We start from the raw sequence: 144,179 nt of genomic DNA, 5'->3' as shown, positions 1-144,179 counted from the left end.
GAGAAAGATTAAAAATTGGCTTCTAACATCTATGAATCAAGATAGATTTATCTATCAATGACATTTGTCATTCATTTATTTAGAACAAGATTTATCAAATGTATTATCCAACGAAAAAATATTAGATACATTTGTAATTTCTAACCGAAGTTCCCAATTATAATAACATATTTAATAAATAAATATAATATATTACATTTATTTACCTAAATGTTGTTATTTTTTTCATACAAATATTTTTAGTTTTATTAATAGATGCATTATAATACCTATATTAAATGTAGGAAAGTAGGAGAGAAAATATGATATCGCCATATCGGTTCTTCAATGGTTCTTCCACGAGCCTGTTTCGTTTAAATATGTTAGCCCCTCCAAGTTAAAAACTGAAATTGCGCCTATGGATGCAACCAAATAATCACCTAGTGTATATTTATCAGAAGTAAAAATTAAATTACGGGATTAACAGAATTATTGTGCGAATTTTATTATATATCCATATTTAAAGATATATTTTAATTAATTTATAATTTGTAATAATATAGGTACTTAATAATTTATTATGATCATATCTTTATATCATTAAATAATCTGTAAACATTTAAAATTAAATTGATTTTAAAGTTGTGTATTTGTCTACATTTAACCAAGTAATACAACTAACGTAAATTTAGTTATTAGTATTTATACCTATTTCAAGTAGCTACATAATAATTCATTTAAATTTTAAAAGAAATCAAATTTGACTATTATTACTATTATTACTATTATTATTCTGATAGGTTAACATAATGTTTATAAGACTTGTCATTTATAATTACTAGTTTTTGGCAATTTTTCTTTTCATAATTCAACTGTAAATAGATTAAATAAAATATATAAATACCTAACAATATTGTAATCACATTTTTCCTTTACTAATTGCCCAAAGATGAAAAATTGTATAACTCAGTGGAACGTTTGATTTAGTTTTATGGTGTGGAGGAAATTAAAAAACTTCCCCCACAGGACATTAACTTTATTTATGAGTATTTTGAAATTTTATTTCTTATAAAGCAGGGATGATTATTCACCTGAATTATAGAACTACAGATCCCCATTTATATCTCATCTACTCAATTGAACAATTTATTCAATGCAGGACTACATTTAGAATTTGTCTATAGGAACATTTTAACATTTTAATAAATAATTTAAATACACATAAATAATAAACTTAGTGATAAAGTGTAGGAATGAATCTAACACAACAAATAAATAAAATATATACTAATTAAGTTAAATTATAAATGTATAACTTATTAAGTTAAATTAAATCAGTTATGGGCATGAGATACCGTACTAATAAAAAAAATTAGTTAGGATTTTGAATACAATATTATGATTATTTATATGAGAATATAATACATTTTATTAAACTAATGGGTATGAGATACCATGCTAATAAAAAAAATTTAGTTGAGATAATAAGTATAATATAATAAATGATATGAAAATATAATACATTTATAACTATACCAGTTAGAGTTAACTGAGAGTCCTAAATATCTAAAAATGGGAAGGAAAACGTATTAGTCTATATAAATTTTGATAAATATATATTTATGACTCGGGGGTCCGTGTAAATTTCGCCCAAATGATATGCATAAATTCGCCCAAATTAAAGTCCCCCATTTTAACTGTGACAAAACTGGTAACATGCAAGTAATTTCTGTATTTTTAATAAGCATTTTAAATTTAAATTAACTAATAATATAATAGTAATATGTCAACAAAAATCACCTGTTTATTGCGGTTTTTACTCAACCGATAGTTACATACAAATACGTTTTGCTATTATGTTAGTGTGCCACTGTGTCACTGAGTTAGCGTGACGTACTATCATTGGTATATAAAACAACTAGATAGTCGACTTGATGAGCTGAGTACATTGAAGTCGGGCAACCAGGTGGTCTGTGGCCAGGGGTGGACTGGGCCGGCGGCATACCAGAAACTTTCACGGTGGGCCGCTGCTCAAAAACAATTTGGTATTATTATAATATCACTCTATATATAAAAATAGATCCCTGTTTCCCTTGGTCATCGTATCACGCATGATCGGCTACACCGATTTCACTAATTCTCTTTTTGTTGTGTTCGTAATTTTCAGGAGAAGGTTCTTATGTAATACAATTTTAGGAAAACCCACCGGAAAAGTAGAAAATTTGGATGTCAATAAAACAGTGGCGCCATCTTTCCAGAAAAAAATTAATTAAATAATGAAAAAAAAAAAGTTACAGATTAAAAAAACGATAGTGTATTGTATATTGCTTGCTATTGGTTACGGGCATGTTTGTTGATTTGTCTATTATTTTTTGTCAATATATATATATATATCTTCTAACTATATAAATGTGAAATGAAAATTTTTGTACGTGGTGAACTCTGGAACTACTTATCAGATCTTCTTAATTTTTTTTTTAAAACGAATAAATATATCACGGAGAAGGTTTCTATGAAAGAAAATTTTAGAAAAATCCACCGGAAAAGTAGGAAATCTGGATGTCAAAAATACAACAGTGACGCAACAGGTTAGGTTAGGATTTTGTACTAATTGATTATATTAATCCACCATAGGTAGAATATACGACAAACTTTGTATAACTTTGATACTTCAGAGTTAAATCATACTCTTACGTACAAACAGCACGGGGACCGCGATATACCGCAGTCTACCGCAGCCTACCTGATAATATACAGCTGCGAATCAGAATTTTTATTCCGGGCAACGGAAAAGTTAAGATTAATTTTGAACACCATATACCGAATATTAAATAACGAATTGAACAAAGTTTGAGTCATATAGAGTTGGTACATTTAACGGGCAACGAAGTGCACGGGTTCAACTAGTTTATAATAAAATCGGTATAAGTTATAAATATTTTCGTATTTGCGTGTCATAACGCTTGAGTGTGAAAAATTGTTTATATTAGGTGTTTAAGATTTTGGATTGTGGTTCGGCTGATTGTCCACTCCCCTCGGCATCAATGCATCATCAAAAATTATTATTCATAGCTGGGTCGTGAAGTTAAATATAAATTGCGTTTTTGGGTTCTCGTTTCAAGTTTCCGCTGTGTAGATGTTGGTGTTGGGAGGAAGAGAAGATTTATGATTTTCATTTCCTGTGATTGCCGCAAAACCCAATAAAACTTTTATTTAGCATATTTTCAAAACTTTGATTTTCAGACTTTTTTGTGTGGTTTTTGAACATTTTTATGGTTTTGAGGCATTTTTAGTAAACGTTATAAAAAACATTTTAAATTCCTTTAAAAAAAATTATATATAATGAAATATAGGTACCTATATTTATGTTTACTAATATTTCTATTTTTATTACGTATTATGTTCGCTCCTATGACTTCAGTTGTACAAAACATCACTTGCCTATTACTATCAAAATGTTTCATTTGAAAATATTAAATAGCATCTGATTGACAAGTATAATAATGAAACACAAAATTGAAAATATAACGAATATACCTATCTAAATTTTATTTTATATTTATTTAAATTGGCTTTTAATTTTTCTGTTTATTAAGCTTGTAATATTATAATATTACACTACAGTGTATTAAATCGTATTTTTTAAGGCATTTTTCTTGTGTTCTATTGCATTTAAATCCACGCCTAATTTATAACTTAATCGTCTTAATCTGACATTTATTATACCAATCGATTAATATATAAACTTCTAGCCAGCGAGTATAGGTATTTACTTTATATTATCTAATATATATTTTATATAATAGAAAAACATAATATTATTATATTATACACAATAATAAAATATAATAGAGGAGTCTCGACTGTGTCATGCGTTGTCGATATTATAATATATTGTGTAACCAATTAATTATATTCTAAAAAATAATAATTTGATTATTCAAATACATAAAAATAGTTTAATTATTTTATTGGATTTCTTCATTGATTAAAGTATAATTTTATACAAATATAAGTACCTACAGTAACTAATTTTATTACAAACATTTATTTAATAATTGTATGACGTTTATTGAATTATTATGTTATTTCTTAGCTTTAAAAAAATATAGGTAGGTAGGTATAATTATTAATTTTATATTTTAAAGAAACTTATTTTTAACTAAGTTAAGTTACTTTTATTTTATAATTTTACAAGTTAAAAAAATAAAATACTACGAGCTGTTTACGGACAATTTCAATTTTCAATTTTTTCATAAATATTAATAAAATGTTATTTATCGGGTAAAAAAGCATGACAATTTAATGCAAGGCTCCTGATATAATGTTACAACAGCAGTTGAAAAATATTAAAAATACATAGGCACAATCTTTATTTATAAGCATTTAATGTTCGATTTTGACAAAATTTATCAATTTCAAAATTTAATAAATATAGTGTAGTTAAAAATGTATAAGATGTTCAACTTTTATCATGGCTTAAAACTGAAAATATATTTCCTGATTTCGATTTCCGTTTCGGATATTGGTATTTATTTTTTCCGATTTTGATTTCGGTTTCGGATATTGGTATTTATTTTTTATGATTTCGTTTTTGGTTTAGAATACCGGTTTTGAATTTTTCCGATTTTGATTTCGGTTTTTAATGGTTATAACCGATATTCAAAATTGGTATAGAATATCAGTTTCAAGCCCTAACTTTTATAGCTAACAATATAACAAGAGCTTCGTGCCTTCGTGTGACAGTTGTAAGTTAACGACGTCTAACGCGCATTTTTCACACCGGTTTAGTCTAGCGAATTTCTAACATAATTACATCATTAAATAAAACTTAAATCATACTACCATAGAGTTGTAATATACTTATGTACCTAATGAACAGACGACGGTGAAGAGCTTAAGATATTAAACAATAAGATAATATTACTTTACACATTTCATTATAATATCATTATGTCATTATATAGCATGTAATGAAGACAGTCGACAGGACAGGAAGATGTATAATTATTAAAAAATTACAATACACATGATCACGTATAGTTTTCTACTATATATTATTACGAATTTACGATGCTGCACAAGTGTTGTTAAAATGTAATTATAGTATTTCAAAGAATAATTAAAATATTCGGATCAACGAATAATCTTAGTGTTTAGAAAATATACAATTTAACTTGTTTATTTTCCAAGTCCAAAGTATTGCTGATTGACATATTCTAAGTCCAAATAATTATTTTAAAGATCGTTTGGTGGCGTCGTCCGAAATTTATTATTCATAAACAAATTTTACGAACAACGCAACACTATATAGTTTAAACTATACAGTATACATTCAACGATAAGGTACACACTATTCTGTATAGATTCCCCTGTTTTTAAGTATACATTTTGAGTTTTGATTCACATTAAATTAATCTTACCTTTCCGTTACAAGATACAAATTGTGCATGGAACGTTCTAGAAATACCGGTGCATATTCCGTCTCCCGATACAATATTTGAGACCGTACCGTCATTTTATCACAGCAGTGTGCAATCGCCTGTTTAATCCCGTGATGGGGACAGTTGGGGGCGTATATCGATTGCGCCGAAATTACCTTTTTACCTGTGAAAAATCTATTGATTCCGCCGGCTATTGACTCCGCCGAAGTTTTTTATTAATTGATTCCGCCGGTTAATATTTGTAAATTATTTATTTTAATAAAAACAAAATATAAAAGACTTAAATTAATATACAATTAATTGTATGCATTACAATTGGAGCATTACATGAACATAAAACGTGAACTTTGAAACGTCTTAATCTCCTAACATATTCTATAATATACTTATATAGCTATCGCATATTATCGTGTCAGTTTTCATACACCTTAATCAATATAATCTATAAAATTGTATCGAAAAGAGACATATTTTATTACACGTAGGTACATCGGTATTATTAGAAATAAAGAAAATATTGTACAATATGTTTTGTGTCCAAATAATCAACATTTAGTGACAGTTGTAGTCTTGTTCGCGTCTTGCATTGTGCATATACCAGATACCTCGTGTTAAAAATGAATTTTGAAATCGTTATTAGTGAAAGAAAAAATCAATTAATATTATATAAAAGTTTTAATATTTCAATCCAACAACACTTATTGCTGACTTTGAAGAAGCTATACATGTAGGAGCAAAATTTGTATGGCCTCAAATTAAAATAATTGGATGCAGATTTCATCTGACTCAAAGTTGGTGGTGACATATACAAAACTTTGGTAATTACTTATATTATTTTTTTATTTTTTTTTTGCATATATATTATATATTATATACATTAACTATATTATAGGTTTATCAATTGAATACAAGAATTCCAACAGCGAAATTGGACAGTGGTTGAAATGGATATTCGGTTTGCCATTATTAAATGCAGAAGAAGTAAGTGAAAGCTTTATTGAAGATTTTATGTCAGTCGTTCCTGATGACCCAAGGTTAAAAAAATTCTGCGATTATATATGTGATAATTATATTGATGAAACATCAAAATTTAATCCGAAAATGTGGGCTTCTTCTTCAATTTCTTCCGAACGAACAACAAACAGTTGCGAATCGTTTCATTCGAAACTTAATACCCAATTCAATAAAGCACATCCTAATATATTTTTGTTTTCGCATGTATTAAATTTAAAAATTCAAACTGATACATATATAATAATAAGAGGGCTCGATAATACTAAAATAAGTAAAAATAAAATGTATAAAAAAAAAAATATATATATAGAAACAATTTTTGAAGACTATTTAAATAAAAAAATTGATAGATTTAAATATATAAAACTGGCATCTAAGCACTATTCTGAAAAATAAATCAATTAATATTATTATTACATTTTAACTATTATTACTATTATTTATTTTATTTTTTCTAAATAATTTTTGCTGTATTATTCATATATTATTATTACTATTATTTATTTTATTTTTTCTAAATAATTTTTGCTGTATTATTCATATATTATTATTTACTATTATTTATTTTATTTGTACTACAATATGGGTCCGGGGATAGGAAATTATAGCTGATAATTTTAATCAAGAGTTCAAATTCTAACTTAAAATAAAAAAATTTCCATTTTTATACCAACCATCAGGCATTGTGAATAGTTAAGTACGATTTTTGGGTATATGAAATTCTCACCCTGGTCTTAGACCAGATACATTATTTATCCGTCAAAAATGACAGTTATTTAATAATTAACAGTAAACGGTTACTCATTTTACATTTACCACTGCTAGGGCTGGTTGTACATTGGTGCTTGGTTCAGCAATTAGCATGTTAAATTGTTAACGTAAGTAAAACTTGTATTTTTTATTTTTTACCTTAATAATAATTTTGTAGATGAATTGTTTGTAATGTGCCTATATGAATGTTCATATTTATTCATTGCAGGTTTACTCCAAATTAATAATTATTCCATTAGTAAGTAGGTGCTACAATCGAGTAAATTGACGAAAATATTTTATTTTGTTATTAAAAAACAAAAAATAAAATAAAATTAACTTGTATCAATTTTTCTTTCTTAATCTTTCTACTTTTTTGCACTTTGCCACCAACATTTTAATAATAAATGCAAATTGTTTTTATGATTTATACCTAATTAATGTATTACCTATTAAACTGTTCAGTGGCGTAACTAGAACTTCGATTTCCCGTGGCAAAATAAACCAGTGGGCCCTTGGTCTTATAATTTTGTAATATGAAGAGTATGCACTAACTCACACAATTTATATATAGAAACACCACTGCTATAATAGGTAACAAAAAATTAAAAACTTATTTATTATACAATTATGAATAATATGGTCACTTTTTATGACACATTTTAATATGTATCTCATTTTTTTAAAGTAATATAGGTAAGTAAGGTAATAATAAAATAATTAAAATATTTTATTTTCAAGAGGAACATTACTAAAAAAAAACAACAACTTATTTTAGGCAGTTTTGATAGTTTTACTTGTTCTTCCTTTTTTAGATTCTGAGCGAATCGATGAATGTATTGATTCTACAATGATGTGTGTTTTTTTTTTATTTTTTATTTTTTTTTTTTATTTTTGTGTCTGTCATCACCTTTTAGGACAGTAAAAGTGCTTGGATTTTCTTTAATAGTAACTTTTCTGATAGGAAAGTGAATCTAGTTGGTACTTTGGGGGGTCAAAAGTAAATTTCTCAGTAGTTTTCACAAGCGATGTGAAAAACAAAAGAAAAATTAAGGAAAAACGGGAATTTTTACGCAAAATCTGTTTTCGAGAAAATCGATTTTGGTTTTTGGTGTAACTCTAAAACAAATGACCGTAGGGACATGAAATTTTGACTGAATGTTTATATTAGCATTTTCTATACACCATAAAATTTACAAAATATTTTGACTCTTTTTGAGCTGTTTACGGCCATTGTCAGTTTTCAATTTTTTTAGTTTTTTTTTTCTATAAATATCAATAAAATTTTATCTGTTGATTAAAAAAGCTTGAAAATTTAATAGAAGGCTCCTAGGTTATTGTTTCAAAGGCAGATGAAAAAAATTAAAAATCCTTAGTCACAGTTTTTAATTATAAGCATTTAAAGTTCAAATTTTGACAAAATACGGAAAAATCACGAAAAATAGCAAATTATTTTGATGAGAATTCATAAAAATTTTTCTTTTTAAATTTAAGATTTGAAAATGTAATATAAGATTACTCATAAGTTTGTCTACCTTTATCAAAAAAAAAATGTCTAGAAGAAACTTAAATTAAATTTTTATGAGCGTCTGAAATTTATATTTTTACAACATTTGATATTTACTCGATTTCTCATGTAACAATTTTCTTATTTTATTGTAATTAAAAAACGAATGACTGTAGATACTTGAAAATTTCACTGAATGTTCATATTAGCATTTTCTATACACCATAAAATGTTGAAAATATTTTGACTCTTTTTGAGCTGTTTACGGACATTGTCAGTTTTCAATTTTTTTGGTTTTTTTTTCTATAAATATCAATTAATTTTTATTTGTTGGGTAAAAAAGCGTGAAAATTTAATATAAGGCTCCTGATATATCGTTCTAATAGCAGTTAAAAAATATTAAAAATACATAGGCACAATTTTTTTTTATAAGCATTTAAAGTTCATATTTTGACAACATTTATCAAATTTATAATTTATTAATTATTTCGTGGTTAAAAATGTATAAAATGTTTAACTTTTATGGCTAAAGATTGAAAATTTAAAACAAGGCTCCGAGTAAATAGGTTATATATAAATTACTTTATTCACAATAATATCATCAAATAAACTTGGTAAAATCATAGGCTGACTGACCGTTTTCGCTCAGAATCGTTTTTCTTATACAATGATATTATATCATTGAATTCAAATTTAACACCATCCATTATAGTGACCCACTTGTAACCTACTGTACAGCAGAGCGACATCCACTTATCCACCTTTTTTTTTTACGCTTTTCATAGCTACTAGGTACTTTTTTCGACATGATCACAATATTTATTTCGATCAACAGGTTCGACTGACAACAGAATAACTAATGACAAAATAACATCGAAAAACGACGGCTGTTTCAGCCCGGGCTGTATAATATACCGTATAGCTGATCCCGCTGGCACTTCGTTGCCCATTAAATGTACCGATTTTATATGACTCAAACTTTGTTCAATCCATTATTTAATATTCGGTGTACGATGTTCTAGACTTATCTTAACTTTTCTGTTGCCCGAAATAAAAATTCTGATTCGCAGCAGTATATTATCAGGTAGGCTGCAATCTACCTGCGGTAGATCGTGGACCCCGTGCTGTTTGTACATAAGTGTATGATTTAACTCTAAAGTATCAAAATTGTACCAAGTTTGTAATTTTTACTTAATTCCACCCACGGAGGATTAATATAATCAATTAATACAAAAGCCTAACGCAACCATACTAAAATCCGATGAATAAAAAAAACAAACAAATTTAACACTTTTTAAATTAGCCTATCTTCTTCCCAAAGGTCTAATCTACACACAAACATTCATTTTTATCTATATCTATATCTATATCTATATCTATATCTATATATATATATATATATATATCTATATCTATCTATACTAATATATTATAAAATGATAGCGTTTGTTTGTATGTTCGGTATAAACTCCGAAACTACTGAACCGATTTCGAAAATTCTTTCACCAATACAAAGCCATATTATTTGTGAGTGTCATAGGCTAATTTAAAAAGGGTAGTGATCACCCCGGGTAGATGCTCAAACATGAATTTTGTGATTTACGATAGAAATATTTGTTTTTTAATGGTTGCTATGGGTTGTATATATAGATAAAAATAATTGTTTAGACGTTAATGTTGTTTTCGGCCATGTCACCAGGTGTGCACTTAAGAGGCCATAACTTCGGAACCACTCATCCCACAGCGTACAAACTTCACAAAAACCATCTACATATCAATCTCAATATGCCCTGAAATTTTCGGTTTGGTTGTTCTTGAGTTATAAAATTTATTCAAAATGTACACTTATTTATATATATATATAGATATTAGTATAACGGATAAGGATTAACGAATCGAGTAATTGACAGACTTCAATACGGGTTCCTAGACTTGAGGTTATACAGCTCTTTATAGAGTGCGTTTCCTTGTTATTTCTGTTCCAGAATAATTATTATATTTATATATTATCTACATATAATACTATTATCGCAGACGCCGTGCGCATACGGCTAAACGCTGCACTTAAAATAATCTATAATCTACCTATAACCGTGTTGCGTGTATCAGTCATTTTTCTAGTAATTAAATTTATTTTATTTCAAAGTGATTTAATTTTACTAGAACTTAATTTTATCAAAAACTAAAATTATTTAATAATGGTGAACTGTTTTTTGATTCACCACATTTTTTGAAGGGCTCTCCCTCCCTCTGGGCCCGTGGCACTTGCCCGCTGTGCCACCCTATCGGTTCGCCACTGAAACTGTTACACAAATGGGCAATACATTGTGTGACTAAAACGTTTCGAATATTTTCAAATGTAAATTAGCGACGATTGTCAAACAAAGCCCTCCTACCTGACGTCTATCTAAAAATTATTTCCTTCCTCAGAACAAAATCATAACTATTCCACTGCCCAATGGCTATGGCAAACATCAATTATTTACATATTTCACCAAGATACGAAATTCTACGGGAGACTACCCTTCCACTTGCCTTGAAATTTTTTAAAAACTGCTACAGGTTATAGTCTGAATACGCCTATACCGTATGCCACCGAAAAATAATTATACGTGGAACATTTAGTTTAAGACCGTACATAATATTATGTCGGGGAATAAACTATATATTTACCGTATATTTATGGACTGTAGAAGTGTAGAATCCTGAAATTTAAAGATATTCAAATCGTAATTTAGTGGAGCGTGTAAATTTAAAATTCAAATCGTGCGTGACAATAGCGACTTCAGTAATTCTATTATGGTCGTCATATAAATTGTTTTTAAGGAGTTCAGTATATGCATTATATTCTACATTTCTAGTATTAATACCTACTATAATAATTATTAATCAAATCTTAATACTGTATAGATTCACATTGGTTAAGTCGGAAAAGAAAGTCAGGAAAAGTTGTAGACAGTTTTCGAAGGAAATGCATGTATTATATTATAATATGCTTAAAAGAGATTTTCAAAACATTTTATTTTTATTTTTATTTTCATTAATTGTATTTTATAGAAAATGTATAAACACAAATAATACTGTCTATGGTTTCAAATGTTTTTTAACTATAAATTTCACTAGATAAACCTATTAATCCTAGAGTAAAATATTTCCCTGTGTTAGGTTAGGTATCATTCACTTTATTATTACGTCACTGTATAGTCATACTGTATAATATTGTATATAAGTATTATATTTTGTTTTAGCCATTTTGGTAGCGATCATTTAATGAAGAATTGTTTATTTTATGAAATGGAAACGGCTATTTCACACTTTGCGAAATACAAACCATCAATTTTTTATGAAATTGTCACTCCTGCAATTTTACATCGTGTTACATTTTTTTGCACAGTGTAGTCATTCACTATTTACCACACACATTTACTATTATCATAATTATTAAGTATTAAAAATATATTTCCCAAAATGAATTATGTTTACATAAGAAGCATCATTATAATAATTGTTATCGTCAACAAATTCAACGATTAGAAACTTAATGATGTCTAGATTCTATAATATGTTACAAACAATTCAAAATCGGTACGTTTCAAGTGTATCGTGGTGAATGTTGTTTCGTATCCTAGTCGGACAGACGGCGTCGTATATTATAAAGTATTTAGTATACATATTATTATATTATACATAAATTATAATTTGATAATTTTTTTTTAACTATGTCTATACTTATTTGATATATTGTATTTTATACACTGAGTTCGGCGGAGTGTTTTTGTTGGGTAAATATTATTGTGTATTACTTAATGCGTGTCTATATATGAATACAATTTTAATTTATATATTATGCAAAAGTTTGTTCGGTAGTCAAATTGACATAGAATTAAATTAATTCTGTATGGTAATTGTTTTATTTCACAAAGTAAATGAACCAGTTGTAAAAAAAAATGTACACGATATCGAATTGGCGTGTCCATTTCATGAAAAATTTACTGTTTCATGAAATTTTTCATATTTTACGATGTGTAAAAGAGTCAAAAGAGACGTTTCTATTTCATAAAAAGATGGACTTCACAAAGCGTTTAAAACATAAATACATATATAGTTATAGTAAATACATTCAATGGCCTGTTGAATTTGTTGAGTTTATTCAAAAACTTTGCCGTTAAACTAAAAACTAGTTAAGTAAAACGATATTTTAAAAGAAACTTTTCAATTTAACTTTAACCTCCTAACTAGTTATAATTCTTACTGCTTAGCTCTGGAAAAAATGGTATTAATCTCAAAAGAGGGTGGATAGAAATTAGTGAGGGATTATTGAAATAAAAATATTAATTTAAAAAAAAAATCACAGAAAAATATTAGCAAATAATTGCAGACGAGGTTTGTAAATGCATATAACATGAAGATCAAATATTGCCACAATATAGTCAAATATATATTCTAGTAATTACCTACGTCCTAGAACAACCAATAAAACAAAATATCTATATGGGGGACGGAGTGGCGGTTGCGACCGCACCAAACGTCGGTTTGATCCCGGCCACAGGTTGCATTTTTCTTCGGGCAGTCACGGTGTCCGGAGAGAGAGGCCGCCATCCCTCCCCTAGCATGGCAGATACCTACAGGTGCCCACTAGACAATTCTCCCAAACACAAAAACGTGTTTCTCCAACCGTTCCTCACCGTACCAAAAAAAAAAACCCAACAGTACCATCCTACCTAACCTAACCTACAGCTAATGGCCTCAGTTGCCGGGCTTAAGACCAATGAAAAAGAAAAAAATATATCTATAAGTACATCGAACGATAATTCTACGCCACCTGACCCAACATATCCTAACGCACCAGTTAATATTTAATACACACGCATCTACTAGACCTTTCAGAATAAGGCAATTCCCTAATCTTTTTTTTTTTAATTGTATTAAAAATTATTTACAATCTATTCAATACAATTAGTAGATACAATAAGTAAATTTGATAAATGGTTATTTAAGGGAGGTTACGTTTTTGGGCAGGCACTTAGTAGTGCCACCCGACATTAATTAGTTAATACAATTAAATAGTTAAAATACACTTTTCTTACATAGGTAACTAATAAATTATCAATATAAATAAATATATATTTTTTTATATTTTTATATAATGTACTGTTATGTAAAAAATTGAGTACCTAGTTAATAATACAACATAGAGCTATACAATTAAAACTATCAATATCTATTGACGTAATATACAACCGTCAGAGTTCTGATGATCATTTTCATGGTACATCCTATTATAAGCTATTATTTTAACCAACTAATTTCCGTACACAACCGGGGTGAAATAATAATTTTGGCCTCCGTTATATCAATTCGGGAAGGCATCCCCCCCCCCCGGCCTAACTCCGATGGCTCTGCAACTATGCTGTCCCGCCATACCTATACGCAACGTTCGTCACGTGCTTCGCACAGTCGCACGATCATCATTTTGTACCTACCTACATCATATGTTTTTAATAATAAACACTTAGGAATCATTCTTATAATTGTACGTTTAAATTTTAATTTACACTAATTAACGACAAAACATGATATTTTAATTTATGACCTCAATACAAAACTCACCATTAGAGATTTATAAGAGGTATATAATATATAATATGTTATTTATTTCGATGTTGTTTAATGTTTTATTTGATAAATTAATAAAATACAAAAACATATTTAACATGGACGTACTTATAGTATATGATCTATATAATATAATATATTATTAACATTTATCATTATTGTTTAATCATTTATCACGGTTCATGACATGTATCACAAACGGTTCTAATTTACATGCTAGGTACCTACTTATTATCATTATACAACACGCGGGTTTCACGAAGTCATCATCTTTTTTTTGTGGAAATATTATATTTTTTTTACAGATTTGGACATTGCATTCTGAAATTTCTCCGATAAGAACGTAAGTACTGGCTAATAACTAACAAGTATATCAACTATGACCTAATTTGTAATACATTGGTCATCGACCTGAATTAATAACCTACTAATTAAAATTGTAAATTATAATAATAGTACATTATAGAAGATAATAAACACACTACTACACTAGTACACAACTGATATTATATAATATTATTATGGGCAAGAAAAATGTTGTTCCTAATAATTCCTTATTTCCTATAATTTATTTTTAAGCAATTACGCGTTATTTGTATTGGTCATATAATATTTGAGTACGGATATTAATTTTAAAAGTTTATACTTTGAATTTAGAAATAACTTCTATTTTTAGCTGCTGTGCAATATTTCTTTATTTATATAGTTAATTAATCTTAAATAGTAAAAATTAAATAAAAAGCAATAAGTATTTTTATTATGTCTAAACATGTGCAGACCATTTTAGTAAAAGTATTTTTACAGATAATAAACAAATACATTATAGGTATTTTGTGTAGGTAATTTGTTAATTTAATTAAATTTAACCACCCCTGTAATTATAAATACAACCATAACTGTATATTTTTATGAAAAATTACAAAAAAATCTCAACATTTTGATTACATTTTTTTAAGTTATAAGAATTTATAAAATATTACCTATAAGCTATAGATAACTATGTTTATGAATGGACTATTATGTATTTTTAATTTGTTAAATTTGCTTATACATTTAGATTGAAAAATGTATGGGTACAATTTAAAATGTAGTTACAATATTTAAATATTATTCAAATAGACCAACTTTTTGATTTGGTGAAAAGGGGAAAGGTACACTTTTGATGGAAATCAGTCATGCCTGAGAATACAAACCTAGGAAAAGCAGAAGAAGATAATTGAAGTAGGGACTTACTTAATTATAAATCCAACTATCTACAAAAATCTTTTCCATTTTGAAGTAATTTTTTTTTTAAATATTCCAAGTGTAAACACGTTCCAAATTGTCTAATGGCACTGGGATAGTATAATCCGTAGTTGCAAAAATACAAAAATATCATAAAACTCTCACCCCCCCCCCCACCATCGACATAATCATGCTCAATATACCTACTAATAAGATGATTAATTTTGAAGGTAAGCACTAATTTTTACGAAAATAAGTATCTGTTTTGCATGTATTTTTTTCGATAACTTGAAGTTATTACAAAACAATATTTTATATCATTAGCATTTTTTGAGTTTTTATTTTTCTTAATAACATTTTTAATTTCATATTCTAAAGCAGACTATTTTTCTGAGAATTTCAACATACTAAAATCAAATTTTGAATTAGTAATTAATATATTTACATTTCACTTATCAGTTATCAATAACTAGTAATAACTAATGAGTTTTGTGGAGTATCAGTGGTGTGAAGTGACAAGAGGTACAAGCAAAATGTTGATCAACTACTCAGCTCATTTCAACACTAAAATCACAGTCGTATATATGTCCGTAATTAAAATATACTTATATAACTAATCCACTAATGAATTTTAATATATTCTGCTTACAATCGAATAAAAGCATGATTATATTTAAAATTTAATTTAATTTAAATAAAAAAACTTATTTTGTAAATATTATATCCAATATCCATATACAATTTAATACAAATGATAAAAAAAATAATTATAATTAAAAACAAGATTTGATGATACCTACTAGAATATTGTAGGTACGGATAACCTTGTATTAATATGTCAAGTTTTTGAAACTTAAATTGTAATTTTTATCAAAATCTGAAAATTATAAAATACATGGTAAACTATTTTCATGATATGAATACTTTTAAACAACAGTATTTAAGATAAAAGATTTCTTGAATACCATAATTTAAGAACAAAGTACCTACTTATAATCAGGGCTTACATTAGAAAATTGTAAATACAATACAATTAATACATACTACAATATTACACAATTTTTGCGTTTATCGTTATTTAGAATTAAAACGTTATACAAGTTTTGCGTTTATCGTTATTTAAAATATTGTTTATACCTATTAAATTTAAAAATAATAACTAATGCGGGTAGGTAATGTCCCGGATATGGAATATAATATAATCAATTCTTAGATTCTTAGATTGTTTGCATGAAATAAATGTTTCTACGAAACCAATAGACCTTTTAGACAAATATATTTTAAATACTTCGTTTCGCGTTATTTTTCGTTCAATGATATCCTAAAAATTACGTTTTGCGTTATTTTTCGTTTAATGATATTCTATTAATTACGTTTAGCGTTATGTTTTGTTTAATGATACATAATATATTTTGTTAATCGTTATGTTTTTTTTTGTGGTATTTAATTATTTTTTATTATCGCTTTCCGTTATAATAACGTTTATAAATTTCAATCGTTTTTTGTCAAATATAACGTTGTAATAATAACGTTATTATAACTTTGCAAGCCCTGCTTATAATATATCTATACATAATATTATGAATCATGGTTTATCCAGTATTAAAATATTATCTATGCCAAATCTCAAATCTGATAACTACCAGAGATTTTAAGGGTAAAAAATCTAATACAAATTTTTATAAAATATAATAATAAAAACTTAACGTTGAAATGCAAAGTTTGATTCAAATGCTATACTTAAAATTAAAATCCCTATAAGTACCTAAATGATTTTATATTAGCTACCGTACAGTAGATCGAACTATTTTTTTACAAAAACAAATCGTATATTCCTGATAATATTCAATAAACTATAGTATACTAATATTATTTTATATAATTTACTAGCTGCTATATTAACGTATAAGTCATATAACGGAGCGAATAGATTTGTGGTGTGACGTCTCTTCTCCACCGGCCGCTTCGTGTGCTGCTTAGGTATCGTTCTGATTATATTTACGAGGTCTCGGGGACTCGACCTCTAAGTGTGATATTATTTTCTAGGGATCAGGGTTACCTTATGTGAAAAAAGTACTCAACGTATGTATTTGTTATTACATTATTACTATAACATATTATTATAATCTTATAATATAAACGAGGGTTACCGATCGGGCCGTAGTGTGTCGTGGGTGCTGACATCCATTGTCGGTTGAGCCGGTCGTCCGCGGGTTCTCTTCAGGTCTCTGTCACACCCATCGACTGCCACTATCGATCATTCACTATCAACTATAATTGACTCTCCACTATAAAACTATCGACTCCCAGTAGTCCCGACGCGTGATAACCCTAGTCAGCATAATATATATTGTGCGACCACATTTGCCATTAGTAACACTCAGTATATTAGCGAATTAGCCGTGTTCAACGTAGGGAGTAATGTACGATGTATATGGCGACAATCAATACAGTGGTATAATTAAGTGTATGTACAAAATATTGAACCATTATTACTGCTCCAAAAGTCTATGATTCATGACTTAACACAAGATAAATACAACAAGGTAAATAATAAAAAACAAGCACAAATCATCGCTGAAAATGTAAAATAGTAAATAATAAAGTAGAATATTTCCCTATAAACATATAGTCAGGTTTTTATTACTTAAATGTATTCTTGAAAATTAATTAAAATGTTATTTAGTTAGACATTTAGCGATAAAGTTTATGCAATGAATGATTTTACGATGTTTGTGTTTTTTGAAATGGAAGTTTAAGTATTCCATGTATAGGCTTCCAGCTGCAATAAATGTGATGGAAGTCAACCATGAGAAATATATAATATAATAGGACTAAAGTTTCAAGAACGTAAAAAATAATATAAACGATCAATAATTAATAAATGGTCAGAAACATAATAATCAATGTCTTAATGATGAAAATGTATTGAAAAATATCTGTAAACCCAAAAACAAAAATACTAGGGTAAAGTGGGGTAATTGTAAATTGGGGCAGTTGAAAAAAAAAATGGCATAATTTTTTTTACATTTTATCACAACCGTATGAGGGTATAAATGGTTTTGATATTGTGTATTGGTTTAAACACGAAAATTTGAGATTACGTGATAATAATATTCATCATTTGATAACACACCTATTTTTTCCGATTGTCGAATGGTACTATCCAACATCAATCAACTGCTAATCATTCAAAAATTTAAGTCTTAAGTTCAACTGTGTTTTTTTGTCTTTCTTATTGTTTTTATAATGCAATATTATGCACGGGAGTTTTGAAATACGTTCATTTAAATTTATATGATAATATTTACATTTTCCCCTAATACATTTATGATGCAATAAATGAAAATTTAAATTCGGGGCAATTGTAAAAATTATTTTACTATCATTTTTACAGTTAAAACATTTTTTAATTGGATATTATTTATATTTAGGGTTTGTAATTATATAAAGAAAAGGTCCTAAATACACCGTAGAAGATGTTGAAAGGGCAGTAAATTGTGACGGAACAACTTTGCCACACACAACACGAAAACGGTTCTTTTCAGGACCAACAACCAAGATAAAACAGTTTCGACCAATCACAGGCTGAGATTGGTCAAACGAAGAAAAGACACTTAAAATCATGGCATACGGCAACAAGGGTGGTATAAATGGATAGGGGAGGAGAAAACCTATCCAGAGATACCACCAAACCCACCTGGGAAAGTAGAGGCGACGCCCAATCGAGAGGGTAAGGGAGTCAGTACAGCCGAAAAGAAAAGAGAGGAAGAACGAAAGGAAGACATGGTCCAACAGGGTCGGGGTTGGCAACATTGGATAGGGGAGATAAATAAGTAGATAGTATAGATAGTAAGTGTAGGGGAGATAAATACCTATCCATAGGCACCGCCCGCGATTCGGATCGGAACAGGAGAAGGGGAGATATCACTGGATATAAGAACACAAACGGACGCAGACCGAGCCAATCAAAACAGGAGGTTTACTAGTCGGTACGGTGACGTGATTATATACCGGTGTCCCGCCACCGATAAGTCATCTCTCATATCGTTATCATCACTCATCATCATCAGTTCACGTTCAGTTCACATCCGAGCAAGACGTCCTCTGCCAACTACTCTACAGCCAGCCGTTCTCAACGCTTCAACAGGGCAACAGCGCCCACGGTTCACACCACGAACATTCAACCACAAAACAGCCGTTCTTACTGCTTCAACAAGGCTCCAGCGCCCACGGTTCACACCACAAACCTTCAACTCAAAACAGCCGTTTTCACCGCTACTCCGACAGGGCACCAGCGCCCAAGGTAAGCCGTCGCGAAAGCGACGGGTATCCACCTCCCACCGTTTATCTGTCGAGGGGCCGCGCCCTCTCATTGCCGCAGAATCCCATCCCTGACCAAACCAAACCCCCCTAAAACCCACCCGTCACACCACCAGAAAATCGCTCTTTTCAGAGCTACAGTGTTAAACCCTGAGTTTGTTACGGTCTTGCCATGGGCAAGACAGCTAACAAGCGGAAGGGCCCCGCGCAAACACCCGGGAGTTCCAAGAAGGGACGTCCACGTGCCTCGCCATCCCCACCGTCCACCTTCCTAAAAGGTCCACAGAGGGATTCCCCACCCTCTCCAACTCCGTCGACCGACTCATCAATATCAATGTCGTCAAACTGCTCCACTTCCGACACCGAGTCAAACAAATCCGCCCAACACTCCGCCCCGACTACGAAACCTCCACCAGCCAAGACATCCGAACAACAAACCCCGACATCAGCCAAACCCAAGCAAATCAGGCCACCCCCCTTAATCTTAAACTCTGCGTCCTGGCGAAAAATCGCACCAACCATTTACAAACTTCCGAACTTCACTCCATCGGCAATTACAGCCAAAACCACATCCAATGGACAAATAACTGTCCAAACTACCGACCCCACCCACTTCCGACAAATTCAGAAAGTCCTAGTTGACAGCAAAACTGAATTCCATACCTTCAGCCTCCCTGAAGATCGTTCCCTTAAGGTCGTTCTAAAGGGCATACCGATCGACATCACCACTGACGATCTAAAATCCGAACTAGAAACCCTAAACTTCCAAACAAAATACATCCGCCGTTTCGGTACTCCCGAAAAACCGATGCCCATGTGCCTCGTACACATTGCGGCAACCCCGAACGCCAAGGATATCTTCCTTCTCAACTCCCTATTTTATCTTACGATTTCGGTAGAAGCCCTTAAACCTTCCGGCCCGGCACAATGTTTTTCGTGCCAACGTTTTGGACACGGTTCCCGTAACTGTGGCCACCCACCCAGATGCGTCAAGTGCGCAGGAAATCACTTGGCATCTGAATGCCAAAAAACTCCCGACCAAACCCCGACATGCTGCAATTGCGGCGGGCCTCATACGGCTAATTTCCGCGGATGCCCACATCTCTTGACGATAAAACCCAAAATCGCACCACCAACAACCAAACCTCAAACCCTGCCACCGACAACTCAAACTTTTACACCACCCCCGCCCCCACCAACAACTACAATAAAACCCCAAACCCGCTCGTACGCTGCAGCCACCACCGGCCAAGCGCCCCCACCACCACCACCACCAAAACCGACCAGTCCCGAAGCCCCACAAATTAACCTGTCCCTCATTTTAAACCTCCTGACCAACCTCTTAACAGCCATAGTAAACAACCAGGACCCCAAAACCCTGATACAAACAGCAATACAATCATTCTTAACCATACTATCCCCCCAAAATGGATAACTTAAAAATTCTATTTTGGAACTCAAACGGCATTAACCACAAACTTGACGAACTGCGCTCTTTAGCACTAAAACTGAAAACCGACATAATCCTACTTAACGAAACCCACCTAAAACCCTCGGCCAGACTTCACATTCCTAACTTTTTTACGTACAGGAACGACCTGCCGCCCGTGCGGGGCTCGCCCGCCCACGGAGGCACGGCCGTTCTCGTCAACCGACGTATCGTTCACCAACCAGTTACCCTAAACACAACCATCCAAACCTCTTCCATCCTCGTACAACTCAACGGCCACGAAGTACTTATTTCAGCCGTATACAAACCACCCGGAACCCTACTAACGACTAACGACCTCGACCTTTTGACAAAGAGTGCCGAATGGCAAATTTCGGCAGGCGACTTCAACGCCAAACATCCGCTGTGGTATAGCCACACGACTAACGCTGCCGGCCGTGTCCTCTTTGACCACGCACAACAATCGGACTACTCTGTAACTGCTCCCTCTTCTCCCACACATTTCCCGACATGCACACGATACAGACCTGACATACTCGACATCGCCCTCGTACGACTACCCTATCAAACCCAAATCACTAACCTCAACGAACTATCTTCCGACCACAACCCCATTCTTCTAGATACACTCTGCACTCCGATCTCTTCTTCTCCACCGGTTACGAATCGGTTTATTAACTGGAAAAAATACACGACAACTCTCGCGAACTTACCGAACTCAACCACTCAACCGACCAACGACCGCGAGTCTATCGACCTGGCAATCGAAAACCTCACAAAACATATCCAACAAGCGGTTGAATCCAGCGTATACGTACCGACACGCAAACACCCGTCCACTGTAGTACCAGACTACATTAAACTGGAAATACAAGACAAAAACCGTATACGCCGCGAATGGCAAATAAACCGCGACCCGACAATTAAACGACAACTAAACGCCAAAATATCTCTCATACGTACCTTACTCGCAACGCACAATACTGACCAATGGGACATCTTTCTTAACTCACTAGACCACCAAGACGGTTCAATATACAAACTCAACAAATGTCTCTTACACAAACGTCCAGCATCTCACCCACTAACCGGCCCCGACGGCCTAGTTTTTCCGGCCAACGAACGAGCAGAGCTGATAGCCGACTCGCTCGAACGTCAATTTCAAACAAACCCCGGCCCCGACTTACCAGACGTAACCGCTCACTCCCAGTACCTACAAGGCCTTGACATCACCCGATCTAACCTCTTTACCACTCCCGGCCAGATACAAGACATAATTCGCAACCTTCGCAAAAAGAAAGCCCCAGGTGACGACCTCATCACCAACACGGCTCTTAAATTCCTACCGAACAACGTTATACTGTCCCTTACTCGGATCATCAACAGCGCCTTCAGAATCTGCTACTTTCCCCTTGCCTGGAAAAAAGCAGTCATCATCTCCATTCCCAAACCTGGCAAAGACCATAAACAACCCGAAAACTATAGACCAATCGCCCTCCTCTCCTCCCTGTCCAAAATTTACGAACGACTCATCCTCACCCACCTACAAGACAAACTCAAAAACAAAATCCGTCCCGAACAGTTCGCCTTCAGACCCGAACACTCGACCACACTACAACTGACCAAACTCACCCACCAACTGAGCGAAAACTTTAACAACGACTTAAACACTGCTTCCGTCTTCCTCGACGTGGAGAAAGCCTTCGACCGCGTCTGGCACGAAGGCCTACTCTACAAACTCTCCAAACTCAACATCTCGTTAGAAATCGTAAAAATCATCCAATCCTTTCTCACCGACCGTACTTTTACCACTAAAATCGAACACTCCTTCTCTACTACCAGACACGTACTCGCAGGAGTCCCTCAGGGCTCCTGTCTCTCACCGACGCTATACTTGACGTACATTAACGACATTCCAACGACTCCTAAAGCCAACCTCTCACTCTTCGCTGACGACACGATGTTCTTCACTAGTAACAAAAACCCCAAACGTGCAACCATACAACTACAACACCAACTCAACCTCGCGTCCAACTGGTTCCACAGGTGGCGAATCAAAATAAACCCGACCAAAACAGTAGGAGTCCTCTTCGGGCGTTCTAATACAACCCACATTCCACCTCTAACCATCGATAACCAACCCGTTAACTGGTCAAAACAGGCCAAATACTTAGGCGTCACGATTGGACGTAAACTTACATTCAACCAACACATTCAAGACGTAACCAAAAAAGCTACCCGCGTCCGTGGTATGCTTTACCCCTTACTTAACCGTACCAGTCCCGTTCCGCTGAAAACAAAACTTAACATACTTAAACTCTACGTGACCCCTATACTTACATATGCTGGCTCTTCCTGGGCACCCTTTATCGGCCCCTCCCATTGGAGACGTATTGAATCCGTCCAAAACATCGGCATACGCACGATAACCGGTATGCCCACTATCGTTAGAAACTCGGCCCTTTTAAAATCAGCCAACTTCAAATCTATTCAAAATTCCATTTGCTCTCAATCAAAAACAATGTTCTACAAAAACTCTTTTTCCGAATACGATCATATCCGCCTCTTAGGTAAAACCCACTCCCCTCCAACCACCAAACGTTTACTCAAACCATACCCATTAAATTGGACTGACTAACATAACTGAACCTACCAATCAACCCCAAAATCCATCCACTAGTAGAGGCACAAGCCTGGAATAGTAAACGGCATAGCAACCCCTCCCAAAGCAAAGCAAAGCAAAGCGATAAGTCAACCTTTTTCTCCTCAACACTTTCACACTCATTCAGACTTCAACCATCCATACCTAACGGACCGAATTGAAAGATGAAAAGGAAGAAACCTGAAGAAATAGCAGGCAACGACAATCGACGAAGCGACGCAGAACAGCCAGCCGAAGGATATTATACGGCGACGCCGCCGGAGCCCAGTATATCGCCGCCGTTACGATTACAGCTACCAGCAGCACCGAAGACCATACATCGCTCTCTTCTGAGTCTTCGGTGACTTACGTCTATATGGCGCGACACCTGCAGTTCCCGACCAACGAATCACCCCTGATTGGACGCCCGGAAACCAGCGAACGACAGACCGCGGAAGCGCAGCCACCGATGACCGAAGCCCCGACAAAGCGACCGATCGTCTGTCCGGCGTGACACGGGTCATCAACGACCGGCGAAACTCCCCCGCGACCAACTCACCCATCAACCGCTCGGACTAACAGACTCAAGGACTCAATTCTGACGACAGCAGGCCGAACCCCGAGAACGATAATCATACCGACGCTTGACCGGACGCTGCCGTCATTCTAGATTACCTTTTTTCGCGATCTCACTATACATACCCACGGCACTTATTCAAGTTGACCGTCCCGGATTCGACTCGCCGCCGGAGTACCGCTTAATTAAGCTTGTACCGGCGACGGTCAATCTCTGATCCCTCAATTGTACGCATCGTCTATATTATGCCCCACAACTTGTAATTAGAGTCCGGCCCGACTACACTTAAGCATCACCGACTGTTCCGGTCCACTTACTTAAGTCTGATCGGAACAACTCGACGCTTTACTTAGCCCTATTCATGTAAATATATTAAAGTTAAATAAGAATACAGGAACGTAATTAGTAATTACCATGAAACACACGTGCGTTCAAATTATTTCACGACACGGGACGTTTTACTGACGCCCTGTAACAAAATGCCGTTAATGGACGACGTTATACATATGCTCAAGCATCTGATGAGTATAAAGTGCCAATATCAGTTATATTTCAGAGGGTTTAAGGACGAAAAACTGTTATTTTTAAACTGCATTTGATTTTAATAACAAAATAATTTATTATAATAATTAGGTATATAGTATAAAAAACAGCTTTTTACTAAAAAAAACTATTGAGTAACGGTGTATGTAACCTGATGACGTCATTTAAATTGGTAACAACTATTCAAAATTCTTTATACACCAGTAGAATAGTAGATTGATATTAAATCATATCCAAGTTATACTTCCACAAATAGGTATTACATAATATATGTTTACCTTTTCCACATGTCATAATTCTCAAGGCCAAACTCAAATTAATTTGCCATTAATATATGAATTTATGTCAGGACGTTAAAAGGATAGGGTTTTACTTTTATCAAATAGGTCTACCTATATCTATATTAATTATAATATTATAACTATGAATTACTCATTACTATACACGAATCGATAAATGCGACATAATAAAATAAATATGTAGGTATTGATTTTACGATGATATTATGTGTTATTTTGGTATGTTTTCACCTTTTGAGTATTGGAGCCCAGTGAAAACATTGAGCATGATTTTTAGTAGTAAGTTGGAAGTAATGTACTATGGGGTGGTAAAAAATTCACCGTATTTTTTTTTTATATTTTAGCAACACATAAAATATATTAGGTACTGATAAACTGGAATGGCAACGCAACATCAACATTTTGACAAAATCAATTCCGTTATTTTTTTGTTATTCAAAATCAATAACTCTAGAGACATGATTTTTTAATACTAACGTCTTCTAGTCAAAATAGTTTGGCTATTTTTGCTAGTTTTCTTCTTTTGTAATATTTATTGATATTTTTAATTTTTTACTTTTTTCAATTTATGTATGAATACACTTTTTGTTTCCGAGTAAAAAGGTCCTTTTTTAAACAATCTATTAATAATAATATACACAATAAAAACTAAAAAATCACACATAATCGACTTTTCACTTGATTAATTTTATTTTTTTTTAAAATTTTTAATTTATTTTATTATAGGATTAAATATAATTTTTTATAACAGGTCACAACACCACTTCCTTTTTAAACTGCGCCGAAGATTTCCTGGTAGTTTTAGGATAGAAAGGTCATTTATAAGGGGATTGTCATGAATTTGAAGTCGCTTATGAAGTCACGTAAAAAAAGATGCATGCATCTTCATCAATCGTTTTCATATTGAAATATTGTTCAGAGTTTATGTTGGAAATATATGGTAGAGGATTAGAAAAGTTATCGAAGTGCAATATTTAAGAACGCTTGGAAAGTTAAAAAGCTCAAAAATGTAATACTAGGTTTCTCATAAGTATTGTTTTTACTTACAAAAACCAATTTTCGTTGCCCATATTCAGTTTAAAATTTCAACCCACTGTATTAATAACAGAAAAATAAAATTTCCAGTAGTAATATCAATAATATACATAATAAAATATCTTTAAAAATATATAGGAAGACAGGAAGCCTCCGCTCAGAATCGTTTTCCACGTGCAATAATTATTTATCATTCAATTCAAATTTAACATAATATCCATTACGATGACCTACATAATGAAGGGGTTTAGATGTACATTCAACACTTACTATGTACAGTAAAACGACTTCCCTAGAATTTTTAAAAAATGTATTAGCCGTGGAATAAGACTATCCATAAATGATCAACAAAAATAAAAACATATTAATGTATAATATTATTATTGTATCGGTTTTATGTTACCTATGTTTACAGTAGACTCTACTGAGTAGTAGAGTATTCGTTCACGGAACAATAAAATTATCATCCCAAAATGATTTTGAAAGATTCGTTAAAATAGAAAAGGGTTTGAAAAACCAATACCTTTGTCGATTTGGCTTTGTAAATACAAACATATTTTCATTACACAATATTAATTATGAACTTCACGAATAGTATTATGTAATATCCGTAGTTTTGGTATTTATTACATAAAACTGTGGTATTTTTTTTTTGTAATATATGTCTTATATAACTTATAACTTATAAGCCATGCTAAAGTAGATATAATGTGATGATAACTTATAATTCACAAGCTATTCATTTTGAGTAAATTTTGTTGATGACTATACCTTATACTGTATAATTAATAATCAAGAAGTAACAACAGATTGGAGAACTAAAAAATAATGCGCATTTTATTAGTAAAACTATAATTATTTTCAAAAGGCATGAATATACTGTCGTAAATTTATTATGTTTAGAAATCGTTGATACAGTTAACCTTGGCTAAAATAACCATTTAAATAAAAATAATATTATATAAATGTGTATTTTATGTTATTGACATTTTATTGTAAACAATTTGAAATTTTAATTATAAACAAGTAATAACAGACTCTACCTATGAATAATAAGTTAAACTAGGTGCAAACCAAACAGTGTTTGTGAGGGAATAACGCATAAATAATTATATTTTTTACAGGCGTCGGACCGAACGCGTATTATTTTCTACTTAAAGTTAGTTCTAGATAATATCGGAAACTATTAAGCCGCGTACACACTTGTAACATTTGCACGTAACATCCTTTGATGCGGCCAAATTTACCGACAACTGGTGGAACGGTGTTACGGCGTAACAGAAAATGTTACAAGTGTGTACGCGACTTTACCATTCCACCGTAGCTATACTAAAAACGTAATAACAATCGACATAAGTCACAGTCACAGTCAGTACAGTGGTATACCCGTGGTTTATTATTAATACTATAATACATTGTAGGCGTTATTTTTGGACCGTGGTACCAAATAAACTGTTTTTTTATAGTTTATTTTTTTACCATAGCGATTTATTCATACTATAGGCAATACATTTAAAAGAACGATTTCTTATCCATACAAATATTTTTAAATGTTATAGATATATTTTATAATTTTTAAAATTATCAATTCTATAAAAAAAAAAAATACTAGCTATGGATATACTTTCCGTTTAGATTTCAATGACTATTTTCTAGAAAGGTAGCTGTAAGCTTTGAGTTTAAAATATTTGAGGAACTTGCTAATTTATATCTCGACATAAATGTTGATCAGAAGTTTTTAATTCATGTGTAAGGGTAATTTCAGAGTTAAAAATCTGGCAATCAAGATTGAATATAATTAATGAACAATGAATATTCTACGACACTACTGCAGCTATAGAGTACTGAGATTATGTAATTCCACATTATTTCCAAAATGTGTTCATCAATACCTATGCTTAAAATATTATATAACATTATTAAGTACTAGTTACATCCGCATCGACATACGGCAACACCCGAAATTATGTTTTCATACCTAAAAAGGTTAAAAACATATTTAATATACCTATTATTGAAGTATAATACATATTATACTCAAGGTTGGGCATTAGAAGTTAAAATAAAGTTAAAGCGTTAAGTTGATTTTAATTAATTAACTCGTTAATTTTTTTTTCAAATTAACTTTAAACTTAATAAGTTACTTTTTTTCAAGATTAACGTCTCAACTTCAAGTTAATTTTATTTCAAAAATATCTAAATTAAGTAAATTGTTGTCCGAAGAATAATTCAAATTTTTGAATGTGTTTTTACTTTGATGTATCATTTTGAATTTCACCAGTAATTTTCTTGAATGTAAAGAAAAACTATCCAATAAACCATATTATAATGTGACTGGAATTTTTTATTTTTGCATATTAGCAAATTTTAACTTTACACTAACTTAAGTTACTTTTTTTTCAAAGTTAACGAAAAAAATACAAGTAACTTTTAACTTTACCTAACTTAATTATTTAAAAATAACTTAACTTAACGAGTTACAAAAAATCGTTAACTTGCCCAGCCTTGATTATACTGATAATAAATTATCATAATTTGTTATTTGTTTTAATATAACGATGGAAAATTTACGTATAACATATAAATGGCAGTTATATTGTAGGGGATGTGGCCGTGTGGTGGTAATACCTGTGTCTTATTTTTCAAATAAAAAATATTCATACCTGTCTTTATGAATTCCCGAGAATGCTACTGGAAACGTCAACTTATTAAACCGACAAAAGGTAGGTAAAAATATGAAGTAGGTATTTATTATGAAATTTGATTTGTAACCGAATACCGATTTCGAGTTTTCATTGCAATACCTATACATGTTTTATAAATTGATTTATCGTATAGGTTACCTACTCAAATATGTACCTAATTACCTTATATATAATAATGAATTCTAACAAAAATTATACATTATATTTAATAAACTATATTTCATATTTCATCATTATTCACAACAAATCATCATAAAATTGAGTTTAATAAAAAAAAAAATAATTTATGATTTAGCAATCATTTATATAAACCTTGTAATCATTTTTATTTCTATTAATTAATGGTAATTATGTTTGAAATAAAATTAGTTGCAAAATGAAGATTTACGATAGCTTAATTATATGTTACTATTGTCGCATTTAAATCATCTAAACACCTTTATAAAAAAAAAATTATAAGCCAGATAATAAACTGTTTAATACAGGGGAGTAAGTCTTACTAGAATAATTAGGTACAGGTACTAAGTAAGAAACTTTCAAACGATTACAAGTAATACATTTAATGGATAAATTATTTTACAAGAAGAATATTACAAAACATTACCTTTAAAGCGACACCACAATTGTTCATAACAATACCTAACATACGATCGGAATAACAACATTTCTGGTGTTATCGTCTATATAGATTATAGATATACACCTAAATACCTAATACTAGTATACTACTTTTAATACATTGAATAAAACATACAATTTGTGTTTTTAACTCAAGTAGGATAATGCGTTATAATAAAAAGTAAATATAATATTATGTACTTAAAGGTAATTATTATGTTTACAGGTTGTCGAGTATAGGCAATTTATTTAACTCAAGATAGTTCACAATATCTCTCTACCTATTATTGTTCCATTCCATTTATCTATTAATCATAATATATTAACACGTCAAGCTTTAAAAAACAGTCGTGTGGTGTTTTTTTTTTTTATAATCTGTTATTACAACAATATAATGTACACCGAGGAAATGTATTTAATAAAATAACCAGTTTACAAATTGAATTACTTGCAGAAGATGAGGACAAAATAGATTAACACTCATTAGCGGTATTCGAGCTGTATTCCCGCATTAAGTTTTGATCAATTAAAAATTAAACGCGTGGAGGTTATGGAGATAGTTTTATGTATAGCAACAAACAAACAAAAGGTAAACTGAAAAAATATAAAAAAGCAAACTGGATACGCGGTCGCTTTACTCTGCACCTCCGCAAAAGATAATAATATTATTATTACTCTGTCTGTAGATTTTCTTCGCTTTTCTTTTCTTCAATTTTCTCACGCGTGCTTACAGAGGCACTATCTATACTGATAAATCCGATAATGTTATCAAATTATATTTGTTTGTAATTTGTATGATTTTAATAGTGATGGAAATTACAAGACTGGGTAAATTCTAAATAATTGTGCAATTATGTTTGAATTTAACCTACCTATAGCCTATAGGAAATATACAAAATTACCATTCATCATGCTCAATGCACATTTAAATCTGTATAACAATAATTATTAATTGTTATAAAATATGGTATAATATTATTTTTACTTTGCCCGTTTCAATAATAATCAGTTAAACAATATTTTTCAAAATGAAATAACAACCTGCAGTGATAGTCGATAGATGATGTAAGGCAGCAACATATCAATCTAAAGCTGTACCATAGTGTATTGAACTAAACTCATGTTTTCCGAGCAGTATATAGGTATAATATTATAACATATTATTATAAATCAATAATTATATATTGTAGTATTGTATCATACTTATAGTAGTTACTTGTTAGTACATTCGTCAAAACTTTTTTATGTATTTTTTACACATGTTGTTCGATGTATATTTTATGAAACTTTACTTTACGAAAATTAGAGATGGGTAGAGTAATTATTTGTATAAATTAGAACACTGTTATTATTAATACATAGGACGTAATAAGATTATAAGACTATAGAAGACCTACTGTTATAATATAAAATTCTGAATACTTATGATTTTCAAAGTAATATGAACCTAGGTTTTTTATAAATTTAGATTTTTAGCAATCTTTTGGTTTTACAATGATATGAGTGTGTTTTTTGTATTTGTAATTACGTTCTGGAGCAGTCAAAATTCCCATTATTTGTCAATTTCATCGAAAAAAAAAACAATTAAGGAAATTGAGGAACTTGTAACAAGTTTATGACAAAATCATTTTTATTGTTTTGTTGTGATTCAAGAATGTATAATTTTAAGCACTTTGTTTTTCACCAGATATTTATATATAAGTAAGCATTTTGTAGAAATAATGATATCGTTTTTAAAACATTTTTGGTTCATTTGTGCTTTGTATAGACATGGCATTTTTGACTTGAATGAGTTTTTTTCAATTAATGTATGATAAAATGTATATTTATAAGTAAAATTCTACGAACCATCAACCAGTAATAATAGTAATTAATAATAATAATCGATCATATACAATCCATGGTACCTTTTTTGACTGGATTACTTGGTTACACCAATAACACGAAGAGTCGTAAATCATATAGGTGGATACTTCAAACTGGTCTATTGTGGTTTCCAGGTTTCTGCAGTTTTTTACTTTTAGAGTTCAAACGATTATTTTTTTAATGGAAATGACGTGACGTAAGTATGGCATAAATTTGAAAATTGGGCATAAGATTAACTTATATCAGATGATTTTATTTTTACAAGAATTTATACCTTCAAATTGTAATTACATAGGTTTTAATAATTTTTAACGATTTAATTTGTAAATATAGTTTCGAGTTTTGAGAATAAGTAATTAAAATGTTTACTAAAATTTTAAATTTTAACTCAAAGTTTCCTACGTCCTATGTCCTACCCATAGTCCATATTATATCCAAAAAATGTTTAAAAAAAGTAAGTCACTAATTAGCTTAAAATAGTTATTAACTATTTGACTTAACACCTTGCAATTATTTTAAAGATATGATACAATGACATATAACATTTTAAACAAATAAAAATGTATAGCTTTGCTGCAGTGAACCGGAAGACCGTTATGTTTTCAAATGGTGTATAATCTAAGTAAGCTAGGTTATGTACCGAATGGTATTAAATTCAAAATATTCCAAGATGCCTGTGCATCTTGCCCGAAAGGAGATAACTAGACAACTATAAGGACTATAGAGCGTATAGGCATCAGACATTCAGACTATATCATATTATAATAATGCCTTAGCTTTAGTTGTTTTTCGTATGTAAATATACTTTTTTGGGATCCAATAAGAGCCAATCAATATGAACTGGTCAAATAGGTATAGGTATACTTTAATTGTTCATGCCATTATATTTAAGGAGTCTATTTTGCTGATTTGGATTATTTTTTACCAAATGAGAAACACCTCATTCTCTGTATTGTTAAGTAGATGGTTTTTTTATGTTGATGTCTATACATCAACATTTTAAACATTAGTTTCTGAATTATTAAACTTTATGTATTAAGAATATAACAGTTCATGATGGTAGGTTTATATATATACGGGGAATTATGATTTGAAAATTATATAGTGCTACCTATTGATAATTATAGGTATATTAGCATTTAACATTTGATAAATAGACGCTTATACCACCAAAATATACCTACTCTTTAATTGGCACTAAAATCTAAGTATCCGAAAATGATATGGTTTAAGTATACCTACCCAAATAAGTTCCAAAAATCAAAATGTTAATAAATGTGTTATTAATCGATAAAAGAGGAGTGACAATGATTGATGAATCACTCTGTATGGTGTTTTGTAAAATCAGAATATCAACGCCATTGAGATCAAATAGACTCACCCCTAGATTATGGAGAAATAGTATATTGTGTGATGGTAAGGGCGGGAAGTGAGCTATTTCAGTCGCATTCATAGACTATCAAGCGGGGACTGGAAACTTTTGAATTTATCGGTATCGGTTCCGGTACCGGTTCTCCAAAAATAAAATAACGATTCCGGTTCGGTTCTGGTTTTTTGATGAAAAAAAAATGAAGGTACCGTTTTCAAATAATTTCGGTTAGGTTAACGTTCGAGAGTCGAGTAATGGCTGTAATCCATAGGTATACATCTGTGTTTATTAATTGTATACTGCGGTTGCGTTGTGGTAGAATTGGTTGTTTGGAATTTATCATTTACATAATATTATATACTTACATTCAAGTTCCTCCGATGCTGTTGTAGTTTCCAGTTTCTTCTGTTTAAATTATAAATGTTAAATCATATACAACTATTGATTATGATAGTGTTTATGTTTTTGGACCCCTGCCCCCCCTCGCACACACACACACATACACACACACACACACACACACACACACACACACACACACACACACACACACACACACACACACACACACACACACACACACACACACACACACACACACACACTTATATATTTACAGGGAGTAGGGACACCGAGTTTTTGCAAGTTTATATGTATGCGCCACTGTACGTCCGAATATTATCTTGAACACCTTGACTACAAATTTTGTTTTTACGATTGTTTAAAATTATAACTGCAGTAAAATCGATCAATTTTATGATTTAAAACTCGATATAAGTATAATTTTAGACTACCCATCTATTTTAATTTTAATAGGTAGGTGAGTATATAATTTTGCTTATCGACTCTAAAATTAATATTATATTATACGAGAGTTAATATTTTAACACAAAATAATCAACGTATTATAAAATAATATAATATAGGTACCCTACTTGGCGTGATGAAAAAAACTATTTACTCGTATCTAAACGATTTAACAAAACAAAAAAAATTTCTCATAATAGCATTGCTTATAAATACGCAATAGGCGTTATCATACAGTTGATTAGCAAGCACCGCTCGAGATCTTTTTTCAAATGCGTTGAGTGTAAAATGTGTAGATTAATCTTCATTAATTATAATTTTACGGCAGTTTAGATATACTTACCACGATCGACACGAGTGCCAAACTATTTAATTACCTGTCAATTGGTTTTTTCTTCTTTTATGAATCCGCGATAAAATGTAGTACCTTATCTAGAGCTTGAACTCGAATTTCTATGTGATTGTTTATTTTTATAAATACAATATCAATATATAAATAGCAAACGTTATTATTGCATTTTATTACAATAATTGGCACTGTCTGATGGTCGATGACTACTACTATTGTTACCTTCAAATCTGAAATCTCGTTAGTCGTTACTTGTTAGTCATGAAAGTAAAAAGTAAACACTTGAACGCTATTATATTATATGGTTTGTAAATGTTTAACTTTAAAAATATTAAAATTCAATAATAAATAAATTCAAAAGTTAGTTTTTACCATTTTTTTTTTTTTTTTTGAACTTGTGGAAACTACAGTGTTAATTAATTTAGTAGAATGCAAAAATAGTTCCATATGACCATATCTCAATGTCGCTATATTTTTAAAAATAAATCTTGCCGCAAATATTTGATTACATATCTGATCATTTTTGGCATTTAAAACAAAGCGATATACCTACTTACCAGTAACATTGTAATAATAAATTATTTCTCAACAAACCTAGGTAGGGATCGCTGTCCGGCGATTACATCTAAACAATGATTTATGTTGAACTAAAAATTGATATAATAATAACAATGTCGTCGGAATCCGAAACTACGTTATCGAGTCACGGACAAACAACAAATCAAACGATAAGAACGTGTTCGTGATTTCGTTGACCCTATATATTATAATATGTACGCGTAGCCCCCTACGTGTGATTGTATATTGGCTCCCGAGCAACGGTCCAAGTATATAAATATGATAAAATGGCATATTAATATGTACGTACATACCTAAGTATGCATACTACTGTTAACAGTTAGCTAAATAACATAAACTATTAAATTATTTAACACCATATAACTATTATGTACATGTTGGGTATATCGAGCCATATGTGAACTAAACGTATAGTTTTATATGCTTCGATGGTCGGGTACTATAGTTTTAAACTCCGCAGCCGCGCAGTGGTCTGAAACGTGCATTTACGCGGCAAAAACCCTAAATTTTAAATTTAACTTTTTTCTTGTTTTTTAATTACGATGTTTAAATATGCATCCCAAGAAACCTTAATAAATAATTCTAAGTTCCTACATACAAGTTAACGTGACTTATACAGCGTTGTTCGCATATTGTTCGCGATATAAAAAATAAAATAAAATCACTCATATTATGGTGATTAAAATATTACAATTATCATACAAATCGCTCTTAATTTTTTTTTTTTTACAACGTATGTGAAAAAATTACATAATGTACGAATGCCGCACAACACTTTTTAGGCCCCACAGATCGGCCACTGTACTTATATATAATGTCCGAGAGCGTTCAACCTTTCCTGTGATGAAGCACACAATACGGACAAATAGTAACCATAGCGTTTATAGTTCATTGAAATATTAAAACACGTGTTGTTATTGTTTGGAAGTATGTAGTAGTATGTAACATGTTGTATTGATTTAATAATGGACAGCAAATTAAAAACTATATTAATATTGTCCAAGATCAAGGTTTACTAGAACTGTTAGCCATAGTTTGTCATACTCGTTCACTCAGTAGTCAGTAGATACCTTAAGAAATCATCTGGATCAAAATATAAATAATATAATATAATATGTTCAGATGGTTTTGAAATCAATTAGAACCAGTTAAATGATGTGCTGTTGTACTAGAAAAACAATCATAATTCATATTATGCGTCTATGTATACATAGTTACAATCTAATTTTTTAATCTTTAATTTCCTTAAGTCCTGATATTATAGTTGGTTAGTGACCTTACCTATACTTTTATAACAACTATGATTTTAAAAATTCGCCATCGGTGTTTTATCTGAATAAAAAGTAAGGTATATATTATCTATTATTAATTATTTTGTTTTATTATAATATACGATTTTTACTATAAGTAATTTCAACAGGGTAGGCACAATTTCCAGTAAAAAAAAAAAATATAAATTGTAGATTACTAGTTACAACACAAGTCCACAACTGTGTCTATATTATTACTTATAAATTATTGACATTGATCATTGAACTTTGATATATTTTAGACGATATATCTTTTGACCATGTAAAATAATAACTATAGGTGCTAATCATAGTGACTTTACAGAAAGGAAATTAGAAAAATAATTAGGTATTTAACCGATAAGTTCAATAATATTTTATTTTAATTTACCACATGCCCGTTAAATGCAAGAGCAAATTATATTATTTAATATGACTTTCATCGTAAATGTATCGTTATTTTAACGGTTATTACTTTATTATATATTATAATAAAATATACTATTTATCCTATCGTTTATTTTATTATAATGTATTTACAGTGTTCAATCATTAACAATATAAAGTAGATACCTAATTAATTAAATTTTAAATATTTTTAACAGAGAGCAAAACAATCAATGAAATGTTTAAAATGAAAAATTATACTTAATATTATCTGTATTCTTAAAGAAGTGATCAGCTATACCGTTCAACGAATTTATCTGATTTTATATAATATATATTATAAAATTAGAGGCGAATATTAAAATATAGTAATGTAATATATTTCAGAAATTAAAAATGTAATTACATTATTATACATTATACTCTATCCATGTATACAATATGTATCACATAATATCATATTATACCTACCTAGTACCTACGCTCAAACTAATAATTGTTCTTATAATATCAATTTGTCAGGCTCCAAAATATATCGTTCGCCCCGGGCTCCCAAAGTCTTAATCCGGCCCTGGCTGTAGATATGTGATACCTACTTATTATTATTTATTACCTATAGGTATATATACATATTACCATATCTATGTAATTAAAATAGACAGTTTTTCGTAGGTACCTGGTACATATATGGCTACATAATTGATATTGCATATTTGTGTGTTAATATTATACTTATGCGTATCGGTCACACGATATATTATATACAGTCGACCGCAAAATGAGCATTAAATTATGTTAAAATCGTCTAGAGCGTACGATATTTTATAAACTGCACGTGTTATCGATAAAACCGTACCTATGACTATACGCGTTTTCTTCCACTTCCTAAATTTTTCACTCTTTCAAACGCATTCGATGGACGACTATAATACGACGTGTTGGTTACGTTTAGCTGTGTCAGTAGTTTTCATTGCAGTTGTATAGATTACGATAGGGTAAAATTTTTCTACACATCGGACCGTCCTCAATCAATTTGATAGTACCTACCTATTAAGATATATTCAAATATTATGTCATGAATGGTGACGGTATATTATATAGGTACTCTAAACCTACGTGACCGTTGATATAATAATAATAATATTATTCTGAATCGTCAAAATATATAATAATGTTATTATGATAGATGTCCGTACCTACCGCGCGTCCACATTATCACATATAAACAATAATAATTACAAAGTCACACTGCTGTCAAAATATAAAATAAAAGAAATTCCTGAGAATCATTAGCAACACAGTTGTGTACAGCCGTCATTAGAATATAGTATACAAGCGTCGATTATAAATAGCGTTAATTAGCATCAACAAGTAGCCGTGCGTATATTATTAATAATTATTAGGTGCACCATGGCGTCCGCGCCATATACAATAAGACTTATGCATTATGCCATAAGGTATAATATAATAATAATACTTACTTACCTATATAGTCGTGTACGCAGTGAGAAGGATAACAGTAGCATTTTCGTAGTGTTTTACTCGAGGCTTATAGAACTCTTCACGTATTGGAATATTACGTAAAATACTTTATAATATTATTATTTTTTTTTTTATAACTTATAAATGTATAATAAATATTATGATATGTATAGAGATTATACCTACCTACACATTTTATCCGTGTGCAGTGACTATAATTATATACATTCAACGGGTAGGTATGCAACAATATATCTATCGGCTAATTCGTAGAGATATTTGAATATTTCCTTGGTTGATTGAAAGCACGCGCATGTACGTGAGGACAATAGTTATTATTACAAGGAATCGTAATAATATTATACCTGTACGTACCTCCTATACCTATGACTGCGAGTGTATAACAACTGCAGGAGGTACCGACCTTTACCAGCAGCTATTTAATAATCAGATTGTTCACAAAATATACATTATATTATATAATATATTAATATATATATTATATACCAGCACCTACAATATGATATTATATACTTGAATCACGAAACGTACCAATATATAAAATAACCTTGCAGTCGTCGGCTGGATCGTTGCGGTGCGTCGACGAAGATTTTTCGATTCAAAAGTGAGATTCATAATAATTATATTATTATAATATAGGCGATACTATATTTTATATTTTGTACGGTTGACGTTTCAATTTGTCCATCTCGTTTTAGCGACACTGCCAAATTTCGTACCTATTGCATAAATGAATAGTAAACCACACGCTTCTTTGTTTATTTTGCTACAATAATTATTATATTAGCGAATTCGACGTGAGCTCAAGAAACCGCGTTGGATGAAACCTGTCGGCGTCACGACGTAGGTCGGTGGGATGTATATTATATTCCGCAAAAAGAGACCTTCGACACGATTCGAGTGAATATAATTGAATAATGTCAAATCGGATTATATACACGTAGGAATATTCCGTTAGTGTGTAAAACCAGATTTAACGTAATTCAATGCAATCAACAATAACAATATAGCACACTGATGCAAAAGTGCGTACGAGACTTTGAACGCTTTTTCGACTCGACCGGGACACAATATTACCTATATATTGTTTTCCGTTGGCTGAAAGATATTATAAGTCTAAGCGTGAGTCCGGTGGGTGGAGTTGATGTCAGACCGCAGCTAGGTCAACTATACCGTGTTATTATATAATAAGTATAGTAATTCATAACCACGAGGCCTAAAAACAATTTGCACGAAAACTGTATGATAATATTATTTAACCTCCTCCGTGTAGGTCCTCCGCACTGGAGTAGACCTAGCACCCCCTCCTCCCCCTCCCCCCAAGAAATAACTGCGTACTACATGGTACTACGATTAATTATAAAATAATATACTATAAATACTGCATTTGTAATCAATATTTTGTATAATTTGTGTTGTAATACAGCAGATTTGCAATGTTCTGGATCCGTGCCTGCATCCACGCCAGTAAAATGATCACACGGAAAAATAAAGTGTTTATTATATTGATACGAGTATTTACGAAACGACATCAAAACACGTTTAACCTACCTACATCAACAACATAGTAAACACCAAGCAGACATGACGTGATGTGCGTGCACAACAGTGATATTGGTATAGGTAGGTAGGTATCTACTATAATAATATTTATTTATTATAAATACGCGCCGTATTATTTTTTTTCGTTATTCTTGTCCAATTTTATGATCGACGCATTATATATCTCACGTACTTACCAGCTAATCATCACCACGCGTGAATTGGATCGATTTTTCGTTTGTTACACAAGTTTTGAAATCATATGGTACGTGGCGTTTGAATATACATAATATATATATATATATATATTACATAATTTGTATATACTCATCAAAGCGATTTTCGAGAAGAATAAGTTCCGAGCCAAACAGCGGCCTACCAAGGACGTTCAGAAAAATATCCATCGGTTCTCATCGGACTCACGTCCGAGTAACCTCCCCTAGGTCGTATCCGGTTGCACGCGGTTTGATTGTGAAACGCTCGCGCTGGCGGCGGCGGCGGTCTGGTTTTCTGCCACGATCGTGGTCGCGACCTCCGATGTCCAAGACCTTCGTGAAATTGAACAGAAAAAAAACATACACACGCGCGCGCACACTTGTTACATCTCTTCTGTGCGTGGTTTTTAAATTTTTTTATCGTATTTTTTCGAGTAGGGGTTCCCAGACGACCGGATAATAGTGGGAGTTTGCTCGGTCCGGTGAGTCGTCAATTCCTGCTGGCCTACTGCCGTTAACATTGTTATTAATCATACGCGCGTTTATGATATGATATGTTCTCTACGCGCCATCCACCGACGGTTATTGATGTAATATAAATTATAATATATTATCAGTTATCACCTATAATATAACAACGGATCGTGTAATATATTATTATACATTTTCTATAATATAACCATCCTGTCTTCGATCGAGATTTCGGTGGACAGTATTCGCTGCAGTGCGTCGGGCCACACTCAAAACGGTTACCCGTAAACATAATTGTGATTATTATTATTATTGTATAATATAGATATCTCTTGTGCGCCGATGATCTATCTTCCCGAGTTATATAATATCGATCGTTATCGATCGCTATCATCGTCACCGCCGTATACCGTCGTAGTACCCTGCGAATCCTGTCTCGTTCGGTGAAGACGAGGTGCAGCAGATTACGTCGAACGACCGACGAAAAAAAATAGATTCACGGAGACTTTAACGCACGTGAGTCGTCACCATGAAGAACTTGTTCAGCATGATTGGTTTGTCGTACGCGTCTTCCAAAGGCGACGGCCGGCGATCCAGCTACAACGACGCCCGGCGGGCCAGCTATAGCGCCGTGCCCGCTGACCACAGGAGGCGTTCGTCGGCGGCCCGGCGTCAGAGTTATGGGGCCAACAGACGAAAGAGCTTGGACCCGGCTGCGGTGCTTGGCCGGCACCTGTTCGACGGCCGCCTCACCGATCCTCGGACAAGACTTACATGTAAGTACAAAGCATTCGACTTGTTGCTGTAGTTGTTGCATATATTATATACCTACCAATTATGGGCGTATCGCAGGGATGCTAAACTTCGTTAAATAAATTGCGTCATGCTATAATGGTATATTATTATATTATAATATATGAATCGTCAAAGCACTCGCTTGGATTGTCGGTGGAAATGTTTATTGCAATGTTTCAGATACCTATCTGACGACTGAAATCAATAGTCGGAGTTTTAGTCGAATTTTTTTTTTTTTGTGTGGGGGAGGGTGAGGGGGCTTACATTTTGTTCAACTTAAATTTAATTTTCCAAATCGGTCTGATATTAAATTCATAAAAATACTCGTCAAATTCATAGATTTTTTTTTTTGGTTGGGGGGGGGGGGGCTAAGCCACCGATTTAGGACCACTTCCTACACAACTTGAACAACGATGGCTGCGATCTTTGAAATGTTTTCGCTGCCGTAAGCCATTCTGTTTAGTCTTTAAAGATCCCAAACGAAAACAACACTACCGTACTGTAGTTCTAGTTGTTACATGCACAAATTATTAAAATAGTTATTAGTACTTATACGTGAGCTCGTGGCTGCATCTTTGCGATACGCCCTGCTGCCCTGCTTGCTTCTTGTTTTGCTTCTTTTTGTTTTGGTGCTCAGAAACTTGAAAAACGTTACCAAGGTTTATAACACAGTATAAATCCATGGAGATTATGATCTATCTTTACGGTGGCGACAAAACTCTACGTCTATAGATCGCCATCACGTTGTGTTATTTGTGTTTTTATATTCCTATAACTATTATTATTATGTTTCGAATCCACACCTATTTGAATTCGATTTCATATCACGTCGTAGTAAAAATAAATCGCTTTTTGGTTCCTGACGATCGCTGTGACTATGATATATAATGTAAGATAGATCATACAATATAGATAAAATATATTACACTAATATAATGTCGCAAAAACGACCGTATAAAAATTTGATCGCGCTGTTTGGATTTCCGATAAAACCATAAAATAAGTAATAACCATGTACGCATAACATTATCATTATCTTATAAAATTATATGTGTCACCGAGCATAGTGTATTCATGATAAAATGGTTCGTAAAATGTACAGCTGGTTTACCGGAAGCTCAATATGTGACGGAGCAGGTTTCTTACAAAAAACATCTAATATGGCATTACGCTCAACTGTATTATTAAGTATATAAATATGGTAGATATATGTAGGTACAATATAAATTAACATAAACACTAAACACGTATACTATTTTTTTTAGTCCTTGTTGGCGGTTTATGTTTTCACTGTGCGTACCTACTTACGTGGCGTGGCCTTATAACATTAAGATTGAACTGTTTTCGTCAACTAAAAAAAAAATTCAAAATGTGAACGAGAATTAGTTATTATATTTATAACTTCGATGTTCTAATTAATTGTATGAATGTAAAATACGTTCCGCATACATGCATAATAATACTATGTTGTGTGATGTATATAAACCATGATAAGGTATAAATCACATAATATTATACATATATTATTATATAGGTACTATAGGTTCCATATGTATATGGTAGGTATTGTATATGTGTACTATATTACCACATACTAAAACTCGAATACCTACGCACGAAATCAATGAAAGATTATTGATATTATCATTGATATCTTTGATAAGATTAAATTTAGAAAAATGTTTCCAAAAACTATAATAGTAAATCACCTGAAAGTTCTACCCGAGACGAACCAGACGCAAAATTTTGAATTGTAGTAGCAGAAAAATTGAATACCTATACTATATTATATACCTAACAAGTGATCAAAATATATCAGTGGTGGTTATTGTAAGTATTATTTTGGTAACGCAACTTCCAAATTCCAAATTCTCGTTCATTGGTGGGGGGAGGGCAGCGGGACGCATAAGGCTCAAATGTTAATAGCTTCTTCGCCGTCAACTCACATAAATTAATTCTCGTTCGTATATTATGTAAGAAGTATCAATATCAATTCTGTCGTAAATTATGATTCTATTATGGAATAGTATTAACGTGAATTACATTCTGGCAAAATTTAAAACGAACGTTTATATTACTTTATTATTCGCTGAATGTTCGCCAAACGTTACCAGCAGTTGCAGAGTATCTCATCTCTAGGCGGACGTGCTTGTTTTCTCCCAAAGCCACAAAATCAAAAAATTATCTGCAGGGCGATTCTTTAAAAGTTTTGTTCGTAAATTTAGTCATAGTCTTGACTAAAACAGTTAATTTAGTCATGAGTTTAGCCATAGAAGATTTTTGCGATTCTCTAAGCTAGTTTTCACCCATAGAGATGTTATTCATACCTATTATAAACGAAAACACATTTTGGTTACCACTGTTTGCGAAATGCAGTTTATAAAATTCATATGACTGCACAGCTTTGATAAACAATAATATTATGTAGGTATTAAAAATATTCTATAAATAAATTATTATAGGCATATGTTATGTTTGAATTTTCTGAATATATTCATTTTAATTTAATTGCATTGCATTTATTAGTAATAACTAATAATAATTATATGGTTTACACTTATATATTGGCATTAATTTCTTATAAAAACTACAAATGTAAATAATATCTTCAATAAAAATAAAATACAGTGGTGACCAAAATGTCTTTTTAGTTTATAATGAATAATATTTCTATGCGCGAAAACCAAATCCCTCTTTTTGAGTTTGGAGAAAAAAGAATATTTGGGCAAAAACAGGTCCACCAAATAACATAACATATCAATTTATGATCATATCTTAAAATTTGAAAGATTTCCTAAATTGATAATTGTAGTTTGTAGGTATAGACTATAATATTTTCATCGCGTAAAAACTGATAAGATATCTTTGTATTAGAAAAATTGGTACATTCATAGATTTTATGTAATCTAGAGCTCAAAATATGCATATAATGAAATAAAATTAAAAAGTCCAATGACATGGTGAAATATTTTTTTATAGTTCCGACTCATATCAGTGATTGGTTACGTATTTATTAAAAAATGATAATGTTGACAATCGAAATATTGTATGAATTATTTAGATTTTATATTATTTTGGAATAATATGTGTATGATATAATATTGTTACGCAATGGTCTATGAAAAACTATTATGAAATTAAATGTTAAGAGCGTATACATAACAATAGTCTATTGTCTATGGTCGAGGGCTTAAAATTGAATTTGATACATATTACACGCATATAGTAATGTAGTATACAAGCAATAAAGTCTGAGCATAAACGAGTTAAATAGCTGATAAAGTTAAATAATTTTCACTTTTTAATTAACTTTTTCAAATTTAATTTTCATTAACTTAATTGTTAACTTAACTGATTTCTATTGATATGGACTAAAAACATAACGAGTTACTTTTAATCAAACCCAAGTTACGTTGATTTAAAAATGAACATATAATACAATTCATTATTATAACTGATGGTGCTAATTACATATACGTTTACTTTTTATTAATTTAAACTATATTATTAAAAAAAATAATAATTATTATAATAAAAACAACTTTACTGAAGTTCATAAGTTAATTGTAAGATAACAATTAACTTTAAACTTTTTAAAAATTTTTCTATCAACTTAACTCAATTTGCCCAGACTTGCAACTTGCAAGCAATGTTAAAATCATGAATTTCTATAGAAATGTTTAGTCTAATCATAACTAAAAATGTATAGTCAAAAGAAAACCATACTAATTTTTATACAATATTGTGGCTTAGCAAACTCTGATTGTTGGTCGCAAACTCAAAATACTAACAGACCAATAAGATTATAGGTTATATGTAACCAGATAGAGGAGTGCAAAGTAGGCTTTACCACAAAAGTTGGCTAGCCAAATTTTTGATTTTTAACTTTTTTTTTTTATCAGTAATCCAAATATTCTAATAATATATGGTACCTAATAACCAACTCGGTAAACAACATTATTTAAAATAATATTAAATATTTACCTACGTTAAATTTGCCGATGTTTAAAATCTTTAAATTAAAAATAACTGCACTACGCAGTCTTATGTAATAATAATTAATATATTACGTTTGAATCGATAAAAGCGAAAACTATAAGTAGGTCGATGCCCTTTTGATCTAGAGTTGAGAAAAATAATCGAAATGTCTAAGACGATATCGCCTCACAAGCATATATTATTTTCTCACGTTTTTGTTGTTGTTGTGATCAGTGTGAAAAAAACAACCAGCGATAACACTATACACAAACATACACCATACACATACACACACACACACATACACACACACGCGTGTGTTACTGTGCTGTTCATTGGTGCTTATGATAATATGGCCTACATTACATCGTAGAACTGCATTTTAATGATATTATAACATTAAGCACAAATTGTTACAATTTGGTTCAGTCCCACGTATAACGCGTGATTGGAAATTTTCCTACCTTATTTACACTGTATTTAATTAATAATAAATGATGATACAAATCATGTAATAACATTATTATTAATTCTCTCGTGGAAAATCTGACCGAATAGTTTTGAATTTTAGAGCTGCCTACTTATATTATTATCGTCATTATTATTACTATTACTATTATCATACTATTCGACGATGTCGTATTATACGATCGTCGTCGGCTATCGCGCACTTCGATCTGTACCTAAGCTTAGGTCACCGGCATTCCGTAATATTATAATGGTATATTATGAGATACAATCACATATCGAGCCGGAAACCGCGAGACCATAATATAGGTATAATATTATTATTATTATTACTACTGTGCCGTGTGTATACATGTTATGTGCACGCGGGTAATTTAAAACGCACAGAAAAATTGTAAAATATCGATATGGTACAATTATTACTAGAGGTAGCCAGGTAGGTATATAAACAATTTCTGTCGGGAAGTAGTTATCAAACGATGTATAGCCAAGACCGGAACATCGAGCAAGGATAGCTTGTCCCGTAGACACATTCAAGGCAGGCCACCGTATTTGTATATTATGTGCGCCGGCCGAACAACAGGGGGACACTGTGATTAGTATCACTCCAACTCTATATAATAATATGCAACATATTGTACCTTAGAACGTTATATATTAGGTATAGTCGTTAATATTTTAATTTTTTTTTTCTCAGAAAAATGTGTATAACCTTTTCTCTCCAATATATTATAATATACTGGGCCCGTCAATAACGTAGTATATATTATAAAACTATGTTGGAAAATATGTACAGAGTGATTTTTTTTTTTTACTGTTAACACTAATTTTCTCGAAAGTATTTTTAATACTTTAAATTCATTACGAAAAATCATTTTTTACTATTATTGTATCGTTACCTATAACTTAAGATTTTGAGTGGAGTGGTAAATTTATTGATTTTACAATGATAAGTGTTTTTTTAAATATCTGTGTCTGTATAGTGTATAATATCTATTGATAATATTATGTAAATTGTATATATTTATATACACGAAAATTAGTAGAAAAAAATCTTCGATTTTGAGGCTGGTTTCTGATAGTAAATCGGACCTATAGTAAGTTGGCCTTGGCACTTTTTCGAGTTCATAGTTGAAAATTACCAGTATTTTTCAAAACAATCAGGAAAAATAAAAAATTAATAATGAAAAACTGGAACTTTTACCTAAAACCAGTTTTTGACAAAATCGATTTTGTTTTTTATAACGAATAACCGTAGAAATTTATAGTATTTATCGTTTTGATGAGTGGTGTAGAAGACTAACGTTTTGCGGGGAACCCATATTAAGGCACTCAACTCCGATCATCGACATTTTAAATATAATGAATATTATAATAATGTATAATACTATAGTTCGAAAATTCCAGTTTTATTTTATACCAAAATAATAGCTCTCATAAAAACATATTTTTTTTTTCAAAATGTTGTTCCGTAACTAATAAATTAAAATCGAGGTAAAAAAATAAAACGGTTTTAAAAACGTCGAGGTAATGAATATTTATATACTGTTAAAATATACACCCAGTATGCAGAGTTTTCGATACTTTTACTTGTATAATTTCTGTACTATTTATAATACCACATTATATAATACACCAATACTATACTGCGCAGTCCTTGCCGTCCGAAATGTTATTGCTAATTATAAATACAGTAGCTAATACATTATACGTCAATGAATATTAAATCTCTTAAAATATTCATCTACATATAGGTATATAATATATTATATTACAGCTGGTATAGAGGTATACCATATTATTATAATTGGTCTACAACAATATTTCCTCGGTGGATATTAATTATATCCGTACACACGCGAATAGTAATTATTATACAGATACACGAGCGTCGCATAATCAGTGTGACCTAATTTTTTTCTCGATTATTATGTTAATGTTATAGGTATAATATATTATATACTGTTTCCGATCGACCGATGTACCTACATATTATCATTGAGTTTACATATTATACTCAATGATTTTATATACAAACGGTGTAAGACGTGTTATAATATTATGCACGTATAGATATTATAATATACGAACCCACCTCCCAATATGCGTAACCTAACTTACCTGTATATGAGCGATGTGTATTTATTATAGTGTAATATTTTGTTCACTCTCGATTAGTTTTACTTTTTAATAGTTTTTGTTGTCCGTTGTGTACGAGAAACCGAAAGGTGTACTTGGCGCACGTGCACAATCGATTTCAATGAATTTAACATCTAATAATTTGTTTATTTCTTACAAACGACAAAATATTTATTCGACGAAAACAACTTAATAACCAATATTACCCATATTCTTGTAGATGATATTGTAAAACAATTTAATACGATGTATTATTATATGATGTAGACTTCCAATAGTGAAATAAAATACCAACGTACACTCTCAATGCAGAAAAAAACAAAAGAATAACTAATTTGTTTTAAATGGATACCCTATGGCATTTTATAATAATATATTATATTGTATTTACAAGTAGGTACCATTTGACTTTCAAATCGATTAACTTTAAGAGTTCTTATATTATTTTCATTCAAAAAAACTTTGATCTTACAACTAGCGATTTAATACCTTTATACAGATGTCTTCAACGTTTTTGGGAAGCGGGCAAACTATTATTTTTTTTAAATCTCAAGGGCCATTCGTAGTCGAAACATATTGTATTAAACAAATGCGAATGGAATTAGTTTTGTTACAAAATTCCAAAGTAGAGCTTTAAAAATGTGCTATGCTCAAGGCTAGGCGTTAACGAGTTAAAAAGTTAAAGTTAAGTTAAAAAGTTAATTTAATTTTAACTTTTTAACTTAACTAGTTACTTTTGGCTTTTCATTAACTTAACTGATAACTTACTAAATTTCTTAATTAATTAACGAGTTAATTTTTCATTTTAAGAAGTAAGTTAAGTTAATTTTATAATATTTCACTATTTCAGTCTATTTCGTTTTCATGTCAAAAAATATGTATCGTAAATTCTTTAAAGTTAAAAATTTATATCATTCGAATCTAATGTATATGAAAATACTGTATGAAGTATTAACACTATATCCTATAATTTAGTTTTGGGTGGAAAAAGTACACTAGCGTTCTATAAAAAAATTAACTTTTTTTTAACTTAAAAAGTTAACAAAAAGTGTGTATTAACTTTTAACTTAACTGAGTTAACCTAGAGTTATATTAAATTTTTGTTATTAGTGCATATTAACTTAACTGAGTTAAAAAAAATCATTAACTTGCACAGCCTTGGCTATGCTTATATTATAATGCAGTGTTCCTGAGCCTCAAATAATAATAAGTCTGGTTGAAGACTCCTGATTTAATAGTTACCAGCCATATTAAGTTGTTATAGGAACTTCTATAAATCATAGTATATATCAATATTCTCGTATAAAGTTATTGCATATATGTGTTACTAATTTTCATCAGAGAAGATTACATTACGAAACAATTGTCCACTAGACATTTATACCATTCGCAATGATTATTACCTACTACAAAATCAATATAAATAATTCAATTTTATATAATTAAATAAATATGCGTATAAATGAATTGAATTTATTTTTTATAGATTAGCCATATCTTAGTAATACAGCTCGTAATATCAATATAACTGGTAATGGCTTAATAATTAATATACCTAATCAAATTAGGACGAATAAAATGGCACGTAGACCGGATAATCTTACGCTTAGGTAACTACTCTCACGTTCCCTCAATAAATACATATTTTATCGATACTCACAATAATTCAATGAATACTATAATGTATACCTATTGTATTGTCACGTTAATCTAAAACTTAAAATCACATATTATAATGTATTTAGGTACCTAAAATACTAATATGTAATGATGTGCCTATAGTATGTTATACGATGTAGGTACACAGTGCACAATTCGATACGACTTTAGGAGTAACGCTATAGACAATATATAGTACGTCGTTCCCTGGCACCCCAACGTTCAAATTTTTTACGTAAAATATCGCTCATGATAACTGAATAATTGTGTGAAATACGAATTATAAATGTATAACCTGTAATAATAATATATGACGTGTGCTACGTGAATATGTGGGCACGGGCTATACAATTATAGTTTGTTTCGGTTTATTAAACGAATGAAAAATTATACGCGTGATATTAAAACTATCGACATAGGTATAAAGGTAATTTACAATATAATGAAAATATAAATTGCATGCAACTTATAGTTGCTTGGTATATTGTGTGTTTTATTGTTGTGTTGCGCAATTGATTATGCATGAAAAAAATAACAAATTTTTTTTTTTAACGCGTATCTACTATGTGTATAATAATGATATTACCTGAACATTTTTTGCTGTTATAATGCGTGAAATACGCGTATACGGTCGATGTACAATACATTTAATTGGTGTTATAAATATTGAACGTAGATATAGTTACCTACATTATTACAATTTATAATTTATTGATATCATCGTTATGATAGAGGGTGATTATACATCTGTACACATCTATATTGATTATAGGAACGTGCTGATGATTGAGAGCCCTGTCTGAAGTATAATATACCAATAATATAATAATTGCGACGAAATAATAAATTATTAACAAACGTCTACTAGGTAGTGATATAGATACATAATATTATAGTGTATTATTTTGTAAATTTTATTCGAAAATAAATAAATTTAAAGTTGAAGACACAAGGTCAGGTTAAAAAAAATAAAGCTATCATTTTTTGATACAATATAGTGATAAAAAAAAAATATTTGATGATAAAAAAAAATCACATTTTTAAACATAAAAATAATAGTCATTAAAATACAACTTTTATTTTAATTTTGTCCAGTCTGTATTAATTTCATACGATTAGCCTTCCTTTGAATTTTAGATTTTGAACGGAGTGATGAATGTATTGATTTAATAAATAATGATTTGTGGTTTTTATTTAATTTGTTTTTTGTTTCTCCAATATTTCACCTATAAGGACAAGTAAAAAATTAAAATGCTTCGATTTTTATACATCAGCGTCTTTTCTGGAGATAAAGTAATATTTAGGGGAAGGAGGGTCAAATGTAAGAAATTCTCAGTAGTTTTTTTTTTAAAAAAGTGTTGGGAGAAACAAAAAAATTAAGTGAAAATAGGAATTATTATTATGGAAAACTAGTTTTTGACAAAATCGATTTTGTTTTTGGTTTGGTTAGCTAAAAATTAAAAACTAGGCATAATATAACCGTAGATATTTGAATGTTTCACCAAATGTTTATTAGCATTTTCTATATAATATTATTCAATTTATAAAAAGTTTGACTGTTTTTGACCATTTTATGGGCATGAGGAATTCTCTATTCGAGTGCTTATAAATATAATAATGTAATAACGTTATTGTTTTTTCGCATCAACGGATTGCGCGTCTGGGATTCACACGGGCGAAAATACGCCCTTACGCCCAAAATTACCTTCCTCTCTTCGCTCATTGTTAAGGACGTTGGTAGATAACTATGTTGTTTTGTTACTATTATATGTTTTTTTATCGTAAATATGATGTGGTAGGTACTCCACGGGAACGTCGAGACCACTGATGTGAATAACCACTGACTTAAATAATAATTGTCTACAAAACTATAGCTAAGAGTCGAGGACTCGGTGAGGATTATAATTTGTAAATTTATAATACGCGTTATTAACTTATTACACCTATAATATTATGTTACTTAGCTATGTAAGTATATAGGTACCCATACTTATTACTGGTTGTACAGCCAACGATGATTGCGCGCCGTTAGATTATATTATATAATATTATCTACCTAGGTACCGATTACAAATTTTCACGCGTCTTAAAACGATAGATACCTAGGTACTATAGCCGGGATTATCCATGACGAACGTGCGGTCTGGTTAAAATTAAAATCATAAAATACAATTAGACATTCCGACATCCGTACAGAGGATCATGATAATTAAAATAATAATAATTGCATGCGTAAACAATTCGGCCCCGTATTTAATTTCGAAAATTACCTATATAATTTTCGTCTGCGTTCTGACGTAGGTCTATTATATTAAATGTGGGTACAGCGAAATTCGTATGTACAGCGTAAGGTGGGCAGTAGAAATGCAAACGGTTTCAAAAAAATATCTTACACGTTACACCACTTTGACCTGTATCGTGTTTAATCTGAAACGCGTAGATCCCCGCAGGTGGTCATCCTCTGTGGTAAAAATAAATCGCATACTGCACATATATGCACCTATAGGTACTGAGCCATTTCCAGGAAGCTGTCTTCATGTATCGTGGCCGTCCAGGTCTCCACAGACCTAAGAACTTGAGATATATTTCCATGTAGGTATCCATGAAGTCTAAAAGCGTTTGGACTTAGACCCATATCGTGAATATCATATCATATCATATCATATCATCATCGAGAATGCACCGAGTTTCTTGTCCCCCCGGACCCGAGGAGCGGTCACCGGACGGACGACTATTTTCCATGATGCTAAATTCCAAAAATAAATATTATTAATTTTTAAAATCAAATTTAACATATAACATGCTTTCTTGTGCGTGATTTTCATTTCTTATAGTGTAATGAATTAAAGAAAAAATTGGTTTTGTTCTTTTATTGCTGTACTCTAATAATTTAATCGTAATAGGTTACTCTCAAAATAGTATTTTTGACGAGACGACAATATCTTATCATAAAGTACATCATACAATAATGTAAAAATAGTTGGCGCAGAAGTCGCATATCTACCTATAATAATATATATATATTTTATTACCATATGTAAAACGCGACCTCGCGGGCCCCGTTGTTCAGAATCGATTTAGCAGTCGCGCTGTGCACTGGTAAACCGCACGGCAATATAATATAATAATAAATAATACTAATAATACGCTTATTGAATACAAAACGCTATCGCATCTCGCAGTGTGCAGATAACGAGTAGTAGCTATATAATATAAAATACCTATGGGTACAAACGTTATGGGCCGTTCTTATAATATTTAATATTTATATTACATAGTAGAAGTCGCTTATTGGGAACATGGATAATTGATACAATCGAGTTATTGAAACAAAATATCTAGGGTCGGCCTAAGAACAAACCGATTGGTTAATTGACACATTTCACCTTGGTCCAAAAGAGTTCCTAATAAGCGGCTTCTATACTGCAATATTATTACCTATCTGTATTTTATTGTCATTATATTATTATATTTTATTATATAAAGACGTAAAGTCGTATTATACTCGGACGTATGCTCGAGGTAATCTCAAAAACTACTTGACCGATTTTCATGAAATTTGCGTCAATCGATTCAGCGAGATCTGTAATAGAGTGTCATATTATGGTCCACTTTCAATATATTACAAAGTATGTTTGTTTTTTTCAATTCAAATGAGCTTTATATCTATATTCTATATGTATGTTACCTTTAGGCGGGCAAACGAATGCACTATTTTCAATCTAAGTTATATCACGCGAAGTCCTTATGTACACTCAAACCGAAATACACCGAGCGAAGGGTGCCATATTTTATAATAGATCAATTTTTTCCCCAGGTGAAGTTAGCGAAACTATAGTATATATTTTATATTATATTATGTATTATGTGTGCCTAGTATACGGGGTGATTCATTAGTAACGTATAAGACACTCACGTATATTGCAGTAAATAATCATGGTTGTTAAGTTAAAAATACAATGTTTTAAAAAACTTGTTTAAAACATGAGTTTGAAAGTATTCAATAATTATATCTATATAAATCTACCATCCTTTATTTTAATTTTTTTAATTTTTTTTTAATGTATAGAATAAATTACCAATTTTAACATTTTTTTACATAATATTATAATGTCCACATAAAATATTTAAAATACATTTCAAATACTTTCAAGATTTAAAATAAATAATCAATAAACAGTAAAACATATTATACTAGTGCACGGCATATTGGCATATAAATAAATTACATATTATTAAATTTAAATTAAATTTTTTTTAATATACTGTTTAAAACTCAAACAATTTATTTTGAAACAGAAAAAACAGTTTGAAACAAAAAATACAGTTTTTTTTTCCAAGAATGAAAAAATACACCAACTGTAAATATTACATGTCTACGTTCTTTTTTTCAAAGGATACCTACTGACAACGACAAGACGCGACGTGTACTAGTCATGTAGGTTTGTTTGCAGGTCTGTGGTGAGGACATAGTTACTGGTAATATTATTATAATAATATATCTAATTGGAGTATATATTACTTATGTAAATTGTATACGTTAACATAGAACAAGAGATATGAACAAATCCTACGTTTCTTGCGGCGTGGTACTTTGCGCGTTTTCGTTTTATGAAATGTTCCCAGCACCCAAGATTATTATATTATTTATTTGGTGATGGGGCTTACCCGAGTTTACCCGTTTCCCGCGTTGATTTTTCGTAAGTTTCCCGAAATGGGACCTCTTCAAAGTGCCGGGGACCAATGTCAAATTCCCAATATTCACATATTATTAAGATCGTATAATACGTTTATCGTATAAACAGCCAATGAGGAGGGGATAGTGGCGTGACTGCAGTCGGAGGGCAATCTTGAGGTTGTCTATCCCCCACCGTTGACTTACTTAAATCTAACGCCAGATAATCGAAAACACGTATACCACCTTATTATATCATTTGTCGGTATCTTATTGTTAATTTCATCTATTGATCTATCGTCAGTTATTTCAAGTGTCACCAATTATTTTCTAAATTTTAACTTTTACTTGATACATTACTCTATTGGTTATTATGACTCAAAAACTATTGTTTATCGTTTAACACATTACTATAGTTTAAAATGTCTATGCATTTCGCAGGAAATTAAGTCTGTAGGAACCGGAAAGTCGATATAAAATACCTAGTTATACTCGTTTTTTTTAACAAATATCTCGACCCTGACGATTGACATTAATGAGCAATTGATATTTTAAACAAATAAAACAATAAAAACGTTAACGTATTTTTAATATACCTATTTATGGTACCTAACTATGCTTAGGTTTTTAAAGTATCTGCCCTAGAAGGCTAAAAAGTCTTACGGTTTACACAAATTCGGAATGTCGTAGCCTCCTTATAGAATTACAGATAACGCCGCCATAGGGGTACAATGTACCTGGTACATATTACCTACATAATATTATTATGTATATCCGTATAGGTATAGTGTTATACCGTCTTGTTCACACAAATATTATTTATTTGAAATTCAAAAATTTGTGTTTCTTAAATATATTCAAATTTTGAATATATTTAAGAAACACGTTATTATAATATTATGCATTGTTGGTGATACGAATGAAAAGAAACCACACAGCGCTCCGAACATTCGTAATTAAATAAATAAATTGTGCACAAATTACAAACCATAGACAATGATATTATTATTATATTTTACATTGATGTCAGCAAACGAAGCACATTTTGATGGACAAACCGGCGACAACAACATCACTTGAAAGAAAACCGATTACGATCTTGATAATAATAATAATATTACTATAAGCTATTGTCTGACAATGCTTTTTGGACGGTTAAACACGCGTTCATTTCCTGAGAACAGCGAGAAAATAAATTAAGGTAATTAAAATCAAATGTCACAATGAAATAATATACCTAAGCGCCATTTTGTTTTATTTTTTAACAATGTTTTCACATGTTGTATACTTGCCCTCGGATATAATTTTTATCATATTGGAAAAACTACACGATTTACGTCACACCGAGTTATATTATTATGTACCTATCTAATAACTATTAACTACTAAATGTGATAAATCAAATTTTTGGCACGCGTTGTATGATGAAATTCACGTGAATCAGATGTTTACTGAAAACGATGTGTTTATCAAGGTTTGTTTGTACCGACAGTAGGCGTATAAGTACATGTTTTGTTTTATTATAACCACAGTTCTATGATGAGGTCCATTCGTACGTCTGACCGAGAGGAAACATTTTCAAAGGTCATGGGGGACATTATACTTGGACTGATTTGCATATACAGTCAGTATCATCTATAACGATGACGGTCAGGGGACCGTAAAAAATACGTCGCTGTCACCTGATGTCGTTATGACTAAATTTGATTTTGTACATAGAATTTTGCCGAGACTTTGAAAATAACGTCGTTATAACCCATAATATGTCGTTACAACCGGCGTCGTTATAGATGATACTGACTGTATATTATAATAATATTGTGTGCCTGTTTTAATCCAATCAACACTATGTGTGGTAATTACTGTATGATGACTGCAGTTGCTGTGGCATCGCAAGCTGGACAATTACTTATTTATTTATTCGTATGGTTTAAAGACAAATCGACTTTACAGAGCAAGTATAATATTATAGTTTGTATGAGTAGAATTAAATTACCGGAAAATATCTAGCAGGGACACGAATCGCTGAAATATATGAAAGTAAAACGCATCGTCTTACCAGAAAATTAAATTACATATTTGATGATTATAAAACAAACAAATAATAAATATATACGATAGCGAGTTGCCTATCTTGCTGCAGGGGTCACAGTTTGGTCTCCGGACTTTGTCTCGTGAAATTGTCAACCAACGACGATTAATTATTCTGAGCCGGACTCGCTTTATATAACATGAAATCAATCATAGAAAAAAATAAAACACCTTGACACACGTCGTTGTGTTTAGTAAAGAATTGTGTTTTGTTACGAGTTTGAATGTATTTTCAATTATGTAATAGTATACCACATCATATTTTTATTGGTAATAACAGCATAAACACTATTTTTCAATTGAAAGTCGTAAATATTGCAATAATTATCCGTATCATTCGATTTTCCGAAATATGCTTCGATTCGAATCCGGTTTCTTTGATTTTGTCAACAATAATCGTTAAGTCCATCTAAAACTATATCCGCACCGATATGTTTCTCACCGACAAAGGTCGAAGATTCGTCAAAGGTATTTACCAAAGTATGTTGACATGTCGTATTGTCTCGTTCTTTGTCGAAAACCGAACGTCATTTCCACGTTAACGTAACTTAAGTAGGTAATGGAATGATTGTTCTTCGCTACACATTTTAACGCTTGGACGATTACAACAATTATTGTATTTATATAGCAGGCAGTTTCCTAAACAGTAAGTTATGTTTTTAGGTGCACATTAAAACAGGTAGGTATTGCATAACAATTTTATGCAAAACTATTAGTGAGGGTCAACAGATAACTAATTCCGTAATTTCCATGTATACTAACCACTAATAATGCTAATAATATCAAAGCCATAGGTGCGGTATATTTAATTATTAATATTACAATAAAATATTTGAATACATAAATTGATTTTTAAAACAGAAGATTATATACATAATAGTTACAATTTTGGTTTCAAAACCAGTAAGTAAACAATATTTGTTTCTAATATAAAAATACGTGTTTAATATGAATCGATGTAAAATTTGTATATGATGCACAACGATTTACTTTTTAAACACATTTTTTGATAAATATATATTAAACTGATTAATTTTGTATTAAAAACTACTTTTTTACCTCAAGTTCATAATAAAATACAAACAATATAATATTATATACCTACACTGCGGTGGCTTGTCGTGTTGGTGTCTTGAAATATAGTCAGTAGTGTAAACGCACTAAATAGTTACTAGATAAGTAACAATACACTATAATATTACATCACTGCATTAATTATTTCACCATTTATCAGCAGAAATATGCCGTAATAATCAAGTAATAAAATTATTTATTTTAAAGAAGAGACATATTATTATAAAGGACACGTTCAAAATTTTTTTAAATACTATACTTAAGTAGGTATAAATGGTATAATCAAACAAATTTTGATTTATTTTAGTAGATTCTGAGCGTGGCGATAAATGTATTGATTCTACAATGATGTGTGCATTTTTTATTTTTTTGTTTTTTGTGTCTTTGTACACGAGAATTAGTCGAAATAATGGTTCGATTTTCAACTGCAGTTTCTTGTTTGATGGGAAAGTGATTCTAGTTGGTGTATTGAGGAGGTCCAAATATGGTCCAATATTCCCATTAGTGTTTAAAAACGCCGAAAAAAACAAAAAAAAAAATTAAGGAAAACCGTACATTTTTACGCTAAATCGGTTTTTGACAAAATCGATTTTAGTTTTTGGTGTAACTTTAAAAAAACTAACGTATTTACATGAAGTTTTCACTTGTTGTTAATATTTGCATTTTCTATACTCGATAAAATTTTCAAAATATTTGGGTTTGTTTTGAACTGTTTACGGACATTTTCAGTTTTCAATTTTTTTAGTTTTTTTTTCTTTGAATGTCCTTAAATATTTATTTGTTGGGTCAAAAAGTGTCAAAAGTCATACAAGACTCCTTGCTATATATTGCTTAATTAGCAGTTGAAAAATATTAAAAATACATAGGCACAATTTTTTTTATAGGCATTTAAAGTTTGATTTTTGACAACATATTTTATCAAATTTAAAATCGACGTAAGTAGGTTATTCTGTAACCAAAAAATCTCAAAAATAGTTATTTTATGTTTACATTTGGAGAAAATTACATATTAAATAACCAAGAATAACGATTTTAGTTATTTTGTTGTAATTGTATAATATTAATTCAACTTACCGCCTAACGTATTAATTATTAGTAATAACAATATAAATATAATACAAAATATCCACACTGAAAAACCGTCACCGCTCAGAATCGTTTTTAAACAATTTAATATTTAGAGTAGCATAAAAGCTTTTATTTTCTTATTTATGTTTTATTTATATTATAATTAAAAATTTAATTTGACTTTCTTGTAGACATTTTTTTTTTTATGACGGTTATACAAACTTATGTGGAACATTGTATTACTTATTATTAATTTTTTATAAATTTCTAACTAAAAATAATTTACATATTTTCGTAATTTTTACGTATCTTGTCAAGATTTGAACTTTAAATGCTTATTGTGACCAACAATTACAATTGGGACTCCTAGGTTATTGTTTCAAAGGCAGATGAAAAAAATTAAAAATCCTTAGTCACAGTTTTATTTATAAGCATTTAAAGTTCAAATTTTGACAAAATACGAAAAAATCACGAAAATTAGCAAATTATTTTGAGTTGAGAAATTATAAAAATTTTTCTTTTTAAATCTCAGATTTTAAAATGTAATACAAGATTATCCATAAGTATGTCTACTTTTATCAAAAAAAAAATGTCTACAAGAAAAAATAAAATAAAATATTTATGAGCGATTGAAATTCATATTTTTACAACATTTGATATTTACTCGATATCTCATGTAACGATTTTCTTATTTTGTTGTAATTAAAAAACGTATGACTGTAGATACTTGAAAATTTCACAGAATGATTGTATTAGTATTTTCTATACACGATAAAATTTTGAAAATAATTTGACTCTTTTTGAGCTGTTTACGGACATTGTCGGTTCTCAATTTTTTAGTTTTTTTTTCTATAAATATCAATAAAATTTGTTGGGTAGAAAAGCGTGGAAATTTTATGCAAGGCTCCTGATATATTGTTACAATATAGCAGTTGAAAAATATTGAAAATACATAGGCACAATTTTTTTTTATAAGCATTAAAAGTTAAAATTTTGGCAAAATTTATGAAATTTATAATTTAATAATTATTTTGTAGTTAAATATTTATAAAATGTTCAACTTTTATAGCTAAGGATTGAAAATTGAAAACAAGGCTCCACGTAAATAGGTTATATATAAATTACTTTATTCACAATAATATCGTCAAATATACTTGGTAATATCATAGGCTAACTGACCGTTTTCGCTCAGAATCGTTTTTCTTATACAATGATATTATATCATTGAATTCAAATTTAACACCATCCATTACAGTGACCCACTTGTAACTTACTGTACAGCAGAGCGACATCCACTAACCCACCTTTTTTTGTTGTTTAATTTAGACAAACTTAATAATATGAAGAATCTTATATATCATTTTCAAATGTTTGATACAAAAAGAACAATTTTTATTATAATTCTGACTCAAAATAATAGTCAAATTTTTCTTTAAAATTCGTTTTAGACTTTTCGTTTTTTTAAACTACACTAATAACAATAAACGAGGAACTTTGTATTACTTTCTTAAGTTTTTTGTTCCGACAAGGTTAAACAATAATTTTAGTAAAAAATTAATAATAATCGAATATTTCTTATGCTTAGTATTTGTTTAAAATCAAATTGTACTACGTACCTATAGAAAATGCTAGTACAAACATTTGGTGAAAATTGCATGTACTGGTTATTCATTTTTGATTCACGTCAAAAAAAAAATTGATTTAGTCAGAAACTGGGTTTGCGTAAAAATTCGATTTTCCCTTAGTTTTTTTTTTTTTTTGTTTATCGTTATCCCAATGTTTTTAAAAACAACTAGGAATTTTCAATTTTGACCTTTCAGAAGTATCAATTAAATTCATTTTCCCACCGAAAAAGATACTGAATTTGGAAACCAAAACATTATTTTAAATACTTATTATCGTGTATACAGACACAAAAGAAAAAAACACATATAATTATTATAAAATCAAAACATTCATCGCTTCGCTCAGAAACTACAAAATATGTCAATCTATGAAAAAGATTGAAAATTTGCAAATTATTTTATATTTGAAAATGTATAAAATGTATAATTTGTATAGCTAAGACTTAATACAAGGGTTCCTCATAGTTATGTAATTAATATTGGAACAAAAAATCTAAAAAATATATAAAACTAATTTTTTAGATTACACAATTATTTTTTTTTTAAATTTCGATACAATTTATACTATTACACATTTATAGGTAGCACGACCGTCGAACTTATTCACACGGTTCTACAATAAGTTCTACGTATAGTAAAATAATTAATGCAATGTTTTAGGAAAAAATTAAAATTTAACCTACCACACCTAATAATAATGTCTACCTAGTAAAATTAATTACTATAATAGTATAATATCAATATTAATATATGATATAGATAGTAATATGGGTGACCGTCTTCGCTCAGAATCGTTTTTCTATGCAATGATTTATCATTTATAATTGAATTCAATTTTAACACGTATATGACAGTGACTTACTCAATGACGATAGGAACACTTGACATTTACTTAACATGATGTTTTATTATTATTTATTATATTCAACTCTTGTCTGTTGCTCTACAAGAGCGGTTGATTTAATAATCCAAACCTCGGTAAAGTGGTTATAAATGTGTCATCATTTATTTTAACACAAGTTAATTTTAATATAATACCAAGGAAAATATCACATAATGTAACGCAATAATTCTGTAAATCATTATTTTGTTAAGGGCAACAGCCAATAATAGCTTTATTAAATACCAGAATAACTTTTTTTACTCACGCATATGTTTAGGAAAAAAGCAAATTATTTTGTCTAATTCTACCTTCTGCATACAATTTAAGGTTAGGTTTTGAGCATAATCGTATATAATATATTGGGTAGGTAATATTTATATATTTTTTAAATATTCTTTGAAAAAAGTTCTTCTTATATTCTTATTATACAAGTATATTTTTCGAATATTAATATGTTTTTTTAATTTTTTGTGGATAATCTTGTATTAGCTTTTATCTTAAGTTTTATTTTTAGTAAACAGAATAACTTGACTTTTATTTACGACGGATAATAATACTGATATACAATGCTGCCTGATTATGACTGTCATTTTTAAACACAGAACAATATACTTTAAATAATACAAATAACAAACATAATATTTCCAAAGATTTATTTGAGATTTATTTGAATTCATGTTTTCTAATTTTGTTTACAAAAAATTAATTTCATATTTTTGTTTATTTTTATATGATAATAATTCACTGTTATCTCTAACCAAGATTATACAATACTAAAAATAAAAAAATGACATTTAAATTTTTTCATTAAGTGTAAATTAATACTATTTTATGATATTTACTTATAGCTACTGATTTTCGTTCATACAAAAAAAGTCTTTGAAACCTGCTCGATCGTTTTAGAATCCCTTCAGGAGTATGCATGTTTGCCTTATATCGTAGCCAAAGTTCCTAAAACCTAAGTATAATACCTATAGACTGCCTTCCCTAGATTTGGAACGACATGGTATCATGGGCACGATTAATGGGTGTTTACCGAATTGACGTCATTCATAATTAAACGTAATCACACAAGTATTCGAGTGTTTTCACGATTGCAGCGTGCCAGCATAATATTATGTTATTCGCAATATTTCAAGACGTTTTTTTTATTTAAAATAGTTTAGTGTTCGACACTTGGCGATTAAATCATCATATACGTACCTAATTATTTATGTATATAATGTGCGTGCTACTTTTTCAGTACCTATATAATTATATCGACTTACAAGGTCACGGTAGTGGTACAGGGTTAAATACTTAGTATTTGTTTTTAGAGAATGACGAATATTTACACATTTCAGAAGTACTACTAACCTAAGTACCAAATATAGTTTTTATTCTCTTCAAAAGAGATAACAACCATTGATCAATACCCAATGTCTATGTTTGAACGAGCGTGAAGTGGGCCCGACCATGTCATGATAACTACACCAAACTTTTATCAATATCTTGGCATTTTGCAACTATAATTTGCAACTTTTTGCGACCAACATAAAAAAATTTGCAACCTTATGTATATTCTCGGTAATCGCCTTAATCTATGTACCAAAATTGGGGGAATCAAATATCCACGTGCCCTACCACATCATCGTATCAACCTCAGATTTTTTTTCATAATTTATAACCTTGGCGGGGCCAACTTCACACACGTCGTGTTTGTGGTGATCTATGAGCTCCCCAAAATGATTTTCTACGCTCTATGGCACGGTCTTAGAGTTATGCTAAATAAGTAATAGATCCATAAAATACAGGTTCTGACTTCTATGATATGTGATCTCTAAAAACCCAAAATGTAAGGAGTTTTTTATATTTTCCTCAAAAAATATAATTTTTACCGCTAAAATGTATGAACGATGACTTTTAGAAAGCATATAAATGGCCATATTTTTATAAACTCTATGGATGCCTATTTTACAAATTAGAAAATTGATTAGCTATGATATTAAATTTTCTTAAATTGTATTGCTAAAAATATCATGTTTATAACTATACATCTATACCAGAAATTAAACAGATAACCTATAACCTAAAACTAGGTATATAATATCTTCATTAAACTCAACAATATGTAAAATATTAATCTGTCTAGGACAATCATAAATATATTTTATTTTGTCCTAAAACATTTATAACAAACCAAGGTAAAATTGGTGGGCAAGTGGATACCACTCTGTTATACAGTAGGTGTCGAGTGAGTCACTGTAATCGATGTGTTAAATTAAAATTAATTGTATACGAAACGATCCTGAGCGGTATGTTGGCCTTTATCAAGTATGTTTCATGAAATATTATTTTGATATTGATAATATTTCAGTATAGTTTTGTTAACTATTAGTATTATAGTAGGTTATTAATTTAATTTTGGCCTAAAACATTGCATTTAATATATTATTTATATTTAATTATTATAACACTATACCTATATATATTATTAGTAAATTGTATCAAGTTATATTATTGTTATTATTGTTATTAACATTTGAGTCTATACGACTATAATACCACCTTGCCGTGTAATATCATAGTTAATTTACGCACAACTTTTTTTTTCATCACACTAAACAATTGTTTTTAGATAGCATGTATTTAATTTACTGAATGACTGCACAAAAAATATTAACAGTACCTAATTGAAAAATAAAACTATAATAAATCTAGAATGTCCCATGCCTATAAAATATAGTTTAAAAAAGAGACAAACTATTTTCAAATTTTATCATATATATAAAATAGTAATATAAATATTTGATGAAAATGTAAAGTATCTACAGTTATTTGTATTTAAGTACACCAACTGATTCAACGCTAAATAAAAAAAAAATAATAATAATTTTGCCTTAAAGATCCAGTTTTTTTCTAAATTTGTATATTATTTTTACTAACGCTTACTTTGAATTTTTTTAATTTTGAACTCTCTAAGAACCAAATATTATATTTAATATCCTACTAAAAAAAAAATGCTAATGTTGAAAGTCAATGCATTTTTTCTACGATAAAAAGTGTCTCTAGACACAACAAATTACACATCATTGTAAATCGAGAATCGCTCCACTCGGAATCTAAAATCATTAAATTGCTTTAGAGTTATTCATAAGAAAGGAAGTATAACGGGTTTTAAAAAAATGCTCTATAAAATTATAATTCAAAAATATAATTATATTATGTAATATGCAGCACGTATTTTTCTTATTTTTAAATTCATGATTAGTAGTTAATTTGGATCTTTCCTTCTATTTATTTCAAACGACATATTTTTTATATTACAATCAATTGACTATCTAATTCATTTATTTTAAAAGTTAAAATAGATGCCAAATAAAGGGTAATTAATATTTTTGTAAATATTTGTTTGTAGGTAGTTAGTATGGAATTTTTCTAATGGAGACTATTTTTTATATATTAAACATGGCTATGAATTAAAGCTAAGCTTATATTGATTACTCTGAAATACCTCATAAGTAATATTATTAATTAATTTGCCAATTGAATTTGACTTCTATGGTTAGTATCAATAAATATCTTCATACCTATACCTTTATTATTCTTATATTATAATGTACTAACCGGACCTTATTATAAAGAATAGCTTAGTTAAATTTAATTAAAACCTTAATTGTATTCACTATTCCTACATTATCAATAGTATCTTATATTTTATTATGTTGTATAACTACACATTTAAAACACAAAATTTCCAAATAATTTTTACATAAGAATTTTTTGGATATTCAGCACCATTTGCTTTATATAATTTCCATAAATATCATCACTGCATCTTTAGCAAACGATAAAAACCATACATTTTTAGTTTTATTCACCAAATTAAGATTTATTCAAACAGTAGGGTAATATTATATTGTATTTTGTGATCGAACAATACAATCATCAAAATTTTTTTAAATGTGTGAAAACGCTTATAAGAAAAAAGCGTATGAAACTTCAGTTTAAGCAGGGATTGGAACCTTGATGATTTTTACGGTTCCGGTTCCGGTTTGGTTCCCGGAAATCTAAAATTTAGGTTTCGGTTCTCAAAAAATAAAAATGTGTTACCTGTTTTGGTTTTATTCATATGTAAAAAAATTTGTTAAGTAAAAGTATCGGTTCCGGTAAGGTTCCAGTTTTTAAATTAAGTTAAATAATGGTTTCGGTAAGGTTCCATTAAGGTTCCAGTCCCTGTTTGTAAGTTCTAACATAAATAATATTATAATATTTTTGTATAAAATTTGTATAATCAAATACGATGAGTATTATATATAAAACAAATAACAAAGCATGACGGCTCAAGTGAGCCACTATGTATAATGTATAATATATTAATAACTAATAATTTTTTTTAAATTTGGTCAATCGTTTTAAAAATTGAATGAATTTTAAATGTATGATAAAAAAAACACCAGATAGATACTCAGCAATTTAAATTGGATACCTATTATCAAAAGTATTTCAACTTTCAAGAAGTATAAGTTGAAAATAAATATGAAGACGGTTCTAATCCGGAAGAATAATCATAATTTTTTACATGGTCACTGGTCATGTACCACCTACGGAAAATAACAATGTGCATAGTAAACTGGTTGAGTGTCTAGTGGGCCCACTAAACAATTGCAATATTATACCTACTGTTATATTTAAAATAGTCTAAAAATGCACATACCTATTCTTTTTTATTATTAACTATAATTTGAACATCAATTTTGGATGAAAAAAGTTCAAAATTTAAGTTTATTATATAGGTACCTACTAATATATGAAAAACGAAACATGCAAGCTATGATAAATAACACAAGCGCGATATGAGTATATGACATGAAAGTCAACACAATGATAACCGAATTACTGAAATGAAACGAAATTGTACTTTATACCTTCATGTCGTGTCTCTTAAATCTTAATTAAGGATCGGGTTTTGATCGATGGGTATCGATACTACACCTACACGTGTACACATAAAATAGTGATATTTACTAAAGTCATGCTAAATCAAATCCATAGATAAAACTTAAGTACATTTTTATATTTATTAAAAGTGTAGAGTTTAACCCATAAAATGTGTGATATTGTCATTAAAAAATATATACAACGTGTGGATTACGTCCACAATGATTTGGTTATGATATGATTATATTATACATAACCGTGGTATCTCAGATTCATAAACTGTGACGATTTATTTATTTATATACTATTGTAGGTAATAATAAATATAGGTAGTAAGAACTATAATTTATAATATAATATTGTATGTATATTATGCTTTTTACTCACACTTTAATTATGACGATAAGGTATGGGGCTTGGGGCTTGGATTTTTAAAATTCATCAATATGTTACTAAGTTGCTTAAATTGTAAATATAGTGCAATTTATTTAAAACGAATTCTTTAATTAACTTATAATAATATGTAGCTACAATCCAGGGTTACGAGGCAATAAAAGTGTGCAATCTTAATTGATTTTAATATTATGTAATTTTCTGTCTAATAAATTATTCAATTTTTTACTAGATCTTATAGATTGAAATAATTTTGCTAATTCACTTCATAATACAAATTGTTAGACCTTGAATGCTGTAAAGAAATAGTCTGAACCGTGCTATTATCAAAATTATTAATTGGTTCGATAAAGTAACATATTGGTACCTAATGTATTAAGTGTATAATTTTCATACAAATTAATAGAACAATTATGGATAACCCCACAGAAGTTATTGAATAATCGTATTACCATTAAAATAAAAAAGAATTATTTTGAAACACTTTATTATTATACAAGTATACAACTATAATATTCATGTAGCTATATAAAACACTTTTAAGGGGTTTTGTATAGGCTATTTTAATGAGTGTTCAGAAATAATCTATACCGTATCCTTGTTTGTTGATGCGTAATTTATAATAGTTAAAACTTATAAAATAAAAAAAAGTTGTGCATTCGAATTTCATGCATAAATTAATATAAATTGGTATTTTATAGAGGCAGGTCTATCTGAATTGCATGCCGTGTATAAATTTACTCTAAAATAATTACTTTAATACAATTTAACTTATTTTTCCACTGAAGGAACTGGCTTTTGTTACATTACAATAAAATATAATATAAATATTGGAGAAGGCGACACTGTGAATATAAAATATTAATTAAAAATATCGTGGTTTAGGGTAATTGAGTGAATGTATTTTACATAGTATTAAAAGACTTAATAATTAAAAATATTGAAAAATTTGTTGGAGTTTTTTGACATTTTGGGCATAGAATATCACAATTATAATATATAATAATGAAATAATAAAGATGATAGTTCATATTAATAATAAAATATACCAATATGACAAGTATAATATAATAATAATACTAGTATTATATCGAACACATCTTTTTTTGAATTGGTAATAAAATAGTAATATTAAAAGAGTAATATTTTAAAAGTTTAAAATTATTTAGGGGCGTAAATTCCATGAAGTTCCAAACTAATAAGAGTAATAAATTTAAAAAAAATTATAATAATAATAAAATACATATAATATTGTCTATATTGTCATATATGTATAAACTGATTACATAATAGTGTCATAATAATTACGTATTGTTTTATTTATTTTGTTGTCACTAACGCAATACAATATGCTAACTTTTCTACATACTTATTTCTAATAATTTCATTACAAAAAGTACAATTTGGTAAAATTTTTTATCGGATATAAAAATATTTTAATCTAGTAACCAAACAGTTGTAGTAACCTTAATATCATAGAGTAGTTGAAATACATGCGTTTTTTTAAAAAAAATTTTTTATAAATATTAAAATCTTTTTATAGACCGGTCACGTGTGGATAAATGTGCGATGGTGGAATCAATAGGTAATAAACTGATACATAATATAATATGTAGGTATATAAATGTGGGTCTGTGTGGCTTTAATTTCCAACAACGGAAAAAATTTGTGGAGACACGCATGTAGCGAAATTGTGGAAATAAATAAAACGGAAAACTACACCGGAATAGTATACATCAGGAAATATTCTAAACAACGATGTGATTTAAACCTTGGACTTTCGGAATTAGGTAATAATATGCCATGGTTAATAGTTATATTATACACATTATTTATTACCAGGACATCTAAAATCATCAAAATAAGCGATTTAAAGAACACTTAAAAACGTCATCATATAAGCTCTCATAAAAACACTTTATAACATTAAAATTAAATTGTTTTTTGGTGAGACCGTCTACGTCATCTCAAAGAAGAATATATACGAAAAAAAAACACTAGGGAGTAGGGACATGTCTTATTTCAAATTGTAATACCATGACATCAACGTCCATATAACTGCTAGATTATAAGTCAAGCCAAAATAAAGTAAACGTTATCATTTCCGAACCAGGCTTATTACCTATACCTACACTAAAAGACCTACCTATTTTACGAGGCTTGGGCTCATGGCATAAACGCGTGATTTAATGATGGGCTCAATAATTGGTAGTCCCTAATGGAACATCATAATTTTAACTATAATCCTAATCAAAGATTATGGAACGAAAATATTTGTATAACGCGAACAAACAACGCTAAGTTATAATATTTTTGGTTGTCACTTGTCATTGATCTACCTGCAGCTGCTACAAATAAATCTCCGTCGTAGGCTACTCTATAATAATTATACTCCGTATTTTCGGAACCAGTTTGAATAATTTGCTGATTATTTTTATTTTTCGAAACACATAGATAAACGTAATAAATATTTATTTACAAGCGTTTTACACCATATTGTAAAATGTAAATTGTAAATGTTTGAAAACCAGACGGATCTATTTGACCTCCACAGATAGGTTAGCGTTTTTCCACCTGAAATACAGTGTGTTTAACGATAAGAGTAACAAAACACATTTCAAACACATGGCTCTAAATTTTATTTTAGGTTTTTTTAACTGCATAAAGGACTTGAAATTATTACACTTGTTTTTGAAAAAGTTCACCTCAAATTTTTTTGGGTTTTTACTCCCTCCTTTTTGAGTTACAATTTTTTTTTACTTTTTAAGCAATATTTTGACATATTAAGTTTTTTTTACATTAACAATTGATTTATTAACAGTGAGTTAAACTTTCAATTTATGCATGTTATATTTATCGAATTTTTTAACAGTTTATCTACAACATTTTACAGTGTTCCGTGTGATTTTGTGTGTGAAAATAATGTAAATGCGTTTAACTTACTGCAACACACATACGTTTTCAAAAAAAAACATACGAAATCACAGAGAACATTGTAGAATTATTCAATTGTAGATGGACTGTTAAAAAATACGAAAAATACAACATGTATAAATCAAAACTTCAAATTACTATCAATAAGTCAACTTTTAAGATAGAAATAAACTTTATAAATTGAAGTACTTCAAATTCAAACTCAAAGGAGGTAGGAACATTTATAAAAAATTTGTTTTGTTGCGCAAAAGTGGACATTTTTTTAAAAATTTAAATTTTTCAAAATAGGAGCACCTAATATTAAATCAGAAAAAAATACAGTAAAAATCCGCGCTATGCGTTTTAAATAAACCTAACCTAACCTAACCTTTATCATTGAACACTTTGTATAGTATTATTCTTTTCGTATCGGACTATTATTATTAGTTGTTTACACTGAGCTCAAAAAGTGCGTCAAATACAATATAAGTGAACAATTCGCAGTACGAATACACCATTGACATGCTCTAAAGTACCTACTATTGAATTGTTTACATTTACAATCTACCGTACGCAATCGTACGGCTTTTGAGATTCGAGTACATAGTACTATCATAAATCTTGTTAATATTGTCGTGTTTCCTTTATAGACCGAGAATTACGTTTGTTCCATTAACGGGTGCACTTATTGCACCTTTGGAAAACACCAAGCACGCCACTGTAGCCAATGACATCTTATAATTTGTATATTTTAGAAAAGAAAAATGTGTTTATAAACTCGTTACAGTCGCCGGCGTTGTTGCAGTGAACTATGAACAAAATATGATTTATACGACTATGCTTGTCTCATTTCGGACAATCATCGACCGACGTCCCGTATAAAAATAAATAGGTACAACATTATTAAAACATCACTGTAGTGGAGATATAGGTAATATGTTTAGAGGCGGACGAGTCGAATGCGTATTATACATTATTATTATATAGCATATATGTTGGGTATGATGTCTGTTGTAAGGCCCATCCCATTTGGAAGTCCACGCCTTCACCGTTATAATAAAAAGTCGTGAGTACATTATATACTTCGAGTTGGCTTATGAAAATAAATAATAGTATTACTCGAAACGTTGAATATTATTAGGCGCGTCGACCATTTATTATTGTCGCACATTGCTGGCTGCACGGTCACTATATTATGGGCCCGAAGCGCGATAATTTTTACTATAACGCGTTTTTCCGAATAAATGACGTACAGCCGTGTGTGTATATAAATAATAATAATAATACATAACATGCAAACGACCGACAGAAACTCGTTTCCTTTTTGTACGTGGCGTGAGTGGACTCGGAAAGACTATATAGGTATTAGTTATAAGGTATCATAATATAATATGTAGGTATACACCATAATATATCATAATATTATATTAGATGCTATAATATCCTTAGCTAGGAATGCCATTTTATTTCACAGATATTAAAATATTTAATTCGTCGAGAGTTTATAATATATGATGTGCACGATAACAGTTGCAGCGACGTAATATAATGGGGTCATCGACGATACCGGTATATCGCGAGGATATTAAACTCGATATATCGTAATTATTAGACATATATGTCATTATAACATGAAGTATGCATTTTGGGGATTTAATTTTTTAAGTTAAGCGTGATCATAGGTATAACAGTATTTTTTGTTCACCTTTAACCTACATATTATTATGGCTGTTGTTGCAGTGAAACCAATACAATATTCAATTTTAATTTTCAAACAGCAACCGACATTTTTAAATTCAATATAATATGAAACAAAACGCTTTCTTAATAATATTTCTTTTGTTTTTAAATGTTGAAATTAACATTTTGAATTAATTGATTATAACTTATCACGAATTAAAATAATCTTGACACTTCACTTCTCTTATCTAGACTTAAAATGTTTATATAATATTTGATATTCAATTGAGATAATGGAATTAAAAGTATAAATGGCCATTAAACATCAAAAGACAATAGGTACTTGTTAATACCTCATTATTGATCACCAAAGTATAAACAAGGGTTAAAAAAATAATGATTATAGCCTTAGGTATGTGCAAAATATTAAAACTTGAATGTAGGTACCTATCTTAAATTTTGTTAAGAGAACAATTTTAAAAAAAGCTAACAATTTTCAAAATAATGTGTTTTGACCACCTAATTTAATCACTCAACACTATGTACATGTTTATTGTATTTGATGTATATCTGCACACTGCACCATAATATTTTATTATCATTATACATTATATCATTGTAGTAATAGCCTAAAAGAGAATAACTATAATTATTTTATAATATTTATTATATATCACGTGTGGTGAAGGTCAATGACACAAAAAATAAACTTGTCGGAAATGTAAAATATTAAAATCAAGCGATTTTTTGTTAAGTGTTACAATTTGTAAAATATTATTCCAAATTTGTATCGTAGGTACGTCAGAGACTTTCGAAATGACAACTGCCATAACTGTATGTTAATTACAAAAATATGGTTTGATTACGTTATCCGTCAGCTAGATCATAAAAATCAAAAAAAAAAAATCACAGTTATCGTTCGGGCGAGAAGCAGAAAACACGACTATTTAGCTGAATTTGCGTATACCAACGATAGGGACGCGTAATATACACGAAATTAAACAGTCAAAACTATGCCGGAAATGAAATTAATTTGACGAATTTGTCGAAACAAAAACCAGTTGTTTCCAAGTACAATTTATCATATTTTTTCAGGCATTAGACTGGATAAATCGTCAGGATATTATATTAAGTATAACGTGTTGAGGCATAATAACCTTCGAAATATATCTGTTATAGTGACAACTTCAGACAACTAATTAATCTGAACGATAACTGATAAGTGCAAACTGAGTGTTATATATTATATTTATTGTCAAAACGTAGATGACGCACCAGAAGTAATTACATTATATTATATTATCATGATTATTGTTGAGAGTGGTCAGGGGCGTATTTAATGGTGTGATTTGGACGTCAGATATTCACTTAACATTTGTTTAAAAAAAGAAAATGTTTAGGTAAAATAATGTTTTTTAGAAACAAATTAAAAACATAATTCGTAATGTAAGTAGTTATTTCATTATAATACTTAAGTAGATACTGAACATATTATAATATATGGAGGTAATATAATAATTTGATATAGCACAACTTACTATACCTATTCCGTTTATAGTACTTTATATTAAATATACTTTACCAGTGGTTTTCAACTCGGAAGGCGCCAAAAATATAGAATGAAATGGTTTTTCATAAAATACTATATTATTTTTAAAATAAAATAAAGTAAATTATTTTTTAATGTCCGATAACAGGATAACAGTCACAAATATTTATAATTATCAGTTCCTCCATAATATAGTTGTCATTTTATAATTAATTAAATTTTTAATGTAAATTAATAAAAATCAAAAAATCTAATCTTACTTTTAAATATTTCATTGGTAATTAAATTAAATTTTGATGAAACAATACTTTGAAGGTGTCGCATCACAAAAGTTTAAAAATGGTGGTCACGATTTGAAAGAGGTTTAAAACCACTGCAGTTGACAACAGAATTAATCACTTGTTTCACGTCTATCTTCTCATCGACCACCACTTGCTAAGCCACCACCGGTCCACACAATGATAGAAGATACAACCCAATCGATGTTGGTCGTCATTGCTGAAGAATTAATAGACAAATAAATTGATAAAAATAAAAAACAATTGATTCTTATGTTTTAATTATTTGAGTTTACAATTTCGATACAAATTATAATACATATGTGGTTAGATACCTAATATATATATATATACGTTTTATTACGATCCATATTCGATAGACCATAATATAGATAATAATATATAAAACACTGCATTTACGTAAGATTTTGAATTTTCGGGGTTTGAGTTTCATTTAAAATTATTATTTTCATACACTACAATGACAGTTTATTTTTTATGTTTGGAGCTTTGTAAATATCTCTTAAAATGGCAATTTTTTGTACACAGTTCAGGTTGATCCACCCCACTGATCCCCTCCCTTAGAGTTATGTATACGTCACTAAGAACGGCTGATGATGCTCATCCGATTCAATTATTATACTATATTTTAGTGTTTGTAACTGCCGTCTGGTACATAATGAGATTTGTTGGACTAGAGTCGATTAAAATATGTGTTCGTGTGTTTTTATCAAGTCTTCGCTAAGTATATTATAATGAGTCACTTGTCATCATAGTCCTGTAACCAGTTGTGGTCTGGAACTTGCCCTTTACAAAACTTAGGTAGGTTTCTACTTACAATCTTGTAAAAATTAAATTTTAAATCATTTTGAAACGAAAAAAATTAAATACCTATATTAGGAATTCCAATTTTCAGTTATTTCCGACAAGATTTAATATAAAAACATTATTATAGTTCAAATTATATAATATTACTCATAATATTATGGTATACTAAAATATAATATATAGCTGACAGGCAATGTCTATAATATATTTATCCGGATTTCGTAATACCACTTAAAATATATGAAATCCAAATATAGACGAATGCAAACCAATCAACAAAATACCGTTGCTAATTAGTGATCGATGTCTACATTAGCTATTCGTTCGTGTCTGTATACAGGATGGGCCACCGTGTTTTCCATATAGCTAACACAGAGAAACATGAGAAACTCATTGACTCAAAGTTAAAGTTAAGTTGAAAAGTTAATTTTATTTTTTAACTTGACTAGTTACTTTTGGCTTTTTATTAACTTAACTGTTAACTTACTAAATTTCTTTTTTAATTAACGTGAAATTAACGAATTAATTTTTCATTTTAAAAAGTAAGTTGAGTTAATTTACTTTGTTTTTAATTTTATTATATTTTACTTTTTCAATCTATTTCGTTTTTATGTAAAACAATATTTACCGTGAATTGTTTAAAGTTAAAAATGTATATCATTCAAATCTAATTTATATGGAAATAATGTATAAAAGTCTAAACATTATAGTCTATAATTTAGTTATGCGTTAAAAAAAAATTAAGTACGCAAGCCTTGTATAAACAAATTAATTTTTTTTGAACTTAATGAAAAGTTGACAAAAAAGTTTATTGACTTTTAACTTAACTGAGTTAACCTATAGTTAAATTAACTTTTAACTTTTAACTTTTTGTTATTGGTGCATATTAACTTAACTTAACTGAGTTAAAAAAAATCATAAACTTGCCCAGCCTTGCTAATAAGTAATAACTATTACGATATTGGATATGACGTGTGCAAGAGTGTTTATATGGGAAAGATTATTATTATTGTTGTTGTTGTTCTTCTTTTTAATAGCTGTGATGTGTTTACGGGTAAATGACGCTGCGGATTATAATATTATACTATAGGTTAAGTTAAATTAACTTTTAACTTTTAATTATAATGCATATTAATTTAACTTTACTGAGTTAAAAAAAATCATTAACTTTCCCAGCCTAGCCTATACATATAATAATATTAATCTACGATAAAAGGAAATATACGTATGGACATGACAATGATTAAGAATTAAAAATATGGCCCTCTGATGTGTGGCCATTTACAAAATGACATTGTGTATATTGTTTTTTTTTTTATTTTATTAAACTGTACTACTTACCTAAACCACCCTAAACAACGATTGCCTCACTTGAGCTCCCCAAGCTTTTTCGTTTAAAAATATTACTATAGTCTATAACATTATACTAATGTGTGATTAAAATATTAGACATTGGTATAACGTTATTATAATATTTTTATAATATAATCATTTCAAAATACTATCTGGGATATAGACATGAGGTGCTGTTGTCGAACTATATCCCCATCCACACCCTCCGGCCATCGAGCTATGTATAGGTATCTTATGCTATCTATAATAAATAATTTAAGTATTTATTGAAATTAAAAAAAAATGAATTTTGTTAAGTACCTACAGCTGATGTACCTATAGTCACCCTTATAAAGTTAGCAGCACAACTATGACAGACACATATGCAATACACCCAACAAACTTGTTGGACATTGTTGGATTAACCCCAGACTTTGTTGGACTTTATTTCTGTTGGTAGAGCTTTAGACACTTTTGTGCTGCCATCTATACTCCAACAGCACAACTTAACGTTAGCGAAATTTCACCCTTATAAAAAATGCCCAGCTTGATTTGTTGGTCATTGTTGGATCACTCTGAAAATTTTTTGGACATTATTTTAGCCAGTAGAGCTTTTCCAAAGTTGTGCTCCCAACAGCACAACCTTACGTTGGCGAAATTTCACCCTTATGAAAAATGTCCAGCTTGATTTGTTGAATATTGTTGGCGTTAAGTTGTGCTGTTGGAGTATAGATGGCAGCACGTAAGTGTCTAAAGCTCTACCAACAGAAATAAAGTCCAACAAAGTCTGGGGTTAATCCAACAATGTCCAACAAGTTACCAACAAGTTTGTTGGGTGTATTGCATATGTGTCTGTCATAGTTGTGCTGCTAATTTTATAAGGGTCCTATAGTCTGTAAACTACTATCTTATAAACTAACATACCTATCATGGTAATATTTTTTTGTTTTTTTAATTACCTACCGACCTATTAATATTATTTTTCTAGATTCAGAGCAAAACAAAAAATGCTAATTTGTTTTTACAGTAGTAGATTTGTGCACATAGTATGTGACCATTATTTAGGTTAAAATAAATTTTTCAAAAAATGTAGGTATGTACGGCTTAGGTAAATATTACTCACATATTATTTTATCTTATTGGAGAACGTGTAGAAAGGTCGCATAATAAATTTGTTATTATAATAATAAGTGAACCCTGGGGCTTAGCTAATCACTGGAAAAACCTCGTTGAAATTTTCTGCATATACGGTAATATATTTAAGTTATATATATATATATCTTTGTTATTAGGAAAAGCTTTGGCATCTGGGCCATTGGCTGACAAATTTTTACTTATATACCTATAATACAATAACACAATAATATGACAATATACATATTATTATGTTTGATGTTATTACTATAAATTATCAATACAAATTTAATTGATGAGTTTTAGTACTTCCTTGTTGGTCGTTTCGTTTCACGCTAGTGAATAGCGATTTGTGGAGGAATTCGTGGATGGTGGTTACATAATACATATTATACTATTTCAATTCAAACGTGTAAATATTTCAATTTGACTCAAAAATGTATCATTATTGTTATTTATTAAATATAAATAGTAAATTATATCTATATAATAACTTTTGCTAAACTTTTTATAAAACCTTTATAGAACACCCAAAATCGTATTATCAGGTCAAACATTCTGCAGTTATTAATTATAAAGGGATTAACTTTGAACGACCAATACGTTATCTCTAAATCTTGAGTACCTACCTAACATTATAGAAACTGCGGTTATACCATTATCTACATTCGTGATTTCATGTGTAAATTTACATTTTTTACATATTTCTAGTTTTTTTTATTACCTTACGAATGAACAGAAATAAATAACATAATATATGTACCACTAATTAGGACATAAGGAGTTTTATGAATAATTTAAATCTTGAATATTTTTATTTTGTTCATTGTCGGTTATCACATTTCAATATAGCAATAAATAAGTAAATACAATTTTATAGATTTTTTTTCCCTCGACGTAGGTGGTTGAACTAAGTATTCATTCATGTTTTGGAAAATTTATTTATAAAGCAACTACTACTATATTATGAGTTTATGAGTCATAAACGCTAATAATAATAAATTATCGAATACTCATAGATTATCAGAAGTATAATATCGAGATTATATAACCGGCGGCAGTGGCGCTTATTATTATAATACGGAAACGGAGTGGAATGGTTGTCGATTAGTATGTATAGTGTAAATGTATAAATGTGTTAAATCAGCACGATCGTCTAGTGGAAAAAAATTGTTTTTGAGGTCGTATTATACATAACGTATTGCATTTAAAATTGTCAATATTTACACACTAAACTATAGGTGGACCGAGATCCGTGCGTGTTTCCTATCAACAGAAAACCCATATTGCACGTGATATATTACATGATGGAAATTTCTTTTAGATATTCAAAGCAAAGCGTTTAGAGTTAAATTGTCAATTTTTTTCCACTAAATATTTTTATGCTGCAATGGTATGCATTTTGTACATAGCTTCGTATATGTATACAGACCTGAGAACTCATCTAAAAGGCATCATCAAAGATCTTCATCTAAAACGTTCTTATTATTTTTATTATTCCGTTATAATTTTCCTATCCACGAAGAAAAAACCATTATGAAAGCTGAAAGGCGAGACGTTTTGAAAACGCCGGATAATTAACCTCGAAATCATTTTTTAAATGCAATGCTTTATACAATTCATAATAATTTTAATACCTCATTGTGTAAGTAGGTAGAGATTAGTCTATCTTTATTGAGAAGCTTATTTTTTTAATTTTTTTCAACAGATTCCTATATACTCTATCAATTATATTACGAATTGTGCAAATGAGCAAAAATAAAAAAAAATACATTATATTAAAGTATAGTAAAGTTCATAATAATAATATATCCATATAGGTATAGGCATATAGAATAGTTTGTATCGCTACAAGAAACTTGGTACAATTCATAAAGAATCCAAGTATTTGATAATAATAAATAATATAGTCGTCAACATTTAAGTATTCCTACTTAATAATTCCGAAAATCACTAAAGTAATAAATTTATTTTTAAAGTAAAAATTGGGTTGAATCACCCTTTATTTTTAGCTATTGCCTATTAAACATGACGTATAATCCTATTGGTATCCTATTGGCGAGTTTTTATTATAACGTCAAGAATTAGTCTACACGTTATAAATTATAATACCTGATATAAGTCATTTCATTCCAACTAACGCGATCTCCGTGTGAAGTTGTTTGGTTGCTACCACTATTGTTATCTACCGAATTTTTTTTGCGTAATATGGTTTTTATCACAGTTATCTCTGTACGTAATTACTTTGAAGTAGTGCAGTGATGACATCCCGTTTCTTCTTTAAAAAAATATTGAACTTGCCCTTCTTGCGGCCAATTGATAATTATACAGGTACCTACTTATTTTTCATACATATTATTATTGCTCATCACTGCAACTGTACGAGTTTATAAGTATAGTAAGTACCGATTATTATCTATGTACCTATTATATTTTATTTCCACCGAGAACTATATAACCATGTAATTCCAGAACGTGTTTTCCACGTTAATTATGACCGCCAGCAAAATACGGTTTTGGTAATTTTTTTATGATTTACGAAAAATATGAGTTGTTGTAAATTATAATTACATAGGAAGGCGGTATCCGTATGACTGTGCCTAATTTTGGTAAACGATTTTATTATTTTATATCTTCACCAGTGATGACGTCTTTACCCGTAGTATAAGACATATTATTTCATTAGTTTTCTTTTTCTTTTCTTTGTTTTCCATTGCGAATAACGTCGCGTATTAATAATTATTGCAACATAAAAGCATCACTGCGATAATACCTATGGTACCACATAAATTAGACAAGTATTAGTTTTATAAATATTATAAGTACCTATTGCACATGAACATTGATTAATAATATATAATTAATACAATAACAAATTAAATAGTGATGATATTATAGTTTTACCAGAAAACAATCCCGGTAATTACTAATTACAGATATTTACAATTTTTTTTTCTCCATTAACTGAAAAGTTTTGTACAAGTTTTTGTTAATTAGTATTAAAATACATAAAAGTGTAATTTTAAAAGTGACCTAACACTGAAAACACCACAAATGTGATAACCTTCATTAGAAAAACTGGACTTATATAATGCATTTCAGCAAAAATAGCTGTATGATATATAATTAACATTACTATGCATTTATACGATTATTATATATTATTACGATTGTTAACTTTATATACCTAGCAATCTTGTCTATTATGTAACAAGTACGATTTAAAATCAAAAACTAATAACGTGTGTAGTTGATGTTTTATAGTTCAATAAAAAAAAAGTGGGAAAGTGGGTGTCGTTCTGCTGTTCAGTAGTTTACAAGCGAGCCACTGTAATGGATGGTGTTAAATTTGAATTCAATGATATAATATCAATGTATAAGAAAAACGATTCTGAGCGAAGACGGTCAGTCAGCCTATGATATTACTAAGTACATTTGATGATATTATTGTGAATAAAGTAATTTATATATAACCTATTTACGTGGATCCTTGTTTTAAATGTTCAATCCTTAGCTATAAAAGTTAAGTATTTTATACATTTTTAACTACAAATGATTTTTAATTATAAATTTGATAAATGTTGTCAAAAATCGAACTTTGAATGCTTATAAAAAAAATTTTCCTTATGTATTTTTAATATTTTTCAACTGCTATAGTAACAATATATTAGGAGCCTTGAATTAAATGTTCACGTTTTTTTATTCAACATTTACAATTTTATGACAATTTTAGAAAAAAAATTTAAAAAACAACTAGTGAAAATGTCATGTTTCGACGGTCATTCGTTAATGATTTACAGCAAAATAAGAAAATACTACCTCTGATAAAATGGACAGGCATAAACAAAAACTGCTTTGGGTGTCATTTGAAAGCATTCCTGAAAATAAACAAAAATTGTACGCTATAAGTAGTCTAGTAAATTATAGCAATAGCATGTAATATATCTATTATATCTACACGACTACACGAAAGCATAAACTCGTTGGTCGTCGTCTCGAAAAATCCAATAGGAACTCGTCGTCACAATAATGAACTTGACGGTCTTGCTACACGTGGGCGTTCGAGTTCGGACATTCGACGCCGGAGAGTCATCATATCACCTGTTTCACCTCTTATCAATTATATATCTAAACGCTACCAACGTTATCTACGACTAGTTTTGACTTCCTTATGTAGGTACTGTGTAGGTACTGTGTAGGTATAATATTATAATCCGCAGCGTCGTTTACCCGTAAACACATCACAGCTATTAAAAAGAACAACAACAACAACAATAATAATAATCTTTCCCATATAAACACTCTTGCACACATATACAATATCGTAATAGTTATTACTTATTAGCAAGGCTGGGCAAGTTTATGATTTTTTTTAACTCAGTTAAGTTAAGTTAATATGCACCAATAACAAAAAGTTAAAAGTTAAAAGTTAATTTAACTATAGGTTAACTCAGTTAAGTCAAAAGTTAATTCACACTTTTTGTTAACTTTTTAAGCTAAAAAAAAAAGTTAATTTGTTTATACAAGGCTAGCGTACTTAATTTTTTTCCAACCCAAAACTAAATTATAGATTGAATTATGTTTACACTTTTATACAGTATTTCCATATAAGTTAGATTCGAATGATATACATTTTTAACTTTAAACAATTTACGATACATATTTTTTGACATGAAAACAAAATAGACTGAAATAGTGAAATATTATAAAATTAAAAACAAAACAAATTAATTTAACTTACTTCTTAAAATGAAAAGGTAACTCGTTAATTTCACGTTAATTAAGAAAGAAATTTAGTAAGTTAACAGTTAGGTTAATGGAAAGCCAAAAGTAACTAGTTAAGTTAAAAAGTTAAAATAAAATAAACTTTTTAAGCGTTAATGCCTAGCCTTACTTATTAGGTATTATAGTAGTAGGTTGAACACGAAATCATACTCTGACAGCGAGGCGTGTACAGATGCCAAAAACGTAGTATAATATTATACCTACTCGTATACAAGAGATGTACGCGAAATAAATTCAAACATCCTTTCCGAATGCTTAACGAGCAAAACTGTAAAACATATTCTCTACGACTGCGGGCTACGACGACGAAAATACGTGTCAGCCCGTATAATTTCAATGTAATAATATGTGTGTGTGTGTGCCGTGTCTATACAAACTATACATAAAAACGTTTTATTACCTATCGGACTATATTACAATTACTAGCTACACTAGTTTTGATCGTACGAATATCGGTTGCCCGGCTGGCGCTGTGCCTACGTCACTCTACAGGGGGGGCACCTAGGTACACAGTATGGCCTACGAATATTTTCCGTTTCAATTTGAAATGTGCATTTGAAAAATGTCAAGCGTTCATTTATATTACGGTATAGTTGCAGAGGTAGAATTAAAGTTATGAACAATGTTTTGGGGGAAGGGGGAATAGGCAGCGGCTGGGTTGACACTTTGACAGTAATTTAATCGCCAAATGACGACAGCGGGGTGCCACATAATGTTAACTTTCGGTTCACCTACTCCTCTCCATCCGTATATAGAATTGGAAACAAGTAATAATAGCTACGAGTTACAATGAGATACGTCTTAAGCGTTTTTTCTAGATAAATTAAATACAAATAAAGGATTAGGACTTACTTTACATAATATGTGTTTAACGATAGATTTATACCTATGTAAATGTTCCACACCTAGGGCCAACAATGGTCTTGAATATTTATCAAGGCTATAATCAGGTGGTATCGCAATTCACCACAGCATATTTTACTCAATATTATTTACAACATTTACGTATTTATATTTCAATGACTTTTTGATATTGATACTGTCTATAATTAAAGTGGCTATATATTTTTAAAGGATTTAAACATTTCAGACGAATTCAATTAACTATTTATAGTATTACAACAAGTTAGACAAGACGTGTCCAAGTTTATTGTTTTGTATTGTGTCTATCGTGGTTGACCATATAGGTTCACTTACTTAAATTTGTTATTTCCAATAATATAATATATCCACTTCTCCTCAATTAAGTCGTAGATTAATTTTAAAAATGATTATTATTTAAGTGAATTTTACTTAAAAATTAAGACATTGGGCTAGTTTTCTGCACAAACTTGCCTAATTGCCAATTGGGCTAAATAGGTACTCCCTATATCAGAGGTTCCCAACCTTTTTTGACTCACGGCACCGGGCACCCTTAGTCATTTTCTGAAAATTCGAAGGCCCCCTATATATTTATATACCAAATATATTACAAATAATTTCGCGGAACCCTAAATAAAGTTCGTGACATCCTGGTTGGGAAATTTTGCCCCATAGTATACGCTGTAGTTGTTTTGTGGTAAATATCATAAAACTATAAAAACCCACAAACCACAATCGATACTTTAGGAAAATATATTGATTAATTAGGTATAGGTACCTAAATGTCAGTGACAACATAAATTACGTTTTTTTTTCAAAGGGTATTGAAGAGTCGTTGAGCTTGAGATTAAAACTTCGGTCAGCTTGCAGGCGGGCGGGTTCGTAAAGATTATTTTTGACCGGAACCGGTTAGGACCCGTAAGTGTCGGACCAGTTGCTTCGTCCATATACTATTTTAAAGGTTTACATTCTATAAATTCGTTGGTCCAAACTGGTGTAAAATTATCTCCGTATTATCCTGATGAAGGATTATGAGCCTCATGGAAATTATGTGGTGCAAACAATCCAGTGCAATTTTTTCACGTCGGTTTGAGCGATCGAACTTCTATTATAAATCAGTACTTACAGCGTATTATAATATAATATACTTACCTGCCGCCGTAAAAATCTCGTGACCGGTGATAAATACGCGGACTGCTCAGCGTAGATCTCGTAGACAAAATAACTTGTACGATATATATATATGCACGATACAAATTTTTCTTTGTTATTCTATAGAACCTACGTATACCTGTTGGCAGTTTTTCTCGTCTTATATTTATTATATAGGTATATATTATTATGTGCATGAATACGTATACGTTTGACCGATTGCAAAGGAGGTGGAACCGACCAGGAGATTGGCCGAATGCGCGTATACCGAGGTTGCGGTGACCGTGTGGTGGTGGTATTCTACACGCACGATCACTGCATTGTCCGGCCGATTTGCGGCGGTGTTGATGGTGCCGGTGATGGTGGTGGTGGAGGTGGTGGTGGTTGTTGTTGTTGTGGTGGTGGTGGTGGTGGTGGTGGTAGTGCGGTGGTGACGAATGCCGCAGTGCCTATATACACTCGACAATTCGATCCGGTGGAATTGCGACGGACGGCCGTTGGTCGGCGGCGGCATATAAATCATCATCGTCATCGTATACTGAAAATTACTGAGCGAATAATTGTATATTCGCGGGGAATAATCGGCCAGCCCGACCTGGGCCCACCATAATATAATACATCATACCATATCATCAATATAATTATTGATTTTTAATATCATCGGACATAATAGTATCGGCTGCAGTCGTTCCGATTCGCATCGGTCGCGCACCGTTTAGGCATCGGCGAGAGACGCACCGACGGACCGTTGTCTCGCCGTCATCGCGCCGCGCACCACCGCGAAAACACTACGCACGCGATACACGGCGTCCGGCAGCTGCTGCAGTGTATACACGCGCACGCGTCAGTCGACGTTTAGATGATCCCGGGACCAGTTAACTTGCCGATAGACACTCGCGGGTCTATTGACAATTTTTTTCGTCTCCGAAATTTTTACTAAGCGTTTCGCCTCCCCGCCCGGTTTTTTGAAAGAAAATTTTCTCGTTTAATTTTTTTTTTTTTTTTTCATTCGCCGCGAGTTCGATATAAAATTATTATAAAAAAAATTTTTACTCGGCACCTATACTTATAGGTACGGCAATAGTAATAATATTGTTATAATAATATATCGGAGCGTGGCGCGGGCGCGGGCACGTGTAACGCACGCCGAGACGACGCGACGGAGGAGATTTTTTTTCGCCATCAGAATAGAAATTTTTTCCCGTCCATCGCAGGGCTGGGTACAGTTATCCCAAAACGTGATATACCGCGATATACTCGTATATTAATTTTAATCATTATCGCGCACGTAGTATTATAGTATTATAAAGACGATTCCGCCGCCAACGACAAATAACTGCGAGTCGAGCAAATATACACCTCGGCATCGCACGCATATTATAGACGATCGACGTAATACCGATCGTATTGTACAACGCACGATGGTCATCATGAAAATCGTAACGATTTTTCTGAATCGTTTCCGACACGGTAAGTGCCCGACGACACAATATTCAATCATTTTACAGCAATAATACAAATCAAAATATGTACATGAATTAAAATTCCGTGACCTATCTATACGTATTAAACGCGTGTGTATCGTATTACACGTTTAAATGAATTACTATACTCAGTGATTGACGTAGGTATATTATTATGCTGTCGTTATTCTGCATCTGCAAATTTAAAATAGAATATAATATTTTACCGACGACGAGTCTTGACGGGTTGTGACGAAAGGCTGTGTCTGGATGCTATAGGTCAATCGTCGTACCAACATACATGTTCAAATACTTGAAAAAAAATATTAATTAACATTAAAACATTGACACGAAATATTTTACGATTATTTTTTTCATTCATCGCATTTTTTTATAAACGTGTACAATAACATGATAATCATTATATTTTATGGGTATTCTCCAAATAACTATGTCTACAATGTCTCTGTACGGTAAACATTGCATTACAAATATTTGCAATTGTTTAAATGTACCAAACGTTCAAATCAATTCAAAAAATAACAGTTAAGCTTTAAGTACCTGAATTATTTACAAATCGTACTAATTTAATAACTTAATATACATATTATGTAATTTTGATGCGTAAAATGTTTGATAATACACTTTATTTTTTAAGAAAATAATGAATTACTATATCAATTTCTGTATGAACAATGAAAATATTTATGTTTAAACCATATTGTGTTTTATCTTAGCCATTGTTCTTTTGTATTTACATAATTTAGTGTGTTAAATATTGTATAATAATATATTAATATAATAATAATATCTAATGTACTACCTATCAATAGTTATCAATATATTTTAGTTAGTATTCCAAAAATGTCTTAAAATAAATACTACCTAAGTATGTAATTTGCTTTGTGGTCATAGCATTTTCATCTATAGTTTAAATGTTTTGTTTGGAAATAAATTCTTTAATACTATTAGACAAACAATGAAAAACGTAACTCGCGATCATTGAGTTCACAACAAAACTAGGTTTCAGATCAGGTGACAATAGACATTGATCGGGAGCTTTTTCTATTGTTTTAAAAATTGAATGCCAGGGTTGAACACATTAATATTGTATCGAAATTAGAGCATAACCATATTTTATAGTACAATCGGCAAATACATTGATATTAAACATTTTATATTTATATTATCCATATCAAAACAAACGTATTAGGTAACCCAAAACGTACCAATGCACTTATTATATTCACTTACATAATGTTATTCGAACACATATAATCCTTTTTTAGTCGAGTGATACAAGTTTTCTAAGTTATTTTTCCACAAGGAAATAATACTCAATTATATAAATTGGTCTATATAATATATTATTTTGTATAAAATAAACTTGAGTTTGAAACTCACATTGATAACTTCGTAGTAACATATTAAAGCATTATATAAGTAGACATACGTCTACAACCTTGCAGTTAGAGCGGTAACGAATACGGCGTCTTGTTATTGAGCGCCGCGTCATAATACTATTGAACTTGAATGCATTTTCAAGTTAGACGAGTACCTAATATCTACTAATAAAATTATTTTAAGAACATGGTATTGTTTACTTTAATAATAACCCTCAAAACAACTTAAACTATCTGCACTCTGCAGTTTCTCATTTTTCATTAAATATACAGCGTAAGTATAACATTATCCATATTAAGCTATAAACAAATTAAATTAATATTTTATGTATAATAAATCAATAATTATTAAAATTTAAAATTTACAGAGTTCGTTTTCAATGTATTTTTTTAAATATTTTATTTTATGCGTACACTTGCAGATACGATCACTTGTATAGATACAAAAATAATTCACGAAAAATATCAAGTTTTATGTGATGGAAACAAAATATTATATTATATTATTATTGAATTATTCTATTACACTAAATATGTATCGTAACATCATATTATAATATTTTACATAATATATATTTATACATAATATAGTTCTGAAAATCAAAAAATGTAGCAGCTTGGAACCAACTTCCGGGGGTTTAATTTGCTCTTGACCCATATAATTTATTGTTTGACCTGTTATCAAAATATTTAAATAGGAAAAAAATTGCGATATTATAATGAGTTTCTTTATGGTCTTTTAATTGTACTATGTTACGGACCTATACATGTAAAATTGACATTATGAAATAGTACATAAATACCTAACAATAAAATCTCGAAAATACGTAACAATCATTGTTCGTATATTCCCAAATAATGATATTATTTTATAACTTAAAGCCGATTCAATATTTAAAATATATTATCTAAATATCTACTACCATGTACCTATTAGTAAATTTTGGTAGCAGAATGTTTGACTACGTGGTCACCAATTTACAACGTTCTCATAATAAATATACGTTTTTACATATTTTAATCATGATATTTTATGGAGTCATATTTTGATAAAATAAAAATAAATTATCGAATTTATATTTGAATAATGTTGAAAAAATAAACTTAATTTACCTAGTATCTAACAGTATAAACATCACACGTTTAATATAAAATTTAATTATTATTTATTAAAATTTACAAAATTACAATAAATGTTGCGAAAAAATGTAATGTTAAAGTTATTTAAAATTCAATTATATTTTATAAATATTAAATATGCATTTGTATATCAACAATAACAATATTGTAATATATTTGTTTATTTTAAACTCTACTGGGAGTTCAACCATTACATATACAATATACATACCTAAGTACTGTATAATACCTGCAGCTGTAGTCTATTATATAAGATTTCAATATTACTGAATTTAAATATTTAAAGCTATATAATATGTAAAGAACATTAGTTAACTGGAGCCGGGAAAATATATGTCTCGAGAAACTCTAATGATTCACAATAGAGACGTGTTAAATAAAATATGTTTATCTATACACAATTAGTTATGTTTATCAGCTTATTCGTTAAACGTAACAATTTTATATCGGTCACTGAACTATATATTGTTGGTTTTATAGTGATGTATATTTATTTAGCCAAAAAACACATTTGTTATAGAGATAAAAATCTTAAAAAATTGCATCCTTCCGGATCGTGAAAACCGAATGTAAATTAATCTTCGGTCGACCCTTTCAGCGAACCAGTTGTGAGATCCGTCCGGGATCATTTTTCAAACACATAAGTCATAGGTACAAACATTATGAACCATCCTGCGGTACACGATGTATAATATTTAAGAAAAAAAACTACATAAGTAGACATGCTACATAATATTAACATTCATCGTTGAGCCAAGCAAATTAAGACGAGTTAAACATAGGCAAAATAATAATAATCGGTGTTAAATTGTTGTTATCTAAACATTTTATGGGTATTTCATGACCTATGCAACTTTGGCTACCTACTATAAAACCACGCGATTATGGCATATTGTATATCTGTATATAGTGATCGGCGAAATTGATTTACTTTAAGACATAAGTATAATAATTAATATAAACATGAATAACCCATCCATATAATAAAATCCTTCGTGTTTTATTTGTACCTGTTAATTAATTGGTTTTATTTTCAAAGGCACGTTTTTCTATGGTGTTGTAATTTGTATCCATTAAGCCTCCCCATCGGTGAACATAGTTTTTGCAAATATCACTGTCCCAGGCGTCCCTCTAAATATAATTTTATACCAAACGATCAAGATGAATTTCATAGTAGACCATAGTAAATTCGAGGAAAATTTGGTATACTAACAGTATACATATTTTTTAACGCGGGTTATTGGCATGGAAAGTGAAAAATAAAACTGTATACGAACGTTTAAACTTTAAATTTATCACCCGAGAGGAACATAGATATAATATGCTATATGTATAGGTATAATATTTTATCAACCTTTCATGTCTTCTCTTCTGCTACGGACTAGCCATGATATCACTGTCCTTCAAAGAGTATAATTATAATTAAAAAAAAAAAATACTTCCCATATTTTTGTTTGAGTATTTTAATAGAACAGTGATTGCTCATATACGAAATGAAAATGTTTACGATCATAATAATTACAGGAAAATATAATATTATTTAGATAAATAATAATGTACATTAATATTATGTAATATGAATACATTAAATGTCTGTATGATGGAAGAACATAATTCGATTCCGTGTATAAAATGTATAATATACAGTATTATACATAATATGTAGGTATAGTTAACGATAGATACCGAAAGATATTCCGAAAACCTCAGACCTATTATTATTTCGTATTAAGGACGCATGTTGTCGGAGGTGAAAATATGCGTGAAACACATTTAATCGATATTTAATATCATTATTGATACTATCGAAGTGAGTGGCTATTAAGCATACCTAATAAGTAATAAGTAATATAAAATATATTATAATAGTGTAGAAAAACCGAAGGAATCCTTGTGCGTTTGATGTGTAGCCGTATATAGATAATGAGTTGGCATTAAAGATATATTATCAGCACTTAGTGGCACAAGCCGGATACATAAAACATAAAATATCATATTAGATTATTACACCCGGTAAGCGTGCGCAGACATGTTCGCATGTGCAGATTTTCTTTCCAATATTTTTACCAAACCATCAACAATCATCCACAAGTGTATGGGAGCTTCCAACGAAACAATAATTGAATAACGCGTATGATCAACTAGTATTTTTTTTTTATTATTATTAAAACGAGATATCCGTAGACCGTAAGTGGTACCTACCTAGTTTGGTTTCTCAAGAATCGTGATTGGGGGAAAAAAAAAACTATTGTAATAAATCATTATATATTTTTGTTTAGTGTTTATTGGTTGTGGGAAAATATGTATAGTCCGACTCACCTAACTGTAAAGTTATATTTAACAAGATAAATGCAGTATGTCCATGGTTGTGCATCGTGCATGTGCAATATTATTTTGCACCAACCGTGTTTCCGCGTGCCCAGTCGCTATAATATTATATAGGTATCGCTGTAACGTATATAATTTTCATCGAAAATCTTTCGGTCACGCTAATCTGTACGCATTATATTTAAATTCTAAAATTATACATAATATGCGATGTACATTTTAGTTTTGTTTTCTTATGAATTATGATGTACAACATTGGGTGCCGAAGGTCGAATGGGTCAACGGAGAGCCATTCTCACCGTATAGTGATATCAGTCTGCGATCTTATCGGAATGCTAAAACTATAAGCACGCTCCTGAGTCCTGTTTATCGGTATTCTGTATACCATACGCGATTTTTGGATCGAAACGCAACTTGTGAATATAAATATACAATTAATAGGTCAAATAACGATAAAACGTATATAGGTAGTTCGGAATCGCATTCAAGAATACTTATTGTTGATGGCGGGGTATAGGATGATTTTCCATAACATATGGCGCACCTGCTATTTTAGTATAGTTTAATATAATATAATAATATATCAAAGTATAAAATGGATTTCTGACATTTAAAACATTTTGTAGAACCTCAGTGTGTAATATTATACTGTGTAATTTATCATAAACGATAAACACGCAATAATACATCAATAATTACCTTTTAAATTGTTATTACAAAACTGAAAATGAAGTCGAGTTGTAAATACGTTCTATTTTTCTAAAATTTTTCCTACGATTTCGACGATTTCGACGAAATCGACAACAAATTATCTGGTGTACAATAATATTACAGTCGGTCGAAAACTCAAGGCTTCCCCCCCCCCTCAACACACCTAAGTCCTCTGCGGGCTGTTGACATGTAAACAGTTCGTACCTACATAATAATATATTGTCTCGATCGTACCGACCGATGACCGGCGCTATATAAAAACGATTGAGATCACTGTGTAAAGGCGATTACGATGCGTCCGGGATCAAAGCTCGATCACTATACACATGCATGCGTGTATTGATATTGCAGTACAACGATCGCACACGAAAACTTACACACACGCGCGGCATGTTTCCGTGTACCTAATCATAATATTATGTTATCACAGTTTTATTGATAAATATATTTCTAATATTATACCAACCTATATATAGGTTTGTGTATACGTACACTAGTTACCCGCGATGTCGTTGAACTGACCGACAAAAGTTATTGCTTATCAGTATTATAATCATTATACTAATGTTAGGCAGGTGTATATATATATATATTACAATTACGACGTTTGGTATATTATATACATACCCACCTATAGACTTTGTACGCCAACTATTTACCTTATCATAGTTTTAGACGAGACACCATATTTTTGATTTCGGTCGGTCACTATCGTTTTTGTATAAATTGTTATGCGTTTATACATACATAATATATTATTATTATTATTATTATTATAAATCAAACCATGCATTATTTACTCAAATCCCACGGCTTTTCACGTAAATTGCAACTGCTAAGTACTTATTTAAAAGTTAAAGGATTTCTTCACGATTTCCTGAATCTGTCCTAACATTATAGCTGTTAATGTTTTTGTACGCCATAATATGAGTTATGTGTGCAGGAGTCAGTGGGGGTTGACGAGCGTGCATATATCTCACTCACTCAAACATCATTGATCCTCATGCTTGATTTTATTTTATTATGTGTATTACACTTGAGACGAATGTGTCTGACAAAATTTGGATACTGCGGTCTGCGATCCCAAAAACCACTCAAACATAGCGTTGTATATCGTTAAAACAATATCATGTACGACTTACGTAGGTGATTATTTTCTAATAATATAATAATAATAATTAATAATATATTGCCATTGTATATTAATGTATAAATACATAATAATATATATAGTTCTTACTCGACCACGGATACGATAGAAAAATCGAAAAGTAAACGTTTGCATACAATTGCTGATTTTTGACTTTGTTATGTACACGATAAATAAAGACCGGATTTATATTCTCTTAAAATACCTTAAATATGATGCTAATATTCTCGAAAAAACCTTAAAATATTCTCATTATATTCTCTTAAAAATTTAAAAAATATGCTAAAATATGCAAAATATACAGAAAAAAGCAAAAATATGCAAAAATAATCAATAAACATCATTATATTTACTTTAATATGCATTTAATTTTTTTTTTTTTTTCAATTTTATATTAATAGTGAGTTAATTATTAGGTATTTAAAGTTTCGTATTCTAATGGAATATTATTGCACTTTAGTAAGAGTTGGAAATGATAAAATAAAAAATTGTAAATGTTCAAAAAAATTTTTTCTGGGTACCGTAATATTAAAATTAAAAATAAATACAAATTTTTTCTCACAATTTACGAAATATTCAAAATATGCTAAATGAGTTAAATATTCTCTAACCCATAAAATATTCTCAAATATGCAAAAAAAACTTTTTTCTATGCATTCAGAATTGAAAAAATCATCCACATTTTTTACTCTCATAAGACTGCATAGACCCAGTAACGATATGTAAAAAACATAAAAATACGGCCTCAAACGTTAGCAAAAAAATTAATTCATGGGAGATTTAGGCATCTCTGTGTAGATTGCGGTGTACGCGAATATCAGGCGTCATTACTACAATATAACACGTTGTCGAGTGCCCGCGAGCCTTCCGGTGTGCTCACAACGCATAATATTATATTATTATATTATTATTATGTTATGTTCGTGATCTGTACGCATGCGATTTACGGATTCTAAACCGTCTCGCCCACGACTGACTGGGTACGCGTATCGTTATTTTATCGCATGGCATTCAACGATTGTTGCTCTGCTTATAAATACAAAAATTAAAAATTGTTTATTGTTGTTATTTAATAAATTTTTGTTTACAACTTGTACATAACAATAATTCTTCGCATATTATAATGCTCGCATATACACGCACGTTATCCCACTACCCCCACCACCTTACCTGAACGCCGAAAACGCACCGCTGCCGCCACTGCAGTGATTTATATTCTTATTTACCATGCTGCCCACCGCTGGATAATGTGATATATTATAGTATAGTGTAGTGTGTAGGTTAATCACGTCCTCCACCAAACCATTTTTGGAAACGAAGTATAATATTACCTATGATAGTCTGAAAAATCCAGAATGTCGTATGTACCTATATAGGTGCGCGCTTTCGTGTATCCACTTCATATAATACGCACGTTTCACAGACGCCTCCAAAATTGTTGAACAACGACTAGACCGTACGAATTCGATCAGAAAAAACTCATCAATGGTTTTTTTACGGGCAGAGTATCCCAACTTTTTCAGATATTTTTTTAGATAGTCTATACTTATTTTTTAAGTGAAACTCAACGGTACGCTATTTATATGGCCAATGGGCTAACGACCTCTTATATTTTACAAACTCTTACAACAATTATTTCAAGAATACTTTTTTCTGTTATTAGTTTATGAAATTTGGTACATGTAAGAATTGTATATTGAAGCTATAGTATAAAAACCTACCTAAACTAATGGTAAACAAATGTATTTAAATGTATTTAAAGAACCGTTATATTATTTATTTGTGGATTAAAAGATTGTCACGGATGGTGTAAATCAAACGTCATTTCGATATTTTCTAGTATCGTTGGCCAAAATGTATTATTCTTTGATCGCCGCCCATTCCGGTTAATCGGGACTATTATTGCGTGGTTGGAACGACTATACCGATAAATCATTACTTACCGATACTCATTGCTTTCGTATCTACGACAAACGTCAATATTTTAACTTTTTCCTCCAATAATTAGGTACTTGGTTATTACATATCTATAATTTCAATGTACCAACAAATAAAAATAAATCAACAACGTTTGTGTCTGTTGAACTTCAGTACACCAACAAATAAAAATGAATCAATAACGTTTGTTTCCGTTGGATTTCAATTTATGTTTCTCGTTCAGGAATTTTTTGGATAAAAATATATTAGGTAGGCATCCATAAAATATTATGTATAAAAAGTCTACATACCTATAGTACGGCTACACTCTGCGCGAGGTTAAGAGCCATGACCGGTCGCTCAGCCAAATCAACTTCCTCCACCACATCGCTCGCCATAGTCGTAGTCGCCATTTCGACTTTTGTATACAGGTCGCTACAACTGTAAACAGTCTCACACACGCATATTTCTCAAACAGTACAACTCATTTTATCACGCTGTACAACGGCCACCAGATTTTTGTCGAACCTACCAGAAGAAATTGACGCTAAATCGTCCGCCACCCGGCCGCCGCGCTCGGAGCATAATATGAGTATAGGTATATGACGTAATGACATGGATTTCTGAAATTTCAGCTGAATTTTCTCAACCTCAGCTGTTTGTTTGGTACTGATTTCATTATAATATGGTAACACTGTTTCGAAACACTTTTGGCACGTCTTGCTAACCTACATGTAGACACCTACATACAGTCTGGAGTGACAAACACGGAAAAGTAAGCAAAAAAATTGCTCACCATCCACGAGCGAATATTTGTAAATGTATCCGTTACTGGGTTTGAGCTGATTTCTTTGATATTTTTCGTTGTGAACTTACTCGTAGTCTTGTAGGTATAGTAAACACATCCGTATGATAATATTAGCTAATTACAATAGTTTAGTATGAACATTATTAAGGCGAAACGCGTCCAAAACGTATACTTAGGTAGTAATAATAATGTATACGAGATATTTACCGCGGTCCGAAGGGCAAACAGCATGGTGCGGCGCTCGGTAGCTGTAACCGCGACCGCAGTAGTAGTCGACGTATATTATTATATTACAATGTGCATAATATGACATTCTGACACGTGGTGACATTGAAACGCTGTTCGATCTTGATCGGTCTATAAGAATAATATTATGTCATGGCTTATAATAATAATGGATGCAGACAACGACGCAACGGTCGTGTACTCGTGCGTGTAACAATAATCGATGTAGGTACGTCGCTCTATATAGTAAATAGTAAACATTATAGAGTTATTATACTAGAATAAAAGTACACAAATATCATATTATGTTTGTGACTTATTAATAATGTTCTGGTCAATAACAAATCTCTTTACATAATATTGTCTTACTAAATTGTTTTATTATAAGACCTTTTACTTACAATAATATATTGAAGTCTAATATAATTTTCAAAACACGAGGAACTCCCTAAATGTCCAAACATTTACTGGCACACGCCCATACAGCACACTACTATCCATCGCGTGCACATGCTGTACGATGCACCCAGCTATGATAATATCATAATTGTGGATTCGTGTACCGCCTTAGGGCCGTGTTCTGTGGCGCGTGTTAAAGAATTTCTATACGGTGATAATCTAGAACGGGGGTTGTTAACCGGGGGTCCGTAGATGGTTACTTCGGAATCACGGAGAAGATTGAATTTTTTTATTTAACATTAAAATATTAAATAATAATCAAAATCAAAAAATTATTTTTGTGTGGGGGGGGGGGGGGTCTAATGGTCTATAATGGCTGTAGGTAATAATTTCAAAGTTTCCCATAGTGTAGAAAAGGTTCGGAACCCCTGATCTAGATACACGCACGCTGTTTAAAAAAGTCGTGCAGTGGACTTAGCATAGTATGGATAAAGTATTATATTATGACCTGTAGTCTGGATGCATACCCACATGACACGCGTAGGTATATAAGCTGCAAAACTAGTTGGCAGTGTCAAATAATATGCTGTTGTGGCCGTTATCGTCAACTATATCGTATACAGAGTAAACTCGTTTTCACGGACTTCTAAAAAAAATTAATTACGACTGCAATTTATTATACACTATTATGTCTGGTTCAAAACGCGCCACCTGTAATATTCATCATAACATTTCGATAAGTGCTCGTTCCCGAATTTCATAGTTGAATACTTTTTCAAACACGCGTCGGATACCGAACGAATGAGTTTTTTTTGGTCAAAAACCTTATGTGATGTCTGGCCGAGTGGATAAGTCTAACTAGATCAACTGAAGGCTTACAAAATGCTTACAAACGTATTTACTATTTAATATGATATATTTCACTAGATGTAAAAATCTTAAAATAAAATTGGTTGATACCTTCTTTATAACATATATTTATACTTTGATAATAAACATGTACATTTTATTTTTAATAACAAATTCCTCGACAGAATTCTTGTCCAGTCCCGGGGGAATAGAAGAGTATCTTTTATGTTTTTTATACAGTATAATACTGCACATTATAAGTACTTGTATATTAAATCATTTTTATACATAATAAATATTTTATACTTCGATGACAATATTATATTTCGAATTGGCAGATTTACGCTACAGGCCAAGAAAGGAGACCCACCTTTTACAGTAAAACCACCACTGATTATTCTCTTAATATAATATTATATAGATATCTGCAGATTCCACGAGGACCACACTGTACCACAATATTGTTATGCACTTACATGTGACGTGTGTCGTTCCGTCGTAAAAAGTAATAAAGTATCTAAGAACGAGATTTGCATTAAATTTCATTGATATTATCTAATGGTCGAAGAGTGGACTACAATGTACGTATCCGGCCGGTCTGCAGGACGCCGTATCGTGATTTTTTTCTTACGCCGTGACATTCTGGTTTTATCCGTAAGCCTATATTATAACGGCGTAGGTATAGTAACGTATTTGGATGTACCTATACAATTAAAATAAACGACGTATATTGTATATATTGTATATGCAAAAGTAGTTTTTCGACTCGTTTATTCTGAATTTTGCCGCCGCCGCCACCGGTTTAGAGTTCAAGTTCACGCACGCGTCGAAATAACGTACGCGGATCCGTAATGAAAAAATAATACATAATAACTGCAGATCGACATGAAAATAATATGCACGTGCACAACCCATTAGTTTAAATATTCAAGACACACTAATATATGCAGCCGGTGTCGTACCCAACAGGCCTCTACTTATAGACACTTAAAATCATTCTGTTCCAGCGATTAGCGTAAAAGATTTTTTGAAACAACGGCGTATGGCCACATCGGAATATAATATCATGGAGTTACATTCATTTTTGCAAATTTGACTGCGATCCGCGTGATTTATATAGGTAATAGGTTAGGGGTAGCCTATATTATATGGATAGCCATGGCCGGGTAGAGCAGTGGAGCGCCACACGCCCTCACCCCCTGACTATAATGTGTTTATTTAACCACGTAAATCGTTAATTTTATTAAACTTTCGGAGATTCCATATTACATTTGCCAGACTTACAAGGTCCGCACCACTAGTATAGAGTCTAGACACAAGTCTCAACTCGACAGAGAGGTCCATCATGTTTGATTCTAACATGTTTTGATCTGTTCTTTCCCAAAAGTTTGAGCGTATAACAATAACGTTGGTATAGGACGCCGTAGGTACCTACACATAAATCGCTAGTCATTACAATTTACCAACGATATAAGTACCTATATAATATTATAATAAACCACCATAAGAGGTAAGGTATCATTTTCTAATTTAGTATAAAATACAGTGAAACTTCCATACAACGAACTTTTGTTTAACGAAACATTTTTGAGAACTAATCCAAATTGAAACCATATTAATTATTCTATTTAACGACTTTTTTTTTTGGAGCCCATGAAGTTTTGTAATACGAAAGTTTCACTGTATGTTATATAAATATTTTAGAAATTATATAAAAAGCAACCTTTGAGCACCTGATATCCATAGGCGCAATTTGGACAGTTGATTTGGAGGGCTATATTTATAAAATCAATACAGACCCGCATCATTTTTTTATTAGGTGGATTTAAGAATGAATATATTCAAAAACTTAGGGGGGCTTAAATAAAACTAGGAGGGGCTAAGCCCCCCTAGACCCCCCAAATAGCGCCTATGCTGATATCCCTAAAACCGTTACACGTTTGGTCGCTACAGTCTAACAGTCAAACGATGATTAATAATAATCAACAGTGTTCATATGGCTTTGTGAAACATGTTTTAACAGTAATATATAACTGACCACTCACCCCCCCCCCCCCCTAACCATCGATGTGGATACGAAGCAACTGCAGTTCAACTATATAATATTGTAATATATTATAATATTGCATCGGACAAGCGTTGAGCATAATAACTATGCGACTATGTGGAAACAGCTGTAATACTTGTGTACATATTGAACAAAGGTAATAATATAATATTATAATAAATAAACGAGCCCCGGCAATAATTTTTTCCGCGTATTTAGAAACACTCATACTATAATATACTTGTTCACTCGTCGGAGGTTTAATTATTTAATTTATATTATTATTATTTATTAGTCACCATCATATAACAGAACCAACGGCGACGGCCTTCCCGGCCGCTAACGGTTTGACCAATAACACACAACACTCACAATATTCACCCATGTATTATAATATATTATTATGTATAGGTTCACAAATATACTACGTCGTATCGTAGATATCGGCACATCACAACCGCAGACATTACAAGTATATAATATTTTAATGCACTATTACACGCACGCTGCTGCGAGTCTCTGTGACCGCGGTCGGTGTGCTTTAATGGCCGTGATCGGAACCTGGGCGTGGTTGAAACGAACAAACTTGCGAGTGATTTATCGGCGTGTATCGTTATTATATTATCCACTTTGGTGTTACATAATATATATATATACTCCTCCGTCGATGACTTTGGAAATAGGACCCGTCGGTTCTGCAACACTCCGAATGAAAAAACTTTGGTTTGGGAACGGCGAGGTCCAATTCACAATAATTTCGAATATCGTCCCATTTTAGAATTTGAGCAATGATGATAATTTTCATGAAATATTTTCAAAATATAATGTCGTTTTTAAAACCTTTTTTAAAAACAATTCTAGAATATTCATAATTTCCCAGTGCTGCCTATTTACGGAGTAGAAAATTATTACCAATTGGGTATTGTTCTAATTTTCTAAGGCAATTGCACAGTCAAACATTTTTTATTTGAAGTTTTGGACTGAGAAAATCGATTGATTCTTAACACGTCCTCAATGATGCTATACATGACTCGAAACTGCAGTTTTTCGAATGCGTCGACAATAATTTGTATGTGTCAAACGCCTGCAACAGGTCTCCAGTTGCTACTGCAGTGAATTGTTACGACATTTATAATAATATACAACTGGATGGACTGTATTATACACTATATACAAAATGAAGATACACTAAACTACAATATTCAGTAACTATGCGAAAGGACCTTCATAAATAATATTGTATAAATCCTTAATTCAAAAGGTCTATAATATAAAATAATAATATAAATATATTAAAATTTATAGTAATAATGTTATTTCAAATCAAAGGGTTTTTTTGAAAAATATGTTCATATTTTAATCTAAGACAATTTAAATGGTTAAAACAGTGTGATATTCGAGAATATAATAATTACTTTGGTAGGACAAATTAGGAAAATATATGCATGCACCACCGATCACTAAAATATTAAGTACAATTACGTGTCTGCGTATCTATAAATATCTAATAATATATTATCTATACAATACAAAACAGTACTATACTAAACTACATCGCCCATAGGCGTTAGGTCTGTCATATACTATAATTACTCCGGCTAGTAATTAGTTAGTAGCTTAACCGTATAATTTGCGTAATTTATAGTAATTATTAATCATTATAATATATTCATAAAAAAAATCTTTGCAGTTTATTAACGCCCTGAACTAAAATATGTTTTTCTATCGAAATTTTTATTAGTTATTTTGTGGTCTTATTTATACCGAGCTTTAATTACGACAAGAATAATTCTTTATTTAAGACCATTTACGGTTAATTGATATACATGTCTAATTGATTGTTCGTCGATTCAACAATAGATGCGTTTATAAATATTAATTATTATATTAAAACTCAATTTTTTATATTAGTTTCACTTGTTTTATTTATTAAATCTTACTAGCTTATATATTTAATTCCGCCCGTTGATGTATAATAGTTTTATTTTTACATGTTCACACCGATCGATGTAGATTAAAGTCGGCGCTGATATCTTAAAAAAGTTTGAAATATTTACATTAGTGTTTGTTTCATTACTGTATTATATACTGTTTTGCATGTTTTAGTCACTACAATGTAGTGTGCCTTGAGCATTTTATAATTAATTCATTTTTCACCTTTATTTTATTAAAAACTCAGTCGTTGATGTTAAGACTTAATACTGATTCATAACAAGCAAAATAAATAATTAAAAATAATTATGCATAAATTAAAAATAATAAATTTATGTTTAGAATCAAGCGCGAGTTTTAAACTAATCTTAGACTATATAGCCAGAGGCATCCGATGACTATTTATTGGAAGATATAGGTACTAATGTCCGATAACTTGATAGGTAACGATTACGTGTTCAAAATTATTTACCAACCTATCAACACATAACTAAAAACGTATCTGTTAATATATTCAGTAGGATTATAATAGAAAACTAACAAATAAAAATTATTACATAATAATAGTTGTATAATATTACATTAAGTATAACAATTAAATATTCTAACTCAGTTGATTTAGTAAAAAAATATAGCTATAGAATAACGTTTGGAATGATTTCTGTAATCAAATTACACACACAACGTGTAATACGAAAATAAAAATTATAATAATATTATAACCGTTTTAAATAGTTAAGATACACTAACTTTACTATTACAATCAAGTATTATGACTTGTGAACGGTCTTAATCCAGGTGTGTACCTATACTTACCACCACAAATCATGATATTATAATAACACGTTTTGAGTACCCACGTGATACCTATGTATTTTTTTTATTTATCAGGTGCGCTGCTCAGCAGGCTGCTGTGGACTTAATTAAATTAGCACACATAATATGTGTATTGCAAAGATTATTAGGAACTGATACAGTTATGATTGCAATCAGCGCGCCACAGCCACCTGTACAGTGTTAATACATAAATACATAATTGATAATTTATTTTTTCTTCGAAGACAGCTGATTCCGATTTATTGGTTATCATTATTACCATTGGCTCCAATGTGGTATTGTGACGTGCGTTTTCGATATCGCTTCTCATTGCTTGTCCTATTCATATTATGACCTTGTTGTGTGCGTACAAGATGACCCGTGATAATAATAATAATAATAATAATAATAGTAATGAAGAATTCGGAATATTAAAAATGATGTTATGTAGGTATACAAAATAATGCATACCTTTGTACATACATAAAAGTGGTATACTTACGATTTTTTATTATAATGGTTTTTTAAGTCCCATTATAATTAGGTATCTATATACTTTGCTAAGTATGTAGGTAACCAGTAATATGGTTAGCGCAGGTAACCAGATTAAATAACAAGAATGATATCAACAGGTCCACTATACCTACAACCATATAAATTTGAAATAGAGAAAAATAGGCGCATAAAAACAAAATATTCGCGATTTCGATGAAAATTATGTTACTCAGTCTCCCTGATATTGCGCAATATGTATATCTATATCGTCATATTACGTAATGGTCTTCCATTTCGTTCCACTTCGGTCGTTTTCGTTTCAAATATTATAATCGCTATAATATCATAGCTGGTACACTTGTGGGTACGTTTAATAACATTATACAACAACCACGAGACACGGGTAAATTAATTTACAATTCTATTTGTTCTACTGCTGATGGTATAGACTATAGATATATTATACGTTTGGAATTGTAAAATTAAAAACTCAGTACTTACCTAATTCCCACAAGGTCGGTTCTAGGAATGAAATGGAGGGACTAAACACAACACGCATGATACGCCTGTATTATATATAATATTAAGTAAAAATTGAAAATTGAAAATGCACATGGATCTTGATTCAAGTAGTCTAGTTAAAGTGTATACAGTATATTATAAGTAAACGAAGTCCGCCACCGTTGACTTGTTTCAAAATCAAGACAAATTTAAGATTCGGCCTGTGTGGTTCTAATTATTTTCTAAATAATATGCCACAGTAATATAAGTAACAAATTAATATACACGAGCACAGACGGCAGCATACAACGAGGAAATATATTATAGGATAGTCGCTGATAGGTCGTACGTATATAATATGGTTATATGGATCAGTTCATCAACCTAAAGCGAGCTTTTACGAATTCACGGCCGCCTCACTCTTTCACGCCCCCCCCCCCCTTAAAATTGTGCCTCAGTCTTTGGGGTCTCTATCATTATACACAACAAACGACGTATGAAGAAGTATATTTTTTTAAAAAAGTCCACTTTCCTCCACTCCAGCACCCCTCCTGCACGGAAGTGCTACTCGAAAACACTAAAATTTTTTGTTCGCGATCGTTACATTATAACTAATAATGTGTAAATAATGATGGGTACGTGAACCCAAAATGCAAACGCGTTCAGTCGGAACAACGTACCGCACAAAGATAGGTATTATAGTGATTATATAACATGTCAATATGTGTACAGTAACTATATATTATTATTATTTCTGTTTGCGTTATGCGGAAAATTTCTTTGTTGATCCGTACCTTATTAACGCGTTTGTTCGTTATATAACAGGATATGAGACGATGGTTTGGTATCCATACAGTGTGACCTAAGCTGGGCAAATTAACCAATTTTTTTAACTAGTTAAAATCAAGTTATCCTAAGATAAAAAATAACTGAGCTAAGTTAAAGTTAGTTTTAAAAAGTTACTGAATTTGAGTAACTAAGTTAAGTTACAAATTTTCATGAAAATAATAACTAAGTAAAGCTGAAAGTTAAAAGTTAAGTTACTTTTTTTTTTAAATACCTTTAACTTACTCATAAACATTTTTTTCATCTCAACGTAGGAAAATAACTAGTTTTGGTATAAAGTAAAACAAATTAATAACATCAAAAATATTTTTACAGTCCTAATCTCATCAGTTTATTAAAAGTAGCAATCAAAATTTTAAAACTTATAGAAGTATTCAAAATGACAAAATTACTTAATTAATCCTGGCAGTTCTTAGAAATATCAATGAAAATAATATACAGTTCATAAATCATAATAAGAACATTTTTGTAAATAACTTTTTACAAATAACTTTAATTTTAACAAAATAACTAAGTTATGTTACAATTATTTATAAAAAGAAATAACTTAGTTACTAACTACTACTTTCTATTTTTTTTAACTACTTATAGTTACTTGATAACTTTTAACTTAACTTTTAACTTTTTAACTAGTTACTGCCCAGCTTTGACTGTGACTAATATATTTGGATGATACTAGTATATGGTTCAGTTGTTCAGAATAGATTCCTCGTCGGCTTTGTTGAATTATCAAAATATCTACTTACCATCCTTATGATTGCAGACCTGGTACACTGAAAGTTCTTAGCCTGGATTATTTAAAGTAAAGACGTTAGATTTATGGATTTCGCTTTATATTGGGACTGTTAAAAATAGCCTTATAAGTTATAGGTACCCTACGTCTTTTAGAATATAACTCAGCATCCGGGTTCCAAATAAAACACGACTTCTTTATTCACTTCTTGGGCAAACCAAATTTTTGAAAAATGCATCTTTCGTGAATGATGCAGGACAGTGAGACAGCAATGCAATCTTATCAGTAGGTTGACAGCACTTATACAAATTTTACCACTTAATGTTTTTTTGTATTTTTCTGATAATTATTTTGTCACCGAAACTATGTGAATAACTATTATGTTATTATAACTAAAATTCATTCGGTTTTCGGTGTTTACATTTTTTAAAAAATATACAATATTATCACGCGGGACATTTCTCAAATCCGATCAGCTGCAAATCCTAGTACGTCTGTGCCTGGCCTCTAGTGTTATTGATGTGAAATTGTGCAAGTATATCTATACCTAAATACACAATACTTTACATTGTTTCGCAGCCGTTTTGTACATAATATTATGTTACGATGACAATTGCATAGAACTTTATTATTACATGATGTGCTCGACTTGCGCCACGTCGTTTGACGTATATATTTTATGACACGCGCTGACGCTCATTCAAACGCGATTGCTTTGCAAGTGGGAATTATTATCTACGACCGTTAAATTCTCCATACAAGGAAAAAAATACTGTACCTAATCAATTTTACTGCCGAGAGTTATTATAGGTGTGCGAATAATATAATATTATTATATTATTATTGTACATGGTATCCGACAAGTCTCACAAGAACATATATCAGTGTAATAATTATAACGATTAGGATACAAAATACTATAGTTGTATAAGTGTACCTACTAGATACTAGGTAGTATCTGGTACTATAATATTTTACTGGTCTAGATGTTTTAATATAGTTATTATATTCTAAAAACTTGATGAAATCGATTTTTGACTAACTATGATCACTATTACCAATTATAGGTGCCAACTATAGGTTATCTAGGTACCTACAGGCACGAGTATAGGCGTTTTACAATCATTCGTTGTTATTGCAAATTAATGTTGTTGAAAAAGATTTTTCTTGTTGTACCTACACAGTATACACCGATACACCATATTATTAAAACGGTTCGATTTATGTTATAGTCAATTTTATCAATTTCATATAGTAATTACTATTTACCTTTTTTTTCTTCTATTTCAACCGTGAGACCGGGTGAGTATTACTTTCCCATTGCTTCCACTCGTCCCCTGCACATCGTTTTATTTTAATAACAATAAAATTAACATCGAATTGGTCTCTCTCGGGGTTGGCCGCGATGTAGTACAAGAAAATCTGAAAATGCCTTTTCCAGAGAGAGCCAATGTTTATACATATTTACCTGTTTATATGCGTACAACCATCATTCGCTATTACTAAAATAATACGATCGAAAAAGCTAGCTTTTTCTTGTTTTACCAACACAATATAATACACCGATACACCGTATTATTATAACTACTTTTGTAACGGTCCAAGTTGTGGCTCAATATATCTGATCAATTTCATAGTAAATTACTATACACGCACCTATGTATTAATCGGTTAATTCCATTTACTCGCGATGGACTTGATACTACGGTTTATAATAATATGTGGTTTGCCGTATTTACCAGCAGAAGAAATAGATGGAGATAACGTATTATTTTAAAAATTGAATAGCTATTGCTCCACCAGACGGATAATACTTTTCCAATTATGTTTTTGCATCATATATATTTTTCGACCCAATTAAAATTTCAACCCATTCCTGGGTGATGGAAACCCGAATGATGAATAACCAAAGAAAACAAACAGAGTTAAAGTTTTCCATGGGCATTTCAATAATGAAAAATATTTTTTCATAATCTGCGCGCATTAGAGTTGTAAAAATGTGGCCAAATAAGTTGTTGGGTAATTTAGTAAACGTTCGCAAACTATGACTGCTAGTAAAGTAATGTCCAATTTATGTCAGTTAAACACTCAAACGGCGTAATGCATCATTTTTAGGGATAAATAACACATATTACCTGAACCGTAATTTTCAATATTAATGTTGTATGTATTGCTTTGAACCAGGACTTGCATTTGAAAAAAATTTAGTTTTATGCTATTTAAAATTAAAACGTTACACAATTTTTGCGTTTATCGTTATTTAGAACTAAAACGTTACACAAGTTTTGCGTTTATCGTTATTTAAAATACTGTTAATACCTATTTAATCAAAAATAATAACTAACGCGGGTAGTTAATGGCCTGGATACGGAATATAATTTAATCAATTCTTAGATTGTTTGCATGAAATAAATGTTTCTACGAAACCAATAGACCTTTTAAATAAATGGATTTTGAATTATTTCGTTTTGCGTTATTTTTCGTTCAATGATATTCTATAAATTTAGTTTTCCTTAATGATGTATAATATATTTTGTTAATCGTTTGTTTCGTTTTGCCATATTTAATTATTTTTGACCATCGATTTCCGTTATAATTACATTTACAGATTTCAATCGTTTTTTGTCAAATATAAGTGATATTACGTTATTATAACATTTGCAAGCCCTGCATTGAACGATGATTTGAATATTGTGTTTTCGTCATAGTGTTACCTTTTACCTATTTAAAATGTGCATGTATTACACGCGTAGTATTAAATAGTACATAATATTATTATAATATATTAATATATTATGTACTCATCGCTAATATTATGATGTTACAGATTTACATGTATAATAAATTCGTTTGATTTGTTTTCAGGTTTGATATCGTTGATGCTAATTGGTTTTTCTGCGCTCGTTCTGGGTACGCTAATCGCCGTGTTGGATCCATTTCAATTAATACTCAAATGGGTAAGTGACGGATCTCCGTCGGCGATAGTCATAATAATATTATATTAAATTGTGCATTTTACGATTATATAAGTAGTGTCTCACATTTTAATACGCATTTACCATTTATCAAACATACCAAAAAGCGGTTCTCAACCTTTTTATATCCGCGTACCACAGTTTTAAAATTGTTAGTAAATTTTTTATTATACATTCAGGTGCTTTGTTTTGAATTTTTATTACATTAAAGATTTTTATTTCTTGTAAAAAACTTAAAAATTAATGAAAAAAAATAGTATTTTAAGCTGGTAAATATTGGTTAACTTATTTACATTTTTGGGGCCATTTAAACATTTTAACCATTTTTACGTTCTCCGAGCCCGGATGGCTTTAACATAAACATAATGTAATTCACCAAACATGCTTACTCAAATTTTATCTTTTAATAACGAATCCTATTCAAATTCAGATTTCATACACCTATACTGTTTAAGGAGTATACCCTGTGGTGATATAATTTTATTTTATTCAAATGAGAGTTATCCGTTTTCCCTGTAAGTTGTTAATCAGATGACTTTTTTTTAACGTTGATTTTTTTTTTTTTTTTTTTTTCAACCTGAAGGTTGGTTTACAACTCCAATTCTCCATTTTAACCGATTTCTCGCCTTTTCTTTGAATTCTTTGAAGGTTTTGACTTTTGCATCGATTTTAATTTGTCCTATATACGAGTTCCGCGGGCGTCCTGCAGTTTTCTTTCCTTCTATCATACCTTCCAATATTATATTATGCAATTCTTCCGGGTGTCTCAGGGCATGTCCAATCATTTTCCAGCGTCTTTGTCTAATCACATCTATGAGTGTGCGTTTTTCTCCCACTCTTCTAAGTACTTCTTCATTCGTTTTCCGCTCTATCCAGCTTATCCTTTCCATACGCCTCCAGCACCACATTTCGAACGCTTCTAATTTTTTCTTTTCGGTATCATTTATTACCCAAGTTTCACATCCATATGTTGCAACACTCCATACATATGTTTTTATAAGTCTCTTCTTGATATTAAGATGTATCCTTTTTGAAGTGAGCAACTTTTGTTTTTTACTAAAGGCAATTTTTGCTAATGCTATGCGTTGTTTAATCTCGTGGACACTCTTGCCATCAGATGTGATTTTACTCCCTAGGTATACCATTTCTTCTACCTGTTCCAGTTTTTGATTACCAATGAATACATCAGCTTTTACTTTTGGGTCTCTGGCACAGACTAAGATCTTCGTTTTTGTACTATTTATTTTCAATTCTGATGTTCTGAGCATTTCATCCATTTCTTCAACTGCACGCTGTATGTCACCTTCACTCACAGCTATAACCACAATGTCGTCAGCAAATCGTATCATTGAAACGATTTCTCCAAACGTTGATATATTATATAAATCAATATTCAAACAAGTATTTTTTGAAATACTTAACTTTGTGTACTAAGGATAATATTCACGATGGTTTGAAAGATACGGGGGCTATGATAATTTGAGAATTTCAGTAAATAACAATAATCTATAACTACCAACATTTATAAAATGTAAAAATTGTTTGAGTATTAATCCTACTGTCTTGTGTTTACTGTCTAGATTCTAGTATCCAATATTACATATATTTAATATTTTTGTAAGCCCATTTTTAAATACTATTATCCTAGTGTGTATCTTATGTCATTGTACGTGGGATTTTTTAACGACACGGAATTTCGCTAAAACAAAAAAAGACATGTTTCTTTATTTTTAACAGACAATTTTTTTATAATAATTTCAAAATGTTTAAACACGCAGGAGTACCAATAGCAAAATCAACTTTATTTTTTCAAATAGCAACTACAATATTTTTTAATGGATTCTAGTAAAGCTTTTTTTTCTGAAAATTTTGATGGTCAAATCATCAATTTTGGTTCGCTAGTTTATTAACTATAGCCCTCTAAAGTTTATTAAAATCTGCATTAATACTTTTAATTGAAATAATTGGTATAGGTTTAATTTACAAGAGCTAAATACATTTTTCTTATAACTAACTTTTATAACTTGAAATTTGAACCATAAGTTCGCTATATAATTGGTAGGTATCGCATGCAAAGTATGAATTTAGCAGTTGAAATTCTTTAAGAATTATTTAATAATCGTGATTTAAAATAAGCTATTTGCAAGATGTCTAGGTAAATAGTCAATCTCAAAATAGGTTTGTAACCTAACTTAGGCATACTTTTAATCTAAGTTAATTACATATTTTTTATATTATTATAACAAGAGTCAAATACCATTAGGGTAAAACCTAATTAATACTATTGTAAGAAAAGTATGATAGGAATTTATGATAGGAAAAGTACGAAATAAAATTGAAATGTCCAAAACTAAAAAATAAGAAGGGTTATGAATTTCAACTCCTAAATTCATACTTTGCATGCGATACCTACCAATATAGGCCTACCAATAAATATATTAACCTATATGGTTCAAATTTCAAGTTTATCCCAATACGAGAAGAGCACTACAAAACATTGCACTTTTTTCATTACACAAGTTTTTTTAACCCCCATTCATACTTAAGACATTAATGTCATCAATCGAATCCCTTTTACCAATTAACCATTATTACTTTAACCACCTTAATTAATAAACCTTTCTTAATAAAGAATCCAAATTTATGATATTGTAAGAAAAGTAACTGTGAAGTAATTAATTACGATTACTTATAATAACAAATTAAAATAATAATATTGATTTTGATGATAGTATGTTAAAATAAAAAATAACGAACTATGTTTGCCAACAATTTTGTTTATGTTTTTTTTTGTTGAGTGCCATCAGATTACCAATTAAACTACTTAAGTGTATAAAAAGGTAGTTAAAAGAAAAAATATTTAGCTCTTGTAAATTAAACCTTGAAATTGTTATGAAAAAATTGCTTGTTAAAAATAAAGAAACACGTCTTTTTTCGTTTTAACGAAATTCTATGTCGTCTATCCATAATCGTTAAAAAAAACTCACGTACAATGACATAAGATACACATAAGATACATTTTCATAACTCACAAACTAGGTACTCAGTAAAAACCATCTGTTTAACTATTCACAGTAAAAAACGTTGGTTCTCAATTTCTCATTTAAAAAATAGAAGTTTATATCAAAATTGTATAAGTACACTCTTTAAATGGTGTAAAAAATCTAAATAATTGAAAACATGGTGCTTAATTAATAAACATAAAATTCCAAAAGTCAGTATTTGTTTAAATTCATTAAAATAAAAATTAGGATGGATCATGCATGCATTATAACAATGTGTATTTATTTATACGACGCTCGTCTTTATAGTACCTTATTCCTATATTATACTCTACGGACTACATCGTTGCATTGATATACGAAAATATTGTAGACGTTCTATAAAATAGTGAAACGAACCCAAACGGCAACGCGTTAAGAATTTCCCACACAATCGCCAGATGGATTCAAACGCGTCTTGGCAATTTGTAGATTCAAACGCGTTTTAGTGATATGCTAAGGTCAACATAATTCTTCACATCCACTATATTAAATTATACATAGTTTAATGATCCCCGTAGGTACACGTTTGGCGTATTATATAATAGTATAATATAGACTATAGAGGCTCAGGTAATATTCCGGTACGAAGAATACATTTCGTTCGGCCAATCTGAAATCCATCTATGCGGCAAGTCGTATGAAAAGTTAAAAAAATAATTAACAAAAACCACTTAGGTACCTCTACCGCCGACCGCCGTTGAAATATTTAAAATAGATACCTCCTATGCGGTCGTTGAGTCAAACATGTTTTTTTTCTTAAAATATTTCTTGCTGTACATCCGGGGATAACCGCGACGACCGTGACCGCGAATAAAGGTAATACCAGTTCTCCAGCCACTTGTTTATTCACCGGGGTTATCCCGATGAGTTGCCCTACGACTCGCGTCATCATTTTGTTATATGTACCTAGCAATTTATTTAATGTGGTTCGAAGTAAATAAAAATAAAATAATAACAAATTTTTTAAACGTAGTTGCGGTTGCTGCGATTTTACATATGATACCTATGCGAGTAGGTATTTATTATTTTGGTATTTGATCGAAAACGATTTGGGTCATAATAAAAATATCATAAATGTATAATAATAATAAAATATAATAACACTCTTCCGTCACTGTAGTTGTTTGCGGTATATACCTACTTACGAGTAGTAACCCGTTTTCAGTTGTAAAATGTAATTACTACGAGTCTATGACGTAGGTGCCTAACCTCTGCAACTGCAGTCCTTAAACCTGAAATGTCTTATATTTACGTAATTTACGTTGATAGAGAATTAGATTGATCATTTCAGCATCGCATATATAGATGTGCATCTATAGATGTGCATATAATTGATTTTTTTTATTAGTATATTAATAACTGTTTTTTTTCCGCGTGCTTAAAATATTCATAATTGTAGTTCGCTATTATGTGTTCATAATATTCATAACTAACACTATAATATTGAAGCCAGAAAATGTTCGTGTTGATTACTTTTTGGCTAAACTAATACGATATTTTCGATTCGTCTCAATTTTATAATCTTATAACATTTACACTCCCTCGTGTAGAGTGCCTATACTTCGGTGGCCCGGAAAAGTTAATACATTTATAAGCAATCAAACGTTTGCTTTTTAACTCTTACTAGGCATAGAATCATGAGCTGAAGTGCTGTCGCTAAATGGTTTCCTCGACAAACGAACATGCCTTTTTATTATTCTATTAGCACTCATTGTACCACTATTATGTATAGTAGTCAGTAGATTGTATGATTAAAATATACGCAAAAACTGTAGAATATAAAATTAATATACATAATATTTTAGATAGTGTATCTTTATCATCGCGTGAATTAAACGCTAAATATTATAAAACTGTTTTGAGTTTGAAATTTAATATGGCGACAAAAAAGTTGAGGTTGCCGGGAATTCAATATATTATGTAAAATACTAACATGACGTTCGTTCTTGTATGATATTTTATTTTAGCCAATAGGAAAAAGATGACATTTGATAACTGCACCCTTTAATAATGTGCCAATAAAATGTACATATTTTAATTTTATAAATAATAATTTCATTGACGATTACATAAAATTGGAATGTTTTATTGGAAATACAAAATATATATAGCTATATATTTTTACCGATCGTCTAAATTATCGACTCCTTTGTTGATTCGTTAGGATAGGTATCGTTTGGTTATACGTAAATTATATTATAACATTTTTCGGCCTTCGATAGTGTTAACTCTGAAATCTTAATATTGTTTTTTTTCCGACCCCAAGAATTCCGCTAGCACCGGCCCGCATAATACGTATCCACTATTCTACTATTTTCACTGCAGGGATTGATGAGAAAATAGACGTTTAACAAACATTTAATTAATTTAACATTTAACATTTAATGTCGAATTCATCGATATTTTGATACAATCCGATAATTTATCGATATTGTTCATAAATTGTAATGATTATCGAATAACGAACCTGGGAAAACGCATTATGTTATCGTTGAAATGTTTTCGTTTTCAGAAACTCTTAATGGTCGAAGGTGACGAGACGTTCGAGATGTGGAAAACACCAACAGCAGCCGTTTACTTAAAGGTATACATATTCAACATAACGAACCATGAAGATTTCTTGTCTGGGAGAGACGAAAAACTGCGGTTTCAAGAAGTCGGACCATATGTTTACAGGTGTGTATTGAATGTTAAATTTATATTTAAAAATATTATTTTAGAAGTAGGTACCTATGTACTGCGAGCGTATCATACCATCGTATATCATTACAAATGTATAAACTGTTATATTCCTGCGAGAGGAGCGTACTCGATCGAAACAAAAACACAAAAAATAAATTAAAATAACAACATGCTTGACTTACCTATAAACGAATAACAATAATATATGATATAATATAAATATAATATGTGATGTTAAAATTAGTTATACTATGTTATATTACTCATAAAAAAGTAATTACTAGGTTCCTAATAGTAATACTAATAAATCATAATATATCCTTCTGACTTTTGAGTGATGCTGACACATCAATTTCGCACAGAATCATTTTTTGTATGTGCAGATGATTGATCATTGAATTCAATAAGTTAAAATCACGTCATCAATAAATTACACGTGGTAAGTCACTAAGATTATAATTAACAGGGTATACTCGTATACTGGAAAACTACTATTTACAACAAAGCGACTTTTCTACTTTTGATTAATATATATTATATATATCTATACATTTTGTTTTTCATTTATTATTTTTCACATTTAGTTCAAAACATTATAAGTTATTAATAAATAATATTATTACTAATAGTTATAAATTATCATAAATTTTTAAATTTTAAATTTTACAATTCTACTCTAACATGGAAATGATGTTGAATAATAAACCTAACGGAAACTAATATTCAGATACCTGTCACATAAAATACGGAAAACGAATTCCAACGTAGCAGGCCCAGCCAATGGTTAAAAGATTAAATACGCAATTACTAAACGATTTTATACTATTACTACCTATATTTTAATAATATTATACATATATTGCCGTCGACCGTATCGCCATATTTTTATTACCTTGCTTATTAAAAATTGATGCATTGATAAGTTATTCAAAAAATTTTTACCTGTAAGTAAAATTAATAATGTATAATTTTTTAATTGTTATTATGTTTTAAAATTAATCTGCGGACCTATAATAAATTTGTACCTAGTAAAATTCGAGTTCTTAATTGTTTTAGTTCAAAATTGAGCGATTCCTAATAAAAACCTTTTTTAGAAAAATTAATTAATTAAAATGTTTTAAATTGTCGAAAGTGTTTATTAAAAATGTTGGGTCCAATCAGATTACAAATAATGGTAATATTTTTAATGTTATTTTTATGACATACACTTACACATAAAATATCTGTATAATTATGTTATCAGATATTTATTTTTTTTTTTATGCATTTAGTTGGTTTTGTAAATGTATGTTTAATTCATTTTCTTAATTTGTATAATACGTCGTAAAAACCACAATGTTATTCAATACACCTTTTAAAGTGTATACTTTTCATCACTAAGTTTATTTTCAACCGGAAAAATTGATTAAAATCGATTATACACACAACACACGATCAATACAAAAACAGCGTAGGCACGATCGACATTATGCGATATATATATATATATATATAAAGCTCAAACATAGATATTACATAATAATGTTATTTTTTTTTCTTTTAAAGACTTTGTTTTTACAATATAATTAATTTAAACAATTAGAATTGTTCGATATAAATTATGTTATTAAGATATAATTACATTGCTTCTCGCAGCTTACAAAATTTAATTGTTTATTGTTTGAGGAAAAATAAAAATAAAGTAATCCCACTAATTACCATACATAAAATGGGTAAGTACCTACGTCACTATCATGTATTTATATAATCCTGCAGTTAGTATGTATCTCAGACTGAAAAAAACATAATTATAATAATAAAAATAAAAAAACGAAGATAAAAAATGTAAAATGTAAAATAATACATAGCGTATATTTTTTTTTACTCATTTCAGCATTAAACCATAGGTACCTAATTATTTTATCAAAACCTGTCTTAATATTATTCACTTTATTTATAGAAAATATATTATTTTAATCCCAAGACATTTTGCAGTAGGTATAACATTCGTCCTAGTGTGAGTTTAATTAGTGATCGGTGAATATAGTACCCGAAGCTATCCCCTATCAGCTGCTAAAATACTATTCATATGGCATTAAACCTTCTAGAAACTCAATTAAAACGAACATATTTAAATATATGTACATGCTATATAGACGTACAGTCCCACATATGGGGACAATATATATTATAATATGCCTATGTAAAACTGGTAATATTGGTGAATATTATGTACAATCTTTTATACGTATACTTATTACCTATACTAGTAGACAAGTGTGCAATGAAGTAGGGCCACCGTCACACATTTATCAACTTTACATATTTTGATTTCGTTTTTTTTCAACAATTTTTTTCACAGTGTGTATTCTATACTACATTATTACCATGTACAGGTGCTAGAAGGATTGATTCATTACGGCAGCAATGTTACAAAAAAACATACACATAAATATCATAATATACCCTATAATAAATAATATTATAATCATTTGAATCTATACTCGTATATTAGCGAATTTAAAATACATAAAAATACGCAATTGATATATCGATAATATTAATCTGTTGAGACCGATTTGTTGCGCCCTGATAGCCGATAGAGCCGATACCTACTGCTTAAAAACAAATTTAATGAGATACAAATACAATTATTTTATAGATGAGAAAAATAAAGGTACGTTATATTTGAACTGTGGATTTGAGAAAGCATTAAAGAAATATTTGTAAAACTGTTTGAAACAGTTATCGACAATCAACGGAAATGATTGTATGCGTTACAAAATCCATTCACACATAATACTTATATGTAGACGCACAAATAATAGAAATAAAAAATAATGCGTTTGTAATATAGCTCCTCGGAAACTATTTTTATATTTTAGCAAATCGGCTGAGTAAAAATTAATTCAATATTCGGTACTGAGTTCAAATTCAAATTTTGTAAGTCGTCTATAATCATGTTGCATCACTATATTTTTATTTTATTATTATATTACACAAACATAAAACATGCTAAGATGTTATATTGATTTAGATTTTAACCAAATATTTAAAAATTGATTTTTATAGTATTCCCATTATATTTTATATTATATATTTATTATAAACACATAATTATAGTTTCGCTTTTTACCGCAATAGTATATTATACATACCCGACAATCACATAAATGTCTAATTATTTTCATTTGTTAATAATATATTAAAAATTTAAATTAAAATCATCAAACATAGACATTAAACAACAGTATATAGTGCATAATCCAACTACGTATATCTAACACAAAAACCAGATGTTTTTTTCTTATTTAAGCTTTATTGTAATATTTAGTCCCACAATTTCCTTACGTTTTTCGGTTTCTGATGTTCGTTTAAAAAATACAGAGAATTATGAACCTATAAATCAAATATAGATAGAGACAATTTAATTTGAATACATATTTTTTTATTTAAGTCATATGACAAATATCTTAAATCAATAATCACTATGTTAAAAAAAAGCCGATGTAAAGTAAAGGTGTTGATATATTAAAATATGTTTAAAAAATTGTTATCGGAATTTGTGGAATACCAAACCATTATTATACGCTGGTCAAAAAATAGATACTTTTAACGTATAGAAAAGGCAAGGAGACTTAAAGACCCACCGGCTACTTTTAATAGATATAAAAATATACAAGCGATTTTCAAATAATTCAGATTTAATTCATATTTCCTAGTTTTCCTCAAAATTGTCTCTATTTTGTCTTATAGGTATTCCATTTGTAAAAACTCTTATCCGGTTTGACAAATCGAACGTTATTCGAATGTACTTATTTTATCAAAATAATATTTTATACAATCTATGGTCCATCAAAAATAAGCTATTAAGATAAATATTTAATATAATGTATAAAAAATAACGGAGCTATCATATTATGAGGCGGGAACCATGATAGAATCAAATACCTACAAAGGTACTTTAAATTGAAATTAAATTAATCAAGGCTAATTTTATAGCAACACTGTGCTCGTGTACCTATACCTAATAATTTGATCTATTTAATAATCGGATATTAGAAACTCGATGTAGAGATGTTAATATTGTTATTCACTATAGGTATATAACCTATTATTTGTATCGACTTCTATTACGAAATGGATATAATATTAAATATGATTACTGTTTAGAATAATAACACCTTTACATAGATAATAATATTATGCACCTAAGTATAGTTGAGCTATGAGTTAGTAATTTAAGACTTAATTGATATAATTTGTTTATAATCCAAACCTGTCCATGAAAGCGTCGATGTAAAATGTTGAAAAATTATGTGCATGAATCCAAAAGTTGCTAGTTTCGACCCGAGAGTAAGATGTTTCGGGATATTTGGGTGTAGGTACGCCATTTATAATGTACCTGTAATTATCGATGGTTGGGGGATTTTATTTCCATAGAAATTGAACATAATACTTGAAATAAGTGTACAAGGTGTAATGTACTATGTATGTAAACCATTAATACCTGCGAGTCATAACTTATAAATATTAACTGAATAAGAACATTTCTATAGTTCTGAAATTAAAATACTAATTTAATTAATACTCTACATCGGTGGCCCGAAATTATGTCTGTAGCGCGTCTACATAATGGTTCTAGTTAAGAAAAAATACATACTTAAGACGAACCGGGCAAGTTTAGTAATCTACGATTTTAAAGATGCACAATGTATGTAAGTTAATTATAGAGTGTATTTATCACATTTATACTGTAATGAATAATATTTCACATTTCATGATTTTTAGTCTAACATAATTACCTAGCTGCGCCGCTTGGTGCTTCTTCACGTCGTCTCAATATAGGTACCTAAGTTTTTTTTATTAGGTAGGTACCTAATAAAAAAAAACTTATAGATTCGTCTCATCTGAATACGGGTTCGTTAAATCACATCGTGGCGTAAATATAATACTTTTTTAGTTATGATGTATACCACCTGATCGCAAAAACGAGAAAAATTAATAAAATGTTTAAAAAAAAACCATTGCAGTAACATTAGATCAAAATATAATATTTTTCGAGTAAATTATGATTTATGAATATTCCAACTTATAAGCGCTAATTTATATTACACAACGTTATATTCAGTGTTCATATTAGATAAGTAGTTTTTATCTAGATAAAGATAAAGATAATGAAACTCTAATGTATCTAGATAGAGATAAAAGATAACTTAACTCATATTTATCTAGATAAAGATAAAGATAAATACTTTTTTATCTAGATAAAAAAAGATACAATTTTTTTTTAAATGGGTTTTAAATTTAGGTATATTTTAGTTGGGCACTGGGAACATAGTAGTAATAATGATGATATAAATAAAAAATATTTACATTATTTATAAACCATAAACTTGGTTTCAGAATCTGTATAAATATTTAAATGCGTTTGTATGTACAATTTCGCGATTTTTTTTCAATAAAAAATGTATCTAGATGAATTAATTTAGATGAGTAAAAAAATTATCTAGATATTCATCTAGGTAAGTCCGAACACTGGTTATATTGTGTATATAAGGGGTTTTGCGTGAAGGCAAACCACTACGATGGATGGAATGCCAAAACAGAAATATATTTTACCAACCGATTACAAGTATCCATTTTATACTATAATATAGATTATAGAATATAGGTATTAGTTAGCGATATTCATTAATAATTTGTACAATACACATATATTCGTAATATCGTATTATACAAGGTATATTGCGATATATTATAATACACGCTATATAGAATTATTTTATGCAATAGTGTAATATTTGTATAAAAACCAAGAAATGTAATTAAATTACAAATAAATAAAACATTTTTTTTTTGCTTAGTGATTATGTAAACTTGTTAAAAAATGTAAATTTTTTTTTTTTTATACTATTTTATAATTTAATTCAAATTTAATAATTTGCACTGCTCTTTAATACAGACAGTATAGACATTATGCAAATTTTAATACAAGCATAATTTACACAAAGTACCTATAAATGGTAAATTACAAAAAAAATTACCCTATTTTTACTTCATTAATCTCATTATAATACCTATATAGATAGGTAACGAAACGATATTAACGTGTTACAATACGTCTCCGCAGTTGTAAATATGTAAAACTCGGACTTCACGGTTTTGGTTGATTGGACCTATCCCAAGACAGCAGAAACTACCTCGGGCAGTAATCGAATTCAGGGACGTTTACGGTGAATATAATCAATAAATGTCTATTGTCTTTGTATTAATACTGCTATAATGAATACTCTAGCAAACAGCTGGAATGAATCAAAGATCGGATCTCTTTTATCCTATTGCCGATATTTTTACATCAATAATACTAGGTACTCTCAAACATTATACGTTGTATACATAATAAAATATAAATTAATAGTACGTTATACACTTATACCTGTGTACCATCTCTATTTATGTTTATCTAGGTTAGGCGTATCGCATATTGGGAACACCTAATAATATAGTAAAATAAATTCCACCACAGAATACAAAACTATGATTTTCGGTTAGGTTAACTATAGAGAGTTAACTCATTCATTCAAGTATGTTTGTGAATTCATGAATTTAAATAAGATAATATATTTAAATGGGCTTAAATGTTTTTTTTTTTATAATTCAATTCTCCTTAGTCCATAATATATTTTATTTTCAGTTATAAGCTTAATACATATTGGTTTCATATTATCAAATATTTTTACTTGTAATATAAATTCAAACATTAAAATTAATTAATAACTGTAAATTTATTTCTAAATCTATAAAAATTAGAATAGTATTCATCATAAACATTTCGAGGTTCGATTTAAAATAATAATTATTATTATTATTATAATAATTGTGGAATAAAAATATTTTTATTATTGTGTATCCATACCAAAATAACTAAGCCAAATATACAAAATTGGCCTTTTAATTTTGATTTTCTTCCGGGTGAGAATTTATCATGCTGCAGCAGTGCTTGGTTTGAAACGCTGTTATATATAGATGCAGTAGATAAAAGTTTAGGATACGTATACGGTTTTTAGCAGCTAAGTATACCTAAGTGTCGACATGTTATCATCAATAGAGACGCGAGGCTGAAAAGTTTCAGAAATTTCCAAGTGAATCTTTTCATGAAATTTGAAAAGTTTCAAGGCTATTAAAATAAAAAGTATTGAAACTTTTCAAAATCAAAAATTTAATGTCGCACGCATACACTAATAGATAAGTAATATAACAATAGTTTAAAATTTAAATACCTATCTATGATTGTAATATTGTAGTAGGTATTACTGGTATCTGCTGTTAATTGTTATCATAACAATTTTCTACAACTAAATTGTTATTTGCTAGTTGCTACAACTATGATAGTATGCTAAATCTATTATCTAGTAATAATTAGTTTTTATAGTTTGTTTAGTGCCTTGTAATATTTAATTTGTTTTCTATGATTTACTGCCTTTGTTATTTATCACGAATTCGAGACAAACCAATTATTATTTATTAAATATATTAGGTTTGTTATTATTTTTAGTCTAAGTTTGATAAAAGTTAATAATAGTTTCTATTGGAAAATCGATAAATTACTAGGAAAATAAATAATTAAACACTGCTTCAATATAATTATTATTAGTATTTAACGATTACCATTTAAATGAAATTAAGATGGCCAGCATCTAATAATTATTACATTATATATAAATCACTTTTAAATAATTTGACAATATTATAAAAGAGCAGTATAGTAAAAAGAGCTATTGAATCATATACAAAACAAATTAAAGGTATATAAAAGTGTAAAATTAAAAGTTTCAACAAGTCAGTGAAAACATGAAATTTTACATCTCTGATCGTCGATACGATTTTCTTAGTACCCTGCAAGCGTCACGTAGAAGTTAAAATCGTACGATATTATTTGTGATTGACTCTGTACATCGCCTTTGTGAGCATGTACGTAATTTGATAGTTTTATATTTAGAGTAAATTCGTGATCATATGGCAGTTAATAAAAAAATTAAAATCCAGTGCAAGATATTAGGTATATTTTTATTTCAACAGATTGTAAGTAATCGTATATTTTACTTAGCATGACACGAAATGTATATACATTTTATACGCTACTCGGCCACGTGTGTGTAGTATAGACCTTCCATTTTGTCCAAATTATACCGGAACAAAATGTAAGTTGGTTAAAATTAAACGAAATTTTTACCCGAGATAATTTGCACGTTTTCATGATTTTGACTAATTTTGTAATACTAAAGGTATGTATTAAATATAAGAAGTACATTTTTGGTTTAGGCACCCAAGCAATAAATTATAATGGTTGGTAGATCTTTTTGTTTCTTGAAAATTCGATGCAGATAATTTATGTAAATAAATTTTTAGCATTTCTGATTCATACTTCCAATCAATCAATCAAATCGGTATGTAGTTTTGGTTCAAGGAAGAGGCGGGTATAACAATATTACAATATATGTATATTACGTAGTATATAGGCTGCAGGTGAGCGTGTTTGTACGAGGACAAACGCGATGATACACATTATATACGACTTTATCATGGTCCACGAATAATTTTAATTTAGTTATAGCAGAAAAGCATTTAAGGCACTTGATATGTATGGGTACACAAAGGGTGTGTTCAATCTCTGACCGATGATATATCGTTGTTATTTTTTAATCGTTCCCAATGTAACATATCAATCAACCCAATTGAGTGTAATGCTTATGAGAGACTGTAAGTATACGCAGGTGCCCACAGTTAGTGTAGACTAAATTGATTTGTTATATACGTTACCGTCAAAATTAATTGTTCATAAATTGACCATGAATAACACAAATGTATTAAATATTATGTTCAATCTTTCAAAAATGTGGTTGTTGAAACATTTTGATATTATTTTTATGACAAATTTGATATTTTTCCAAATTTAAGATTACACATAAATTTGCACCCCCTTCAAAAAAAAAAAATTGTTACGAAAAATTGTGATGTGGTTGTAACAGTTTTTATTTTTTGTATACATCGCAAAAACGATTATTGTCCCTTTTAAATGTCGATATTTTGATAAACACTGTTAGCTACAATAGAACACAGAATTTACGATTATGTTTGCGATGTATCATATATCCCCGCAAAACTTGCACAACCGGTTTTAAAAAAAACTTGCACATTTTCTCGTAAACTTGGTTTCTGTTTAACATATTTTTCTATGTGGTGATATAAAAAAATCATCATTGATTTACAGTTTTAAATTATATACAATTCTTGTGGTGAGGCGAATGAAGAGAGATTACTGCGTCTTGTATCTGTGTTCTAGAATGCAAACTTATACATTTAAGATTTAAACATCGGTCAGTGTATGACTATTAATAATATATCCACACCCATTTTAAGTTTATAACAACGTAAAACAACAATTTAAAAAAAAATTCCCCTGTAACTACTATTAGAGTTTCATTTTTTTTACTGGTAATATCGGTATATTGCGATGATATATTTATTTTTTTTTATTTAACAAAATAGTTTTATACTTATATCAGTTATATTTTAAATACACTTATGTCCGTATAGATAAGTAATTTTGATAAAATGAGATCAGTAACAACATGAAAATCACATGAAGAGCTCCCCCACCATTTTCCATTGTAGAAACCCTCCGACTTGAGGGGGGAGGGGCATGATATATATAAGACGCTATAGAAATGCATTTAAGACATTTTAATGTCACACGTATTACGTAACAGCACTTTACACGAAAATATCAAATATTAAGTATTAAATCATGGCCATAAAATATGATGTGAATAATTATAAATTGAATTACATTTTGTTTTCCGATACCAGTTATATTTAATTGTTATAACTACCTCAACATACAGTAGATAAATATTGTTCTAAGCAATACAATACATCATCACTATAAACCGGTATTTATTTATTAACATTGCTTAGTGTATTATTAGGTACCTACCAGTAGAAAATTATATACCTAACCCTATAGCTGTACTGTTTGTGCCTTATTTGATTTTATTTGAAACAATTCATTTGATAATGCATGTACCTACCTACTATATATTTGAATAATAGGATTGAAATATTTTCAGGGAAAATTCGTCACACGAAAACGTAACGTTTAATACTAACGATACGCTGACGATGACGCCTGTATTTCCGTTGACATGGGTGCCGGAACTGAATGCTGGAAGAGAAGACGACGTGTTGATGTTACCAAATATTGCCCTCCTGGTAAGTTATTTGATATAATAAAACATTATTTAAGGACAGCGATCCATCAGCCATGGTGCCTACTGCTGTAGACATAATAAATTAAACTCAAATGCGGACATAGATACCGGTCAAAATAATATGTTCGGTGATCGATTGCCAGACGAATGAATAATTATTTTGAAGCGCGGTAAAGTGACGTACCTATACGTGAAGTTGGACCACCCACTTGGGCGTAGCGACTCGAGATCTTCACCAATATTTTGCAAACTATTAAAGAGTTAATTGCAAGAATTTTATGGTTATTGATTTCAGGATTTGCGAGTTGCCCGTTTATAAGCTACTGCAGACAAAAATAAGTATGCGCGTGCCTACCCACTCGTGTCGCTCTTAGATTTCGATAAAAAAATTTCATAAACAGCATAGTAAACTCTCAAATTCTTGCTATTAACTCGTGAAATATTGGTAAAAATTTAGAGTTGTTACGCCAAAGTTGGTGCACTATCTTTACGTACGTGGTAAACCGTCCATATCACACACTCCGTCCTCACTCGTTTTGTATTGACTTATCTCTGTCACATTATAGTTAAAAGTTAAAACGGACAGAGAAAAACAATGTTTCGCTTGGAGCGAATTCGGTTGTTCACAACGATATTTTGATATTTACAGACTCGCAGTCGACATACAGTAAACGATACAAACACATTATACCCAATAGTAATATAGTACCTATATATAGCAGTAAAACGAAGGCTTTTGTTTAGCTGATATACTGAAACCTCAATAAATTATCATATTATTATGTTTTCTAAATAATATTTTCTTCAATATAATTAACCTTATATCGACCATTGGTTTTTTAGAATGAATAATAATTAAATCCTTAAATATTTTTTTAATGTCACCTACTATTGATATCGAATTAAAAATGTTGCGTACCTATCTATACATTTTCAATTGTTAAATGTATACAAATTAAACCAAATGGGAATTAGCCTATGGTTCATCAAATTATACATTATTATTATAATTTCAAGAAAGGGTCGGGAACCTTTTTGATGTCAAAGACCAAAAAATAAATATAAATTTTTCACGGGCCACAATATTCCAATATACCTTATTTTATTTCAAATAAAAATGTATGGTCAAATCAATTTTTGTTTAATTAAGTTTTAACTGTTAGATATATTAATTTAACAAGGTATCTACGAACAAAAAACGTTTTAATCCACTGTTTCCCAGTCCATACTATCTTAGTTCGTAGTTTTTATACATAATGTCTATTTTTTATAAAAATGATCGTTTTTAATTTTGGGCCACATAAAACTGTTATGAAGGCTATAAATCGCCGACCCCTGATTTAAAGATTTGGATTTTTGAAACTCAACCCAACGAATATGTTTATAATAATTAACAATAATTATTGTTCTGCGTATACCTAACCATTATATATAATCACGTTTCCAATTCTAAAATATTGTTTATAAAATTATTTTTCTCACTGTGTGTTTATAGAGTTTTGCCAGTATTATGTCAGATGCTTCTTTGATCACCAGGATGGGTGTCAATCTACTTATTCGGCAAACGAAATCCAAACCATTTATCAGACAAACAGCTAAGGAGTTCATGTTTGGTTACGAAAGTCCATTAGTGACTATAGGCAACAAGTTCTTGCCGTCCTGGATCGCGTTTGACAAGCTGGGCCTTATAGACAGAGTAAGTTTAGAAAATACTAAAAAGTATCACATTGACAGTTAAGATAAATAACGGAAAAAACTAATGTCAGTGAATTTGGCCCTAAATATTTGTAGGTACAGGTTTGAAATTTATTGGACAAAGTTGGGGGACCCATTTCACTGATATAAAAAATAACGATTCCAAAACTAATTTACTAAGGAAAAAATACCATTTTTCGACTATGTTTTGGACTTAGTTATGGTATACCTATATAGGTATAGGTATAGGTACTATATAATATGCCTACAAATAGGTAGACCATAAAGTATTGGTAATATTAGTATACTGTATACATTACATACAAACTATCAAACTCCTTGCATGTGACTTTTACAGTTTTACGCTAGTAAAATTTTTTTTAGTGATATATATATCTTATATTTTTGCCATACATTTTGCCTGCAATTAATAGATTCATAATATTATAGTAAATAATTGTAAAATATCGGATGAATAAAATATATAGTATCTACCTATAATGGCACAATCATTTATGTCTATACGACTATGCGTCGAATGTTTATTTATTAAACTGAATAAATACATTAATTAGCTGTTTCATTTAAGAAGTTTTTCCATTTTTTCGACACAAAACTATAAAAATGTTTATCCATTAGCATTTTATTTTGGAGTTAATACTTTGACAGTCACATAGTTATTATACAGAGTGATTGTTTAACAGAAAACATTTATCTTGTTGAATATTAACGCTTTTAAAAATATTCTTTTTCATATAATTTGAATTTGAATTCAATACCAAACAATGTTTTTAAAAAATATATTTTAGCATTTGTCTTTATTATTATTAGGTAAAAATACCTTTTTGGAAGACAAAATACATCTTTTGTTTCATATTATAAAACAGAATATTTGTCTGAGAATTGTTAGGTATACAATTTGGATTTCGAACTATTAGTGTTTAGTTAGAACTTATAAGTATTATATAATCACTTTGCTTATTAAGGAGTAATTTCATCAACATTGAAACTTCAGATACTTAAGAAAAATAAAATAACCGTTTAACAATAAAAATAGTGCAATAATATACTATAAAATCGTTTCTTCCGAAGTTATGAGTAAAAACGCTAAAACGGATCACTCTGTATAATCGATGTTCAAATTCAAGGTGTGCTCAAAACGAAACCAGTTACGTGTAGCTGAAAATTGCATAATTGTTTGTTTTGCGCGTGGTCGGACGTTTCTTCGCCTCTTCTGAATAATTATAAACGTATACGACGTAAAATGTATAATATTATAACTCGTGTGCACGAAAATTATAGGCTATAATATTATGTTGTCTAATCGGCATGACCGTGTAGTTGCCATACGGAAAATTTTATCCGAAGTTCGGATTAACCAAACTGCGTGGTTTATAATTTATAAATTATGTATTATATTATAATACTCGAGTTTATACACCTAGAATATAATGACGATGGTTAGACCACACAGAGAATCCTGGTTATTGTTCGCTGCGCAGTTGGCCTCGTTTTGTTAAAACATGATTATTAATCATAATGCATAACAAATCTGCGGGTTGTACCAAAAACATTATTTTAAATTTAATTGTTTGTTTAAGGAAAACAAATACACACGCTCGTGTACGAACCGTTGATGTTATAATAGTAGGTATACAATTAATAAAGGTAGGTACTTACACACCGAATTTCACTTCAATATATACAATTATTAACTACGAACATAATATTATAATACATCACTCTTGAAAAGTAATTATTCAAATAATGGTTATTTTTTGTGAATAAAAATACGGTATTGGTCAAATAGTAAACAAGATGAGCTAGTGCGTATTATTGTATTGCAAGTAAACAAAAACAGGCAATCATATTTTGACGAGTTCGTGAGATTTCCTACAAATATAAATAAAATTAATTTAATTTTAATAAGGGAAGTATACTGAAGAGTGCATACATTAATGTCAAAAATAAACATTTTTTAAAATTTTGCTAGATACATAAATATACCTCCGTCATCTTGTATAAGTACGTACGTAAATGGTAAAGTACAGTATAAATTTATATTTATTCGATATCGTTGAAATTCAATAGTTTAGAGAAGTTTTAAATTATTATGTATAATAAATATTATTAGTTTAATAATCTATTCATTTCCTGTCACGTGTAAAACAAAAAATATTCCCAAGCATTCATACTAGCATTCAATACACCTACCCACGGGAAGAAAATAACTAAACAAATGGCTACATTATAAACAACATTTCAATACTTCATAGTATACGATATACCTACAACTTTATTGTGCAGAAAAATAATAACATTTTCTTAAAGCGCGTCGGCTTTGTCCGTTTCACCAGTAAAAACTCAAACTAATCTATATATAATACGACTTACGAGTCGCTACACCTACCTAGGCTATCTACTTCTGCATTTTCAATTTTCAATAATTCCAAGTTGCGAAAATAAATTTAAACTATAACGACTACACACGTCAGTGGGCACTTCGGGCGCGTCTCGATGAATAAATAATCAAATCTATAATAAAGTATAATATGATAATTTAAAGCACATTCCACGACATTACATTATACCTACTTGCACGGTGGTACGTTATATATTATGTAGTTCAAATAGTTCTGAGTAATTCATTATGGTAATTGATAATAATATGTGTGCATTATTGTTGGTGGGTGACCATTGCGATACATTGAACACAAATCATAATTCAAGACATGCAGTAAACTTGTAAAGTATTTGGCAAGTTCTCAGGTGAACAAATCACTGACTTAAATCTTTAAGTTGTTTGACATTGTGGAGGGTAAGCACTTAACGATATCATTATATTTATTTCGAATCAGTAGTGTGAGTATAATGATTGAAAAATATATTAAACCTATATGGGTTTATTATGCATCGTCGTTTTAATGGAAGTAACTCAAAATAAATCTCTTATTTTTTTTACAATTTCTGAAACGACGAATCAAAGAGTATAATTTGTTAGAATATTATGTCAATATTTATTTTGCTTGAACAAAAATAAAATGTATAGGTATGAATCACAATATTGTTTATTTGTACGGCTGTATATTTAACAGGAAATTCAGACGACTGTTGCAAATTGTGCGATAAGTTGTGGTATTTTACGAAATTTTAATGCGTGGCAATACGATTTGTACTCACAAAATATATTCAATTATTATCTCCTCGCATGTTTGTTCGTCTGTGTGTACTTACGATTTGTAACCGATCAGGTTAGGATAAATCATACATAGGTTTTGTTTTTGTTTTTTTACATACTTAACATAGATCGGTACGTTCTTGTCATAATAATATTATAGGTATTTTTATTTCTAATTACTACTCCAATATGTATAGGTGTACCTAATCATACGATATTTTCTTTCATTAACGTATAGAAACCAGGAACTCTGCTAAAAGCTCCAAGAGTGTGTTTTCCTAACTTAATCTATAAGCTGGTAATCAGTTTCAACTTCTGTCGGTATACGGCCAAAATACTAACATTAACAATGTATTGTCTACTGCGTATAATATAATATAATATAATATACATTATTTAGTTACACACTTACAATATATTTTATTCATTTTGTTTCTTCTTTCTTTTGAGGGAGACTTGAAGTGTTGGTTGTTCTTATTTTGTGTCATTTGCAGATGTACGACTTCACCGGCGACAGTGCAACGATTTACACAGGATCAGGAGACGTGTCTAAGTCCGGGACCATTGAGAACTACAACAATAGGCCATATCTGCCGCAATGGCCAGCGGCCCCTTGCAATAAAGTTATGGGTGCTTCGGATGGTACTAAGTTTCCATCAGTATCAGACGACGGTACACAACTTATGTTCTTCAGGAAGTCTCTCTGCAGGGCAATTCCGATGGTACGTATTATGGTGCGCGTAAAAACCACCCGTTGCTTCTGGACTCCCGGGGACGTAAAAGTTAGATTTTTTTTTAAAGTATAAATCGTTTGCTGAAACTCGTTTTGCGTGTAGCAGACAACCACTCGGGCTATAATTTATCATAAAGAGATGAGAACTTTGACATTATCATTTAAATTTGTTTTGTATCAAAAATAATACAAAAATAACTACCTCCTTATATTATTTTTAAACTTTAATTACATTTTTTTTTACAACCTAGGCACTTCTTTGGGATCTCAACAATTTGATTCATTATCTATAACTTATTTAAAATTGTTTTGTTTTATAATTACCCAATTACCTACAAACATGTTACTGTTTGCGACCATTTGTAAGTTATTTTGAATAAGTAGGTATTCAAATTTTTCTTAAAATTTCATTAAAATTTACCATGTCCGACCACTTGAGTAGTTGTTGTTTGTGGTCCTCTTAACAAACACGTTCCATTTGCACCTGATAAATTGTGAATTCAAAGTTTTGGCGTTTTCGTATAGTTTTGATGAACCGACAAAATGTGTTGCCATCACTAAACGCGATCAACACGAATAACACTAATGTTTATTTTTTACGATCGGTTTTAGGTAAAAAATAGTGAACTGTTTTTGCACAACGGCTTGGAAGTAAATAAGTATATTTTCGAAAACGGATCATTGGACAACGGTGCCGACAACCCGGCTAATAAGTGTTTTTGCCGTAAAAACAAATGTTTGAAACCAGGACTGATTGATGTCACCGACTGTTACTATGGTAAGATTGCCAATTACCGTACAATACCTACTACAGGGCTTGAAATAAAAAAGAAACATTTTGATTTTTATTTCAATTTTGCTTATCGATATTTGTTTTTTTCTGATTTAAATTTGAAATAATATATTTATATTATGATTTTACGATTTTTATATTGTTGCATTGCCGCATAATATCAATTTAATTGTATTATGATTTCTCATTAGATTTTGAACATAATTTTTCTATTTTTTCAATTTCAATATACATTTTGAATACTAATCAATAATTATAATAATCATCAAAAGAAATATTTGATTTTGATATCACTTCTGATTTCTTAAATGCTTTTTAACGATTTTTATTGATATTTAAAATCAATTTCTTCCCTTGCAATATTATGTCCGTTGGAAAAATACTTGATTGTATATTATATTATTATGATACTACGGCGCCGTATACGCATACATTTATTTTATGCGCAACAACCGGTTATAAGCAGATTTTTAAAGCTCAAATCTATGTTGGTTTTATTTTAAGGTTTTCCTATCGCATTGTCTTACCCTCACTTTTACAAGTCCGACCAATCGATATTAGACGCCATCGAAGGAATGACTCCTGATCAAAAACAGCACGAAACCTACTTTCTCATCAACCCGGTAAGACGATACCTTATAATTATTACCAAAACATAAGTACCCAATAATATATAATATAATATTACGATGATAGCATTCCACGTTGTTGTTGTGTGTTTTCCAGAGATCGAAAATCAAACGCGTAATTACAATTTATTGTATTATTTACTACCTATTGTTTGTGTTTATATAGGAAACGGGTATGCCCACACAACTGTACGTCAGAATGCAAATTAACATTGCTCTAGGTGACATATCGAACATGGCAAACACAGACTATTGTAGCAACTTGGTTATACCATTAGTTTGGACTGAGATTGTAAGTACCTACCCATTTATTTAGCTCACAATATAATTCTGTCGCTATTTATTATGACTATACGTGCACAATAATGAGACAACATAAAATGTAATAATAATAAGTAACAACACAACATAATATAGTAAACAAAATGAATAAATAATTTTCGTTAAGTGCTAAATAATTAACAGAAATAAGTCATATTATGAATGTTCTACAATAAAAATACAAAAAATAAAAATAATTGCATTACAAAACGAACGATATGAAATATTAAATTTTAATTTAATCTGATACAAATTTAAATTAATGATTACTTTTAATAGGTTCACAGCCGCTATTCTAAATTTAAATCGTTATAAAAATAATACGCACGGCTAATTGGTTAAGGCTATCTCGATGAGGTTAACTCGCAATCCTAATAAATCAAGAATTTGAATAACATTTTAACACTGGAAATAGGTCGGTATAGTACATGAACAAGTTATCTGTTTCAAATTAATTTATCCAGTTTGGATTCTAGCTATTGGAAAGTCGGTCGTTATAATTTCAATTGAAGTTTTTCTCAAACGATCCCTTGTACCTTGTACAGTTGTACATTAAGCATAATATTATAATATACAAATACAATAAACATGCATAGACAAATAATTGATTCACTAAGCAGTATTCATAAAAACTAACATAAATTATGCATTTATTTAAATTCACATTTTTGAAATTTTAAAGTTTACTTAAATAGGTACTATATTTTTAATTATTTAGATTCGTTATGCTAGAGTGTTCTGTTGTGAAGCAAAATTATTTTTTCCAAATAAAACCCATCTTTTTATACTGTACATTATTAAGCAGATGATCTTTTGTTGAACATTTTGATAGGTATATTGAACTTTAAACGAGCAGTTTTTGAAGTTTTTTTTAATATTTTGCATTTTAAATGTGCAATTTATTGATTAAAGGATAGATATTTTAAAGAGGTGAGCTGTTTGATAAATTATATTGAAATAATTTTTAAACAAATCATATAGTTTTTTTTTTCAAAAATCTAAATGCATTTATTATAGGTACTTACACCATATGACTACAACCATTTATTGGTATAATTGTGTGTGTTAAAAAAATGAAATCCTTTCAAATTGGTGAAACAATAAAAAATAAAATTTGGTACACTGACTAAGTGTATGATAAAAATGTTGTAAAAAAAGATTTGCTCTTTGGTCATAAAATAGATAAGTATAGTATAACAAATATGCAATATAACCTTCAAATATTTATACATTACGTTTGTCTTATAAATTAATAATTCCACACTGTACCTATATATTTTATTAATATATATTATACATAAATATATCGCAAAATATATGAAAATCATAAAATGTTTTAATATTTAGCCTTCAAGAAACACTAAATGAAAACGATAAACAAAAAAACAATCCGAATATATAACACTTAACGTTTATGTGGGATAACCTTCACTTTAAATCGCGTTATTTTTTATAAGGTAAGGGACATTTGAATATTTTACTTACTCGATTGCTGAAAACAAAAACTGCTAAATCATACGTTATTACTTTTAAAAACATAAAGTACTCAACAAAAAATAACCCGACAAAAAAGTATTTAACGAAGGATCAAATTGTCAACTCGCTCTCGTTTGCCGAAACTTTATAAGTAGTAAGTGTTAGAATTTAAAATGTATTCAATCAATGCTACGATCTATAAACATATTGTATTATGTCCTTATATTAAAACAATATTTCTGTTCAAGCGTACATGCTAATGTGAAATACTGTCAGAGATTTTGACTAAAAAAACATGTCTCCGGGCTCATAAAAAAAACTGTCACTAATCGAAAATCTCTATAAATCATCTTAAACGAGACATATTCAGTACCAGAACAGCTTAAGTATTAAGTATTTAGCTGAACAGTATAGTCGTCCAAAATATGTTATTAAACAATAACGTTTCACACGATTAAAAACAAATCGGGCTACAATCCAAGTTAGGAACCCACATTTTCATCACAAAAAGAGAATAACTTTGGCAGTGTATAATATTGTATGCGTTTTTAATATTCTTAAAATATATCTCGAAAAAATAAAACCAATATTACAGTCAAAGTTCTCCTACTTTCAAAATTTGAGTTTTAGTTGTACAACATGGTCAATAATTAATTAATGTATAAAACAAACAGTAAATATAAATATAATATTGTTTTAACATTGCGTATTTTATTTCATAAAGTGGATATTGCCTGCAAATGATAAAAAATTGATATAATATTATGTACTAATAATATGATTTTGCGGTGTCTGGAAAAAAAAATCCAAGTAGTAAATGATAAAAAATAAAACCCTACAAAAAAAAAAATTATTTAAATCAAGGAGTGTCGGCACTGCATGTAGATACATCGATACATGGTATGCCTTGTAAATTGAATGCATTCATCGCTATACGCTAAAAATCTAAAAAAGTATAAAATATGAGGTTGCTATAATAACACCATATTACCATATTATGGTAACCTAATATTTTATTAACCATCGGTGTACATAATATACATTTCAAAACATAATTCTAAAACGATATTGTCTTGTGCGGCGTTTCAGGGATTCGAAAAGCTGCCCGATGACATGCTGAACAAGTTCTTCGTGTACCTTCGGGTCGGGCCGGTCGTGTTCGTCGGGCTCAAGTACACGCTGCTGGTCGGCGGCGTGGCGTTCGTCGCGCTCACCATTTTCGCGTCACTGTTCATACCCGTCGACGACGAGCTGAGGTACCGTAACTCGTCGGCGTGGCGCCGCGAGAGCCAGACGCTGACCACGCGGGACACGGCGCCGACGATACGCGTGCCGATACCCGCGGCCATCGTGGCCGGCAAAGAGATGAACACGTACTACAACTCCCTGCTGGACGAGGACGGCGCGGCCGCGGCCCGGCTCAACGACGACCTCTGCGACAGGCTGGACGTGGTGCACGAGGTGAGGTCGCTCAGGAGCAGTTGCACCGGGTCGGAGGAGGACGACGACGACGAAGACGACCGAATCGTCTGACCGACCGGACGACGGCACACGAGAAATATTGTTATTTATAATACGACCCGATGACGCAACAGCATTTTGTCGCCTCGACATATTATATAATATTATTATTTACATTTATTATATCATAATGTTATTAATATCATCGAGCTGTACGATATGCATATATATATGTATATATATTTATTTATATTATGTACCTGCGCACATTATGTATTTGTGTAATGTGTATATAACATTTAATCTCAAAGCCATTCGAAGAGAAAAATCAAAAAATTCGATTTAACTTTTGTCCCATCACGTTTCGACGATTGCCATTCCTCGTTTTTAAACCGTAATGACATTATATATTATTATATATTATTATATATACGTACGTCGTGTTTATTCATAAATGTATGATACAATATAATATGGTAATATATTACTATATAATATTATATCGATGCAAAAATGTGATAACCTAGACCTAAGTTATTAAAATGTTATTTTTATATTATATTTTATTTTAAATTATATATAATATTATACACTGTTTACGCACTTTTCGGTGTCGGCCCGAATGCGATCGGTATAATATATTATACGCGTGTTTGTGGTCGATCGTACATTTCTTTGAATCACCCGGATAAAAAATTATACGACCGTTGTTTTTTTTTTTTTTATCTCTCCGGTGCGCTTACAAGCCCAAATAAAGCGTCTCTCGGAAATCCTATGGATATATTATGTTTATTTTTTTTTTTTTTTTTAGGCATTGGCCATTGACTTTCATAATATTAACGAGGAAATTGCTAACTCCCACCTTAACCTAATAATAATGTTATACCCAAACAAAAGTAGTAGTACCAATACCACAATGGCGGGTTTACCGTAATAATATCCATCGATCGGCAATTATTTTATCATCATTGGAATCAACCTCAAATAGCACTACTGATTTTATATTCCAGTAATACTAAATTAATTGACCACAAATCATACGAAAAATATATACCTATCGATTGCATTTGCCCAAAAGACCACAATTTTTTTATAAATAGCGATAGGAATAGTAATATATTTGACATTTGTTTTGTGTACACAAATATGGAACAATGATACATTATAATATATTATTTAACTATTATAATTTTTTTTTTTTTGGCTGAAAAGTTAAATAAAAATATTTTAGTACTAATTTTATTTTAACTTTTAGTTTAATATTATATTATAGTATACCTATATTATACTGGCCAAGCCATATTGAAATGTATCTTTAAGGCTGTCATTAGTACATAAGTGTTGTATATTGGACTTACTTGTATTTATCTGAAATAAATATAAACGGAGAAAAGTATTCTTCCAATTAAAATCTTATAATTTTCTTATGGTCTAACTTATATGGCTTTATGTATAATGTACGTGCACAGGTTGTCACTAAAGCATTTGGACTAATGACTCGGAATCTCGAAGTCAAAATGCAATAAATTTTAATATGCTCCGTGAGCCAAACATGTTTTTTTACTATCTATGTCCACAAACTATTTCCATATATTATACCTATAGCTAACCAACTATACAAACTCTGAGAAATGAAAATCTCATAGATGTTGCGCCTAAACACAAAAGTAAGAAACCAGAATCCGGATGGAGTGACGGAGGCAAGAGGAGCGACTAGTTTTTATCCATTTTATAATAATAATAAATGTTACCAAGTCTTCTTCCCATCGATTTTACCACTTAGCAGAATACCTGTTGCCGCCACGTGTCATAATTACAAAGTCGTTTTGCCTATTTTGACGAATCGTGTGCAATAAAATATTATAATAAATAGGTACTTATACGTTTTTTTCTACGAAACTCATTAAATTACGGTAATATTTATATAATTTATATATATAATATAGTAGGTATATTATATTACTAAATACCTATATAAAAACATTAAAGTATCAAATACAATTATGATAAAATTATTGTAGTTCATAAAACGGATTAATTTAAGAGTTATATTAGATATCATTTATAAAAAAAACTATCATATTAAAAAATATATAATTAAGTACCTATTAAAACGTATAATTTGAAATTAAATATTATACTTAATACTTCCAATATGTAAGCTAATCTTTAATACTTATATTTATATACCTGAGTGGGAATAATTTAATAAATATGATTTTAGTTTTCAACAACAATATATCTACTTTTAGTATTTCCACGGTACTATTCATTAGCATCAGCGTAATGATCGAATTGCACTCGGGACAGAAAAAGGTTATTTTCGAAATGCCCTTGTTCTGATCATTACATATAAAACCTATTTGCAAATTACCAAAGAATATTAATTGACAACCGAAAGAATAATTAATTGTATTTTTAATATCTTAAGTTGATTGTTTTTATCATAATAATTAGGCGCAAGGTAACTATAGGTACAATGGCGTACAGTAACTGGCTATATAACTAGTAGGACAAAATAGTATTTATTCCCCAAAATTGAAACCATAACCGAATTGTTTGTTTTTAAACAAGTCTTCAAACTTATTTTATGGCTTGCAAACAAATCGTATAACTTACCCCTATATAGTTAAATAATGTTAAGTTTATGATATCAAGTGTAAAAAATGTGTAGATAATTCTGTAATCGTAATTTATAAAATAATATTATTAGGCTATTTTAGTTGTAACTCCTCGCTGGTTTCTCGGTTCTCATATTGTATAGTATATTAATATATTATCAACGTTACTGAATTATCAGGAGAGCCGGAGAGGGGCTATAAAAAGTCCGAAAAATTATGTCGCCGACACTGTATTAATATATTATAATACAATAGAAGAATCGAGAAACCAGCTGAAATAAATTAACTGTTATTATGCAATAAATTGAGCAAAAAATATTTTTTATATTATAAAGTTGCATCTATGTTAAATTAGTTTGCATTACCTTGATACGCGCATATAATAATTGTCATCTAAAATTCATATTTAGAGGTTCTGTGGAATGATCGGATCGAGAACAATTCGAACATTGCCTTTTTAAATTCTGAGCGGAGCGAGGAAGCTAGTGGTTTTATAAGGGTGTTTATTATTTTTTATCCTGTATACAAAATTTCTATCAGAAAAAGGGCTTTGATTTCAACATATAGTAGGTACCTTATCTTTTTTATCAAATTGAATAAAGATGGTACTTTAAAGAGTTAATTTTACGATTTTCTCAATAGTTATTTAATACCAGGGGGAAAACTACCAACAAATGACGAAATACCGCTAAAATGGGATTTTAATTTCTAACGCTTTGTTTATCACCGTAGCAACGAATAAAAAATTATAATATTATAATATTAATTCAACTTAAAGAATATAATAAATAACAAAAATATAAAAAATCTAGACTGATAAACCGTCTCCGCTCAGAATCGTTTTTCTTATACAATGATATTATATCATTGAATTCAAGTTTAATACAATTCATTATACATTGACCCACTTGTGACCTACTGTACAGCAGAGCGACATCCACTTACCCCCTTTTTTAAATGTATACTTACATATTATACAGTATGTTCTATTCAAATGGTAACACGAAATATTTCTGTTCAGTAATCTCGGATTGAAATGGGGTTTTCAAGAATAATAGGGAATACGGAAATATAAATTTTTTATGATTTTCAAATTGCTAACCTTTTTAGTATGTGCATGTGCAATTCTGCAACTTGCATTTTTTTATATACCAACAGCTATGTATTTGTAACACGCTAGATTTGGATGGACCATATTTTTAAGCAACTTTTATAAATAAACTTTTCTCTCATCTCGAAAATGGCTGATTTACAGCAAGTAAAATTGGCATAAAAAAGATTTATGATTAATTTTCAAAAATTTAAAAATGTCTGTATTTTGTCATTATAAAATTACTTTTGATTAAAACTCGTTACTTGGAAGAGGGAATTGTAAAAGTCATTAAAATTAAGTTAAAATTGTATTTTTATTTTAAACAATTAAAACAATCTATTACCCAAAATACTCATCAGCATCTTATGAATTGTGAAAAAGCTTGGTCTATGTTTCTAATAATTGTCAAAAAAAAAATAACAATTTAATTCAATATCGTTTAAAAGTTGAACTTTACTAGACTAAAAAAACGAGTCGAGATTAAACCTACAGTAATTTGTATGATCGTTAAAGAGAGAATTTCGTTATGTAAATAAAAAAGTCTGTACTATAAATTAGTCAAAATCACGAACGTTTGAAAATTATTTTGTATACCTAGTTAAGAATGCATGACATTCTTAATATTCACACCTAGCTCTAAAATTTAATGTAGATTGATTCATCTTATTATATTATTGTAAGCTTGTTCTTTTGAGCTATGTATATTTTATAATAAATTAATAAAAAATAAAAATAAAAATAAAAATTAATTACTATAGTGGTTATGTAGTATATAATAAAATAGCAGTTTCATTTTAAGCCCGTGAAAATATACTTAGCTTTTTATGCATAAAATATGTGCAAATATAACAGTATTTTTTTGTATAAAATTTGAGTCTAACTTATAAGAAATATATGTTGTTGTAAATTAAATCATTGTTATTTTCACTTTTTTGTTGAAATTAATATTGAATGAAATAATTTGTAATTTAATGAAGTTTTATAATAAGTATGTTGTAATATAAAAATATGTAAAAAAAAAAATTAATGGTACCTATTATAGATATAGTTGAAGTACGTATAAACAAAATTAAATGCTTTATATTTTTGTACAGTAATAGGTACAATTAAATGAAAAATATACACCTTGGAAATACTTGTCAAACAAGTATTCCGAAACGAAATACATCATATTATTATTTTAAAATAGATAATAAAAATGATGCTGTAGGTATACGAGTTCCAAATTATAATGTACGCCTAATGCGTATATCAGTATACTTAAAAAATCAGAATTTGATTAAACTTATCATTAAATGAATAATAAGCTACTATAATTTACTATCATATTAATTGAATATTGGTAAATTAGATCCCTAGAAGAAAATATGAAATTGGTGACCTTAAAAATAATGTAAATTTATATGGATTATAGTTGGCCGGGGAACTAATAATTTGACCCACGGGGATCAAGTTGACCATGATATATCTAGATACTTAGTTATTCAAAACTATAATATCAAATGTTATATTATGTGAATGTATTTTTGTAAGATAACTTTTGGGCTACCCGCCCATACTGTTATTTTAATAAATAATCAAGGATCTAGATGATAGGACACCAAAATGCCATGGTTCATGCAAAAACATTACACTAATATACGGAGCATGACTGTAGTTCCAACTGTTTGATATGAGTACTGCTAGTTGTTACGGAACAACTTTGCCTCACACAACACGAAAACGGTTCTTTTCAGGACCAACAACCAAGATAAAACAGTTTCGACCAAACACAGGCTGAGATTGGTCAAACGAAGAAATGACACTTAAAATCATGGCATACGGCAACAAGGGTGGTATCAATGGATAGGGGAGGAGAAAACCTATCCAGAGATACAACCAAACCCACCAGGGAAAGTAGAGGCGACGCCCAATCGAGAGGGTAAGGGAGTCAGTACAGCCGAAAGGGAAAGAGGGGAAGAACGAGAGGAAGACATGGCCCAACAGGGTCGGGGATGGCAACATTGGATAGGGGAGATAAATACCTATCCAAAGGCACCGCCCGCGATTCGGATCGGAACAGGAGAAGGGGAGATATCACCGGATATATAAGCACAAATGGACGCCGACCGAACCAATCAAAACAGGAGGTTTACTAATCGGTACGGTGACGTGATTATATACCGGTGTCCCGCCACCGATAACCAATCACAATCATCACAATCATCATCCAGCTAACAGTTATCCTGTTAAGACGTCTTCTGCCAACTACTACTCCGTAGCCAGCGTTCATTGGCAGCTCCTTCATTCAGCCGTTCTCACCGCTCTCAACAGGGCATCAGCGCCCACTGGCTCACACCAGGGAACCCGTCCACATTTAAACAGCCGTTCTCACCGCTTTCAACAGGGCAACAGCGCCCACGGTTCACACCACGAACCTACAACCTCGAAACAGCCGTTCTCACCGCTTTCAACAGGGCAACAGCGCCCACGGTTCACACCACGAACCTACAACCTCGAAACAGCCGTTCTCACTGCTTCAACAGGGCTTCAGCGCCCACGGTTCACACCACGAACCTTCAACTCAAACAGCCGTTTTCACCGCTCTCCAGCAGGGCACCAGCGCCCATAAGTAAGCCGTCGCGGAAGCAACGTCCCTCCGTTTTAGCTGTCGTGGGGCCGCGCCCTCACATAGCCACAGCATCCCCTCCCATAAAAACACACCCACGCCCATCACACATGGGCAAAAAACGCAAAGGGGGTAACCCCCCTACCAACCACTCACTTAAAATTGCGCGTCAACGTTCTACTCCCCCCTCTCCAACACCATCAAAAACAGCCGACTCTGAAACCTTAGACTCTTTCTCTGACTCGAGCGCTTCGACTCAACGCTCACGGTTCTCGCTAACTTCCGTGCACTCAACAGACACATTGCTTTCTGCGGTAACCAACACCCAAACTCCTTTAAAAACCTCACCAATCTCAAGACCACCACCCATCATCTTGAGTTCTGTTTCCTGGCGTAAGGTCGCGCCCACAATCTTCTCTCTACCCAACTTGCAACCGGGCTCCCGGTCGGCCAAGTCCTCCGGCGAACGGGTAACCATAAAGGCTGCCGATGCGATCCAATTCCGGCTAATCAGAAGCACCCTACTGAAACATGGGACCGAGTTCCACACTTTTTCTCTCCCCGAGGAACGATCCCTCAAGGTTATTCTGAAGGGAATACCTAACGACATAACTCCGGACGAACTCAAGAACGAACTTGAGTCCCTGGGTTACTCCGTCAAATTCGTCCGCCGCTTTGGCACCCCGGAAAAGCCAATGCCAATGTGTCTCGTGCGCATCGCCGCAAACCCGACTGCTAAGCACATTTTTCTCCTTACCAATTTATTTTACTTGGGAATCTCGGTTGAACCTCTAAAACCCTCCGGCCCTGCCCAGTGCTTCTCGTGTCAACGCTTTGGCCATGGTTCCCGAAACTGTGGTCACCCGCCGCGATGTGTTAAATGTGCTGGAAACCACACTGCCAACGTCACACTTCTTTAGTTTCTCCAGTCTCACAATTTAACTTACCAATGATTCTCAACCTGCTCACCAACCTACTGACTACACTATCTAACAATCAAAATCCGAAAACACTTAAAGAAATTACAATCAAAACATTCCTGTCCATACTCTCACCTCAAGATGAATAACTTAAAAATACTATTTTGGAACTCCAACGGTATTAAACACAAACTCAACGAACTACGTTCCCTCGCACTTCTACTCAAATCCGACATAATCTTACTTAACGAAACCCGTCTATCCCCTTCTACCAAACTTCATATTCCTAACTATTTCACTTACAGGAACGATCTGCCACCCATCCGCGGCTCGCCTGCTCACGGTGGCACGGCAGTTCTAATTCACCGACGCATCATTCACCAACCTACCACCCTTGACACACTCATTCAAACCTCTTCCGTCCTTATCCAAATAAATGGCCACGAAGTACTTATATCAGCGGTATACAAGCCACCCGGCGCTACACTCACGACTCGCGACTTAGACTTGCTAACCGAAAGTGCTGAATGGCAAATTTCGGCAGGTGATTTCAACGCCAAACACCCTCTGTGGTTTAGTCACTCGACAAACGCTGCGGGCCGCATCCTCTTTGACCACGTTCAACAATCAGACTATACCATTACAGCTCCCTCATCCCCCACACACTTCCCGACAAACTCTCGATACAGGCCTGACATACTCGACATCGCTCTCGTTCGTTTACCATACCCTACCCAAATCGACAACCTCAACGAACTATCTTCTGACCACAACCCTATTCTTCTGGAGACCATGTGTACTCCGGTATCATCGTCCCCTCCAATAACTAACCGCTTCATAAACTGGACAAAATACAAAACAATCCTCTCAAACTTGCCTAACCTAACCGAACGTCCGACCAACAACAGACAGTCAATCGATTCGGCAATCGACAGTCTAACTAAAAATCTACAACACGCGATCGCAGCTAGCGTATTTACCCCTGGACATAAAAACTCATCCTTCCAATTACCCGACTACATGAAACTAGTAATAACGGAAAAAAATCAACTACGCCGTCAATGGCAGAGAAACCGTGACCCGACTACCAAACGTCAACTTAACGCCAAAATCTCGCTAATCAGAACTTTACTCAAAACTCACAAAACTGACCAGTGAGACATTTTTCTTAACTCACTTGACCACCAAGACGGTTCCTTATACAAACTAAACAAATGTCTCCTTCACAAACGCCCAGCATACCACCCGCTGTCTGGCCCAAATGGTCAAGTCTTCTCGGCCACCGATCGAGCCGAGTTAATAGGTGACTCTCTCGAACTTTAATTCCAACCAAACCCTGGCCCCGACCTCCCTGAAGTAACTGCACATTTCAACTCACTACAAAACATTAAAATCACTAAATCCAACCTATTTACCACTCCTGGCACAATCCAAAATATCATCAACAACCTCCACAAAAAGAAAGCCCCTGGTGATGACCTCATCACCAACACTGCTCTCAAATTTCTACCCAATAATATTCTACTATCCCTAACTCAAATTATCAACTGCTCCCTCAGAATTTGTTACTTTCCACGTGCTTGGAAAAAAGCAATAATAATTTCCATTCCCAAGCCAGGCAAAGACCACAAACTACCTGAAAGTTACCGACCAATCGCTTTGCTCTCCTCCCTATACAAAATGTACGAACGAATCATCCTCTTTCACCTGCAAAACAATCTCCATGATAAAATCCGCCCAGAACAATTTGCCTTCAGACCAGAACACTCTACCACTCTTCAACTGACCAAACTTACTCACCAACTCAGCCAGAACTTTAACAACAACGTAAACACCGCTTCCATCTTTCTAGACGTAGAGAAAGCCTTCGACCGAGTCTGGCACGTAGGTCTCCTCTACAAACTATCTCAACTCAACATCTCGACTGAAATCGTTAAAATCATCAAATCCTTTCTCACTGCCCGCACTTTCATCACAAAAATCGAAGACTCATTCTCGTCCACCAGACACGTCATACTCGCAGGTGTCCCTCAAGGATTCTACCTCTCTCCTACTCTCTACTTGACGTACATAAACGACATATCAACAACTCCAAAAGCTCATCTCTCACTATTCGCTGACGACACAATGTTCTTTACTTTCGACATAAACCCGAAACGCGCAGCCATACAATTACAACACCAACTCAACCTAGCTATATGGTTTCATCGCTGGAGAATCAAAATAAACCCGACCAAAACCGTAGGTATCCTTTTTGGACGTTCAAATACTTCACCCATCCCACCATTAATACTCGACAATCATCCAGTGAACTGGTCCAATCACGCAAAATACCTTGGCGTTACAATCGGCCGCAGACTCACCTTCGATAAACACGTCCAAAACATCACTAAAAAGGCCACTCGCGTTCGCGGAATGCTCTACCCCATACTTAACCGTTCTAGCCCCGTCCCAAAGACTTCGAAACTCAACATTCTAAAACTCTACGTCTCTCCAATTCTTTCTTATGCAGGCTCCTCTTGGGCACCCTTTATCGGTCCCTCACACTGGAAACGCATCGAATCTGTCCAAAACATCGGTATTCGCACGGTAACAAGTATGCCCTCTATCGTTAAAAACTCGGTCCTTTTAAAATCTGCCAATTTCAAGTCTATCCGTACCCAATCTAAATCGATGTTCTACAAAAACTCCTTCTCTGTTCATGCCCACACCCGACTCTTAGGTAAAACTCACCCCCCTCCAACCACTAAAAACAGGATCAAACCCTACTCATTATCATGGGTAGGCCAACAATTTTAAAATAATCACCCTCACCAACTTTCATCCACTAGTAGAGGCAAAAGCCTGGTATAGTTAACGGCATAGCCGCCCCTTCAAAGCAAAGTGATAAACCAACCTTTTTCTTCTCAACACTTTCACACTCATTCAGACTTCAATCATCCATACCTAACGGACCGAATTGAAAGGAAGAAATCTGAAGAAATAGCAAGCAACGACAATCGACGAAGCGACGCAGAACAGCCAGCCGGAGTATATTATACGGCGACGCTGCCGGAGCCCGGTTATCACCGCCATTACGATTACAGCTACCAGCAGCACCAAACGGCAGACGACGCCCCATCGGCCCGACGCCGCCGACAACGAACTCGGACTCACCCGGCTTACTACTGTTATTGCAGTGACGGCGCTCTCTTCTGAGTGTTCAGTGACTTACGTATCTATATGGTGCGACACCCGCAGTTCTCGACCGACGAATCACACCAGATTGGACGCCCGGAGACCAGCGAACGACAGACCGCGGAAGCGCAGCCACCGACGACCGAAGCCCTGACAAAGCGACCGATCGTCTGTCCGGCGTGACACGGGTCATCACCGACCGTCGGAACTCCCCGGCGACCAACTCACCCATCAACCGCTCGGACTAACAGACTCAAGGACTCAATTCTGACGACAGCAGGCCGAACCCCAAGAACGATAATCATACCGACGCTTGACCGGACGCTGCCGTCATTCAAGATTACCTTTTTTCGCGATCTCACTATACCCACGGCACTTATTCAAGTTGACCGTCCCGGATTCGACTCGCCACCGGAGTACCGCTTAATTAAGCTTGTACCGGCGACAGTCAATCTCTGATCCCTCAATTGTACGCATCGTCTATTACGCCCCACAACTTGTAATTAGAGTCCGGCCTCGGCCCGACTACACTTAAGCATCACCGACTGTTCCGGTCCACTTACTTAAGTCTGATCGGAACAACTCAACGCTTTACTTAGCCCTATTCATGTAAATATATTAAAGTTAAATAAGAATACAGGAACGTAATTATTAAAGACCTGCACGGGCCAGGCTTACCCGGACCAGCCCGGAATAGGCCCGGCCTGGACGGACTTTGGGCCGGGCTGGATTCTTTAAAATGCAAGACGGGCCGGGCTGGACCTTAAATTATCACAAAAGTTACGGACCGGACTTTTCTTAAATAAAATCCGGGCCGGGCCGGACTATTTTTTTGACAAAAGTTACGCACCGGGCCGGGTTGGACTTTTCTTAAATAAACTCCAGGCTGAGCCGGACTATTTTTTAGACAAAAGTTACAGACCTGGCTGGGCCGGACTTTTTTAAAATAAAATACTTAATAATATTTTAAAAGTTAGTTATAATATATTAGGTACTTAGTACTTACTACTTTGTTATTCAAAAGACTGAGTATATATTTTGTGATATTTGTTAGTATTTGTATGCTCAACATATTCGTGCAATCAGAATTTACCTATCTTATTTACTTTTTATGTTATTGTTAAGTAAGTAAGATAGATAAATTCTAATTTTCTTCTGATTTTCTTGAATACATACGACCTTTGGAGGTTATGTAAATTAAAACAGTTACCTACTACCTACTACCTAGTACCTGCACTATTTTATCATTTAAAAAAAAAAATTCTTTTAAAAGAAAAAAAAACTACAAAAACTTCGGACTGGGCTTTCTCAAAAATTATTTTACCATGGTCATGATGGACGAAAATATATGGACTTAACAATGCTGTGCTTAATCCATTCAATTTTTAGATAGTTATTGGGCAGGACCAGACAAATAAAAAAAAAATGGGTCTACCCGTGCCAGGCTTACTTACGACAAAAACTATTCACGGGCTGGGCCGGGCTTTCTAAAAAGTTTACCGGGCCGGACCGGGCTGTGAAGTATCAGCCCGTGCAGCCCTTTAGTAATTACCATAAAACACACGTGCATTCAAATTATTTCACGACACGGGACGTTTTACTGACGCCCCGTAACATACTTTTGGTGCACATGCGCTGTAGAATTTATGATTTTACAATAATTTATTGTTATTATATCTGTATAATATATAATTGCAACCTCTCTATCACGAGACTATGCCGACACCACCAGCCATCCACATGACCGGATGCTCCGTCGTCTAGTAATATAATGTCTATATGGGTTCACCGACTTCAAGGTGTATCTCAATAAATTAAATACAGTATCATGTTTTAAGGAGTAATATTTAGGCAATTCATATGACATGTACATTTGGGCTATGTCTACGACGTGTGAGTATAAATGAACGTTTAGTTTGTGTTTCCGAGATTTACTTTCACACCGCGCGCAACCACCGCCGGATACAACTCTCGTACAAGCACCCTACATGCCAATACTTCTCGAAAAATGATCTATAATATTTGTATACCAATAAAAACTTCTAAGAGCGGTAATAAATTAAACATGCTTCCTGAAGTTCGATTGTAATTTGGAAAAATGGTTGAATTTAGAAGAATCTAAAGACCTCGGGATTGTAACATGTTCAAATATTCAGAAGACCATCTGCGCCAGATCGTTCAAAAACTTTGTTCAAGGAGCTTCCTTGTTCGGAGAGAGTTGAAAGTTTACTGGTCCTACCATGGACTCTTCATCTAGGGCTGAGATCAATGGCTGGCTAATCAAAAAGAGACCTGGTATCAAACAGCCCAGGTCTTCTGGATCCGAAGTGATAAGTGTTAACGATCTAGAATTTAGGGCAGCTTCAATGCGACAC

The 144,179-nt window shown here is 30.8% G+C and overlaps 1 protein-coding gene across 2 annotated transcripts; it reads left to right on the top strand.

Annotated features, from left to right (window-relative positions):
• The first annotated feature begins 40,103 nt into the window (after nt 1-40,103).
• On the top strand, nt 40,104-132,236 carry LOC132934852 (scavenger receptor class B member 1-like). Of its 2 annotated transcripts, none has more exons than XM_061001236.1 (10): nt 40,104-40,878; nt 105,011-105,102; nt 110,677-110,840; nt 120,959-121,100; nt 122,595-122,795; nt 126,467-126,694; nt 127,318-127,483; nt 128,003-128,121; nt 128,294-128,419; nt 131,014-132,236. In XM_061001236.1, the coding sequence occupies exons 1-10, from the start codon at nt 40,632-40,634 to the stop codon at nt 131,455-131,457; spliced, it is 1,929 nt and encodes a 642-aa protein (XP_060857219.1). In that variant the 5' UTR covers nt 40,104-40,631; the 3' UTR covers nt 131,458-132,236. The 2 variants fall into 2 exon arrangements, with proteins under 2 accessions (XP_060857219.1, XP_060857220.1); XM_061001237.1 differs by lacking the exon at nt 40,104-40,878 and adding an exon at nt 83,128-83,852.
• The last annotated feature ends 11,943 nt before the right edge of the window (nt 132,237-144,179 follow it).

The sequence above is a fragment of the Metopolophium dirhodum genome, chromosome 1 (genome assembly GCF_019925205.1).
Source record: "Metopolophium dirhodum isolate CAU chromosome 1, ASM1992520v1, whole genome shotgun sequence".
NCBI lineage: Eukaryota > Metazoa > Arthropoda > Insecta > Hemiptera > Aphididae > Metopolophium > Metopolophium dirhodum.
Note: the sequence above shows the minus strand (reverse complement) of the source record. Positions and strands in the feature narration are given on the sequence as shown.

Coding starts and splice junctions, on each gene's coding strand:
- LOC132934852 (XM_061001236.1), top strand. CDS start 40,632: ATGAAGAACTTGTTCAGCATGATTGGTTTGTCGTACGCGTCTTCCAAA. Junction 122,796..126,466: donor AGCTGGGCCTTATAGACAGA/GTAAGTTTAGAA, acceptor TGTCATTTGCAG/ATGTACGACTTCACCGGCGA. Junction 127,484..128,002: donor TGTCACCGACTGTTACTATG/GTAAGATTGCCA, acceptor TTTTATTTTAAG/GTTTTCCTATCGCATTGTCT.